We start from the raw sequence: 144,179 nt of genomic DNA on the forward strand, positions 1-144,179 counted from the left end.
AAATACCTCCAGGTATTATCTAGTGAAAATAACTACAATGTGTACAATGTCTATAGCAGTTCACTTTCGATGTCAGATCAGTTATATTATGCTCCAGATAACATATTTTATATATATTTAAAAAATAATAATAATTCAATCGCTGGTTACAGTACGTGTCTATAGGCACACAGGTAACCCAGGAAGTAGAAATGCAAAGCTAGGCCAATAGAGAGCATGCTAATCTTCGAAACTATGGTATGCACCTACGGTAATTATGTCTCTCTTTATCGAATTATGTTTCTATCTTTGCTGCTACGAAATAGGCAAAATACCCTACAAATAAAGACATTTGGAAAGCCGTTTGTTTTGAAAGCATTTATGAACATTTGCAATCCCAAATGTGCCAGAGTGGCTTCTAGGAGGGTTAGTAGCACTACAATATCTTCAGAGGACAAGGAGACCATGAAACTGTCTAATCAAAGAACCAAAGGAAAGGCCCGCAAACTGAATGAGGGAATTGGAAGAGGCTTTGAGCTGTTTTGGCCAGTAGGTGACAGTGTAAGCAATGTAATGTGACTCCTCTCTGTTTCCAGAAAGCACAGTGAAAGTCTCCTCAAATTACAAAAAAAAGCGACTAAAAACTTCAAATTCATTTGAATAATTTGATATGTTGTGGTAATCAGTCACTTTCGAAATATTCATATAGTATTTTCTTGAAGTTATTTGATTGATTAGAAAAGGTTAGTTACTCTATGAACTTAAACTATTTGTATTTCTAAAAAAGAAAATCGATTTGGTTTCAATGTTAATGATAAGATGAATATACTGCTAAAAATAACATATACTGTTGGGTTTTAGCTCAGTTGAAAAGAATAAGGAACATGTTGTATTTCTCTGACTAATAAACACATTAATATCACATAAAATAGCAACACCTCAAATTAAATAAAAAGTCTCAGCATTTTCAAATAATTTATGTAAACATTCTCATACTGTCAACCAGAACATAAAAACTTCTATGAAAATTATTTCAGTGTTTTGTAGCTACCTAACCATCTGATCGATTCATTTACATTTGCCTTAATCTTAATAGCAACATTTCAATTATTATTTTAATTGATAATACTTTGTGGCATTTGTTTTTTTAATTTGAGCTAATTCCTCAAAGTAAGTAGGAGCTGTTTTTGTCATTTAATTTCTGTAATAATTGATTAATTCCAAGATAATATCATGCAGTGTTTGAGGCAGTTCTTTTGTGATTTTATTTTCCTTAAGATGGCTTGTAGTAAGTCATGTCAGTAAACAATAATTAATTATGTTAATTATAACACCAGAGCAGTTATAAACAGCATGATCCATAACTACCAAACAGTCTGTCATTGATGCAGAGACTCTTATATTTATTTATTTCCCAACAGTGACTGATTATTTGAATCAATTCAAGTTAGAGCTACAATCCTTAGTTGCTACATCCATTTCTGGACTTATAAATGCATGATATTTACCCATTGATTCTTCAAGAATATAACTTGTAAATGCCTCATGAGCTTAGTTCAACTGTTTTACCACAAAATATTATCTTGTTTTGCTGCAATATTTGTAAACAATGTAAATGAAAACAAACACTGTATAGCCTCAAAACGTGGTTTAACTCGAAATGTTCTACCGTGGGATAGTTAGTCCTTGCATCCATAGCTCTGTCTATGAATTTAAGAGTGGTTGCATTTCTTTTTTTCTTTTTTTTTACCAAAACAGAAGCAGTTTTGTTATTGTTGCAATTAAGGATTCTAGCTTTGAGGTATTTCCTTCGATTCTTGAACTGCTCTTTTGTCTTGAACATGCAAAATTGCATTTTGTTGTTCTTGTGTCATTGTATGCTGAATCACATTTTACCAACGATTTCTCGTTTGTCGCCTTTCAGTCGCCTGCAGATGAAGCCAAATTCATTTTAAAATGATCCTCAAGTAATATCTGGATTCTCCTTCCATCCCCACGCATCAAAGCCAACCAATGCACACTTCAAACAGCCATCACCAACTGCCAATCATGTATCTAAAGATGACAAACACAACAGAAAATGCTAATCAACCCAGGGCCCGCATCTACAAAGTAAATAAAGAAATTATAAACAGATGCCATAATTTACAACATATGGATAAATAAAGCACTATGTCATCTTTTTCAAAACAGTGGTTCAAGCGAGGTCCAAAACCCTCCCATCCAACCAAGCCTCTCATGAGTCAATGACTTCACTGGAGCCTGGTGTATGTTGATGATTTTTCCATTCAGCGCTGAATGGAAGTCTGCAACCCAGACTCTGGTTATGGTTGTGTAAATAATTTTATTTTCCCCAAGTTCCTACTCAAACAGCCACTCTCCAAAGACCTTCGAACTTCAATTAACTATGGGCAGCGATTGAATATGGTAACTGACGTTTTTGAAGATGGGATGGTTTATTGTCTCGCACTTTTCTAAGTAAAACATAATTTCTATCAATGATTGGAAATGTTTTTTAGAGAGGGGGTGACACAGAATACAATAAGTAGTTAGCAGGAGATTCAGTCAACCTTTTCTGGACTTCTTGACTTTTTGAAATCCCCATCGTCCACTGTTGGCTGCCCTGACCTAGCACATAAAGTTAGTGATGCCAAAGACGAGCTAAAACAATATGAAAGTTGTACTTTGAAAGGCTTTGTTTTTTCTCTTCAGTTCAACGTCACAGAAGTTGATAACATTATAGGGGGGGTAAAATGTGTGTGTTTCCTGACTGAACTTTGGTAGAAGGTACGAGAAATGTCAAGGCTTGACTGTGGTCAAAGCTGTTCTCGCATACGTACACACACACACACACACACACACATTTGAGCCTTGAGTCACTCTTGCTATGCCTGCTTGTTTTGTTTTGTTTTGTTTGTGTGTGAGAGACTGAGATCTTTATCTAGCTACCATGCACTGTGGTCCAAGGAATGCAGTAAGATGAGTAACAGACAGTTTCACAGTAGTGGAGAGATCTGTGCTGATAATTGGGTATGCTCAGACGCACCTTTTTCCAGTATAGAACAAGCTTTGTTGTGGGAACAAAAGTATTTCTGCAATCGCCCACTTTCTATTTCCCAAATCACCTCGCAGTGTAACACTGTGGTAATAATTCCATAGATATGTTATCAATCTTTCTGTTTACTAATAGAAACATATGAAGGGCCAGGGTGTCTAGATTCATATTTTCAACACTAAACTGTGCTTGATCAGCAACAACTGATCATTCACACAATTAGGATATTTTTTTTGCCATTGATAATAACAACACAGGTTTGGCTCAGAGAAGGGAGAGATGTTCAGCATTGAAGTTATTGAACAACCACTATGAAGTTCATCAGAGAGGCCTGCACCTCACTGTACCCAACATCAACATGTGTACTGAATATGTGATCATCTAATCAACAGATTCTCCATATTCTCCCCGCAGGTGTCTGCACATCAAAGGGGCAAAGGGTGGAATGGTATCTCTATGCCTGCACTTACTACTGTGAACAAGCCTGGTTTTAACCCCCTAGACATGGCCAAGAAGAAACCGAGGAAATTGAATTTCCTTACTCTACCGCTGCCTGGTTGATGTGTTGGTATCATCTGCAACCTTTAGGTAAGGTTGGACCACAAAAGAAAAACAGAAACAAAGCCCTAATTAAGATTCATTGTCAAGTAAATACTACAATACTTTGACACGATGTAGCACAGAGAAAGGACAATTTAATCAATCACACTCAACCCTTTTGAAATGAACATATTTTCAAACACAGCAAGCAGCAACTGAGAGGCCATAATGGATGATAACTTCCAAACTGTTATGCAGTGGAAACAAGCTTTTTGCTTGTTGTGTAACACCTTACTGTGAAATTTGCAGCTCCTTTATCTAAAGTGTAAAGAAATCAGACAACAAAAGGAGATGTCTACTCCAAGGCTTGGCATATGTGCTAGCTTTGAGGAGATAGACAGGAAACCTTAAATGCCAGGCTTGCGTCTCTGAATAACGAACACACAGTACATCCTCAGACCGTCTTGTCACATCCAAGCAACCCCCCAAAAATACTTCTTATATACATACATCATTGCTTTTCCCCTCAGTATGAGAAATATATAGTTCTGGGGAGGAGACTTTGTGTTCCCCAAAGGCCCCAATAGATCCCCTTTATTAATTCTGGTCCTGGAAAACGAAATGACATACATTTTTTTAACATGATGTATTTCTGTCTATCTCATTCGAGGCACTATGGACTGTAAAGCCAACTTTAGTGTTGGTGCGTCTTTGACTTTCTCAGTGTGAGAGTAACACATTTACAAAACTCTACATAGAGTGGGGCAAAAAAAGTATTTAGTCAGCCCCCAATTGTGCAAGTTCTCCCACTTAAAATGATGAGAGAGGCCTGTAATGTTCCTCATAGGTACACTTCAACCATGACAGACAAAATTAGAAAAAAAATCCAGAAAATAGGATTTTAAATGTATTTATTTGCAAATTATGGTAGAAAATAAGTATTTGGTCACCTACAAACAAGCAAGATTTCTGGCTCTCACAGACTTGTAAGCCTCTTCTGTAAGAGGCTCCTCTGTCCTCCACTCGTTACCTGTATTAATGGCACCTGTTTGAACTTGTTATCAGTATAAAAGACACCTGTCCACAACCTCAAACAGTCACACTCCAAACTCCACTATGGCCAAGACCAAAGAGCTGTCAAAGGACACCAGAAACAAAATTGTAGACCTGCACCAGGCTGGGAAGACTGAATCTGCAATAGGTAAGCAGCTTGGTTTGAAGAAATCAACTGTGGGAGCAATTATTAGGAAATGGATGACATACAAGACCACTGATAATCTCCCTCGATCTGGGGCTCCACGCAAGATTTCACCCCGTGGGGTCAAAATGATCACAAGAATGGTGAGCAAAAATCCCAGAACCACACGGGGGGACCTAGTGAATGACCTGCAGAGAGCTGGGACCAAAGTAACAAAGCCTACCATCAGTAACACACTACGCCGCCAGGGACTCAAATACTGCAGTGCCAGACGTGTCCCCCTGCTTAAGCCAGTACATGTCCAGGCCCGTCTGAAGTTTGCTAGAGAGCATTTGGATGATCCAGAAGAAGATTGGGAGAATGTCATATGGTCAGACGAAACCAAAATATAACTTTTTGGTAAAAACTCAACTTGTCGTGTTTGGAGGACAAAGAATGCTGAGTTGCATCCAAAGAACACCATACCTACTGTGAACCATGGGGGTGGAAACATCATGCTTTGGGGCTGTTTTTCTGCAAAGGGACCAGGACGACTGATCCGTGTAAAGGAATGAATTAATGAGGCCATGTATCGTGACATTTTGAGTGAAAACCTCCATCCATCAGCAAGGGCATTGGAAGATGAAACGTGGCTGGGTCTTTCAGCATGACAATTATCCCAAACACACCGCCCGGGCAACGAAGGAGTGGCTTCGTAAGAAGCATTTCAAGGTCCTGGAGTGGCCTAGCCAGTCTCCAGATCTCAACCCCATAGAAAATCTTTGGAGGGAGTTGAAAGTCCGTGCTGCCCAGCAACAGCCCCCAAACATCACTGCTCTAGAGAAGATCTGCATGGAGGAATGGGCCAAAATAGCAGCAACAGTGTGTGAAAACCAAAATTGTGAAGACTTACAGAAAACATTTGACTTTTTGTCATTGCCAACAAAGGGTATATAACAAAGTATTGAGATAAACTTTTGTTATTGACCAAATACTTATTTTCAACCATAATTAGCAAATTAATTAATTAAAAATCCTACAATGTGATTTTCTGGATTTTTTTTTCTCATTTTGTCTGTCATAGTTGAAGTGTACCTATGATGGAAATTACAGGCCTCTCTCATCTTTTTAAGTGGGGGAACTTGCACAATTGGTGGCTGACTAAATACTTTTTTGCCCCACTGTAGCTATCTCTTTCCCCAAAACCATAACTGCTTAGACATGACAAAATATTTTAAAAAAAACTGCAGTTTGGAGCAGATATGTGAAAACCAAGAGTCCGTAACACCATGCAACAACAAAGGCTATTATACCAACCACTGTTCCACCAACCACCATTCAAGACCAATACATCATATCAGTAGTAAAGATAAGAGGTCTATCTAGCCTCAATGAATATTTTCAGTTGTTCCAGTTTAGAAAATCAAGAGAAATAACAACAGTTGATATATGTGTGGTGAATCTCTTGGTGCCATTGCCAGAGCAACCCTGTAATCTAGCCCATCATAAAACCAGAACAGATTTGGTTTAGCGCTTCCAGGGTGCCATCACTTTAAATTATTTTGAGCCAATCAGAAGGCCTGGGAGAATACTGTTTGTTCCCAAGATTGATTCCAAACTAGATGATATACTGTGAGAAGCAGCCCATTCAAATCTATTTCTCACACATATGCAGACAAACTCTCACCAAACTCTCACTCTCCCAAATACACAAGTTTGGTTTAGGGTTGAGTTTTCCTTGTCATTACAGGGACAAGGTTAGTTGACTATGAATCACACTCTTCAATGGTCATTGTTTCTTTTCTGCAAGGATTTAACCACCGCACTATTATCACAACATTGTCCTCCAGCTTCCTGTGTAACACGGTCGTAGATTTGCCAACTGATAGTAGTTCCATGTAGTAACATCCCAGATTAAAGAAAAACCTCAGCTCCATGAAACCCAGATGTCATAAAGATGAAAGTACAGTGTGAGCATTTACATTTTAATGAGTTGCTGAAAGTTATGTCAATCTTTAAAATAGGCTGTTTGAGTTTAAAAAAGGCAAAAGAGTTCAGCACCAGTTGGGACATCCAATCTCTGTTCTCAGTCTCTGAATCAAGTCAAAACCATCAAAGCCTAAAGTTTAGGAATCTAAAGTCGGGTTCAATCTCAGAACGTTTCCCGCAGCCTTTCATGGGTTGCCAAACATTTATTAGTTGAATTAACCCCACCTTTCCCAGTGTCACACAGAATAGCCCCAGTCACAGCGAAAAGATTACAAGCCCTCCCTCATATATCCAACTCAACAACCGTATTGTACCGTACACAGCTGCAAAATATTTAATATCACTGGATAATATCTTGTTTTTGTTTGACAAGTAAATGGCCCTCTGAGCTGACAGGTCCCATGAGCACAGACCTGTACCCTTGGTGTCACCTTGGCAAAATGCTCATGATATCTTGACTTTACTGTACTTAAAGCTCTATAATACAATGTGTAAGGGCACCAAAGAAACTGTGAAGTATCTTTAGTCCCAAGGCATTGAGTAGATTGGGCTGTTCTCATTCAATGTAAAATAAATTAGAGATGATGAAATTATGAATTATAGATATTTTTTTGAGGGGGAAATGTGGAGATGATTTCTATAAGTGTCTTGGTAATAAACATATAAGCAAACACCACAAACAGTTGTCAAAACATAATTGTTTTGGAAAGCGGTTCACTATTGTGGAAAAAGTTTTGGGGATTCAAAAAAAGTGCAGACTCATCATTTGAGGCATAATTATTTTGGCGTCAATGTTTTTTCACATGACAAATGATAAAAGAGACGTGTGAGTATGTAATGTATTAGTGTTCCAACTGGAGGGAAATGTTGAATAAATACAATTGTTTTTCTATTTCAAACTATATCTCTTTCCATGGGTAAAAAAAATATATCTGTTGCAGGGAATTGGGATCAATCCCAGATGGGACCAAATCATTTTTCAAAATGTGGTAAAATGAATCCCGTGGCTTCTAATGTAGCACTATAGCACATGCAAGTTCAATTTGAGAGAACTTTCCTTAGAATGCTCAGGCAGAGACACAGACCAGAACAATAATTAAGACTTTAAAGCACTGTTCCTAAGTAATCATATCAAACCAAAAACAGAACAAATCACATATTTTCTTTGTTGAAATTCGAAAGTTGGCATTGTGCTCTCTGAGCCTGAGCTGTGTTTTTACAGGCATACAATGGGGCAAAAATCAAGTGTTTGTCCATCGATAGACAAGACCAGGTTGGTAATGTACAGTAGTAGGCTACTGTACAACCAGTTTCCACTAATTCCCTTCTTGTTCCTCAAGGGGTCAGCCTTCTTCACTTTGCTGAGTCCTGGGTCCTATCAGTTATGAAGTAGCTCACTGACCAGTTCCGCACAGTACATTATTGGTACAATAAACATGTCCGGCAGTTCTAAAAGAATCAGTAGAATATTGCTCGTATAAACACATGCAATGGTTGACATGTTGACTACTTTGTGCAATGGTGTACTCCATGTAAATAATATGGGACACAACAGAGCTCTTGCTAGCCTACATTGATTAGCACCATTGACACAGCCATGTACAGTACATGTAGCTGCAGTGATTTCGTTTCATCACACATCTCATCGTCATTTACTTAGCCTTCACACCACTAATTCTGTCCCAGAGTGAGAAGTCAAGTCTGATCCTTGGCTTTCACCACTCCTCAGGCAGCCAATTAGCAACAGCTCTCTTAGTATTTTCCTTGTATTTCCATGGCTTTTGCCAGCTGGTTAAAAAATCTGGGATGTTTTCTTCCTTTTTTTTCTTTCTGTGCGACACTCCCCACTTTTGACCTTGGCTTCAGAGAGGATGTTTGGAGCCCAGTCTCTCATAAGGCTTGGAAATGAACAAGATCACACAGAGGAGTTTTCACTGTGTTCTTTATGATTCTGTGCTTGTAATAATCTCCCCACACTTTCAGTCCATTATCTTGTAAACACTACTGGTGCTGGCAGGATAAAGAGCTGAAAATCCACCCTTTATTCATCTTCATGCTATTGTTATTTTATGAATGGCTCATATCCATTGCTTCTTGTGTCGGACAAAATCTGTGCAGAGCACAGGGGACATGTACGATTTTCTCTATTCCTTTTCATGTTGATTGATACTCATGTATGGTCTTTGTGGATGTCTTGTCTTGAAGGGAGACCCTGTGAACAGGAGTCTAATGGGGGATGCGGTCTGCCATGTTATCTCATTTGCCTAAAGCAGGAATAAGAGCAATTCAGAAACACATGAACAATTGCTTTCTTGCCTCTCGGTATCTTGGCAGGTATCAATCGGTGGCTTCTCTATAGGTCTTGTGAAACATTGGTACCCAGATCATTGGTGTGTGTGTGTGTGTGTGTGTGTGTGTGTGTGTGTGTGTGTGTGTGTGTGTGTGTGTGTGTGTGTGTGTGTGTGTGTGTGTGTGTGTGTGTGTGTGTGTGTGTGTGTGTGTGTGTGTGTGTGTGTGTGCGCCTACATGCATGTGTGAGACTAAGCATGTATCCCCTTGATAGATGTATACATCCTCTACTTTGCCACATCAGTCCACTAACAGCGGAAAAACTGATCCCGGAATCTGCTGTTGACTGTCAACTCAAAAAATCCAACCCGCCCACTCACCACTAGAAAGCGACCACCGTGAACGCACACATTTAATAGCTCTGCCATAAGTCCCGTGGAAGGCCACGCGGATCTTTTTCTATCTATGACATGCATTTGTTTCACTCTCCAAACCGAGAAAAAACCGACAACGCAATTGCGGAATTATAACTGCCATTTTTTCATTCATTGTGATGTATGATGCCGTGGTGAGATGGCTTATTTAGGTGGCTTTCTAAGGGACGTCATATTCATCTCCATGCAGTTTCATAAGCTGAAGTAATAACAAAAGTAAATCATCAGAGTGTGCGGTGTGCGCGCCCGCGTGTGATTTGAGCGGCGATCTAATGAGCCACTTAACTACATTGTAATAACTATATAGTTAAAAAGCGGTCCCATATTTTCTTGTTAGTTGTTCTCATTGTACCACTGTTGCCACTCCACTAACATGCTGAAGTGTTGTGTTTCCTGATGTCCGCTGATGCCTGAGCCCCCCCCCCCACACACTCCTCCCCTGACTCCCATTTATGGTTTGACTGGGGAAGGGAGTCCGGGGGTCCTCAGGCATCAGCCTTCAGCAGCCCGCCACTGTGGTCAGAGCCTGCTGCTGGCCCACCAGGGTTCTCACGCTAGTCCTCTACCTCTAAAGAGGCATAAGCCCCAGAACCCTGGCCACACATACACACAAAGTCGAACACACACACACACACACACACACACACACACAAGGTGATATATGCTGTACATGAACACATATACATATGACACGTGGTCATACATACAGACACACACACATACAGATTCAAGTACACACAAATACACATGTAGGAGCTTTATGCACACACATTTTCATACACTCATACACAAATGTTTCTTTTCAATGTAAAATGTGACCTATGTCCTGAGGGACAGACTTTAGAGAGAACATATCAAAACCAAATCAGACGTGACTTTGAAGATTGATTAGCAATTGAATGAAGCTCATCTGAGTCAATGGCACTCAAGCAACAATCCAAAGTGTTTATTAGCAGAGACTGATGAGGTTAAATTAGGGCTTTCATGGTATCTGTGATGTAGTTAGATTGTGCCTGGGTGAAAACGTAATCAGGAAGAGTTATTTAACCACCCACAACAGACCTTGCTGGACTGTGGTAACAAAGAAAATGCTAATATCAGTAAAACCGCTAATATCATGTTAGGTGCCGAGGCAAGGCAGGGCTGACTCACTTTAGCGCAAATCCAAGCTACAATTTTGTTAATGAAAATATCTGAAATTGAAGCTCGAGCACGTCAGTGATCTTAGTGTTGTGAAGTTGTGGGGAGGTGCCAAAAAAAGCTGCACTTACTTAAAAAAAAAAAAAGAATTGCAACATTGGCATGTTGGCATAAGTTCAACAAGTAATGGAATAAATTCAACGAGGGGAATAGGTGCTGTAGAAAAAATATATTTCCACTGAAGCGACTTGCTGCTTGTGCCACATCTTTGTAAAAACCGTACATCGTTGTTTCAATCTAGTATGTCTTTAAATAGCTGTGTGTGTGTGCGTGTGCGTGCGTGTGTGCATGCGTGTGTGTGTGTGTGTGTGTGTGTGTGTGTACGTGTGTGTGTGTGTGTGTGTGTGTGTGTGTGTGTGTGTGTGTGTGTGTGTGCGCGCATGCACGCCTGTGTGTGTGGAAGGAGCGAGGAGTGAATGGCTTGGCTCCACATCAAAGGCCCCTGCAAGACTCTGCATTAACGAGGCCCTTTGTTTCCTGCCTCACAGATTACAACAGGTTTCTCCCTCCACTGCAATGGTTCAGGCTCTGCTAGGGAGAGCACAGTAACCTCAGGACCCAGGCCTTTTCCTCAGTAACAGCCAACACTACAGCCCTGTAGAGTAGGGGAGAGCTAGGGTAGAACAGTCATCACAATACCCCACTCATAGAAATGAATAAAGATCATTGTGATCCAACTACTAGACCTACTTCTGGTCCATAGCAGATTCACCCGTCCATAAACTTCCCTATCCCTCATTAACTCTGCAACAGCAAATGGCTGCTCCTTCAGCAAACGTTGTGTGATGTGAGACAGTTGGGTTGGGGTGCGTCCCAAGTGACACCCTATTCCCTAAACAGCGTACTACTTTTGACCAAAGCCCTATGGACCCTGGTCAAAAGTAGTGCACTATATAGGGAATAGAATTCCATTTGGAACGTAGAGGTATGGTAGCTCCCATCAGAGAGCATTTTTAATGAGCCAGTCCAGCTCTTTTAACTGTAACATCTTTAGAAGCACATGAGCCAAAGCAGTCGCGAGACAAGATGGAACCTCTCCAATAATGGTTTGCTGCTTTCTTCTCCTCAAACAAAGTCCTCCCTTTACTCAAAATGGGGCAGAAGTTTAGCTTACTTACATAGCATTTTACCTGCCTTCTTAACCTTTTTGAGAAAGGATTGGTCCAGCATTTAAAGTAACATCACTTTATTGAGCACATTGCATAATCACTGTTACATTCCTTATGGCTCCTTTTATGTGTTAATTATCTTCAGTTTAGCTCGGCCTTACAACGTACTCAGAGGGGACATAATGTATCAATGATGTAGACTTCGGAGATGTATTCAAATAGCGTTTGTGTAAAAGTCCTAGATATAACGTCTAAAACATGTTCTGCATGCTAGAGGAGATAAACAGACAGAAAGGCAATTTTTCAGCAAACTCCAGTTTAGAAAAGGAGAGAGAACTGACCAGGTCACAGCGACAATGTAGTAACCATGTATGCATCCCAAATGGCACCCTATTCCCTATATAGTGCACCACATACAGTAGGGAATATGGTGTTATTTGGGATGCTTACCATTTACTTTAACAATTCACTCATCCAATTGAATTATTGTCATTTACAGGGTTTCACATTCAAGGGTGCTTCATACTTCATTCATACTTGTGTTGAAGGGTGTAATATTTCATGGGGGAAAACCTACTTACAAATGTAGACTGTCGAAAAGTTTGCTAAGGTTCAGTTTTGCACGTTGAATATTGAGAACATGTTTTTGGTTGGAGGGAAACCAATAAAGCGCACACAAGTGGCTACAGTTAAGAACTGTTTCCTTCGATGTGGCCTAACCTCAATGAAAGGATGTGATTTAATTAGTTTGCTGCTTTAATGTGCCTGAAGTTTATTTAGAAAGCAGAGTATATCATTTTTTTGTAGGAACGGCAATTTATCCATTGTGCCGTAAAAATCTGTGCAAGAGAGAATGGTTTCCCTTACAAATGATTAAGAAATGGAAAAGGGGTAACTCAAATCCAAGTTTTCACTTGAAATCGTTCCATGATTCCAAATTGTTTGAGCTTACTGATATCTGAGAAGGGAAAATGGAAGAATTTTGGATTTTTGTTTGGTATTCCTCTTCTCTATCTAATTTCCCTCTGTTCATTTCAGCTGATGTTCAAAGCTTCATTCCGACTTAGACAAAAGTATTACATGAGTGGTTTAAAACATGACTTAAGTTTACAGAAGACTGCTCACGAGACCGTTGACTGGTGTGTAGGGTAGGAGGAGTTTGCACGTTTGGGACGATTCCATTGCTTCAATAGTACCAGTCAAGCTAAATCAAGCGCTCCTGAAGTATTTGATGAATGTATTTGACTCGTGTCTGCCCTGCTCAATGACTAAATGTAAATGAAATGTCACTTAATACGTCAATGTTGTTCACAATAGACAACACTAGAGATGACATATACAAACACGTTTAACGTGTGTGGAACTTTAGAAATGTACGTTGCAGGATTCCACATCATTGTAAAGCCACATAATTATGTTGCTTGTCAAGTGTACAACATCACCACCCCAGACATATTTCGGTCTTAAAAACGTGCTCTAAATTGAACCCCTAAACATTCAAGTGACTCATTTATGTGCCATTAATATTTGCATTGAGTTTCCATAAACTGTTGCCTGAAGCAATATTACCAATTGTACATATTTTTCTCTCGACATGAAGTGCTAGTGTCGGCAGACAGTGATTTTTGTTTGTCTGTTTTCTTTCTTTTTTTTAGCGTTTCCTGCCCCTAAGGCAGAGCAGAGAACTTACTGACGTCTGACGTCATGTCTCCAATTCCCATAGAGGAGATAAGAGATGGGGATACAGAGGCTGGTGTGGGAGTGAGTAATGCACACACAAACACTGATAAGGAACGATTTGGAGTCCGACAAAGATAGATCTATGATATTAATCAAATCCAAAACTCACACACGGTCAAGTCCAACAAAGGAACGAGTGCATACGCCACCTCAAGGATATTTGAAACCAATGTGAGCACGTAGAGACACACACACACACACACACACACACACACACACACACACACACACACACACACACACACACACACACACACACACACACAGTGCCAAAGAATCAAGAACTTGTGAAGTAAGCCACATAGTGAAACTGGTTCTATGAAGAAAAAAAACAGCTGTGTATATTTAATCAAAGCGAATAAACAAGGAGTTTAAACAACTCATTTATAATTTAGATTTGCATACATTAAGCAGCTCATTTTAATCTTTTTATTCATATGCATGGCCGATATTGTATAAATATGCAGCTTTATGCAAATACTAGGCACATTTTCTGTTTGTATTTCATTCTATTTCCCAGTTGAGGTTCATCATTTTCATTCAAGGCAACAGATTAAGCCAAATATTAAGTCACAGCAGGGGAGTGTATAAATATTTCTCAATTAAAACTCAGAAGACCATGCTTCTGTATCAGCATTTAAAAAATGTGTTGATGTGAAAAGATTGAAGAGACAGATGCTTGTTTGACAAGATACCAGACTCCTAGTCTACATCTTTTCCCTTCCAAGTTGTGTTTTTCCATCAATCAAAATCCAAGTGCTGTCGAGACTAGCGAGCCATGCCATGTCTCTTTTATTGATGAGATTGAGTCTTTTTCTGATGGTACAGGGGATGTCCTTACACGTCTCTGGTGTTCTCACTACAGGAATACAAATGTCAAATAAATATTTCTACAACTTCACCAAATGTTGGGAGAAGATGATTTTCGGTGTTGTATCTAAATACACACTGTATACGAAGGAATCAAGTTTTACACTCTACATCCCCGATCTCTCTCTCTCTCTCTGTGTGTGTGTGTGTGTGTGTGTGTGTGTGTGTGTGTGTGTGTGTGTGTGTGTGTGTGTGTGTGTGTGTGTGTGTGTGTGTGTGTGTGTGTGTGTGTGTGTGTGTGTGTGTGTGTGTGTGTGTTTATATATAACAATGCTATAACAATGTTACACATTAGATAACGTTGTGGGAGATATCCATCGATGCACAATAATCTGAAAGATTACAAAGTGTCCCCTTTGTTAAAAACAAGTAACTCTATCCATGATGAGATGTTATTAAAACGTCATGAATGGGCTAATGCCCAGCAGGTTCTTAGGTGATGTCTCTTTAAGAACTGTACCCTCTGCGGAAACAATTGTACAACCCCCCAACAAGTCATTGAATCTGTCAATCACCCGTCGGCGCTCTTTGATGTTGGGAGTCCTCGCCTTGTCTAGAGCTCAAATGCACTATTTGTTGCTGCCTGGCCGCATTACATTCAACGTGCAGGGCCGCTCCACAGCAGAGCAACTTTTGTTGAGTTTTATACTTTGGCCGTATCTGAGTGCAACAAACTTGGGAGGTTTAGGTTAATAGAAAGTTTCGTTTTTTTTTCTAAGGAGCGCACCGCTGATTAGGCTAGGACAATATTTTGTTATTTTCAAAGCAACATGCCTCAGCTCAGCAGCGGCGGAGGAGATGATCTCGGAGCGAACGATGAAATGATATCCTTTAAGGATGAAGGCGATCAAGATGAGAAAATTCAAGAAAACGCTTTCACAGAAAGGGACTTAGCTGACCTCAAGTCGTCTCTGGTGAATGAATCCGAGACGAATCAAAGTCCGAACGCAGCGGTAGGTACAAGAGAGATAGTTCTTATGCGCTGTTGGTAAGGTTGAGAGCGGTTGTTTAAGGGGTCTTGGTATGAAACTTTTGTCGCCTGGCCTGTTCAAAGTTATTCTCAGGTTACTAATCTATGTCTACTGTCATTGCTTTGGACACTTTCAGGCGGTCAGACGGGGACAGCAAAACGAACACAGAGGTTATCAAGAGAAACACCGGGAGCATCTCGACGGCGGTAAGAACTAACGTTAACAAACTCGCATATTTCCAGACAGCAGCTGAAGTAGGCAAATTGCATCGCAGTGAGTGAAATACGTTTCTGACAATATTGTGTGACCATGCATTCATTCCCTGGGCTACATGGGTTATGACATGGTAATAATGTTTCAAGTAACTTCATTCTGAAAGACCTAACTAAAACCAAAAGCATAATGTAGCCATAAGCTTTATACGTTAGGTTTATTTCTTTGCCAATTCTGTCAAAAACACAAATAATTTTGGGGGGCTGTGCTGAACCTCAGGGCAGGTAAGTTAAACGCTATTTAAAGTTTATAAGGAGCTCTAGTTCAGTAGAAATGTTTGAATGTAATAAATCACCAAGATGTGTCCACTCATGCAATTACCTGAAAGGGAGTTGAACTAAAATCGTCTGTGGATCAATGACCTTCTTTTTGGACAGCCTGTAAAGATGCATCACACGTTTAGTTACCATCAACAGTCAAGACTTGAGAGATCAGTGGTTAGCCCACTGTGGTGTGTGACAAACAACAACAACAACAAGGGATGGTGGTTTGTCTGTTTTTGTGATGCAAGATTAGGGCTGTCACTTTGTCACACAAATATGTGACAGTAGTAAAAACAAGTCTGTAACCTAGAATCTGCCAAAGAACTCTCGGTCATTATTAGTTGAGAATATTTTCGCTTATTATACCCATTTTAACTACAGTAGGCAACAACAACAAAAAGGAAAGTCATTCGGAAGGTAAGTGAACATGAGAAAACATGTTATCTCACATTTTTTTGTGGTTGGTCTCACTCCACAGTTTCCAAACATCAAGATGGAGGGATGTACAAAACAGCGTATCCGGGGTACCCGTTTCTCATGCTGCCTGACCCATACATCCCCAACGGATCCATGTCCCCATCTGTAAGTCCACGTCACGTTACCTTCCACATCGCAATGTCCAGTTCATCACTCTGTTTCATTATTATGGATTGTTATTCCAGGTCAGGCGTACGATCAGTTAAACGTCTATACCTGAAAGTCAAATTGCGAGGGCAACAAACTGTAAGGGAATGAGAAAGTCTGGGGAAAAAAAGGGATTCAAAGCCACGTGTACTCCAGTAGATTTTGATTTCTGTCCTGCCATGGTATTACTCTGATATGAAGTATACATCCGCACCCTCATGCAAGTTTGAGTATGGCCTGAATCAGTAGAAGATCAGAAAACAAAGCTTATTTTGCGCACACTTTTGTATGTTTTCTGTGTATTGGTATCTTATAACATTAAAGGGAACTATGCATCTTTGATGAGGTGAAGCACATTCTGTTAAATCTGCAAAAACAGAAGAACAAAAACGCTCATATTAGGCATTGCTTTTAATTATAATTTTTTTAAGCATACTTTTCGGGTCATAACGTTTCTTTCATCAACACTCCAAGGGTTCTGAAAGAAACGCTCGCACAATCAGAAGCTCAAGTTTAAACGGGGTCGGATATGAGGCCTAGTCATGTTGCCACTCAAATGACCAAAAAGTATCAAGTGTGTGTTTTGTGTCTGTGTGTGTGTGAGAGAGACACCTAATTGTATACAGACCAAAAACAGTCTTCCATTTGTTAGGCCCCACGTAGTGGCTTTATATGCCTCCAAAATGCATCAGACATTTCTAAAATAATGAACACATTTTATTGAGACGTTCTAAAGCTGTCATTACAAAGTAAACACAATACTCTGAATTATTTTCCGTGTTACGCCCAGAAACGAATGTGTCGCTACCTCTTTCTTCTTATAAATCAATTCCCCCGTTTTATCCTTAAATGCCCCGCAGTGCAAAGCACATAGGTTCTAAAGATTGTTTTGGGGATAAAGGGCACTTTCTTCCTCGTGTGTGTATGTGTCTCCACGGCTCCACACAATGCTCACTTGTTGCTCCCCTTGTAATTACCCGGCAGCAATAGCAGTACTGTAGCTGCAGATCTATCTACCTGCCACTTCTATCTATCTACCTGCCACTTCAAAAGGAAGGGAGGATGGTGTAGATGGTGATTATTGCATGGGACATGGCAGTGGGGCGTGAGGGGAAACAGGGCTGTGAATCCCCTTCTGTTTGGCCTAGCAGTTCTGATGTTTACGTTGAACAAGGTGATGCCTGTCTTCACCTCGCCTCACCCAGAGGCAGGCACTCTGCTTCTATCTCAGCTCAGGCGCTCTATCACCTCATTGTTTTAGCTGGGTTCATTTTGTTGGTTTTTGACTTGGTTTATGCCTGTCTTTGTTATTTGTTTTGGTAGCAATTTGTGAATTTACCTCACGGGAAACTATGAAAGAAATATTCTCTTTTTTTCTCCATGTATTCTTGTCTGTTGAACTTTTGTTTAGGCATGTCAAATGACCTGGTTAAAACTCTAGACTATCCACAGGGTAACAATTCATTTTGGTAAAATATATAAGACTAGTATTCGACTATTGAAAGGAGAATTTGAATCCATTTTGTTAAAAAATATGTACATTTCTTCAATTAGTTGAAATGCCTCACGAAACAGATTGTCTAATTAGCTGATTCTTCACCCCAGACAGTTGAATCGCACCCCTTATTGATTTAGAATTAATGTTATTAACTCTTCAAAAGAATTTCACAAAAAATCTATTCTCTTTACAGAAATCATTTTACAGTGTCTAAAAAGAAAACACAAGGCTGGAAAGCGTGTTTCTTCTAAGCCGAACGGGTCCTAATACAATTGTTACAGTGTTGTTTCATGGGACATGCCAGGGAATTATGTTCTGGCTGTAACATTAATGTAGATATCAGTTGTCCTTCCAGATACAGTGTCAAAAGAAGGCGATTTGAGACAATCCCAGATGCTTCACTAGATTTCCCTAGCTTTTCTGTGAACAAAGCTTCCTCCTGAGTGTGTAGCGGTGACGCGAGAAGGGTCAGGGTGTGTGTAATGCTGTGGATTACCAGAAGACATTGTTTCATTTGAGGGGATCAGTAGAAGAGGGTCGTTTGAAGGAGCCAAACCCCTGCGGAGGAAGGGTTCTAAATGAGAGCCACCAGAATACACTCCTCCTGATCGGTCTATTTCTCTCCTCTCTCTCTCTCTCTCTCTCCCTCTTCATGGTATCCTCGCCACAATGCACTCCTCCTCATCTCCCCAGCCGTCTCTCTCAGCCCATCGTCTCGCTCTTCGAATCTCCTTTGCGATCACCCCTCTCCTTCTCTTCCTTACCTTCTGTCTCTCTTCCACAAATACACTTGTTTTCTCTCCCGTCTTCTTCATTCCCTCTCCTCTTCTCCTTCTGCTCTCTATCCTCTTTCCTCTTTATTCCCCGTGTCACTCTCCTCTTTATCTCCCCTCCTCTTTCCTCTCCCTCTCTATCTCCTCCCTTTCTCTCCCTCTTCTCTCTGATGGCCTTGCATCCCAGCGGGTGGTGAGGCCCCGGGTGGAGGATGTTTGCGGTGGGCTGTGCTCATGGAGGGCTAGAATGTCAGGACAATCATCAGAGCCCAGAGAGCCTGTGATGTGGAAGATGTGGTTCACCGTGTGGATCACAGGCGCTAACATGTCTAGCGGACAGACCGGGGCGGCTGTAAATCATATCCCACTTACCCCTGTTCAATTAGAACGTAACGAACAGTTCATCCCGGACGTGTTCACATTGTTTCTTCAATGTATTGAATCTTGAGCAAGTGAATATTTATTAAAAGGCCAGCTCGTTGTTTCAAATATTTGATAGTGAATTTTCACGAATACTCTTAAATGAGCTTTTTGGTGTTCCTGCTTAAATTCCGTCCGTCAAACCTTTTGAGTATCGTCATACAGGAAACAGGATACAATCTTTAAAAAAAAAACACTTTACCAGTTCAGCCCTCCCTCTCCGTATCTCTCCCTCTTTCTGTCTGTGGGTGTGCCTCTGCATTGCTTCTGTGCTGAACTATCTGTGCCTTAAGTGTCAGTCCTTCCCCAGATCAAGGGATTCATTACAAGCAAAGCCCAGGATGGCACGTCCCCAGATCACACATCCTTGTCTGGCATTGTGAAGTGCTGTTTACACTGGCTTGTTCAACTAGCCCCTAGTCCCTAGGTAAACAATAGCAGAACACTGACTTAGGCCCTGTAATCCCTGCATACAAGCCCATGGGCTGGGGCTCTGTGCCTCTGACTGACAACGATAAGAAACTGTGGTGCTGGATTATGCTCCGCTGAAGAAAAGCAGCTTTTCCCGGCCCTCTTGCGCGCGCGCGCGTGCGTGTGCGTGCGAAAAAACTCCTTGGAAATGTTTGACTGCCCCAAAACGGCTCCTTATTGCGTAATTTAACATTATAAGCATGAGATTATTGAAATGAACAAGGATGATGGTGGCGGTCTGGCAGAGTAGCCGAATGAAAATCAAATCAAATCTAACTTTATTTGTCACATGCGCCGAATACAGCAAGTGTAGACCTTACCGTGAAACGCTTCCTTACAAGCCCATAACCGACAGTGCGGCTCTAATAGATGTATGGACCGCAGTAGAACATTCAGAGAAAGCCTTGTCAGTCAGAGAATGTTTAGGACAGCAGGAAATGACAGAGAGGCTGCAGATTTAAATACAAATGATGATAAGGGGCCCTCATCCTCAGCTCTTTGAAGTGGTTGGCTATAAAGAAGCCTCGAGAGAAAATGTGTACAAGCCAATTTTAAGAGGCGGAAACATTTAGAAAATATAAGAAACCTGTTGAATCCCCTGAGGCGTTTATAGCTGTAATTATTAATGCACTTATTTCCTTGTTCCTCCCCACCCCAATTTTGAGTCCATTAAAGAGCTCTCCTGAAAGGTGGATGTTCCAGCATCTGCTGCTCTTTCATAGTCTTTGACTCAAAATCACAGTTTCAATGACTAACATGTTTTATAACTCCGACGCTTTTTTTTTTACAAGAGTGCTACTCACGAATCTGAGAGAGTCTCAGTTGGAAGTGAGCGTCTCTAATAAACCCTCCTCTTTAAGTCTACTAGAGGCTTCTGCAACGAGCCGCTCGCCGCTCGGTCCTTCTTTGGGTCCCTGTTTTGGGCCCGGGGGGGGGGGTGAAGAGATGTTGCACCCAGGTGACTCACTGGCTGATGGGAGCAAACCAAACGGAGGCTCAATTGCTGTTGTTGACAGCCCAGATGCTCAGGAGGATGATTATCACACAGGCCGGCACAGCACAGGGGGGTTTAAATAGAACAGCTTCCTTCCTAGTCTCCACCTTGCAAGCAGGACTAAATATAGGCCTCGGGGACATGCGGTAACCTGCTTTGTACACCTTTGATGTGTAATTATCGAATCGTTGACTTTTCCAAATTCCAATCCGGGGCTGAGGTACCCCCTGTTACTAGGACACTGTAGTTGTAGACAGGTTCATATTGCTTCTTGTTGACCTACCTGAAAATAAATGACAAGGGTGTCTGATAGGTCGCTCGAAGGTTAATGGTCATGTGACATATGGGAAGCAGGTTTTTGTATCATTTCGTGTTACTGTACTTCATAGTGCCGTTACATGGCACTTTCATACAGCATCACCTTCCCCAGATGAATCATATTTTAAGTATATACACACAGCCTGTACTTTTTCATCAAAAGAGAGAGAGAAAAATCCCCCGGCTTATATAACCATAGCTTTTGATTCTTGATGTCAGAGGGTGGTATCACTTTGATGTTTCAGGATGATGTTTCTGAAAAAGAGGGATTGCCGGGGAGGAAAAGCAAGAGGAAAGAAGATGAAGGTGGCTGAACAAAACATGCGGGCACCTTTGAGTTGGCCCGAGCTCTGTGCTATAGGGGACTGGAGATATAACAATTAAGGTAGATAGCTAGATAGGGAGGAGACGGTTCGGGTCTGGGACTCTATGGAGCTGCGGTGTCCAGGCTGGGGACACTGTAACCTGGGTAGAGTGAGTGACAGTCTCCTGGGCCACTTGGCTGGTTGTCTCCGTTTTAATGGCCTGCCTTCCTGGGCCACAGCTGTCTCATTCTCACCCTGTGTCTGTGTCCCTGGCCAATTGGTATTTGTCAGGCTGGGGGTGAGAACTCAGCAGCGTGTCCCACCACTGGTGGAGGGCCAGGGGGAGATGGAGGAGGGTGGTGCCTGGGTGGGGGTGGTGGTGGGAAGCTAGGCCCTGGAGGGAGGGGTGGAGGAGGTCACCCCTTCGGTGGTGTGAAGTTCAGGCAGGTTACCGTTGTTTTCCTGGGCGCTAGCTAGTAGAATACGAGTGACTGAGGCCTCCATTGTGCCGTTGTTTTTGGCCCGTCCACTGTGATGTCATCTCATCTACAGCATCTGGGCCTGGGTTAAGATAGGAAATCAGTCTTCTGTTTTTCCAACTATGAAATACCAGTGTGTTGGGTGATGGGGTGTGTCTGTAGTGCAGTAGTGCAGTAGTGCAGTAGTGCAGAAACCCAGCCTAAAACCCCAAAGATCAAGCAATGCAGATGTAAAAGCACGGTGGCTAGGAAAAACTCCCTAGAAAGGCAGGAACCTAGGAAGAAACCTAGAGAGGAACCAGGCTCTGAGGGGTGGCCAGTCCCCTTCTCTCTTGTTGACAGGCATTTTATAGATGGGCGTCTGAATGGTTTCTGCATGGCCCTAGATGACAGGTTGCCATGTGCTCTCTCTTTTATCTGGCTCTGTAAGGAACTTTACGACCCGTTTGCGCTTGTGAGTCTTCTGTCTTGCATCCAAACTACCATGTGTGCTCAGAGAAGGGTGGCAGCTTTCATCTTGATGTGCTTTGTTTTGTGCGGGGCCTGCTCGGGTGTAATCTCCCCCCCCCCCCCCCCCCCGCCCGACACATGAAAACTGTGTCCATTATTACTATTGCCCTAATCCCTGTCATTTCACAGAAGGTCCATAGCATCACACAGTCTGAAAAGTTTGGGAGGGAAGTCGTAGTGGGTTGAGCTGTGTTGGACACACACACAATACTGTGTTTCTTGCTTCTACCCAATGTGGATGCGGCGTGTTATACAATTGCGTGTCATGGACGTCATTCACAGTATTACAATTATGTGTTTGGGTGTAGGGCCTATCTTATTCTAAATGGTTATAGTCATAACAAGTGACTAGAAATGCATATATTACATAAATTAATTCTGTCACATGATTATGAATCACTGTAAATTATTGCAAGCTGTTTTGGTGCCTTTCAAGAGGCCACACAGGAACTCAGCCCTCTGTCACAGGTTGTTCTGCCCACTTCTGCTGTGGTCATGTGACGTGCGTCCCCTGCTGGGACAGGCCCAGCCGTGACGGAGCAGAGCGGCAGAACCACACAGCAGCAGCAGCAGGAGAGAACCAGACCAGAGCTGAGCGGTGGTGGTGGGTGGGTGAGGGTGTGGGTGGAGCTGCTGGTAGATGGGTATCAGATGGGGCAGGATTAGGTCACTGTGATCGCACCCATGTGTGCCTGCCCCATGTGGCTGGGGTGGCTCCACCGGGTCTGGGGCTGGGCACCGGCTCACTTAGGGTGCGGGGCCCGGCCTGGTGGATGGGTGGGGGAGGGGGAGCTGGGCAGTGCTGGTGGGCCGTGGCTAGACCCCAGCAGAGGGAGGTTCAGCCCAAGGCCTTTGCTGCATCCCTAATGGACTATATAGGGAACAGGGTGGGCTTTTGGGACACACACACCTTGTCCCAGAGCTGCGCTGGGTAGCTGCACTGGCATTGGAAGTTGAGAAATGGAATGGTCTACTTTCAAAGTTACATGTTGAACTGTATTGTGTTGAAGGGGAGGTGGGAAGTGGAATCTGTGGTGACATGCAAGGCTGGTGCATTTCTTGGCTTCAGCCTCGCCATCCAAGAAAGAATAGCCATGTTAGAGTATGTATCAGTAGCATCGAATCATCTCTAATCACGTTTTATTTGTCACATGCGCTGAATACAACAGGTGTAGTAGACCTTACAGTGAAATGCTTACTTACAAGCCCTTTTAACCAACAATGCAGCTTTAAGAAAAATAAGTATTAATAAAAAAATAGATAACTAAAAAATAAACATAACAAATAATGAAAGAGCAGCAGTAAAATAACAGTAGCGAGGCTATATACAGGGGGTACCGGTACAGAGTCAATGTGCGGGGGCACCGGTTACTCGAGGTAATTGAGGTAATATGTACATGTAGGTCGAGTTAAAGTGACTATGCGTAGATAATAAACAGAGTAGCAGCAGCATAAAAGAGGGGGACAATGCAAATAGTCTGTGTAGCCATTTGATTAGCTGTTCAGGAGTCTTATGGCTTGGGGCTAGAAGCTGTTCATAAGAAGCCTCTTGGACCTAGACTTGGTGCCCAGGTACCGCTTGCTGTGCGGTACCAGAGAGAACAGTCTATGACAAGGGTGGCTGGAGTCTTTAACAATTTTTCGGGACTTCCTGTGACACCGCCTAGTATAGAGGTCCTGGATGGCAGGAAGCTTGGCCCCAGTGATGTACTGGGCCGTACGCACTACCCTCTGTAGTGCCTTGTGGTCTGAGGCCGGGCAGTGATGAGACGAGTCAGGATGCTCTCGGATGGTGCAGCTGTAGAACGTTTTGAGGATCTGAGGACCCATGCCAAATAGTCTCCTGTGGGGGAATAGGCTTTGTCGTGCCCTCTTCACGACTGTCTTGGTGTGTTTGGACCATGATAGTTTGTTGGTGATGTGGACACCAAGGAACTTGAAGCTCTCAACCTGCTCCATTACAGCCCCGTCGATGAGAATGGGGGCATGCTCTGTCCTCTGTTTTCTGTAGTCCACAATCATCTCCTTTGTCTTGATCACATTGAGGGAGAGGTTGTTATTGTGGCACCACACGGCCGGGTCTCTGACCTCCTCCCTATAGGCTGTCTCGGTCGGTATTAATTTAAGCAGGTTACCTTAGTGTTCTTGGGCACAGAGACTATGGTAGTCTGCTTGAAACATGTAGGTATTACAGACTCAGTAGATCAGGTTGAAAATGTCAGTGTAGACACTTGCCAGTTGGTCAGCGCATGCTCGGAGTACATGTCCTGGTAATCCGTCAGGCCCGGGAGCCTTGTGAATGTTGACCTGTTTAAAGGTCTTACCCACATAGGCTGCAGAGAGCGTGATCACACAGTCGTCTGGAACAGCTGATGCTCTCATGCATGCTTCAGTGTTTTTTGCCTTGAACCGAGCATAGGAGTAATTTAGCTCTTCTGATAGGCTCGTGTCACTGGGCAGCTCACGGCTATGCTTCCCTTTGTAGTCTGTAATAGCCCGCACGCCCTGCCACATCCGATGAGCGTTGGAGCCCGTGTAGTACGATTCAATCTTAGTCCTGTTTTGATGCTTTGCCTGTTTGATGGTTCGTCGGAAGGCATAGCGCGATTTCTTGTAAGCTTCCGGGTTAGAGTCCCGCTACCTTTTAGCTCAGTGTGGATGTTGCCTGTAATCCATGGCTTCTGGTTGGGGTATGTACGTACAATCACTGTGGGGACGACGTCATCATTGCACTTATTGATGAAGCCAATTACTGATGTGGTGTACTCCTCAATGCCATCAGAAGAATCCCGGAACATAGTCCAGTCTGTGCTAGCAAAACAGTCCTGTAGTTTAACATCTGCTTCATCTGACCATTTCTTTATTGACCAAGTCACTGGTGCTTCCTGCTTCAGTTTTTGCTTGTAAACAGGAATCAGAAGGATATAATTATGGTCAGGTTTGCCAAATGGAGGGCGAGGGAGAGCTTTGTATGCGTCTCTGTGTGTAAAGGTGGTCTAGAGTTTTTTTCCTCTGGTTGCACATTTAACATGCTGGTAGAAATGAGGTAAAACGGATTTATGTTTCCCTGCTTTAAAGTCCCCGGCCACTAGGAGCACCGCCTCTGGATGAGCGTTTTCCTGTTTGCTTATGGCCGTATACAGCTCATTGAGTGCGGTGGTAAATAGACAGCTACAAAGAATATAGATGAAAACTCTAAATAAATATTGTGGTCTGCAGCTTATCATGAGATACTCTACCTCAGGCGAGCAAAACCTCTAGACTATTAGATTTTGTGCACCAGCTGTTGTTTACAAATATATACAGACCGCCACCCCACTCTTACCGGAGGCGGCTGTTCTATCCTGCCGATGCAGTGTAAAACCCGCCAGCTGTATGTTATTCATGTCGTCATTCAGCCACGACTCGGTGAAACATAAGATATTACAGTTTTTAATGTCTCGTTGGTAGGATATTCGTGATCTTAGTTTGTCTATTTTATTATCCAATGATTGTATGTTGGCTAAGAGTACTGATGTGGCAGATTACCCACTCGCCATCGGATCCTTACAAGGCTCCTCGATTACTCCCTCTCTTTCTTATGCAAATCACGGGGATGTGGGCCTTGTCGGGTGTCTGAAGTAAATCCTTCGTGTCCGACTCGTTTAAGGAAAAAAAATCTTCTTCCAGTACGAGGTGAATAATCCATGTCCTGATATCTAGAAGCTCTTTTCGGTCATAAGAGACGGTGGCAGAAACATTTATATACAAAATAAGTTACACATAATGCGAAAAAACACACACATAGCACAATTGGTTGGGAGACCATAAAACGGCAGCCATCTCCTCTGGCGCCATTGTACTAAAGCCATAAGGCCATATGTTTGTGCTTGGCTATGTGTGGGTTCTGGTCGAGAGCAGGCTGGGGACAGTCGGCCCCATACTTACCAACGTTAAAATAACTTTATTTGAAAGGTATTTTAGATTCATTTTCATTGAATTATAAACGTTTTCGTGTTTGGAAGTGCATGTGACTGCCCTGTAAATTTTATGGAACAAAATCCCAAAGAGAGAGAAAGAGTAAAAGATTCCACTCCCGTGCAGACAGACAGACAGAACATTTTGCCCATTTTCCAACTCCAATCACAACATGGAGTCCTGTTGTTCTTCATGGATGGAATTCATTTGTTTGTTTATTTTTCCATCATTGACTCCAAAGGGGAACTCAGCCAGTCTTTGTTCAACATTAAGAGCAATGCCCCCTAACATTTTCTTCTCTAACGATCTGATATCCATTACCATGTTCATTTCAAAACATTTTTTTTTGTCATCACAGTGTTTCTGAAACAATGTGTAGTTCGGCAAAGAAGACTATGAAATTAGTGACTGGCTGGATTGTTAGACGGTGGTTTGTTGAGCTGTATCATTCCCGTAGGTCTCGGTCTCAGACATTCCCTGAAAAGTAAGCTGATATGTTTTGTCAGAGCCGATTCCTCGTGTGTGTACTCATCCCTGAGAAAGAGGCCCTGAGATAATGACACCTACTACAGGCAGGGAGGGCTCCCCAAACACACATAGCCGTAACAAACAAAAAAAGCAGGTGTGAGAAAGAGAGAGAGAGAAATAAAGAGATAAATTACGTAACCAAGTCCATTTCTACTCTTTTATTTTTCTTAGATGGGAAAGCACACATGGCCCCATAAATAATGTGAATATATGCAAATTAACCCATAGCTCCACCTACACAACAGCATAGGGGCGAGGACTATGCATCCTCTAAGCATGGTTCATAAAGACATTGGCAAGTCAAATTCAAGGTCTTTCAGGGACCTTTTCAAGCACTTCATTGTCATTTTCAAGGATGTCAATGTTATACAATTGTATAATTTATATCATTGTACATATAGGGCCTTATACCCCCCACCCCTCCTCCCAAAATGCATGCAAAAAGTGGCAACAAAAAAAGTAGGCCATTACCACTTTAAGAAAAACATTTTTTGGGGGGGGCCTTGCCAATACATTGCTATTCAAATGACATTCTAAAACATGTGACGACTAAATAGTTTGGTTGCATGGAGATTTTTCTGCCTTTGTGGCCGACACACGGTCACATAATAAAGCTGTGAATAGCGGCAGCATTCATCTCACCATTTGAATCTCACCATCGCTGTTTTTATAACGAGGAAGTGTCCAAAAGAAAAGAACGGGTTCTTTTTTGAATGGAATGATTCGTATGGAAAGCCAAGTTGAAGCCAACAGATGTCCTCATAAAAGGAGCTGCGTGGTCAATCCGACATCTGCATTGGCCCGTACAGTATTTCCTGCGATGCGGCCTCCGCAGAAGTCAAGAGCATTCTGGGAGCTGTCATAAGCATCCAATAAATTGGTCTGGTCCGCCCCACTCGTAGGGATTCAGGGCTGATCTCTACACCAAATCAACATGCGAATTCTATTGAATATAGCTATGGTCCCCCTTATATCATAATGTAACGACATAAACAAAAATGGTAGATTATTATCAATGACAGTGTAGGAAATCTTCACTGTTGCCCTAGTACATAGAAAGACCCACATAGTAGACTAACAGTGAAATAGTTACTTACGGGCCCCGCAGGTAGAGAAAAGTTGAAATAACAAGACAAATAATAACACGAGTGAGTGAGTAGGCGGGCGTGGTGGTAATTACCGACGCTTTACCCCGGCGTTGTGAGTGACGATGTAAAAGCCATTTCATCTCAAGAGCCCGAGCCTCGGTTGCTCCTCAGAACTCCACAAGTTAAACAAGTTCCGCCAAGCATCCCAGTTCCGCCAAGCTGCTCGCTGCCTTTCAAATGTTATGGAATGTGGTTCTCTCTGTGGTTTTCCCCCTATGATCGTCTGGAGCCAACTGGAAACCATTTCACGTCTTAAAATAGGGCTTTGCTTTCGGGATAGAGAGCACGGTCTTTGTAGATATCAAACAAGCTGTGGCGGGTAGGAGAATGGGGGAAAAAAAAGAAAATCTTGCTTCAAAAAATAGCATCAAGATTTTTAATGGTGGACATGAAAGTTATTAACGTAAACGCTCCCCCCATTTCAGCTGGAACCGCAGCGCTCTGTGCCGCGGAGCTGTGCTTTTTTTTAGTGCCTGAGCTTAAAGGGAGGTTTTAAGGGAACAACTGTGTGTAGTGGATACAGAAGGGATGCATCCCAATTGGCACCCTATTCCCTACACAGAGTGCCACTTTTGACCAGAGGCTCTGGTCAAAAGTGGCGCACTGTGTAGGGAATAGGGTGCCAATTGGGATGCAAGCTGTGTGCTGTGGATACAGAGGGAGACCCTTTCTGCCTCAGAAGTGATGACGCCTGTTTGAAGTCCCTCCCACCCACCTCTGTCACACCTAGACTTGTTGCAGTCTGAGTTAAGAAACGTTTTGGTTCACTGTTAGGCTGTGAGACCTAGTTCATGTGCAGGTTTCATAGCATGAAAGTGTGTGTGCTTGTGTTCACATGTGGTATATGTATGTGTGTGCATGTGTTCATTTGGGTGGGTGGGTGTGTGTGTGTGTGTGTGTGTTCATTTGGGTGTGTGTGGGCGTGTGTGTGTATGTATGCGTGTGTGTGTTTGTGGGTGTGCGTTCATTTTGGTGTGTGTGTGTGTGTGTGCGTGCGTGTGTGTGTGTGTGTGTGTAGGCGTGCATGTGTGCATGAGTATGTGCATAGGCATTGTGGTGGCTGGGTTTCTGACATGCATCCTGTATATCAAGGCCAAGTCGAAGAGCTTGTGTGAATACATTGATGGTGATGTGTAGTGTGGTTAGACACCTTGCCTCCTCTTTGTGTTAGTGTGTGCGTGTGTGTGCGTGAACGTATATTCATGTATGCGGGGAAACACGCAACGTAGACAGTGAGAGGGGTAGGATAGGTAGGGACCGCGTAAAACAAGCCTCTTTCTCCTCTCTCTCATTACCTTATCTGATTTATAGAAGGGGAGAGAGAGAGAGAGAGAGAGAGAGAGAGAGAACACAGTGATAGCGGAAGGGAGTTAGCAGTAAACATTGAGAAGCAGGTAACCGCATATGCACCTGGTATACCTCACCGCAAACGACTTCAAACAGTCAGAGGCACCTTCACAGCACCTTAACCATTTCACAGCCATCCACGGCAGGCAGCATTCAAGGAACAGCGTCAACAATGAACGCCTCGATGCCTTAATCAGTTAAGGCAGGGCCACAGCAAAACTTCCTTGTCAGACACTCCCTAACTAACTATCCGACAGGCCTATACACAGCCCAGCGCCACACAGTCCAGACGTACACAGTCCAGACCTGCACAGTCCAGACCTGCACAGTCCAGACCTGCACAGCCCAGTGCTACACAGTCCATCCAGCCCTACACAGCCCAGCCCTACAAAGTCCAGCCCTACACAGTCCATCCAGCCCGACACAGTCCAGGCCTACATAGTCCATCCAGCCCTACACAGCCCAGCCCTACACAGCCCAGTGCTACACAGTCCAGCCCTGCACAGTCCAGACCTGCACAGTCCAGACCTGCACAGTCCAGACCTACACAGTCCAGCCCTGCACAGTCCAGCCCTACACAGTCCATCCAGCCCTACACAGCCCATTGCTACACAGCCCAGTGCTACACAGTCCAGCCCTGCACAGTCCAGACCTGCACAGTCCAGACCTGCACAGTCCAGACCTGCACAGTCCAGCCCTGCACAGTCCAGCCCTACACAGTCCATCCAGCCCTACACAGCCCAGCCCTACACAGTCCAGCCCTACACAGCCAAGCCCTACACAGCCCAGCGCTACACAGTCCGGCCCTGCACAGTCCAGACCTACACAGTCCAGACCTGCACAGTCCAGACCTACACAGTCCAGCCCTGCACAGTCCAGCCCTACACAGTCCATCCAGCCCTACACAGCCCAGCCCTACACAGCCAAGCCCTACACAGTCCAGACCTACACAGTCCAGCCCTACACAGCCCAGCCCAAAGGAGTCCAGCCCTAAGGAGTCCAGACCTACACAGTCCAGCCCTGCACAGTCCAGCCCTACACAGTCCAGCCCTACACAGCCCAGCCCTACACAGCCAAGCCCTACACAGTCCAGACCTACACAGTCCAGCCCCACAAATTACAGCCCTGGAGAGTCCAGCCCTATATAGTCCAGGCCTGCACAGTCCAGCGATACACAGTCCAGCCCTGCACAGACCAGCCCTGCACAGTCCAGACCTACACAGTCCAGCCCTGCACAGCCCAGACCTAAAAAGTCCAGCCCTGCACAGCCCAGCGCTGCACAGTCCAGCCCTGCACAGTCCAGCCCTGCACAGTCCAGCCCTGCACAGTCCAGCCCTGCACAGTCCAGCCCTACACAGTCCAGACGTACACAGTCCAGCCCTGCACAGTCCAGCCCTACACAGTCCAGACGTACACAGTCCAGCCCTGCATAGTCCAGACCTACACAGTCCAGCCCTGCATAGTCCAGACCTACACAGTCCAGCCCTACACAGTCCAGCCCTGCACAGTCCAGCCCTGCACAGTCCAGCCCTGCACAGTCCAGCCCTGCATAGTCCAGACCTACACAGTCCAGCCCTGCACAGTCCAGCCCTGCATAGTCCAGACCTACACAGTCCAGTTATATGTACATATAACTAGGAATAAAGACACTCGGAAACAGGATAGATAATTAACAGTAGCAGCAGCGTATGTGATGAGTCAAAAAAAGTTAGTGAAAAGGGGTCAATGCAGATAGTTAAATAGTTAACCAAATAGCTACCCGGACTAAGTATTTAGCTGTCATATGGCTTGGGATTAGAAGCTGTTCAAGGTCCTGTTGGTTCCAGACTTTGTTCATCGGCACTGCTTGCCATGCGGTAGCAGGGAGAACAGTCTACTACTTGGTGGCTGGAGTCTTTGACAATTTTTTGTGCCTTCCTTTGACACCGCCTGGTATAGAGGTCTTGGATGAAAGCGAGAGCCCATGCAAAATATTTTCAACCTCTTGAGGGGGAAGAGGCATTGTCTTGGCCTCTTCACAACTGTGCTGGTGTGTGTGGACCAAGATAGATTCTTAGTGATGCGGACACCGATGAACTTGAAGCACTCAACTCGCTCCACTACAGCCCCGTCGATGTAAATGGGGGTGTGCTCGGCCCTCTGTTTCCTATAGTCCACGATCAACTCTTTTGTCTTACTGAAGTTGAGGGAGTGGTTGTTGTCAAGTCCAATCCAATGTATTTAGAAAACCCCTTTTTACATCAGCAGATGTCACAAAGTGCTTACACATAAATCCAGCCCCAAACCCCAAAACAGCAAACTATGCAGATGTAGAATCACACTGCCAGGTCTCCTGACCTCCTCCTTGTAGGCCGTCTCATCGTCAGGCCAACCAGCCAACTTGTCAGCCAACTTAATAATAGTGTTGGAGTTGTGCTTGGCCACGCAGTCGTGGGTGAACAGGGAGTAGAGGAGGGGACTAAGCACGCACCCCTGGAGGGCCCCTACCCTCACCACCTGGGGGCGGCCCGTCAGGAAGTCCAGGATCCAGTTGAAGAGGGAGGAGTTTAGTCCCAGGGTCCTTAGCTTAGTGATGTGCTTGGAGGGGACTATGGTGTTGAACACTGAGCTGTAGTCTATAAACAGCATTCTCACATAGGTGATCCTCTTGTCCAAGTGGGCAGTGTAGAGTGCAATACAGAGTTGCTTCGTCTGTGGTTCTGTTGGGGCGGTATGCGAATTGGAGTGGATCCAGGATGTCTGGGATGATGGTATTGATGTATTGGTATTGAGACATGGCCAGCCTTTCAAAGCATTTCATGGCTACAGAAGTGAGTGCTATGGGGCAATAGTCATTTAGACAGGTCACCTTGACGTTCTTGGGCACAGCGTCTATTTTGGTCTGCTTGAAACATGTTAAAGACACGACGGATGTTTAAAACGCACTGGGAGAGCGTGTTTACAGTGTCTTAGCTGTCACTGATCTGTCATTGATCCACTGATATTCATCTGTGAATCCCCCAGTTTCTAAATCAGTGAGGCTCCTCAGCAGCGTCTCTCTCTGAGGAGCAGCAGATGCCCTGGTGACTAAGAGAAAGAGCACTCTGTTGTGTTCCTGGAGGCTTCGGCCACTCACTGCAGTTGGTTGTCTTTTCTGAATGGGAGCGCAGACAGTGAACGGTCTTTATCAAGTCAAACTGACTGGGAGCACAGAAGTCATCTGCGTCCCAAATGGCAACCTATTCCCCACATAGGGTGCCATTTGGGATGCACGGACGACTCCCCAGTGTTTTACGCTCCCACTTGCTTCATCTCCTTTCCAGAACGTGTCCAACCCGGGAGATTTACAGCAGCGTGTCGTATTAGAATGAAATCATTGTGACTGGGGACCCAGAGCCCCCTCTCTGGGGGGGGTGTAGAAAGAGGGCTCCAAAGTTAATATGTCGAATTAGACTTTACCACTTTGTCTTCATTAAAAGCAGAGAGCTATCCCGGCTCAAGTAGATTTCCCTCCTCATTAATTCAAGCCAACCCAGGGAATACTGTTTTCAATTATACATTCATTAACAAAACATTATGTCAATGTGATACATTTTTGATGAGGGGAAACAAGGGAGATGACTGTTGATGTTTTTTAGGTTAATTTTACCACAGGGAAGGAAGAAGGTCCCCGAAAGTCCCTTATGCCCGTAGTACGCTCTGCTTCTAATGCAAAGTTTACAAGTGGATATGATATGTATAGGGTGCGTAATGTTATTTAACTTAAGTGATATAATAAGCTTGTGTTCATTATTAGCACTTAAACAGCCTGATAACTTTTGTAGTGTTTGTTTCAGGCCTTATTTTCTTCGATCCTGGGTTAGTTCTTTCGCCACCTTACCAGAGAGAGCTGCCTTCGAGGGAATTGCATGGGCGACATGGAGGAGGGCACAATCAAAGTCATACCGTCAAACACAGCACGTTTCAAACGGATTGAGATGGATGAGAAACATATCGCAAGACTCACTGATCCACGGCTGCTGTGTAACAGTATTGTGCAGAATAGCAGCATAGAGCTGCGTCCCAAATGGCACCCTATTCCATATCTGGTGCACTACTTTTTGACCAGGGCCCCATAGGGTGCCATTTAGGACATGGGCAATGTCCTTCCTGCTAACTACCATGTGATGACGTGCATGAAGGATTTTCCTCTATAGGACATGTTTTTATGTGATCGTGATCTCTGGTCTTTGTATTGCCCAGTGAACGTTACCTTTCGAATGTACAGAATACTGCGCCTGTCTCGGCGGTGCGGCTTGGAAGTCGTGTTAAGACTCCGTCCCGATGGTTTTGCCTGCAGCTTGTCTGTGTACGCCTCGCTCGTCTCATCGTTTACAGTGGTGTGAGGTTAAACCTGTTGTGGTTCACCATGGAAAATAAAGGGTCTGTCACTGTTTGTCAGACCCTTTGTGTCACTGTGAGCAACACAAACACAGCAGTTCGTCGACCGTGCACAGTGCGCCGGAAACCTTTCAGCGGTCCCATCCGCTCTTGGCCTCAGCCCTTGCTACTGCTGCTGTCACAAATGGAGCAACATGTGCAAATCCCTATTTTATTTGACCTTGACAGGTTATTTTGAACCCGGTTGTCAGGTACTATCCTATCTTCGACCTTGCTCTTTGTTGTACGTCCATCCCAGCAGCTGTGGCCCCTCAGCTCTGAATGAAGAAGTGAGTTAAATGCAGTGGATAAAACAAATGCTCCCTTCCCCAGAAGGGACAGCGCTAACTCCATGTATAAGAAGTTAACGATGTCAGATGTTTGCATTGTGTGCTGTGGTCATGGTTTGTTTTGTTTTGCAGCAGTGGGGGGTCTTCAGTTGTGTAATGGATCAGGTGACGTGAGTGAGTGAGTGATGGGTCTGTGTCAGCACCATCCCCACTCCCCAGCAGCCTCCCTCCCAGCATATCCCAGCTCCCAGGCGCAGTAGCACGGAGGGAAGCCTGCCTGGAAGGAGTGGGCTCGGCCGGCTCTGTAAAGGCAAAACACACCCGTCTTTTCCATGTTGCTATTGGAGCGTGATGAAACAAGGCCGATGGACATATCTCGGCTGCATCTGAGGACCACACTGTGGCCTTAAAGATGACAAGCTGCTCCTGGTTAGCGTATTGGCTCCGATGAGCCCCACGCTAGAAGACGACAGTCAGGGAGCAATTATGGGATGCAGCAGAGGCAGGGAGGCAGTGCTGCAGGTCCCAGGCAGGGAGGCAGTGCTGCAGGTCCCAGGCAGGGAGGCAGCGCTGCAGGTCCCAGGCAGGGAGGCAGCGCTGCAGGTCCCAGGCAGGGAGGCAGCGCTGCAGGTCCCAGGCAGGGAGGCAGCGCTGCAGGTCCCAGGCAGGGAGGCAGCGCTGCAGGTCCCAGGCAGGGAGGCAGCGCTGCAGGTCCCAGGCAGGGAGGCAGCGCTGCAGGTCCCAGGCAGGGAGGCAGCGCTGCAGGTCCCAGGCAGGGAGGCAGCGCTGCAGGTCCCAGGCAGGGAGGCAGCGCTGCAGGTCCCAGGCAGGGAGGCAGCGCTGCAGGTCCCAGGCAGGGAGGCAGCGCTGCAGGTCCCAGGCAGGGAGGCAGCGCTGCAGGTCCCAGGCAGGGAGGCAGCGCTGCAGGTCCCAGGCAGGGAGGCAGTGCTGCAGGTCCCAGGCAGGGAGGCAGCGCTGCAGGTCCCAGGCAGGAGGCAGCGCTGCAGGTCCCAGGCAGGGAGGCAGCGCTGCAGGTCCCAGGCAGGGAGGCAGCGCTGCAGGTCCCAGGCAGGGAGGCAGCGCTGCAGGTCCCAGGCAGGGAGGCAGCGCTGCAGGTCCCAGGCAGGGAGGCAGCGCTGCAGGTCCCAGGCAGGGAGGCAGTGCTGCAGGTCCCAGGCAGGGAGGCAGCGCTGCAGGTCCCAGGCAGGGAGGCAGTGCTGCAGGTCCCAGGCAGGGAGGCAGCGCTGCAGGTCCCAGGCAGGGAGGCAGTGCTGCAGGTCCCAGGCAGGGAGGCAGCGCTGCAGGTCCCAGGCAGGGAGGCAGCGCTGCAGGTCCCAGGCAGGGAGGCAGTGCTGCAGGTCCCAGGCAGGGAGGCAGTGCTGCAGGTCCCAGGCAGGGAGGCAGCGCTGCAGGTCCCAGGCAGGGAGGCAGTGCTGCAGGTCCCAGGCAGGGAGGCAGCGCTGCAGGTCCCAGGCAGGAGGCAGCGCTGCAGGTCCCAGGCAGGGAGGCAGCGCTGCAGGTCCCAGGCAGGGAGGCAGCGCTGCAGGTCCCAGGCAGGGGAGGCAGTGCTGCAGGTCCCAGGCAGGAGGCAGCGCTGCAGGTCCCAGGCAGGGAGGCAGCGCTGCAGGTCCCAGGCAGGGAGGCAGCGCTGCAGGTCCCAGGCAGGGAGGCAGCGCTGCAGGTCCCAGGCAGGGAGGCAGCGCTGCAGGTCCCAGGCAGGGAGGCAGTGCTGCAGGTCCCAGGCAGGGAGGCAGCGCTGCAGGTCCCAGGCAGGGAGGCAGTGCTGCAGGTCCCAGGCAGGGAGGCAGCTCCCGAGGAGCTCACTGGGAGGGAGCGGTGTTCACATGTGCAACCGTACATTTACATTTACAAATCTTCTGCAAAAATTCATCTGACTGTAGGACAAATAAGGTCCATTGTGTTAGCGGGGATGGAGGGAGAGTACAGAGTCGTACGAGACCATGTTCAAACAGGCCCTCCCAGCAACTTTTTGAGAGAGAGAGAGAGAGAGAGAGAGAGAGAGAGAGAGAGAGAGAGAGAGAGAGAGAGAGAGAGAGAGAGAGAGAGAGAGAGAGAGAGAGAGAGAGAGAGAGAGAGAGAGAGAGAGAGAGAGAGAGAGAGAGAGAGAGAGAGAGAGAGAGAGAGAGAGAGAGAGAGAGAGAGAGAGAGAGAGAGAGAGAGAGAGAGAGAGAGAGAGAGAGAGAGAGAGAGAGAGAGAGAGAGAGAGAGAGAGAGAGAGAGAGAGAGAGAGAGAGAGAGAGAGAGAGAGAGAGAGAGCCCTGCATGGCACTTTATTTTGGGGTGAAAATTACACAGTGAGAAGGCTTACTGTGTTATTTGTACTGATTATCGATCGCTCAATGCCACCCTTTTGCTAGGCAGCTTGGCAGTGTCCCGAGAACCGCTGGCAACCTTGTTCTCTAGGGAGGGTAGTGTCCCAGCCAAACGGCCCTGGGCCTGGAGGAGTGTAAACCCAGTGATGACAGTGGTTCTCTGTGATGCTGGACCACAGGGGGGCCCCCTGGGGCTGGGAGTGCTGCTCTGTGGTTTTGCCCTCGTTGGGTTGGCTCACTGCCGACGGAGCTCTGCCGACTCCTGGAAGACCGACTGCTCATGGAGAAGCTGACTCTGCTTTTAGAAGTGGCCAGTCAGAAAGGCGGGGCACTAAATAGGGAATAGGGCGCCATTTGGGATGCACCCGGTGCAAGTCACTCCTGCTACACAGAACTCAGGGGAGAAGCTGCCCTTTCTGCCTTCACTCACTGGACCAGCCTGAGGTTTCCACCTCGCACAGCCGTGATGAGCAAAGTTCCTGAGCTGCTCACAAGCAAAACGCTGCCCATCTAACTCTGTCTCGTCTACAAGGTCAGCTGTCATTAAGGGTTAAAGACCGACATGCTGGGGATGGGGATGACTCTCCCCTGTAGGTCTTTGCGTCTCCAGTGCCCCTGGATATAAGAGAGAGCTTGAACATCTCCTGAAGATTAAAGGCACACAGAGATGGAGTGACACGAGCTAATAGTGTACAAAGGCAGGCAAATGGAAAGGCTTTAATTGACGTGTGTGTGGGGACAGACACACACTCACACATTGACCCTCGTGACGAGCAGCGCGCCCTCAAAAGGATCTGTGTGTCCGGTCGGTGTGTCTCAGTGCCATTGATCTCTTTAATCAATTGATCTGGCTCTCGTTCGCCACTCAAAATGCATTAAGGTGCCACTCCATGCACCTTTATAGCTCTGTTTGGTTGGTGGCCTTTTTTTATGCTATTATTTGGTATAAACATGATGAGGGTTTTTCGAGGGCTCATCGAGTACTTGCAGTGTGTGGATTTTCTTAGTGATGCACCGATATGACATTTTTGGCCGATACCGAAATCTGATATTTTCCTTGACAAAAAAACGATACCGATAACCGATGTTTAACATTTTACATTTACATTTACATTACATTTACATTTAAGTCATTTAGCAGACGCTCTTATCCAGAGCGACTTACAAATTGGTGCATTCACCTTATGACATCCAGTAGAACAGTCACTTTACAATAGTGCATCTAAATCTTAAAGGGGGGGGGGGTGAGAAGGATTACTTATCCTATCCTAGGTATTCCTTAAAGAGGTGGGGTTTCAGGTGTCTCCGGAAGGTGGTGATTGACTCCGCTGTCCTGGCGTCGTGAGGGAGTTTAGCGGGCTTTTAAGCATTCTAGTACAGTTAAATAGTTAACACACACACATGGACGCAGTGGTCTAAGGCACTACATCTCAGTGCAAGAGGCATCACTACAGTCCCTGGTTCGAATCCTGGCTGCATCACATCCGGTCGTGATTGGGAGTCCCATAGGGCAGCTCACAATTGGCCCAGCGTCGTCCGGGTTTGCCGGGGTAGGTCGTCATTGTAAATAATCATTTGTTCTTAACTGACTTGGCTAGGTACATAAAGGTTACACACACACACACACACTGGCCGAAAAGTTATTTTGTTGGCATTTACGCATGTCCCCATTACCAGTAAAACATCATCAAAACCTATTTCTTTCACCTACTTGCTGTGCTGTTTTCAGTGTTCTTTTGTTCAGTTGTTTATTTTTCAACCAAGATTGCATCATACTGTACATGTCATGCAATGTTTCAGCTCTGTCTGGAAAAGGGGCCATCTTCACTCCATAGAAACCAGTCAGCACTAACGTTGCACACTAGCTGCTAGCTAACTGTTTAGCTTAACATTGACAAAGTCAGAATAGGCATGTGAATTAGGAATTAGAATACGAATACTACACTGAACAAAAATATAAATGCAACATGTAAAGTGTTTGTCCCATGTTTCATGAGCTATCTCAAATGTTGTGCACATTTGTTTACATCCCTGTCAGTTTTGTTGAGCAGGCGTTTCAATGTCATGACAGAGGGTCTCACGTCTGCTGCAGGCGCAGGCGCAGTCGATGAGCTTATTTCTCGAGTCAGTTTTTTCGAATGGAGCTAGCTGGTGTGATCATGTTTCCAAGTTTCAAACATGTTGTCAAATGCCATTGAAATGGCAGCAGCGGTATGACAACTAGCGTATTCATGAGCATGAAATATGACTTTCTTCAGTACGAAACCCTTGATGACCCACTGTGCTGTCAGACTCACCATGCACATGGGGCTGATATCGCTGATCCAAATGTCAGTCGTGAAGCTAATAGCAGTGACTATGTTACTGTGTTACTCCGCTAGGGCAACTTATGAAAAATAGTGTACCGGGGCTCGACCAGTCGGCGAAAGCCAACATCACCCACGACAGAGAACGGTTGATTGTCAAGGGCAATGAATTCCATTATCTTGCCGTTAATGGATTTTGCCTTTGAGTTGTCTCGCTGACATTTCCATATTCTTTCAAATGACTGCTGAAATGACTTGTTGACTGCTCGATCCACACAGCAGACATTGTGGACTAGGTTAGGAATGCTGTGTTGCACGTGTAGCGCAAAATTGTAGGCAGCGTCATTATGTCATGTACCTACGTTGTGTACAAAGATATTCTCATCTTTCTGTGCTATATAGGCAGGCACGTCAGCTTTGACTTCGATTTTGCACATCGGCGTTAAAACTAGATATTGGCATTCTTAGCTAATATCGGCCGTTCTGACATGTTCACCGATATATTGTGCATCCCTAGATTTAATAATAATAAGAAGAAGATAATGAGAATGGTTGGTTATGAGACGTGGTGAAGAAGAGAAATAGGCTAGTTGATTTTGAATCCTGCCTTCTTCATAGACCAGGGCTGTAGATGTTGTAGATGTAGATGTTGACAACCTGTTGTTTATTCATTTTGTATTTTCTGCTGCAGCAAACTTTTATGGTGCGTCAAATACATTTTGTAGATGTAGTGACGAAAACGAGAGACGACATCGTTTGCATGCGAAGCCAAATGACTGGCTCGTGTGCTCACTGGATAGACCAGAGACATCAAATTACAAGGAGACGTATGAACTAAGAATGTATTATTTGTGTGTCGTGTCACCTCTTACTTTGTGTGTGGTCGGGCTCTTCTCTGTGTTGCTCTGAGGTCTGCTCAATCTCATCACAGTTGTTGCGTTGTGTGAAACACCAAGAACAGAACGGTCTTCACCAAATCATATGGGCTGTTTGATGTCACGGTCCGGAATTTCAAGAGATAATCTTTTTTATATACTCGAAGGCCTGGCTGTGTCGTGTCATTCTCGCACACCGTGTCTTTTCTCCTATCTTGTGCTGGATACAGCTCGTGTCGCATCCCTGGAAGAGTGATTGTCTGAATGGCCTCGGTCGGTTTCCTTGGTCTTCACTTAACTGAATACATGAAGGTGGGGATGCTCATCTGACAGATCTCAAAGTTTAAAAACATTTTTTTTTATGGTGCCCACTGCAATTGTTTAGGGGCTTTCCCTGCACTCAACATAGCTCCCAAATCCAAACTGACATTGGTTATCTTAGCACGAAAGACACTCTACACTGTTGCGAAACTCTCCGTCCCTTGAAGGAAAACCGTTGAAATACTGTACGCATGCATCACTTTGACAAACTTGTCATAAATACTCACCACAATATTCCTCGTCTGGAGTGATGTCAGGCGATGGTATTTTTTATTATATGAAAAGCCATTGGTAAAATGGGAACAGCATGTCGGTCCCAGCTAGGGGAGTTCTGGCTTGCAAATATACAAGTGATTCCAAAATATTATTTCATAGACAGAACCCACAGGACAAGGCTCCTTCGAGCCGTCTTCTTCTTGGTTGAGTTCCAATGATATCTGTGGCCACATCAGAGCGTTGGGCCCTGTGATATCTGAGCCTGGTGGCTTAAATTGGAATGGCTGGTGGACTTAAAGCCTACCATGAGGTCCAGCTCTGGGAGACTGGTCAATGATGTAACGCTCATTCAATAACAAACCATTAGCCTTCCAGGCAGGCACACAACGTCTTTTTTAACAGTCCCGTTTCCACGGGGGGGACGGACTCTTTCCTTTCTTTCTCTCTCTCTCTCTCTCTCTTTCTTTCTTTCCATCTCACTCTCTGTCTTTCTTGACACTCGTCACCGTTCTCCCCTCACTCAAAGGCTTGAACAAACAAACAAACAGCAGGGGGTTTGAGTCTCAAATCTATAATTCAAACCAGTCAACTACTGTGAGGATGTTTCCTAGCAAACCGTCAACATGCCTCTCGGGATTTGAGTTCAAATCAAGGAACGGCATGTTCAAAACTTTTTAGGTTTTCCCTATACGTTTTAAACCTTCAATCAATGTTTATGTAATTCATCACGCATCAACTATAGGGTTTGATTATATATGTAGGCAGAGGTTTAGTGTTCTATTTTTTAGGTGAGGGAGCGCAACAAAAAGAATGAATGATGTCATAATTTCTCAATCAAAGTTTGTACCGACCGACTATTGAATATCATTATAGAATATGCATGAAATGCATCCCCCAATTGCAAAGTCTACCTATGCCCACACATACTGTCTCAAGAAAAAAACTGATATTTTCAATACCCTCAAACACAAAGTTAGCCATACCTAATAAAAAAAATAGGCCATCATCACTGTCAATAAATCTGGACGTTTTTCCGGTGAAATGTCCAAACTGCATGCCAATCATTTGATCTGAATCAGTTTCATGCATTGAGCTCTTCTTGAATGACTGTTTTGTGAGTGATATAAAGCAGATGGTGTTAATTAACAAACTACAAGCCTTTCTTGTACTCCCATTTTGTTTGAATCAAAGCATATATATCCTGCCTAGTGGCGCACACTGTTGAGTTTCGGCTGCATGACACATTTCTGGGGACTATTCAGTTTATGTTAAGAATTAACTGAGGTGTTTTTGGTGTGACATATTATAGGCCTGCTATGCTACAGGATATGCTGTTATAATCCGTTCTGTTATGTAAAATACAAATGAATCATTATGTGATCTTGCGAGACTTTGATTCAGCTTTGATCGAACTTTACTCAACGAGCACCATTTTGAGAAGTGATAGTCTTCTATTTGTAATCATAATAGATGTAAGTGATGAGTAGGACTGTTAGGGGCGTAGGGAACAGATCTTGATGATGAGGGTTATTTTAAGCGATTTGCGGTGCTGAAAGGACAGCACCGTAACCAAGTGGTCACATATCGCTCTGGGTTCCACTGCGCAGGAGGGAGTTTTATGAACGTCAAGTCAGACACGCGGTGAATTTGGATCCTAGATCTCGTTGGTGTGATGATAAGGTTCATGCGGGGGATCCGTTTGTCTGCATACGCAATAGAGGCGGTACGTTTCGGTCAGCTTAGCACTCGGACAGTAGGGCGAGTTCAAGTGCGTCGTAGGCCTACTTAAACCCCAAGTCCATAACATGCTGTTTTGAGGACATCCGTTTCAGCAACCCCTGACGTTTTCTGTCAGTGGCAGTTCTTGTTATGTCCGATTTGGCCCGCTCAAAGGGCCTCTGCACACACCTACAGTTATTCATAATTCGCGCCCCTGCCAGAGAGAGAAGACAGGGAAGAAACCACCAATTACCTACCTGTAGGCTGCTATAGCCTATATATTTATTGAGTTTGTCATTCTATCGTTTTCATGGAATTTTAGTGGTAATTAAATATAATTTATTTAGAATTTTCCAAATGAATTTTCCAGAAATATTTTGACCTTGAATATTTAGCATCCTCAAATTGAAAAAAGGGAGGGAACGGTATGCGGCAACATCCCTGTTGGTAGGGCCACTAATAGATTGTGGTGGACAGGGTGGCAGCAGTCTAAGGCACTGCATCGCAGTGCTAGAGGCGTCACTACAGTCCCGGGTTCGATCCCAGGCTGTATCACAACTGACCGCGATCGGCAGTCCCATAGGGCGGCGCACAATTGACCCCAGTTTAGGTGAGAGGGTTTGGCCGATGTAGGCCATCATTGTAAATAAGACTTTGTTCTTAACTGACTAGTTCAATAAAATTAAAATAAATAGATACGTCCATGTTCTAACTTCAGGTGAATCAAGGGGCTTAGGATGTGTCTCAACAGGGGGTTTCCTCACAGGCTTAAGTTGATGTTTAATTAAGTTACATTAAGCTAAGACGTAGCAGAACACACACCATCCGCATCTCACCTCCTCTGTCTGTCCGGCAGCAGCAGATCCGCCTCAGAGCAGTGCAGTGCCGGATGAAGGGGTTTGACTCTCACTCTCACACACACACATGGCTGAGAGGAGTGAGCCGGCACAGATTTCCACAGAGCGGGGCCTCGGCGGCCGTAGAGAGGGCCCAGCCCAGCAGGTGGGCTCTGAGATACGAGACAGAGGAACAGCTCGGGGCTGTGTGGAATAGGGTAGGAGGGAGGGAAGAGGAGGAAGGAGAAGGGGAGGGCATATCCACTGGAATCACTTCAGCCACAGGGGCAAAGAGAATTAATCAGACAGAATAAATTATGACATGAAAGAAGATCATCCACCCCCCTTCTCTGTGCATGCATTAAGCAGCCATGTTTCCCTAATCCCCACTATTTACTACTGCATCTAACTCTGGATGGATAGGGATGATGCATGCGGTTTTGGATAGATAGAGGATTTGGGTGTGTATGGACTGTTTGTGCTGGTTTTGAATGGATTGATCCATTTCTCGATAGCCATCGAACTGAGCAGATGGAAAGCAGAATCAGGGACAGCGTAGACTTCATCTGTGTCATGTCAGTGTCAATGGCTAATCAGCACGAGTTTGTTGTGCTTTGAAGAACAGGGAGTTCAGGGCCTCGTTAGACAGCTAGACAGACAGTGTTCACCTTCCTCAACAGTAGGTGCAGGGTGTTGAGGGCTACACTGTAGTAAGTCAATGGAGTCTATTGATAAGAAAGATGTTTTGTATGGTTTATAAACGATTTAAATAAAACATGTAAAAATTAAAGAGAGAAAGAAAGAATCTCTCCAGATCTTTCAGACCAATGCAATGTTCTGATTGGTCAGTTGCCTCACGCCTGTTTTGTCCACCAATGATTTGTTCATCTCCACTGGGTAGATGTTAGGCTGGGGAGAACATTCCCCTCCTCCTTCCTTCAATTCCTCTACCATCCTCCCCTCGGGAGGAAGAGGGTCATCTCTAAGGTCAAAGTAGAGGGAAAGCTCTCTCAGACGCAATAGATAGATATCAAAGGCATTGTCTACGTCCCATATGCCACCCTATTCCCTTTATAGTGCCATTAGTTTATTCATTAGCATGGCTTTGTTTGTAAACACGGGAAAGCAGAATTGACCATTTACACTTCATAGACTGATTCATGGCACAGGAACTTGTGGTGATGTTTACACAATTCGGGCATCATGCCGTTCTCTGGGGGGGCGTTGAGATGTCTGAACTGAAAGTGACCTCTTGGACTGAAACAGTTACCACTTCCATACGGAACACAGGGCTGCCATTCTTATTTGCAATTTTCCATACGCACGCACGCACACACAAACACACACAAACACACACACACACACACACACACACACACACACACACACACACACACACACACACACACACACACACACACACTCACACACACTGTTAACAGATATTAGTGGTCTACATGTGTAGTATACATGCATGTTTTCTATCCAAATAGCTCAGAGTGTCTCCCCCCCATCAGAGACTCTCCTCTCTTCTCCCAGTTCTTTGACGTTCCCACCATTTAACCCATAAGAGTCTAAGCCCTCTGTCTAAGCTGGGGGGGGGTTCTACTAAAGCTTAATTGTTTTAAGAAGGTCATACCAAGGATCATTTTTTTATTTGATTTTGAATTTTAAGACCCCTTGAAGTATGAAAAGTAGTATACCGCTATTAGCCCATACAAACACATTGAATTACAGATTCACTACATGGAACAACAGTTTCTTCTGAAGTGTCTGTTCTATGTCTGAGAGATAAACTACACAACCAAAGGTATGTGGACACCTGCTTGTTGAACATCTCATTCCAAAATCATGGGCATTAATATGGAGTCGGTCCCCCTTTTGCTGCTATAACAGCCTCCACTCATCTGGGAAGGCTTTCCACTAGATGTTGGAACATTGTCGCTGGGTGTCACGTTCTGAGCTTTATTTCCTTTGTTTTGTCGTTATTTAGTATGGTCAGGGCGTGAGTTGGGGTGGGCAGTCTATGTTTGTTTTTCTATGTTTCGGCCTAGTATGGTTCTCAATCAGAGGCAGGTGTCATTAGTTGTCTCTGATTGAGAATCATACTTAGGTAGCCTGGGTTTCACTGTTTGTTTGTGGGTGTTTGTTTCCGTGTCTGTGTTTGTTCGCCACACGGTACTGTTTTGGTTTTGTTCATGTTTATTGTTTTTGTATTAGTGTTTATGTTGAGTTTTTTCATATTAAAAACATGGACACTTACCACGCCACATCTTGGTCTGATCCTTGCTACACCTCCTCAGAAGAGGAGGAGGAAAACCTTTACACTGGGACTTGCTTCCATTCAGCCACAAGAGCATTAGTGAGGTTGTGCTCTGATGTTAGGAGATTCGGCCTAGCTCGCAGTCGGCGTGCCTGGCTCGCAGTCTGCGTTTCATTTCATCCCAAAGTTGTTCGATGGGGTTGAGGTCTGGGCTCTGTGCAGGCCAGTCAAGTTCTTCCACACCGATCTCGACAAACCATTTCTGTATGGACCTCGGTTTGTGCGAGGAGGCATTGTCATGCTGAAACAGGAAAGGGGCTTCCCCAAAATGTTGCCACGAAGTTGGAAGCACAGAATCGTGTAGAATGTAATTTTATGCTGTAGCGTTAAGATTTCCCTTTACTGGAACTAAGGGGCCTAGCCCGAACCATGAAAAAACATTATTTTCCCTCCACCAAACTTTACAGTTGGCACTATGCATTGGGGCAGGTAGCGTTCTACTGGCATCCGCCAAACCCAGATTCGTCTGTTGGATTGCCAGATGGTGAAGCTCGATTCATCACTCCAGAGAATGCTTTTCCACTGCTTCAGAGTCCAATGGCGGTGTGGTGATCTTAGGCTTGTGTGCGGAAACCCTTTTCATGAAGCTCCAAACTAACAGTTCTTGTGATGTCTTCCAGAGGCAGTTTGGAACTTGGTAGTGTGTTGCAACCGAGGACAGACAATTATTTACACATCTAGCGTTTCAGCACTGTCAGCATGTGTGGCATAACACTTTGCGGCTGAGCTATTGTTTCTCTTAGACATTTTCGCTTCACAATAACAGCACTTACAGTTGACCAGGCCAGCTCTAGCAGGGCAGAAATGTTACGAACTAAGTTGTTGGAAACGTGGCATCCTATGACGGTGTCATGTTGAAAGTCACTGAGCTCTTGAGTAAGGCCATTCTACTGCCAATGTTTGTCTATGAAGATTGCATGGCGGTGTGCTCGATTGTATACACCTCTCAGACTGAAATAGCCAAATCCACTAACTTGAAGGGATGTACACATACAGTACATTCTGAAAGTATTCAGACCCTTTTACTTTTTCCACATTTTGTAACAGTACAGCCGTATTCTAACATATATTAAATTGATTTTTTTTCACTCATCAATTTACACACAATACCCCATAACGATAAAGCAAAAATAGTTTTTTTGCAAATGTAATTTTTAAAATAATAACATGTTATTATTTAACATAAGTAGTCAGACCCTTTACTCAGTACTTTGTTGAAGCACATTTGGCAGCGATTATAGCCTTGAATCTTCTTGGGTATGACGGTACAAGCTTGGCACACCTGTATTTGGGGAATTTCTCCCATTATTCTCTACATATTTTCTCAAACTCTGTCAGGTTGGATGGGGAGCATCTCCTTCATTGTCTTGGCTGTCTGCTTAGGGTCGTTGTCCTGTTGGAAGGTGAGCCTTCGTCCCAGTCTGAGGTCCTGAGCAGGTTTTCATCAAAGATGTCTCTGTACTTTGCTCCGTTAATCTTTCCCTCGATCCTGACTAGTCTCCCAGCCCCTGCCACTGAAAAACTATACATTTGCAACAATAAATTATACATTTGCAACAAGAAAAATACACTTTGTCATTATGGGGTATTGTGTGTAGATTGATGAGGAAAACATTGAATTAAATCCATTTCAGAATAAGGCTGTAATTTAACAAAATGTGCAAAAAGGGAAGGGGTCTGAATACTTTCCAAATGCATTGTACTTTTGTATATATAGTGTATAAGAAATATCAGGAAACATTTGTTTCATTTTTTAAACTTGTATTTGACCCATTCTTTTTGGCACTAAACAGTCTCCATATTCACTTCCATCCATTTTTTCAACTGGTACCGGGGGACCGTCAGACGAGTCTTGTGAGGCCTGTGGGTGTCCTACAGAGAAACAACCGATGTACGTGTTCGTGAGAGTCTCACCTTTCCACCGAGGGTGAAATTATGTGTCGCCCAAACTATTCTGTCGCTACAGAAAGGAGTTGGCAGATCGGCTGTACCAACTTCAGACAAGTCCCAAGACGCAAGTCCCAAAACAGAGAAAACCATCATGTTCGCAAGAGTCTCGCCTTTCCATAGAGGGGTAATAGTAGTTTTGTAGGCCAAACCGTTTGTACGCTACGATGGGATTGTGAGAAGGACGATTTTCGGGATGTCTCATGTTCTGACAAACACCACTCCAGCTCTTGTCATATTTCACCACAGATGCAGAAGTGTGACATAGGAGGATGTGATGGATTGAGATGCATCCAATGTAAAACAAACAGCAACAGATATCTCTACCTGAAACTGACAGATTTTAATTGGGATTTTTGTGTTATGCTAATTTGATTTCAGCGGGGCACGGACATCAATTTTAGGGGATTAACTGGGCAACAGTACATTTACATTTAAGTCATTTAGCAGACGCTCTTATCCAGAGCGACTTACAAATTGGTGCATTCACCTTATGACATCCAGTGGAACAGCCACTTTACAATAGTGCATCTAAATCTTTTAAGGGGGGGGGGGTGAGAAGGATTACTTTATCCTATCCTAGGTATTCCTTAAAGAGGTGGGGTTTCAGGTGTCTCCGGAAGGTGGTGATTGACTCCGCTGTCCTGGCGTCGTGAGGGAGTTTGTTCCACCATTGGGGGGCCAGAGCAGCGAACAGTTTTGACTGGGCTGAGCGGGAACTGTACTTCCTCAGTGGTAGGGAGGCGAGCAGGCCAGAGGTGGATGAACGCAGTGCCCTTGTTTGGGTGTAGGGCCTGATCAGAGCCTGGAGGTACTGAGGTGCCGTTCCCCTCACAGCTCCGTAGGCAAGCACCATGGTCTTGTAAACATTTCGTCCCCAACAAATGATGCACCAATTGAGATATCGCATGTGACTAACACATTTCAATGAATTACCTTAGGTCCCTCCTTGGGCCAATCATTATAACGTTGTAAATGACGCATCTCTATGGCAACACGCATCCTGTCACCCTAGTTTTGTCCCAAGTGCTATATATTTGTGAGGGACATTAGAGTCTACTAAGTGTGTAGAGGAGAGGACATCCACTCCGGCAGGGCAGGGCCACACCCCACCCCTGGCAGTGGGACGCAGCTGACTAGTAGCTATGCTGTGGGAAGGTCTGCCTGTCCTGATCAACCTCATTCTCATATATCAGGCATAGATAGCACTCGTGCCTAATGGCGTCTGCAGGCTTCCCAACCGATTCTTTAATAAAGACTATGTTGTCATAGAAACGAGATGCGACTCGTTTTCATGCAAATTTGATCATTGAGTAATACTGCACCAAACATCTTAGTTAGATGTAAAATCTCCTCGGGCAAAAACGTTAAACAGTATGGATCGATTTCCTGAGTGATCTCAGATTAATTCGGACAATTTTGAGGAAGTGCTCTTGACGCTTTTTTTTCTCGTTCTTCAAGCGAAAGTATTTTATTAAAGGGAGTATGCGAGCACACTCGTTCGGTTCGCTTAGCCGACATCGGCTAGCCGCCAGCCGAACTGGAGCATGCAGACGCCTTAACCCATAGAAATAGCATCCATTGATCCATGGATTCCATTTCTATTGCCTTATCTCAGTTTATTATCTCACCTTGTTAGAGATCACCCATCTCTCTGTCTTTTCTTTTTTTTTCTCCTCTCCCTGCTGTCTTTCCCTCGCTCCTCATCCCCCTTTCTTAATCTATTGTCTCTCCTCCAGCACTCTAATGCCAGAGCCATCGGTTTTCTTGTATTCATTTAGAACAGGGATGACGGTAACCACGTTTCCATCCAACATTTTTTTTTATGCGAGTAAAGTACATGTCGGATAAAATATATAATGACAGGCCTGATGGAAACAGAACATTTGTCAGCAAAATGTCCAAAATGTCGACAAAAACAAAATAAGCGAGACAAGGTAGGATCTTTTTGTGTCTGTAAAATTAATTATTCAAGAAATGTCGGTGGAAACGCTTTTATACGCAAATATTTATATAATAACCATCATGTCGAAGTAAACTTGGGAGTCACGCGATGACCTGTTGGTCCTCCCACTACGACTCGTCGGGAAATCATGCAGTTTGTTAGGCTACAGATCAAATAAATGAAGATGAACTTCACAGGGTGGTGAAAGTGCAAGGTGATGAGCTTGATGCTCCTTTCCAATAAATGTCGAGGGTCTTATTCTGGTGCCATGATCATCGATGCTTGGCTGCCATTTGACTAACACAAATTATGTCGCTCTTTTGTCCATAATAATCTCATCAAGTAGACTATACTCGCACTGTATCTGCGAGCTGTTGGCCAGAGTGCCAATATCAGTGTGCCAAACACCACGTGTATACCACGTGGCAATACATGCTATATAATGCTAAAAAAAAAATGTTAGAAAACCATCCATATTCGGTACATGGGAATTTAACCTAAAAATATATTTTCATGTGAATTACATCATCACGCACAGCCTTTTATCCCCCCCAAAATAAATTTGATCGAAACACGTCTCTGGTGGGGATGCAGATTTTATAATATTTGCATGAAAATATGTCGCCAACCTAGCTAGTGATACAGTATAGAGGGGGTTTTCATTGACAAGGGAAGCTGTGTTCAGTTTGGGAAATCAATAAGTCTATTGTGTCATCGACCACAACATAAAGCCTGATGGGAGTTTTTTTTGATGTACTGTGGTATTTCCCAGGGGGGCGCAAGTTCTGTTTTCCAAAACCACCTGTTAGTGAAAGCTGTCCCAGCCGCCGTAAAGGTTTCACTATGATTCGCACAGTGCTGAATGGATTGTCTGTTCAGCATCATTACTACCAGACCATTCAACCACTGACTGAAGGGATTTGATTCAAGGGGATCTTTAAGAACATTTCGATGGCGTCTTTTCCCTCAGTGTACGGGATTCATAAAGGGTCATGTGGGTTGTAGGTGACCGAGGATCGCGTCTCAATCCCCATTCCCTACCATAGCCCCCAAAAAGGTCAGAGAGCACAGATGTAGGATCTTAATTTGATCATTCTTTTGTTGCTGGCTTGTAGTGTATTTGAGTTTTAAATATGTAACTTTTTGAGTGACATGACCAAATTCACAAAGAAATGTGTGTTATAGATATGTCATTCTCATTGAAAGCAAGTCTGAAAAGTGGTAGATATGTTCTATGTGCGCTATTTCTATGCTTCCCATTCTTAAGTTTTGCTTTGATTCTTTTACTTTCGGTTTAGTACACCAGCTTCAAACAGCTGAAAATACAATATTTTTGGTTATGGAAAATATGTTTCACAACAGTTTAGATGGTACAATGATTCTCTACACTATACATTTGTCACATAAACTGAAATTAGGCGAACTATTAACATTTTTGCAACCAGGAAACTGGTAAGTTTGTAATTTCCACATTTACATTTCAGACTTGATTTGCCCTAACAAAAAATGTCCATTAATTATAATACACAAAATAATCCATCACATTTTTTGTCCCTGCGGGATTATTTTCCTGCTGTAGCAAACTGGCTCAAATTAAGATCCTACATCTGTATAAGTATTGACATTTCAAACAAACAATGGACACCCAAGAATAACCACACACGTCATACTTCTGACTTTCGAGCCACTTTGACAATGCTCTTATTTCACCGCTTACTGTCTGGTTCTGTGTACAGAACGCCACTAGACAAACAAATATGTCTGGTTCTGTGTGTTAAAAGGTTTATCTATTGTGTTGATAAACCATAAAGAGGAGGAAGTGATGATTTCCATCAGGATTTATGATTCTGTGGTCATCTCATTTCCCTTAATTCTGTGTCAATATTTTGCATCAATAGTTACGGATGACTCCTCTGATGATATACACGAGAAGACCATTAATTTGCTTTTAAAGCATGATCATTAAAGACCATTTCAGTGGAGCTGAACACGTCTTTATTGTGGTCTATTTGTGCTCATTTAGATGGAGAGATAATTCCTCTGCAAGTCTGTGTATTGAGTTGGCCTGGTCTGTCTGTCTGTCCTTCAGTCCCGTATATTGTTCAGTTAAAGACAGAATGGCTCGGCAATGGAGCATTCCCATAGTGCTGCTAGGAGGTAACACTTAAGATACTAGATCCCTTATGATCCGCCTCCTGCCCTACCAACACAGCCCAGCATCTGCCCACCAGCAGACCATAGATGTCCACTGTGATGTGCATTGGCTGTGTGTGTGTGTGTGTGTGTGTGTGTGTGTGTGTGTGTGTGTGTGTGTGTGTGTGTGTGTGTGTGTGTGTGTGTGTGTGTGTGTGTGTGTGTGTGTGTGTGTGTGTGTGTGTGTGTGTGTGTGTGTGTGTGTGTGCGCGTGTGTGGAGGGGGGATTTAGTATTTTAAACATGGCTTCGTTGTTATGTCTGCCCAGGCTTTGATGTTCTCCAAACCTCCAACTAAGTGGCGCTCATTTTGGGTAACTCTGGAGAGGGAGAATCACTTCCAGATTGGGCTTCCTACTCTGTGTGATTGGGTGTTGGGTTATAATGGCAGGGAGTGGCAATGACGGGGAAGGGACGTTAGGAGTACCTCTGCCTGACCGTCAGCCACTAGACATGGGCCCTGGGCACTGGATACATACACATGCAGAACGCACGTACGTACACACACACACACACAGGGTTGGGGAGTAACGGTTTACATGTAAGGGATTACAACAACAAAAACGGCAACTGTAATCTGTTACCAGCAAAAATATTGTAATCAGATTACAGATACTTTTGAAAAACTAGATGATTACTTTTCAATTCAGAAAAGGATGTTTGCGGGAAATAAATATTTGACACTGTTTTTTTCAATGACATTCAAATCAGCATTGAAAAAACGTGCAAGTTTAAGTTCGTTCCACCTGAGTGAGTCTGACCACAAGTCAGAGACCACTATGATGACACACCAAATGTGTTTGATGGATCACAGGAAAAGAGCAGGAATAGGCTTTTGAAGGCTACAGTCCAAACTACAGTCCAAACGTCTTCCAATGGTGCGACTGCTGTCGGCATCCAAAGATGATCCAACTTGAATAAACACTTGGAGGTATGGATGACAGCAGTGGTGTAGCCTACGGCGATACGGATATCACCTATTATTGATATCTACATAGCGCATTGATGTCAAATTTGCTCTATCAACAGCTGCATAGTGCGGATCCCAGCCTATGGAATAAAAGTGACACTTTTGCTCAATCTAATTCATGCTGATAAAAATATATATATATATATTGATTCTTTAAGAATATAACTTATAAATGCCTCATGAGCTTGGTTCAACTGTCACACTCTATGAGAACCCAAGAAATAAGCTTGTTTTAGTTTGTAAACAATGTAAATGCATACCAACACTGTATAGCCTCAAAACATGGTTTAAATAATAATTTTGAACAATTTAAACAAACGTTACTGAGTTTGGGTAATCCAAAAGTTACGTTACTGATTAAAATTTTGGGCAGGTAACTAGTAACTGTAATGGATTACATTTAGAAAGTAACCTACTCAACCCTGCACACACTCACACACACACACACAAACACACACACACACACACACACACACATGAAACTGTCTCAGTCTTTTTATAGAAACCATAAACTTAGTCATCCAGAGAACATTTGAAATTATTTCCACCCCTGGCCTGGACCCATATATAAACACATAGACAGTTCCGGGATCAAAAATAACGTGAAAGTTTCAGGTCTCATTTTGAAGACATCCTGTGCCACCTCAAACAACCCTTTCACTCTCTCTGCACTGCAGTCGGGTGTGGGTTATTTCCCTACCTTTAGATTCAGCCTCTATACCCCTGCTCACCCAGACCTCCAACCTGTCTCTCACCTTTCAGTCAGTATGTGTTGAATGTGTGTGTATGTTTATGTGTTGGTGGAGGGGGGTAGTGTTGAGAGAATGTGCGGATGGGGGTATGTAGGTATTGTTGAACATGTATGGGTGTGTGGGTAGTGTTGAATGTGTGTCTGTATGACTAATGCCGCAGCCCCACCACAGCGAGGCTCTGGCTCAGTCTGTCTCAGTGTGGCTCAGTGTGGTTCAGTGTGGCGGTGGTACAGTGGATTGGTAAACAGTCACAACTGTCTCCCATCTCGCTCATCTGTGTACTTGCCTGTCTATGTCTGCAGCCCAGAGGCTCAACCTGGGATTTCACAGGGGCCACATATAGACTACACTGTATACGGTGGGAACAGGCTCTCTATTGATTTGATTTGATTTTAGATGACATTACAACCATAGTTGTCTTCTGTACTTAACAGAATGGTAATTCATGGTAACTTGCAATTGATTCACACGGGAAGGGAGTGTTTTGTCAGTGGTACTTTATGTGTTCTCCTCATTCATGTAGTGACAATGTTACAAAAATATCAAAACTAGCTTGACCCTGATTTGGATTGGATCTCTTTACTTTACAAAAAACGTTTTTTTTTTTCACCTACCTGAAAGCCCCAAAGACCATTCAATCGAAATGATTCTACTTCATTCAGCCATGAGATATAACAGAGGGTAGACCTAGAGGAGGAACAGAGAAGTGAGTGTGTTTTAATCTAAATAGAGAGATTAAAGACGTTACTCTCAAAGCACTCTGGCCGTGCTCTAGAAAGGACCCCCTAATTTCCGCTTCAAAAAACCCTACTTAGGTCTGTGAAAACCAAAGAATACATTATGCGCAAAGTGTTTCATCAGCATAGGGAATGAAGCGGTAGAGACAAGGGTCAAGGTGTAGCCTATTGGCCGTCGGGGGTGGGGGGCCATCATCCATCATTAATTCCCAGTGATGTCTCAAACACCATTACCTCTTTTATTTAACACCGGATTCCTGTTCAAACACAACCCCGCGCCAGATAAAAGGCAATAACAATATGCTAATGCTAATGTCCTTTTAAGTGAAATTAGATTACTGCAGGAGGAGCACTGTGCGTTTGCCGTACTTTAAAAAGGTTTCCTATCTAATTGGAATTTTGTCTTTGATGTTATCGGAGACCGAAGATTGTCGATTGGAGTTGGATTGAAGTCTTGCGTTAATTTCACTTCTCTTTGGGTGCATGCGCACTTTTGTGCATACATACGTGTGTGTTCATTTGCACTCGCTCCTATGCGTGTACGCACTAGTCTGTCTCTGTTACAACGACAGAATCGCAATTATGTCTAAGTTCTGTGTGTGTGGGGGGGGGGTAAATAGAGGGAGGCTGATAATTATACGTTAAAGGAGTGCACTCATTTGGTCTCTGCGAGTGTGTGTAAAGGAACACACATAGTGAACCACTTCAAGGACGACTAATTGCCTTTAGGAAAGGCGAGACATCAAGAAACTGAAATATAACATTGTGTGGCGACTCTAATGTTACGAGGAAATGGTACGTCAACCTCAGACCTTGAAACGGAACCAGTGGTCCTGGAGTGTTTTTCTGGTCTCTTACAGGGAGGGAGGGAGGGAGGGAGGGAGGGAGGAAGGGGAGAGAGAGAGAGAAAGAGAGAAAGACCTAAAGAGAAAGAGAGAGAGAGAGCTTATGAGAAAGAGAGAGCTAAACAGAGAGAGAGAGCGTGAGAGAGCTAAAGAGAGAGTGAGAGAGCTAAAGAGAGAGAGAGAGAGCTAAAGAGAGAGTGAGAGAGCTAAAGAGAAAGATAGAGAGCTAAAGAGAGAGAGAGCTACAGAGAGAGAGAGAGAGAGCTAAAGAGAAAGATAGCGAGAGAGTTAAAGAGAAATATAGAGAGCTAAAGAAAGAGAGAGAGCTAAAGAGAGAGAGTGAGAGAGAGCTAAAGAGAGAGTAAGAGAGAGTGAGAGAGAGCTAAAGAGAGAGTGAGAGAGCTAAAGAAAGATAGAGAGAGTGAGAGAGCTAAAGAGAGAGAGAGAGAGAGAGAAAGAGAGAGAGAGAGCTAAAGAGAGAGATAGAGAGCTAAAGAAAGAGAGAGAGAGAGCTAAAGAGAGAGCGAAAGAGAAAGAGAGAGCTAAAGAGAAAGAGAGAGCTAAAGAGAGAGAGCTAAAGAGAGAGTGAGAGAGAGCTAAAGAGAGAGAGAGAGAGCTAAAGAGAGAGAGAGAGAGAGATAAAAAGTGAGAGAGAGATAAAAAGAGAGAGAGCTAAAGATAGAGAGAGAGATAAAGAGAAAGAGAGAGAGCTAAAGAGAGAGAGAGAGAGAGCTAAAGAGAAAGAGAGAGAGCTAAAAAAGAGAGAGAGAGAGCTAAAGAGAAAGTGAGAGAGTGAGAGAGAGAGCTAAAGAGAGAGAGAGAGCTAAAGAGAGAGAGAGAGCTGAGTTTTAAATACTCTTTTATTGGGTCTGGGGGCCCACCACACAATAAAAACTCATACAAAACCACAGTTACACATCAATTAAAAACACAACTCCAATTCCTCCTCCACAGTAACTACACACAACAGCCTCTGAATACCCCATATACTCAAAAACAGATCGATATTGTTGACAAGTTTATAATATGCAAACTCAACCCTTAGTCTCGCTGCCAACATTCCCTCCAGCATTCCCACCACATCCACAGACCCCTGTCCCCGAATACTGTTCTTTCGGGTCTTCCATATCGCTAATTTTGCTGCCCCTAACAGAAAATTAAGCAACACAACTACACCCTTTTGACTGAACCTGTACTTTGGCCCAAATATATACAGTTGGGAAGAGAAAACCTCTCCCAACGTTGAGAACCAATCAGTGATCAGTTGAATCATCCCAACCAACCTGGGACACAGTAAAAACAGATGTGGCAGAGATTCAAACTCAGCACAGAATGGACACCCCTCCCCAACAGTAGGGTCCAGGTGTACCAGATGCATGTTAGTGGCTATAGCTCCATGTATTATCCTCCATTGGAGGTCAGCTGTCCTCTTATCAATAGGCAGTTTATATAATGATCGCCAACAGCCTTTTGGAGAGGCACCTGGACCAAGCACATCCGCCCACCTCGTCGATTTTACCCCTTCCAGGGAAGAGGCATGGGACACCTTTACACATGTTCTGTACATGGCCTTCTTTCCCACCTCCTTGAACTCCCCCAGCTCCGGGGTATCGAAGGAAAGCAGCATCCCCACGTCCTCTTCAAATGCCCCTATCGCAGCACTAACAATCAGTGCAGGGAACACATAATCCAGACCCTCCTTCCACCGATCAGAATTGGAAGTGTCAGTCACATACTGCAGATGAGGCACTGGCAACGAGTCGCAGACCTCATCGACGACCTTCCTCAGTAGGCGAGATGATTGGATCCCCGCTCTTTCTCCCAGCTCCTCCAACGATCTGCTCCTGCTCCGCATCAGATGACCCAGCTTGGTACACCCCACGCCTAACAGGCATGAACGTAGGCTAGCTGAACCCAGAACACGGGACTGGATGGCAGTGTTGTGAAAAAGAGGCTCTTCAAAAAGCCACATCCCTGGTGGCGTGCAGGCCTTACGGGACTTGACAAAGACTCTCCAAGCCTGCATAACAGACTCATAAAATGGAGTCAGGCCAGTCAAATCACCCCCCTCCAGCTTTAAGAGGAAAAGATGCTTGTCTAAGCCCAAACAGCCCGCTCTCCTCATCAATGTGTAGGCTGTTTCAGCCCAGCTCGAACAGTCTCTGTACAACAATCTCTGGGCTGCTTGGAGCCGGAAAGCCATGATCCTAGAAGAAATGTCCACCAGGCCTTGCCCACCCTCGTGCAGTGGCAGGTACAGGGCTGCAGCTTTGATCCAGTGTTGTCCAGACCAGAAGAAATTGACAAGGGCCCTCTGAAGCTCTTGTATCAGACCCTTTGGTGGCTGCAAAATCATTAGCCTGTGCCACAGGGTAGAGGCAGCAAGATTATTAGCTACCAGGACCCTTCCCCTATAAGACAGCTGGGGTAGCAACCATTTCCATCTTGACAGTCTGGCACACACTTTCTCCAATACACCCTCCCAGTTCTTTTTCTGAAAGACATCAGAGCCTAGAAAAACCCCCAAAGTCTTCATCCCATCTCTGCCCCACTGAAGCCCCCCTGGTAACCTTGGAGTGGACCCCGTTTGAAGCCGACCTGCCCACAGCGCTTCACTCTTTCCCCAATTGACTCTAGCTGAGGAGGCCCCCTCATACACCTTTAAAGTGTTTGAGAGAACCTTAACATCCTCACCCCTGTAATAAAAACTATCACGTCATCTGCATACGCAGAGAGTGCTATCGTGGGACCCTTCATTACACCTGGCACAGAGAAACCAGTAAGCTTCGCTCTTAAAAAACAAAGCATTGGTTCAATCGCCAGACTATATAACTGCCCTGAAATTGGGCATCCCTGCCTGATGCCCCTTTGGACAGGGATGGGGCAACTTAAACCACCACCCACCTTCACCATACACGAGGCTCCAGCATACAGTAAATTCACCCATGACAGAAAAACATCCCCAAACCCAAAGGCTTTCATTGTTTTAAACAAGTACTGGTGGTCCACACGATCAAAAGCCTTCTCCTGATCTAACGAAAGTAAACCCACATTTACATCAGACAGTTTACAAATGTCTAAAACATCTCTTATTATAAACAAGTTGTCAACAATAGAGCGATCAGGTACACAGTAAGACTGGTCCTTGTGGATCAACAGTCCCAGATACTCTTTCAACCTGTTTGAGAGACATTTAGAAACAATTTTGTATTCTGCGCACAGCAAAGCAACAGGTCTCCAATTTTTTATGAGAGCCAAATCCCCTTTTTTGGCAACAGTGAAAGCACCGCACGTTGACAGGATACAGGAAGAGAACCCTCATGAAAAGATTCACACAGCACTTCATAAAAATCCTCCCCAATAGACCCCCAAAAGTGCTTATAGAACTCAGATGGTAAACCATCGATGCCAGGGGCTCGGCCTGATGAGAGCTGCATAACTGCTGTGGACAGCTCCTGCAGTGTAATGTCAGCATCCAATACGACTCTCTGCTCAGGTCCCAATTGAGGAAGACCATGTAACAACTGTTCAGTACACAGAGAGTCACAATCCTCCGCCTTATAGAGGACAGAGTAGAAATCCACGGCATGTTGACGCATTTCACTGTCATCCGTGGTCACCTTCCCATCAGGGAGACGAAGGCAGACCATCTGTTTACGTTGTAACGTCGACTGTCCGAGGTTAAAAAAAAAAGCACTGGGAGCATCCATATCCTTGAGGGAAGCGAAACGAGACCTAATCAAGGCACCCTTCACTCTTTCATGCAGAAACGACCTCAGTTCATGTCTCTTGTCCTGTAAGTTCATGACTAGTCCAGGGTCGTTCTGAGTGAGCAGCTTCAATTCAATAGACTTGATATCCTGTTCAAGGGCCTTGATAGTCTCTTTAACTTCAGTTTGAGACAGAGCAGTATACTGTTGACAAAAACTCGTATTTGGGCCTTCCCAACCTCCCACCATTGTCTCAAGGACTCAAAATTCCCCTTTATAACCCTCCATTTTTCCCAAAACAACACAAACCTGTCACAAAACATGACATCATGTAACAATTTAACATTAAAATACCAGTAAGGTGATGACCTTCGTGGACAGGACATGTGAATATCAACAGAAACAACATGATGATCAGAAAATCCCACAGGAGTAATGGCACACCTTCCAACCCTACTACAGTATTGCTCAGATACATACAACCTGTCTAACCTTGCTGCACTGACACGACCTTCATTAATTTTTAGCCATGTGTACTGCCTAACTTTTGCATTCCTTACTCTCCACACATCAGAAAGCTCAAACTCATTTAATAGGCCAGACAGGCAAGTGGCTGACCGCAGGTGAGGTTCTTCAGCGGTGCGATCAACAGTAAAATCCACTGTACAATTCCAGTCACCCCTAAAACCATACACCCCTCTTGATCACACTGTCTTAAGGTTTCCTTTATCTGATCAAAAACAGCAATACGCTCTGTACCCTCATTAGGAGCATAAACATTCAAAAAAACAAACAAAAACCCCATAACATCCACCTTGACCAATAAAGCCCGACCCTTGACAATCTCTGTTGTAGATACCACAGTCACCCCTAAGCCTGAGGAAAACAAGATTGCCACCCCAGTACTGAAATTAGTACCATGACTGAGTACATGCTGCCCCTCCCACCACATACCCCAGTCAACCTCATTTTCCTCATCACTATGTGTCTCCTGTAGGAAAACTACATTAAGCCTTTTCTGTTTTATTACTTCTAAAACCCAAGCCCTCTTATTCCTGTCCCTTCCCCCATTAATATTAAGAGAACCTACCCTTAGTACTTCCATATAGAAAAGAGAAAAGAAAAGCAGAAGAGCCCACAGAGAAACCAACAAGAAAAAAGACACCCTATGAGGCATGATCATCATCATTATTCTTTTTTTTCTTTTAACCTGAACACGTTTCCCACCACCTTTTGCTGCTGCAACAGCAGTAATAAATTTCCTCAAGCGAAACCGCTTCTTCTCACTCAGCTGGTCTAACCCCACCGTCTTCTGTAACATCACAGCTGACCTCACAAACTTATCAACATCAAAATAATCTGCCAATTTGACAGATTTCCCAAAAGTCTGATCCAGAAACTCATTTACCTCCTCTAGATCATAAACTGAGTCCTCGCCATCAGCTGTCATATCTAACGAGATATCCATATCCTTCTCTTGATCCTCCTCAGCTGAGACCACAGACAACTGACTCCCCTCTACCTCATCCCTTTCAACACTCCCCACTTGCACCTCATCACTCGTACCAAGCATCTCCTCCACTACCTGGGAGACTAGCCCCACCTGAACATCACTACTCATAGTGGGCATCTCCTCCATTAACTGGGAGCCTAGCTCCACATGAACCCCAGCACTCGTAGTGGGAATCTCCTCCACTACCTGAGAGCTTAGCTCCACATGAAAACCCTCTTGTACCTCATTACTCATAATGGACAACTCCTCCACTACCTGGGAGCCTAGCTCTACATGAACCCCAGCACTCGTAGTGGGCATCTCCTCCACTCCCTGGGAGCCTAGCTCCACATGAACCCCCTCCTTTACCCCAGCACTCATACTGGGCACCTGCTCACCAGTCTGAGGAACTGGCTCTTCAGATACATCCTTACCTTCTACAACAATATTTTTCTGCTGCATAACATTACCTTCTAATACAAGTTGCAACCCCGTGCCCTCAACAAGGATAACTTGTTCCTCAGCAACAGGTGCTTGTGGCTGCTCTACCGCTGTCAGCTCACCTCTCCCTACATCAGCGGGCCCAGGCGTTACGATAACCACCTGTGCCCCTCCCTCTGCCTTCTCCCTTTTCGGGCAAGCATGTCGCTTATGACCAAACTCTCCACACTCAAAACACCGTTGATTACCCGTACTAGCATAAACCATATACAATCTGTTGTCATACTTGATTTTAAACGATAACTCTAAAGTCTGCTCCGGTGAGTCCAAAAACATAAACACCTGTCGCCGAAATGACATTACCTGTTTCAACGCCGGGTGTTTGCAACCCAACGGGACAACCTTAATTGAACTGGCGAACTTCCCAAAGCGCAATAACTCGCGCTCCAATAGCTCATTAGGAATAAACGGTGGTACATTTGAAATCGTTACCCTTGTTGACGGGGAAAAAAAGCGGCGTAACTTGAATAAACATTCCTTTAAGAAGTACACCATGCTCAACCATACGATCTACCAGACACTCTTCTTTAAGAAATACCACCACAGCTTTATTCATCCGAGATGCATAAGCGATATTCTCATATCCTACCTTCTCTCCTACGGCGACCAGAAACTCCTCCACCGTGACAGCAGCTTCAGTAACACACCTAAAGCCGTGCCGAAGTGACAGGGACGGCATCCCCATTCGGGCTGCCATCCCCGCCAAAATCTGGGTAATTCTGATACGCAAAACAAAATACTTAATTCTACCACACAAAAAAAATAATAACGTTAATCATGCACCAAGAAATAGAAAACCGAAAGAAAGTTGTGAATATCTAACTCTCCACAACACACGCACTCCTTCACTCAAACAATTCCCAGCATGCACCAATCACTCCCAGCATAGAGAGAGAGAGAGAAAGAGAGAGAAAGAGAATGAGAGAGAGCTAAAAGAGAGAGAGAGAGCTAAAAAGAGAAAAAGAGAAAGAGAGAGCTAAAGAGAAAGAGAGCTAAAGAGAGAGAGAGAGCTAAAGGGAAAGAGAGAGAGAGTGAGAGAGCTAAAGAGAGAGTGAGAGAGCTAAAGAAAGAGAGAGCTAAAGAGAGAGAGAGAGAGAGCTAAGAGAGAGAGAGAGAGCTAAAGAGAGAGTGAGAGAGCTAAAGAAAGAGAGAGTGAGAGAGCTAAAGAGAGAGTGAGAGAGTGAGAGAGAGCTAAAGAGAAAGAGAGAGAGAGAGCTAAAGAGAGAGTGAGAGAGAGCAAAAGAGAGAGAGAGAGCTAAAGAAAGAGAGAAAGAGAGAGAGAGCTAAAGAGAGAGAGTGAAAGAGTTAAAGAGAGAGTGAGAGAGCTAAAGAGAAAGAGAGAGAGCTAAAGAAAGAGAGAGAGCTAAAGAGAGAGAGTGAGAGAGCTAAAGAGAGAGAGAGAGCTAAAGAGAGAGAGAGAGAGCTAAAGAGAGAGAGAGAGAGAGCTAAAGAGAGAGAGAGAGCTAAAGAGAGAGAGAGAGAGAGCTAAAGAGAGAGAGAGAGCTATAAAGAGAAAGAGAGGGAGCTAAAGAGAGAGAGAGAGAGAGCTAAAGAGAATGAGAGAGAGCTAAAAAGAGAGAGAGAGCTAAAGAGAAAGAGAGACCTAAAGAGAAAGAGAGACCTAAAGAGAAAGAGAGAGCTAGAGAGAAAGAGCTGAAGAGAAAGAGAGAGCTAAAGAGAGAGCTAAAAAGAAAGAGAGAGAGCTAAAGAGAAAGAAAGACCTAAAGAGAAAGAGAGAGAGCTAAAGAGAGAGAGAGCTAGAAGAGAGAGAGAGAGAGCTAAAGAGAGAGAGAGAGAGCTAGAGAAAGTGAGAGTGAGAGCTAAACAGAAAAAGAGAGAGAGCTAAAGAGAAAGAGAGAGAGCTAAATAGAAAGAGAGAGAGAGCTAAAGAGAGAGAGAGAGAGCTAAAGAGAAAGAGAGAGAGACCTAAAGAGAAAGAGAGAAAGAGAGCTAAAGAGAGAGAGGGAGAGAGAGAGACAGCTAAAGAGAGAGTGAGAAGGAGAGAGAAAGAGAGAGTGATGCCCTGCTCCTGAATATACTGTTAGACCACGTGGTTTGTCAGATGCAAAAAATACTCCTGAGATCCAGTGTTAGGTCTACGTTTGATGTGATCAGGTGATAGAGGGGAATGTTGAAAGTATGTTTTAATGTGTGTCGGCGCGCGTGGAAGAACTGCCTTAAAGTGATAAGGCATTCGCTTTGTAAAACAGCAGGGGGCACCGTGAAGCAGTAGGACGAGCCTCTCTCAGTAGTGCTGCTGCTGGACTCTTCAGAGCAGCGGGGGAAAATTTTTTAAAACTTTTTCATAAATATGTACATACACATGGAAATCAATGCCTCTGCCAAACCGTCACACACCACACACACACACACACATTGAATAAATATGAAAGGCTCTGCTATTGCAACTATGTCCAAGAACGGGCGAATACCTCCAACATGGTAACCACTGTAACATATCATATGTCAAACAGCATGCTGTTAGCATTAGAAATAACTGGATTTCACGTAAGTTATTGAAAGCCATTTGTAAACAGAAACATGAAAGCAAACAAGCTCTCACACAGCCTCCCTTGATCATCAAAGGCCTATCGATCAAATGTACCCCCACACCCTCCACCCCTCCCCGAATCCCCAGCCAACCCAATGGGAGCAAATGTATTCAGCCTCCAAAGCACATGTTTGTTCCAAACCATACTTAAAATGACGACCGCCTCTCTTTCTCTCTCATTCTCTCTCTTTCTCTGTCTCTCTCTCTCTCACACTCTTTCTTTCTTTCGTGCTCTCTCTTTCTCTCTGTCTCTGTCTCTCTCTCTCTGTTGCAGTCCAACAAAGTTTCGGTGGTCCAGCAGTCTCACGGGATGCACCCCCTGACGTCCCTGTTGCCGTACAGCAATGACCACTTCAACCCCAGCCCCCCTCACCTGCCCACAGACATGAGCCAGAAAGGTAGGTCATTCCCTCATCATCATCTCCCTCATCACCATCTCCCTCATCATCATCTCCCTCATTACCATCTCCCTCATCATCATCTCCCTCATCATCATCTCCTTCATCGTCATCTCCCTCATTACCATCTCCCACATCATCATTTCTTTCATCATCATCTCCCTCATCATCATCTCCTTCATCATCATCTCCCTCATTACCATATCCCTCATCATCATCTCCATGTCCCTCATGATCATCATCTCCCTCATTACCATATCCCTCATCACCATCTCCCTCATCATCATCTCCATGTCCCTCATGATCATCATCTCCCTCATTACCATCTCCCTCATCATCATCTCCATGTCCCTCATGATCATCATCTCCCTCATTTACCATCTCCCTCATCATCATCTCCCTCATCATAATCTCCATGTCCCTCATGATCATCATCTCCCTCATTACCATCTCCCTCATCACCATCTCCCTCATCATCATCTCCATGTCCCTCATTACCATCTCCCTCATCATCATCTTCATGTCCCTCATGATCATCATCTCCCTCATCACCATCTCCCTCATCATCATCTCCCTCATCACCATCTCCCTCATCATCACCATCTCCCTCATCATCATCTCCCTCATCACATCTCCCTCATCACCATCTCCCTCATCATCATCTCCCTCATCACCATCTCCATCATCATCATTTCCCTCATCACCATCTCCCTCATCATCATCTCCATGTCCCTCATGATCATCATCTCCCTCATCATCATCTCCCTCATCACCATCTCCCTCATCACCATCTCCCTCATCATCATCTCCCTCATCACCATCTCCCTCATCATCATCTCCATGTCCCTCATCATCATCTCCCTCATCATCATCTCCCTCATCACCATCTCCCTCATCACCATCTCCCTCATCATCATCTCCCTCATCATCATCTCCCATTACCATCATCATCTCCCTCATCATCATCTCCCTCATCATCATCTCCCGCATCACCATCTCCCTCATCATCATCTCCCTCATCATCATCTCCCTCATCACCGTCTCCCTCTTCTCCATCTTCTCCGTCTCCCTCATCACCATCTCCATCATCATCATTTCCCTCATCATCATCTCCCTCATCATCGTCTTGAGAAGGACTGTGGACTATTGTCTTACTCTGCTGTGGTGACTGACAGGAGAAGTCAGGCCTTCCCCCTCATCATCATCTCCCTCATCTTAACGCACACTAGCCAGATGAGTGGGAAGGCCTGACTTCTCCTGTCAGTCACCACACAGCAGAGTAATACAATAGTCCACGGTCCTTCTCGATTCACATTTTATATGGCCCTTATTTCACCTGAATCTAATTGAAGTAGTACTTCCACCTGAATTTGAACAACAATCCTGAAAGAAGAATATGGTTCCCCCTTCACCATCTACTTGGGCCAATGCCTCTGTGGAGCCTCTCCCTTCTCTTAAGTCATACCTGTACTGTGCCACTGCTATGACCTTATCATGAAAAACTATGGGCCCTTATTAATAGCATATTACTTGGGTCTGGAGTTTTTCCTGGTCAGTTCACACAGTCATGGGAAACCCCTGGCCCTGTGTTGTGCTGCTGCCGTCTTTCCCAAACCTCCACACACACACACACACACACACACACACACACACACACACACACACACACACACACACACACACACACCCCCACACCCATGGTTCCTGAACTGCAGCGGTGGAGCCGTGTGGAGCCGAGCAGCAGCTGCAGCCCAGAGACAGGGGCTGCATCCCAAATGACACCCTATTCCTTATAGGCCCTGGTCAAAAGTAGAGCACTAGCTGGGAGAAATGGTGCAGCTCAGAGACAGGCCCTTCTTTCCAGTGAGCCTCCGGCGGTCCCACCACCGCACTTGAAGTGGTCCCTTCCCCACGAAGGGCTGCTTGCCACACAACCCCCTCTCAAACACACACACACACGCACACAGCTGGGAGCAATTAGGGTGACAATCACACAGGGCCATCTCGGCAGCACACAAGGAAGGTTCTGCTTGGCACGCTACTCTTACACAGTCGCTCGCACACTTGGCTCGCATAGTCCCTCACAGACCCACACCCACCGCGCTCACTCCATCACTCTCCTAAACATCTCCCGCAAAGATGCCACTCAAATCCAGAGAGAGAGAGATGACAAATGTGTTTGAGTTCATCTTTATCAATTCAATGGATCCAATTCATTTTCAGTGGGATGAAAATGCCATTTTAACCCGAACACAGCCGGAGTCACACTTTAATTAACAAGCCAATGAAAATGTCCTCTTGCATCACTCCGGTGAAGACTGACTCTGGCTGAATAGCAATCAGTGTTGGAGTGTGGCTGTAGTTGGTCTTTGGCCAAGGCTGGGTCTGTCTGTCAGTGCTGCTGCCTGCATCGGGGCCTATCTCTGTCCACTCTGAGAGACGGGCAGGCGCAGAGACAAAACCCCCTCCACAGACAGAGCAAGGCAGCAGGCCCCAGCCCAGACAACCTCATCCCTTTTCTAGACTGGGGCTGAGTGGTGTAGCAGCTAGGTAACGTGACAATGCCCAGGGGTGACGCGAGGGCCGAGAACCAGGGACTCACCCCACAGTGAGAGGTCTGGCCCTACCTGTACACAGCGGACACCGCCTTACGTCCTTCTGACACCATCTCACCTCGCCCCTATTACTGTGCTACATCCTCTTACCTCAGACATCATCACACCTCACCTCTCTTACCACACACCCTTGCGCTGCAGGCCTACCTCAGTATCCTCACATTGATTTCCCACAAGTACCTCACTTTGCAGTGTGCAGAGACTGCAGCTGACAATCAGTCAGAGTTTCCAGCAGCTTCTCTGACAATAGTCCCTCCAAGCACTCTCCATCCATTTCCATTACCCCACTCAGCCAGCCAGTCTGTCTGCATGTCAGTCAATCTGTCAGTCAGTGCATTCACTACAGACATGGACTATTAGTCATTCGGTGTCAACCATCGTACCAAACGATCAAAGTCACACCATGTTGTCACGTTTGTTTACGTGTGCAGCTTTGCCTGCGCTAGGGTGAGGTACAGAGTGAAAAATAGAAAAGTACAGGAGAAACGAAAGCTACTGTAATGCACTGTACTCTACAGGTGTTTCTCTTTGGGTCTTTTTTCAGGCACAGCACAAGAGCTACTGTCCAGTCATTTTGGATTCCGATACAATAACAGTTTCTCTTTCTGTGGTTTTGGCTACAGTAACTGGTTGTCAGTATTGAAATGCAATTTTGCGCCGTGTATCCTAAAAACATATTGCGTTTTTCTTTGACTATGTTGTTTCACCTGAGAGATACTGAACGACCTTGTGTCTGGTATCATTTCACAGAGGTTTGTTTTAACGGATTCAATGTTTTTCTTTACCGTAAGAAACAAAACAGTGCAATTACTACATTTTAACCGATAAATAAATCAAAAGTGACATTTCATTTTGAATTTACCTGAATAGATTCAAGTTAAAGTTAAATGTCGGTTTTTAAAAACATTTTAAAGGCTAAGTATTGAAGTGCGTCATAAACGCATTAAATATCAAGTGGGGTTAAAGTTGTTTCTGGAGACCTGTGTTGGGAGAGTAGAGATTGAGACTGCACAGTGGTCTGTACACGAGGGACCAAGGCTTTTTTTAGGAGGGAGGGAGGGACGAGAGAGGTACATTCCAGTCCTTCAGATTTCTAAATGATCCAGTCCAGAAACAGGCCTGCAGCGACGGCAAATTGCAGTAATCTGCAGCATTCTTCTGCAACAAATATAGGTTACCTTCGGGTTGCGCTTAAGTGCTAGGTGCTCGCTGTTGACAAAGGACTTCCTTTTAAAGGCACAGAGAGAGACTTTTTTTGTTTTGTTTCGGGACGCTGCTCTTTTATGTCGGCCGACTCGATAATGGAAAACGTCCCGTTTATTAAAACCATTTCGCTGTCTGGCCTAGCGAACGTCAGTAGGGTGGGTGTCTGTGGAGCGGGGTGAAGTAGTGAGTGGGGTCCTAACCTCACAGGCTTCTGATTGACTGACACATCATGGGAAGGGAACTTGTGGCTTGGATCAAGATCCCTCTTTTGCCATGAGACAATTGTTGGTGGTGTGATGCAAGCAGCAGGGGCCAGACAGTAAAACTGCTTGTCCTAGGAGAAGATGACGTAAGCTCAGAATGTCAAAGTCATGTTCACAGGAAACTGGCTGTTTACAAAGGAGTGGAAACAAAGAACATAGTTCACGGCTCTGAGTTTCTTCATTTCACTTGGTAGTGGTTCAACAAGATGCTGGAGGGCTGACTTTAGGCCTTAGTTCTCGTACATCGTACATCAACACCCCCTTGACCCTCCCAGTAGGGGTGTATGAGAATGGGGGAGGTTGTGTGTTTGACCTGTGTGTGTAATGTTAGGTTCCCAGCCAGGTAATGAGGCCCTTGCTGAGTCAGGGGCCCTGAGTTAACAAGCCTGTCGTCTCCTGTGTGTCCCCTCCAGGCGTTCACAGGCCCCAGTCCCAGGACATCTCAGGCTTCTACTCCCTACCTCAGGGCGGTGTGGGACAGATGCCCCCCTCCATGGGCTGGTAAGTCTCACGCACGCACACACACACACATACACACTCTGTCTCTCGTGCACACACACTCATATACTCTCAAGTACACACACACACACACACACACACACATACTCTCTCGCACTCGCACATGCCGCATACACACACACACCTTGACTACTCACCACTATTACATCAACCAATCCAGCTTCACCTCAGCCACTCAATACTTTTTTTACATGGTGTTCTTTAATGGAAGCCTCTCCAACATAATCCAGGTAGAATCAGGAAATCCCCAGGGCAACTCTCTAGGACCCTTACTTTTTTCAATCTTTACTAACGACATACCACTGGCTTTGAGTAAAGCCATGTATGCGGATGACTCAACACTATACACGTCAGCTACTATAGTGACTGAAATGATTGCAACACTTAACAAAGAGTTGCAGTTAGTTTCAGAGTGGATGGCAAGGAATAAGTTAGTCCTAAATATTTCTATAACTAAAGGCATTGTATTTGGGACAAATCATTCACTAAACACTAAAACTCAACTAGGTGACTAAAATGCTTGGAGTAACCCGAGATTGAAAACTGTCATGGTCAGAACATATTGATACAACAGTAGCTAAGATGGGGGGGGAGTCTGTCCATAATAAAGCGCTACTCTACCTTCTTACAGCACTATCAACAAGGCAGGTCCTACAGACTCTAGTTTTGTCGCACCTGGACTACTGTTCAGTCGTGTGGTCATACGCACTATACACACACGTACACATGGATTTAGTACTGTAGATATGTGGTGGTGGTGGAGTAGGCGTCTGAGGGCACACAGTGTGTTGTGAAATCTGTGAATGTATTGTAATGTTTTTAAAATTTGTGTAAACTGTCTTAATTTTGCTGGACCCCAGGAAGAGCAGCTGCTGCCTCCGCAGCAGCTAATGGGGATCCATAATAAATGCAAATACAAACCACTTCATCCCACACAGTTAGTAGCTCCTATAAAGCTAGTTATCGTGACAAATTTGGTCATTGAATAGTTCACTTCCTAAGATACGAATGCCCTGATTCATTGATCATATCTAGCCTGGAGTTCCACTCTCAAAATGAAACTACTGTCTTCCTTGCCTTCCCGGCCTCTAAGGCACTATCACAGAATGTGGATACGATGCCAAATCAGAACATGTTTTAACACCCATAATCTCAGACACGCTGTGGCTAACAATCCATCCATTGACTTGAGCTCAACTTTACAAATCCATGTATTAAAAATCTGTAACTGGCAGAATAACTTAAGAGCGAATCCCCCTGGACAATTGTGGGCTTATCTTAAATGTGATGGGGATTTGGTTCACCATAATAGAATGACAGCTAATACTACTTCCATTCACACCCATGCTGTGTGTTTTTAAAGCTGGTGGAGGACTTTGGCACTCCCTAGACAGGCTCCCGTCCGCACGAGGCAGAGGTCTGCTATTTCTCTGGGCTCTCTCTCACTGACTTTTAATTTCAAACAGTTAATGGTCACTGTGGAGTTTCTGTGGTATTGTCAACAAATCATCTTGTTTACAAACTCGTAATCTTCTTAGTGCAGATTATGCATTTGTTTGGTTTTCTTGTGTCCCTCATTGTGTGGGGAAAGAGAGAGCAAGGAAAGGGGATGACAAAGAACTGGATGTGACTCACTCCAGCCACCGTATGTATGGCACGTGACTGGGGCCTGGGAGGATGTGTATTGTCTTCTTTACACATGAAGCTAGGCAGCCCACTGTAGGCATAGCCTAGCAGATTGCGGTACATTTCACAGTTAATTTGTTTCAAAGAAGTTCAGATACAGGTTTAAGTTTTTTATTTTTTTTTTTACATGGATTGAGATTTCTCTATAGAGTTTGAATAGTTGGTACTCTTAAAGGGACATGAGAGGGACAAATCACAAATGTATCGGTATGCAAATACACAGGAAAACCCCATCTGTGCCACAACACAAACAGGAAATGTTCTCTCCCCAGCAGAGGACAGACAGGGCTGTGGAGAGGAGAGGTGTTAGTTGGGTCCTGGATGTGGATGTTGCTCCTAATGGGCCTGTTGGCTGGGATTAGCAAGTGAATCCCTCCCTGAGAGAACCCTCTGGACCTGGGAGCCTCCCTGACACTGAGCCTCCTCTGCCTTCCTTGATCTCAGGGACCTCCTGGGGCTAAGGAGGGCTGGGAAAGGGGGTGCTGCTGTATATCAAAGATTCCTGCCCCCCACCCCCCCACCATACATACATCCACCACCCTTCACACAGTCATGTTATACAGGTGTAGAATCTTCATTTGACCAGTTTCTCACAGTAGGAAAATAATCCTGCAGCAACAGGAATTTAGAATTATTTTCTGGATTATAATTAATGGACATTTTTGTAGGGGTTGATAAATTTTTTGGGCAAATCAAGTCTGAAATGTGATATTGGACATTACAAACATTATAAACTTTTTTAAACCTTGAGTACACGATACACAATAGACATGGACGCCCTGTTCATGGATCCTAAGAAACTGCAGTATTTTGTTTTTTTGTGTGTAATAACATCTTCTAAATATATGTATGCGACCAATAACATTTTATTGGATTTGATTTGAAGTTTGCATTTCCTGCTGTGCAAAGCAGGGTGATCAAATTAAGATCATACATCTGTACATACAGCAGGACCCTTAGTGAGGTTAGCAGTGAAGGTCGCCAGAGATACTCTATATAGGGTCATGGAATATTGGATGGCAAGCCAAATGTCACTGTAATAACCGTTTGAATAAGGAAACGAAGCTCGTCCCTCAACCGATCTTTCTCTCTTGTAGGACGTGGAACTCATATCCAAATTTGAAAACATAGTTCCACATTTTTGTTATATCACTGCACTCTCGTATGACTCTCCATGAAATAGGAAGAACAACTAAATAGCTAAATTATTACAAATGTGACAGTGATTTAATAGTTTGCAATTGTGAGAATATAGAAACATACCAGTGGCTATCTCCTGCACAAATTCAGGACGTTAGTCGCCAGGCACCTCATCAGCTGTGTAGCTAACTGTTAACTTAGGCTCCTGACATAGTTAGCTAGCTAGTTAGCTAGCTTTTCCGTCACTGACATAAAAAGCTTACTTAGACATGCAGCCCCACAATTAAGAGGAACCGACTGTTATCAGAAATCAGTCCGTAGATCAGAATGTTTCTCCGCGATCGTTGGGTCAGCTGAGCACAGCAGCTGTGACTCGGGAGGCTACTGCAATGACTCGTGAATACTCATAATGATGTAAGCATTAGCACTACTAACTACAGTAGCTTGCTAGTTAGCTTTTGTTGGAAGATTCAGCATTGTGGGCGCGTTCGAGCAGATCACATGTGTCAAGTCGGTGACCAAAGTGTGCTGCATTATGGGGATAAACATTTTCGACTTGCGCCTTCGACACGTTGACTCCATGAACTTGACAAAAATCAAGTGATCAAAGGTCATGGAGTTTTGACAGCAGTCGCCTGCAAGTTTCTGCAGTTGCTCTTCACCACCTTCATCCTGCAGCCATCGCCTGCATTGTGGGAGGCTCTATTGTCAACCAACCATTAGGGTGTTTTTGTTTCACCCACGCGAAAGTGACCATAGATGTGACTGGAACAGGAACCAACTTTGCCGCAATACATGTATACAGTGGATATGTACAAATGAATGTGACGTTTCAGGCTCTCTCTCACCAGTTGATTGTACAAGGTACACACATATATTTTCAGTTTCTGAGTGTGTGGGGGTGTGAGTGTGTTCTTTTTTGTAGGGTACGAAAATGTGGTTTTCTGTTTGTAAATTTACATTTGTGTGTGTGCAATTTGGCCAAAAGAATAATGAAATGAATTACATAAAAATGTTTCCGCTTATTTCTATTGTATGTAAAGAATCCAAGCAGTACATCTCCCCACAATAGTGTAAGATCTTCATAAAAGTGTTAAATTATAAATCAACTGATGTCTTGCCACAGTTTTCTTACATGAATACAATGCCAAAAAAGATGCAACACTGTTTCTGGGTGGTCATTACAAAAGGAGCAATTTGAGTTGATATTTTCCTTAAACTTCTTCATATAGTGGTTGGCAGGATAATATTTCTGAATCATTTTAAAGGAAACTTCCTTCATTTTGTTAACAAGTAGGTATGCGTGTGGCAACATCCAAACTTTTCCCCAACCGATATTATCAAATAAATCCATTCCAGTAAGGCATGACATAAGGTATAGATACAACATCCTGCTGAAACAAGGATCGTATCGCTCTGTTGTTGAATGGACCAAAAGAGAAACAAATATGCACCTCCCCGATTTCACTCCTCGTCTTTCAGTTGGTGACGTCACCCGCTCTGAGAACTAGAAGTAGTTGTTTCCCTTGCTCTGCAAGGGGCACAGCTTTTGTGGAGCAATAGATAATGAGGTTTCTTGAGTGGCAGTTGGTAATGTGTTCCGAGGGTCCTTGGCTCAAGCCCTGGTTGGGGTGAGGAGAGGGACAGAAACAATACTGGTACATTAGGATGGACTTAACTCCATAACCAGTCATGATCAAGCCCCTCATTAGCTAGCTAGTACACAGACTGAGAACCCAGACTGCCCGTATATACCTATAGCAGGGCTAGTCAACCAGGGTCTGCGAAAATATATATATATTTTTTTAAGTGTTGTTTTCACCCCACCAATGTTTTTATGGATATCGCAATAACAGAATAAAGTCATTTTGAATTACATACCTACAGTAGAACATAGGAAAATATATTATTTCTAATGATGTCGATTTAATTTCTAAACTCCTAATATTGAGCAAATTACACTTATTGGAACCAATTACACTCACTGGATTATCTGACATAGGCTTTGAAAAAGCTCCCGCGAATAAGCTACCAGTGAAACAAGTGGCACTGGCTGCTGGTAAGCTTTCTTGACTTCGACATAATGTTTTGCCAACACATGGCTAACCTTTGTTTAACCAGCAAAAGAGCTGCTCTTAGCGAAGATGTGTTTGGAGTTACCTCTCTAGGTAATAGGCTATGTTAGAGTTTACACCTCCTCTTCCAATTATAATATGAAAAATGATTTATGTTGATTACTTCGCCTTGCCATGTTCGTTCACCTGATGATAAGATACGACGTGAAAAAGCTTCTTTTTTTTGCTAACATATGATGGAGGTCCCTGGAATGGTATCAAACAGATGGTTTCTATGTGTTCCATGCCATTCCATTTGCTCCGTTCCAGCATTTAGTATGAGCCGTCCTCCCCTCAGCAGCCTCCACTGGTCTAAACATATTGTAAGGAGTTAGGCAGTGAGGATTTGGTCAGCAGCCTAGTTGAACCCTGTTGCATCCCTATTTGTCCTCCCAACCACAGGCAAAGTCAGCCTGTCTATCCCCTGTCCTCATGTGGATTCAGACAGCCCTACTCCTCCAGTCTCCCCAACAGCTCTTCCTACCCCAGGTACAGTATGAGCTGAGCCGCTTCAGTCTGGGGAGGGAATCGCAAAATACATACCCCTTCCAGACCAATGCTTCTACTCCTCCCACCTACCATGTGCCCTTCGCTATTGCCTTGTACAGGTGCCTCCGCAATGTGTGTCCTGTCTTTCTGTGTGTCAACTGCTAAAGCAAACCCTGCAACTGCGTGGACACACACATGAAGAGACAACCCGTCTGTTCTCCTGGACAGTAGAGTGAGTGCAGCAGTGTGTCTCCAGTTGCTGTGACAAAGAGAGACGCTAAACCACTGCAAACTGTCTGCTGTTGACTGTTGTTATTTTAGGCAAAGGCTCAGTCATGAGATCTCTCCTCTGTTGCTGTACCTGGCGAGCCAAACATGCTAGCTCAGTTAGCTTCAGAAATATATCCAACTGGAGACATGGTTCACATTTAAATGTCACCAAACATCTATGTCACACCGCATTCTCTATTTCCAATCAGTTCAGGGTGAAACTGTAGGATTTTACACTAGAAGAATAATGTCTTTTGTATAAATCAGAAAATACATTTAATGACCAGCTATATAAAATATGAATTTCAGGAACTCAAAAACACACATTTCCAACATGGCAACTAAAATGTTCAGTAAAGTTTCAGTAAATGGCACTTTTCAGTCCCAATCCAATAATGAATAAATATATGTCATCAACAATATGAATCTCAAAAAAATAACACACTGAAAAGAAGCCTTTAATGAAACACGAATGAAAACGAGAGCAAGTATATTCATGTTAACTACTGTATCTACAGCGCAGCCTAGCTTTTGTCTAAGTGTGACCACAGCTCCATCTGCTGGCGTTGGATGAGACTTCTCACAGTCTTAACGCTCTTGAGAGGACTGCCAGGAAGCCCATTCTCTCAGGGCCAACCAACCGCCCGCGTGCTTCAGCGCTTCATGGTCACGTTGCCATATATAAAGACAAAACATATTGTCTGATGCTTTGGTCTCTGTCTCTCTTTGTCTCTCTCGCCCTCCCTCTGTCTCTCCCCTTCTAGGTTCTCTCACTCTCTGATGCTAGGGCCAGGCATGCACTCAACAGGGATCCCCCATCCAGCCATCGTGCCACCTTCAGGCAAACAGGACCATCATGACCAATACGACAGGAACGTGTACGCGTAAGTACCCCCATGGTGAATCCCTGTCTCTACAATGACTCCTAGAGTTAGACACACGTGTCTGTCAAAGGAGATGTGTGATCTGTGTGTGCTAGCTACATGGCATGTAATACTGTAGTATCTCATTGATGCATTGAAAGTGTATCAAAAGCTTAGATGGATGAATAGCGCCTTATTGTTTTGATGTTCTTGTGTACATATTCACCACGGGTGTCCCTGTTGATCTTGTTTGTTTTGCTCTGCTCTGCCCCCCCTCAGTAAGCCACACCAGGAGCCCAAGCGGGAGAAGGAGCCTAAGAAGCCAGTGATCAAGAAGCCTCTGAATGCTTTCATGCTGTACATGAAGGAGATGAGGGCCAAGGTGATCGCTGAGTGCACGCTGAAGGAGAGCGCTGCCATCAACCAGATACTTGGCAGAAGGGTGAGCAGCGAGCACACACACACACACACTAAAACACACACACACATCCATGAATACTCATGCAGCAAAGAGACTCATTCCCAAATCCCTCATCTCAACCCCTGCTGTTGATTTCACACATGAGAGATGGACTTGAGAGGAATATCTCAGTAATGTGAATTACTACCCTGTGAGTTACCCCCTGCGCGACTGACTGCTGCATATGATACCATTGACCAAGATGCAGAAATATCTCAATGGGATGAATATCATCAAATCAAATCAAACTTTATTTGTCACATGCGCTGAATACAACAAGTGTAGACCTTACTTGCTTACTTACAAGCGCTTAACAACAGTGCAGTTCAAGAAGAGTTAAGAAAATATTTACCAAATAAACTATGGGAGGGGTCAATGTAACAGTCCGGTGGCCATTTGATTAACTGTTCAGCAATCTTTTGGCTTGGTGGTAGAAGCTGTTAAGGACCCTTTTGGATCTAGACTTGGTACTCCGGTACCGCTTGTTGTGCGGTAGCAGAGTAAATAGTCTATGACTTGGGTGACTGGGTGGGTGACGTACACACTACCCTCTGTAGTGCCTTACGGTCAGATGCCAGTCAAGATGCTCTTGATGGTGCAGCTGTATAACTTTTTGAGGATCTGGGGACCCATACCAAATCTTTTCAGTCTCCTGAGAGGGAAAAGGCTTTGTCGTATCCTCTTCACGACTGTCTTGGTGTGTTAAGACCATGATAGATTGTTGGTGATGTGGAACTCTCGACCCGCTCCACTACAGCCCTGTTGATGTTAATGGGGGCCTGTTCGGCCCGCCCTTTTCCTGTAGTCCACGATCAGCTCCTTTTGTCTTACATGATGTTGTCTGTCTCAGAACTTTTCACAGTGGCCCTTCATCTATCCAATGTCACTATATCTTGTTCAATAGTATGAATAAGTTGGTAACCCGTTGTATAAAAGTGATAATGCCCTCGAAGCCGGTGTTTGGAGTATGTCTTGGCACAGTTTGCCAATATATCCTACAAACACCGGTTTATCGGGCATTATCACTTCATTAGTGTTCTGAGGAGAATAATGAAAGACATTGAAGGTGTGTAGCACGGAGTGGAACTGACCTTCCACAGAGTTGCATTATTTTCCAGAGAACGCATGGAGCCACGAGCTGATTGTCCCTTTTATACCATGACTATAATTTAACCCGTTTACCATTAGAAATGGGTTCATTTGCTGTCGGAAATGTGTTCAACACCCACTGAAGTAGCTAACCAGTTGACACATTCCCTCAGCCCTCCTAGCCTCAACAGTTGTCATTGTGCATGTCATTGTCTAGGCCACGTGTCACAAACTCAAGGCCAGGTGCCGGATGCAAATAAAACGACATTGAACTGACGAAAACCAAAACAAACTGTGTAGAAATGGTAATGGATCTACATTTCTAGTATCTTCACTCTGTCCAGCTTGACAACAGTCATCGAAATGAAATATATACGGTCAGGGAGCATCGAAAATTCCGAAAGCGATGGATAGAGGACTATATTTTGCTAATGATGGCGAGGTAATATATTCAATTTTAAGTGCGGCCCTCCGGACCTCAATGAAGACTGAATGGGTCCCGCGGGGAAAATGAGTTTTACACCCCTGGTCTAGGCTAATGAACAAAACCTAAATGGTATTTTTGTTGTGTGTGTGTGTGTGTGTGTGTGTGTGTGTGTGTGTGTGTGTGTGTGTGTGTGTGTGTGTGTGTGTGTGTGTGTGTGTGTGTGTGTGTGTGTGTGTGTGTGTGTGCGTGCGTGCGTGCGTGCGTGCGTGCGTGCGTGCGTGCGTGCGTGCGTGCGTGCGTGCGTGCGTGCGTGCGTGCACGTGCACGGGTGCATTCTTGTGTGTGTCTTCCCTGCAGTGGCACGCTCTGACCCGGGAGGAACAGGCTAAATACTATGAGCTGGCCAGGAAGGAGCGGCAGCTACACATGCAGCTCTACCCCAGCTGGTCCGCCAGAGACAACTACGTAAGGCCCGCCTTTTCCTGGTTACACACATGCAGCATGATCAACCCACCCTGCCACCTGTCAATCATTGAGGCTAGTGGCTACACATAGAAATATCTACATATTGTATCTAATCATATTTATTTGGCGCATTTCCAGAGTTGGTCACGTATCAGTGCAGACATTGTTAGAGAGACTAGTTTACGACCATATTGTTATGACCAGCGTTATAACCTCTATGACCAGTGTTATAATCTCTTGGCATGCCATTCCTTTAGAGTGGGTTTTGAGAATGAGATAGAGCGTACTGGACATTAGTTGGTCAGACATGGCTGTTCAGCACTGTTCAGTGAGGTGATTTAATTGGCTGTTGAGTGCTTTGCTGTTAGGGACGCATGACGAGCTCCGCTTTTATTACACATAGCATTACACAGTCAGCTGCAAACCTCCCGCTCCCCTCTCATCTCTGTATTATTACTATAATAGGTTTTTTAACCACTGGTAGCTATATACATGGAGGGCACCTTTGTACTGTTGTAACTGGACCTTAGTATATGTGCACTGTCTGTGTAATCTGTAATTAGTAGTGGGCTTGTAGACTGAGTTAAGAAGTAGTGTAGCGAATCCCTTGCTTCAAATACTGTGCAGATGAATATGATGTGTATTAGAGAGACATGTCTCTAAGAACGTCTCTGTTATGTGTGTTAGCTTAATGCTGCTTAACTACCCTTCTGTGCTGTGCTCAATTGTGAAGTTGCTGTTGAATTCTTCCAGGAGGCGGGCCTTAGAGAGGGCGCGGGGGAAAAGAATAAAGCTGATTGGGTAGGGCACACATTTTACCCCACTTACCCGCTCTACTAACAGCAGGGTGGCTTTGGCTTGCTCTCCTCCTCAGGCGGTGGGGCGGTGGGGTTCGGACTGTAGAGAGGGAGAGGACAGCTGGGAGCTGGGCTTGGAGAGGCTTTCTGGGCTTTGGGGGACCATTATTAGGCTTTACCTCCCTTAGGGCAGGCACAGAGGGGTGGAGGTGGCTTATGTTATGTAAGTTATGCTATGTATCTGGATGTGTTTCTATGGGTGGTTTTCCTGGACTACATAATTGCCAATGTTCGCTCACCCCATATGAAAACAGACCGGATGAGTCACAAAGGGAGAGAGAGTTCACTTTCTTGCTTTCCTGGAGATCTTTTACACAGCCTATTTTCCTTTCCTTGGCTTGATAAAGTTTGGGGGTTTTTGTATCATAACACACCATAGGGGCTTGGCTCTCTCATTTCTCTCTGTCTCTTGGCTGTGGATAGTCAGTTAGCTGGTTAGGGTAAAGAGGGTTACGAGCTGGTCGTGGTGGCATTCTCAATGAGGTGAAATGTGCATGAAGCTTTTACTGCTGCATCTGATTTAGTAGTATCAAATCAGATGAATATGATGCAACGTACTGTGGATAATGTTTTTATGTGAAGGTAAATGTCACTATTTAACACTTGAATGTATGTTTCCATGCATGTTTCTTCATATTTCAAAGATGGAAAAATACAGCCAGAGACAATATTGTCCCAAAACACATTAGAACTAATGGCAACTCTATTATAATAATAGAATAGAATGAAATAGTAACGCTTTATAGCAGTGGTATTCCAAGTCGAGGTCGCGACCCCTTGATAAGAAATGGAAATGCAATGAATTAAAATGACCCATTTTAAGGTTGTGCCATTACATTTGGGGTGAGGTGGGGTCGTGAGAATGTCTTGGGGAAAAAAATGGGATCGCCGCTGAAAAAGTTTGAATACCAATGCTTTATTGTGACCGTATAGATAACACTTGATTTGGATAGTCGGGGATTCAATCTTGCAACCTTTCGGTTACTAGTCCAACGCTCTAACCACTAGGCTACATGCAGCCCCATTTATCAACAAGTAATCAAAAACATGTTTTTTATTCAAATATGCAATTAAAAACACTTAAAAACAATAAATATGTACAATATTTACAGAGCCCTCTGCCTAGGCTACCTCACGGCGCCATGGCAACCACAGAACGCAGCAACTTAATAATTATTTTAATATATAATATTATTATTATTATGTATATTATATTATTATTAATTCATTAACATAAGATGTTCAATAGCTGTCATCAAAATGTCAACTAACTATCCACTAACAACAACCCTCAACTTAGAAAACAGTTGCTTATCAACAGATAGTTTGTTAGCAGACGATTTTATCCAAAGCGACTTAATCATGCATACATTTGACATATGGGTGGTCAAGGGAATCGAACCTACGACCCAGACGTTCCAAGCGTCACACTCAACCAACTGAAATACAAAGGACCACTAGCTCTGCTACAGTCTAACCCCTTCCCAGACACAAGCCAGAAAACCCGGGTAGTCATGTGATCTGTTAGCAAAACAGGAAGTCAAGGTCCACCTACGCAGTCGTGGGGTTTTCTTCCGCAAGCCGTAACCACACACACACAATGCTTTAGGGAGCAGTGAGGGTAGATGTGTCTAGGCATCCAAGAGCTGTTCCCACATCCTCTCCCCAATATGAGACTTTAGACTTTATGACTCTCTTCATGTGAACAACCCCAACCATACTATTAAGGCCCCACTGTATAGCCCGTGGAGTTTACAGCAATATTACTATAGATCATTCGAGTTCTTTGCCTTCTATTCTCTTCTGCTGTCATCGTAACTTGTGGCCTAAGTGATCATAAAGTGCCCTCAGACCCCCCTTCCACGACTTGTGAATCGGGCCGTCTCTGGTACAGTTGACTTAAGTCTCATGAACATGGTGAATATCACGACGTGGTTCTCCCATGGTCTTCATCGAGATGTCACTGACAGATACTGTCCCGGTGGTGTATAGGACCCCGTCCCCCCTACTGACTCTGTGCGTTTGGTCGTGTGTTCCAACAGGGCAAGAAGAAGAGAAGAAAAAGAGAGAAGCAGCAGGACTCCACCACAGGTAATGTTCAATTAACAACCTTCAACATCCTCTCAGGCCAAACCACCACGCTTCAATACAATATACCAAAACTTCAAGCCCTATTCTAGCGTTTGAAACAACTTCACTGGTCGACTATCCTCTACTCGGACTGGGTCTCTGCTACTCTTAACTAGCCGAGTTTGAACGCATGGCAGACTTCCCACTTGAAGTGTTCCTCTCTTCCCTAGTGTCCTCAATGCCTGTTGTGTATGGAGCTCCTGCTCCCTTTACTCTGTTCTGGCTGCAGTTATGGGTTGTTGTTGTTGACTCCTGCTCAGTAATTGGGGACTAACAGTCTGGTTTGATGGCTCTCTGATTTACCATCTCTTGTCAATGCGTCAACGTCTGCCCTGACCTCTTTATCTGCTCTGCTCTGCTCTGCTCTCTCTCTCTCTCTCTCTCTCTCTCTCTCTCTCTCTCTCTCTCTCTCTCTCTCTCTCTCTCTCTCTCTCTCTCTGTCTCTCTCTCTGTCTCTCTGTCTCTCTGTCTCTCTCTCTCTCTCTCTCTCTCTCTCTCTCTCTCTCTCTCTCTCTCTCTCTCTCTCTCTCTCTCTTCATCTCTTCCTCTCTTTCTTTACTTCTTTCCTATGCGCATGTTGCCTTGTGCTCAGACCCTGGCTCTCCTAAGAAATGCAGAGCTCGCTTCGGCCTCAACCAACAAACGGACTGGTGTGGTCCCTGCAGGTGTGTATCTCTCGCCCTCTCGCTCTGCTACCCCTCTCTCCCTCTGTGAGCGTGCCTCAGCCCACTCCTGTGCTCTGCTCTGCATGCACTCAGCTCACTAACCCTGTGACCCACGTCGCCCCCTACAGTTAGAGAACCCCAGCGTACTGGGGTGTCAGGAGGCTGTATTATTGGAAACTAAAGCTGCTTTGCTGGCTGGTGATGGGGTGGGTGTCTCCTCAGGGATTTGTGGGGGATGATGGGTGATGATGTTCAAAGGAAAGTGGGAGAGAGGTCCTGTAGGTCTGAGGGGAGGAAAGGGATTCACACATAGAGTTGAAGTCGGAAGTTTACATACACTTTGGTTAGAATCGTTAAAACTCGTTTTTCAACCACTCCACAAATTTCTTGTTCACAAACTATGGTTTGGCAAGTTGGTTAGGATATCTACTTTGCGCATGACACAAGTAATTTCTCCAACAATTGTTTACAGACAGATTATTTCACTTATAATTCACTGTATCACAATTCCAGCGGGTCAGAAGTTTACATACACTAAGTTGACTGTGCCTTTAAATAGCTTGGAAAATTCCAGAAAAGGATGTCATGGCTTTAGAAGCTTCTGATAGGCTAATTGACATAATTTGAGTCAATTGGAGGTGTACCTGTGGATGTATTTATCTTCAAACTCAGTGCCTCTTTGCTTGACATCATGGGAAAATCAAAAGAAATCAGCCAAGACTTCAGAAAATAATTGTAGACCTCCACAAGTCTGGTTCATCCTTGGGACTAATTTCCAAATGCCCGAAGGTACCACGTTCATCTGTACAAACAATAGTATGCGAGTATAAACACCATGGGACCACGCAGCCGTCATACCGCTCAGGAAGGAGAAGTATTCTGTCTCCTAGAGATGAACGTACTTGGGTGCAAATCAATCCCAGAACAACAGCAAAGGACCTTGTGAAGATGCTGGAGGAAACAGGTACAAAAGTATCTATATCCACAGTTAAACGAGTCCTATATCGACATAACCTGAAAGGCCGCTCAGCAACGAAGAAGCCACTGCTCCAAAACCACCATAAAAAAGCCAGACTACAGTTTGCACCTGCACATGGGGACAAAGATCGTACTTTTTGGAGAAATGTCCTCTGGTCTGATGAAACAAAAATAGAACTGTTTTGCCATAATGACCATCGTTATGTTTGGAGGACAAAGTGGGAGGCTTGCAAGCCGAAGAACACCATCCCAACCGTGAAGCATGGTGGTGGCAGCATCATGTTGTGGGGGTGATTTGCTGCAGGAGGGACTGATGCACTTCACAAAATAGATGGGAACATGAGGATGGAAAATGATGTGGATATATTGAAGCAGCATCTCAAGACATCAGTCAGGAAGTTAAAGCTTGGTCGCAAATGGGTCTTCCAAATGGACAATGACCCCAAGCATACTTCCAAAGTTGTGTCAAAATGGCTTAATGACAACAAAGTCAAGGTATTGGAGTGGCCATCACAAAGCCCTGACCTCAATCCTATAGAACATTTGTGGGCAGAACTGAAAAAGCACGTGCGAGCAAGGAGGCCTACAAACCTGACTCAGTTACACCAGCTCTGTCAGAAGGATTGGGCCAAAATTCACCCAACTTATTGTGGGAAGCTTGTGGAAGGCTACCCAAAACGTTTGACACAAGTTAAGCAATTTAAAGGCAATGCTACCAAATACTAATTAAAAGTATGTAAACTTCTGACCCACTGGGAATGTGATGAAAGAAATAAAAGCTGAAATAAGTCATTCTCTCCACTATTATTCTGACATTTCACATTCTTAAAATAAAGTGGTGATCCTAACTGACCTAAGATAGGGAATTTTTACTAGGATTAAATGTCAGGAATTGTGAAAAAAAACTGAGTTTAAATGTATTTGGCTAAGGTGTATGTAAACTTCCGACTTCGACTGTAGCTGTTCTCTGCTTAAAACAGATATTTCTTGATTATGCTATTGGTAGAAATGACAAAGCAGGCATTTTTTATTTTATTTACAGTGGATGGAGGATCAGTCATGCTCATCATCAGTGCCTTTTTTACCAACTCAATCTCTTCTCCTTTATTCCTTTACACATCTGCACACTCAGTCACATCAGTGTAGAGGTATCTGCCCTGCCTTCCCCCACCATGCCGTCACATCATGGAAATCTCCTGACCACTGTGCGTGTTGTATGTGTGTGTGTTGTGCTGCAAGAGAACAAAGGGAGGTGAATGTGGTTAGAGCGAATCCTGATCACCGCAGATGAACGCACACACAGACACACACAATCTCGCACATGCACCGCCGCTCTGCACTTTGATGCCATTTCTCATGCTCATCTGCCTTCAACTTTCTCCATTCATGCGGTCAGGCAGTGCAGCTGTTGATAGTGAACTCTGACATTTAGAATCGCTCTCTCTTCCTCCCCATCTCTAAATATTTCCTCGCACCTTCTCATGACTCATGTTGGGTTCTGGTAATAATCATGGGATAAGGCGTGGCGCTTTGGTTTTAACGAAGAGGCAAACAACCGTTGTTCACTTTCAATTTAGCTTAGAAAACAACATTTCTAATGATCACGAGAACAACCACAAAAATCATTCATGATATGAAGGAAATGGTGGTGGATGATCTATGAAAACATATTTGATGGTATTCAATGGATTTGCTCTTTTGGGGTCTTCAAACTCAATTCAATCATGTTGAAAACAGTAAAAAAAAAAGTTCATTTTGGTGACGCTTTGCATCCACGCTTTATTCACAGATAACTCTCTTGACTGTTCCTAGGAGGAAAAAGAAGTGCATTCGATACCTTCAAGGAGGATGGTGCGCCAGCCCCACTTCTTCCGATGGAAGCGCTATAGACTCGCCCCCCTCCCCCGTCGGCGGCGTCCCCCTCAGCACCCCTCCCTGCCCAGCTCGCCCTCGCCTGCTTCCCCCTCACACATCCCTCTGCACCCCCAGCCCAGCAAACAACATACACCCCGTATCCTCTCAAAACCCAAGACCACAGAACTCTCTCTCAAAGCTTTAATAGAATCATCCCAACAGCACGACAATCTCAATCATCATCATCATGACTGTCCCCTGCCCAAGTCTCACTAGCCAGCCTCACCTGTCCTGTCCCCTCTCACACTTCCTCGCACCATCCCAACACCCCGCCAGATAGAAAGACAAAGCCCAACGTCATCCGGAATAAACAAGGAGTGGGGAGCAAAACGCTGGAGAAAAGACCTTCACCATAAACATCCAAAAACAATGACAGAGCGTTGTGTCTGGGAGAGGATGCCATTCACATCAATATGACTTCTGACTGATTTACTCAGTGCTCATGTCATTTTAATATTGCCGGGATGATAACTGCTTCTCTTCCTCACACTGCCTAAAATCGAATTGATTCCATTTCCAAAGATTTTTACAGAGGAGTACGGTACTCCTCCTTTTCATAAGACTTTCAGACGTGTCAAAGGAACCTTTTCCAGAATAGATAGTATTTATATTGATTAATGATGTCGTATAAGGTTGAAGCTTCAAGGTAGTGACAGTGTTTTTCACTGTGTCGACATGTTCTTGTCTCCCCTCGGAGAGACTCATCTCTATGTTATGTTCGTTTGTTTTAGGCACTTCCTGCTTGTCGGTCAAATTCTTGCTAGATACATTATTTTGATGTAGGTCCCTCACAGAGAATTAAAACATCATTGGTGTTTGTTCATAGGGATACAGTTTGGGAGATTAATTTGTTTCCTGGTGTCAAAAAGCCTCCATTATGTAATAAAAAATGAAATTCGGCAGTCCTCAACTGCCTCTGACTGAACATTCTATAATCCGGGGTTTCTAAAACTATGGGATGTTAGAGGTGGGTCGCAATTTATGAGAATACATCTACATTCATACACTATTTCTTCTTAATTTGGCTCAATGGAGGCGATTTGAGTCACAAGAGGACTGTTAATTTCTCATTTGGGTCTCAAGCTGAAAAAGATTAAAGAACCCTGCTGTAAACTAAAGACCAAATGAGTACTATATTTCATTGTGTTGTAAAGCTGTTGAATTCCCTACATAAAATGTATGTTTTGTTACGTAAAAGAATGAACTTTTTCTCTCCCAAAGTTGTTTCTTCAGTCTCTAATTTCAGTTTTCCACTAAAAGCAATATAATTTATTTTAAACCCATCTTCTCAGAGAAAAACACATTTTGTGCAGAAGTTTTGCATTAGCTTTTCCTTTCATTGAAGTTATCAGAGCTGTGTCAATCATTTTCAGTGTGTTCATGTTCCACCTAAGTGTACCAAAAATATGTGAAAAACAATGGCTTTAATTTACTGCTTGCAAGTGTCAAACCCTGCTTACTTTGGAGATACTGTAGGCGGTGTACAGCAAGGCTTTTCTGTTTGTTCAATCAATGTCTAGTCCATCAGAGGGTGCTCTAATGTTAACACATCTTAGATTTGGGGACTGCTCGTATCAAAACGACCACACATAAAAAAAGTTGTACTGATGTCTGTCTTTTCAATTATTTTTTTTTACACATTGAAAGACTTCTTCCTTTGATGTGCTCATGTTTGTTTGATGTATTAAAGTATTTTGAAATTCTGGATCAGTTTCCCCATTAGATGTAAAATCACAAACAGCAGACAGACATTATTTTAAGTCATTTATTAACTCCTGGAATTCAATGGTTGTTAACCCTAAATGTCATCTTCAGAGCAGAACTGAGAAAATATTCCAATAGTACTAAGCTTGGTAAATATAAGTTGAGTGACAAACAGATCGCACACATTTACTTCTTCAACAAGCACTTCCAATCCACAGGACATTTTGCACATGTTTACCCCCACTTCAAATCTCCTACGACAGCTTGTCTCCTTATCATGACTTTAAGACAGCACAGAAGAGGCTGCATTTACAAAATTCTGCACTGCGCTATCATTTCAGTCAAAAAAAAAGCTATTTATTCAGTTGACTCAAAAAAAAGAAAGATATTCGGTAAAAAAAATGAGTTAAATTGTAAAGACCAGACTATGCATCTCATGTGAATATGTGAAGTAACATTTGTAAAAACATGAAATAGCTTATTAAATTATTTTGCACAAGCAATAGAAATGGTCATGCTATGGAGTACATAGAGGGGGGGGGCGCTCTAATAGACTATGATGTAATATTAACACGTATGAACAGCGCAGTGCAACCAGTTAATGGAACAATCCTTTCAGTGTGTTAGTGTTGGCATGATCCTCCTTTATTTCTCTTCACACCACTGGTTCTCCTTGCGTACCTGGGGGGTGGGAAGCAGCACACACTGTCACATGGCTCAAATGTATATTATCACAAGGCAGCTCCGCATTCAGGACTGCGGTTCTGCCCTAAATAACACCGTATTCATTTTATATACTACTTTTGACCAGGGCCTATAGGGCTCGTCAAAAAAAGGTAGTGCACTGTGACTGTATAGGGTGCCGTGTGGGACATCCTGAAAACCACAGAAGGCCATATTACCTGGGCTTCCTCCTCCTCTGTGAAGTCATTTTTGATATTGAACGTCTTCCTGATCTCCTCTGGGGTCTTGCCTTTTATCATGTTGGCCACCGTTTTGCAGGTGACATCTAGCAGTCCTTTGATGTCCAAATAGTTTGCGGCCTAAACATAAAAAATAAAAATAATAAGAGGATGGAAAGAAAACAACTGCAAGTACTGCCTTTCAAGTGAACTACTGCAGCCTTGGGCTTAGGCCGAGTAAACAGGTCTCGGGAGCTGGGTAAAACATACTCCTCAAATGACAGACTTGTGTTACAGTTCCTAGAAGCCCTGAGCGCTACAAGAACATATTGCGCAAATCACTGCACAAGAGCTGCTTGTTTAACTTCATATGCACATAGCTGATACTTTCTGAGCCGCTTACACACACAGGAAGAGAAAACGCAGCAGTCTACATGCGTTTCTACGCAAAGCCGGTGGCAGATTTGCCTCCCACCTCGGCGGCAGCAGCACAGGGAGGGACGGCACATGCACAGGGAATTTCTCTGACACTCAAATTCAAATATTTGCCACCTGTTTCTCCCCTCGGTGACCAATCAAATTACAGGGGGATGGATCCCTTTTTCTGGGGTGTTTGATTGGATAATCCAGTGGTTTCATAGTGGAGGCGTTCTGTACCACCAACTTTATTGACTGTGGGTGTAAGGCTCTTTAGTAATGACCTACTACTACCTCCAGTTATAACTTTATTAAGCACCTATTAGCTTAACTGGTGTGGTAATTTCAGCTAAGCCATTGCCTAAATTCAAGACCTGAGACACTTCCACTTTGTATGTGTACAGGTGTCAAACTGTTTCTTTGAGTGAGTGGCAGGGAGGGTGGCGGGGGTGGTAGGTACATACCAGAATGAGTTCGAAGAGGGTCCCTTGGTCCACTTTGAGGAATTCCTGGTCCCAGACGGGAATGTCGTCCGTCCTCTTCTCCTTGTTCTCGTCATCCTCGGGGGGAGGGGGGTCGTCTTTATGGTGGGTGCACCACTGGATCACCTGGAGGGAGGACACTGAAGTGAGAAAGGAAACATGAAAAGGAACAACAATTCCTAGCGCACAGTCCGTGAATCAACAATCAGACACGCCGGGGCATCCATCTCCCACGGAGTTCAGTTTCAGAGGCCTAACTTGAGGACGGAGGTCAGAGCACACATGACCTTCTGTTTAGAGCTGTAATGCTTCTGGCAGAGAGACACATGCTATTCTACAGATGTAAGAAACAACAACAAAAAACTACATTAATTAAGTCAGGCAGACAATGTGTAATTGTCTGACCATGCAAACATTTCCCCCAAAAAAATGTAATTCATTAGCCACAAGGATACAGTTGCTGAACAAAGCAGCAGAAACAACATCAGCTTGTCCCTCAGTTGGAGACATGCACAAGACAGCATGGAACAATTCAACTGGGAGATGGAATAACAAAAATCATCTTTAATCCCACATCCCTTCACACAGTATAAATCCAATGAACAACGTCTACACCTTCAGCAGACAATCACACCATTTGATTTCTAGAGATTCGGACAGGCACAGATGAACAGTTGCATTTGTTCTTTCACATTGTAGACTGTGCCCCTAAGGCCAACTATCCCAACCATCTGTCCTCGAGCAAGGCTGCTCCTGTAAGTCACTCTGGATAAGAGCGTCTGCTAAGTAATGTAATGATCGAGCATGGACCCTCACAGTGGCTCCCACATAGGTACGGATCCCTGTTACAGGTTTGGGAAAGTCATTCTGCCTACACGTTTGGCTTACATTGGTTTAAATTGTGCACAAATGTTTCACTTCCTGGAAAATCATCTAGTAGAAAAGGCTACGAAGGTTTGGGTTCAATTGAATAGTGCCGCTATGGATAGAAGTGATGTGCAACTAAACTGATAAAAGTGGAAATAGAGATAAGATAGCCCCAGCTCTGGTTGGGAGGAGGCACTTTACCTAAGGTTATCAATGTCCAACTCCCAACAGTTTGCCTGTCCCTCAGTCCATTGCACCAGATATGGGATAACTCAGACAGTGAGTCCACTTGCCTTCTTGAGGATGGCTGCATTCACATTCGGGAGGGGGACTGGATCATCATCTCCTTCATCATCCATACCCAAATCTATCAAAGACAACCATTAGACAAGCACACAGATACTGCCAGACAGTTTTGATAGCTGTACTTTAAATCAAATTGTATTTGTCACATGCGCCGACTACAACAACAGGTACAACACCTTCCCACAAAATGCTTACTTACAAGCCCTTAACCAACAATACAGTTCAAGAAATAGAGTTCAGAAAATATTTACTAAATAAATCTTGAAATAACAAGATTTTAGCATTAATAGGGTGTCTAATCAAAAATGCATCTTTTGACCAATGGGTAAAATAATATGTTAATTTTGTAGATGATCCTCTATGAAAACCAATGGTCCAAACCTCAAGTCTATATCCAATCAGATAAAATGTTATTGGTCACATGTCCCGAATACAACAGGCAAACTTTACAGTGAAATGCTTACTTACGAGCCCATTCCCAACAATACAATTTTAAAAAACGAATATTTGCACCAAAAAAAAGGAAACAGTAACACAAAATAACGAGGCTATACAAGGAGTACCAGTACCAAGTCTATGTGCATGGGTACAAGGTCGTTGAGGTAATACAGTATGTACATGTGGGTAGGCAATCAGGATATATAACAAACTGAGTAGCAGTGTGAAGTGTGAAAGTGGTTCTATGTGTGAGAGAGTGTGTGTGTGGCGTCAATATGCTTGTGTATGTTTTGTGTGTGAGCGTATGTAGTATGTGTGTGTGTTGGAGTGTCAGTGTAGTATGTGTGAGTGTGTGGGTAGAGTCTAGTGAGTGTGCATAGAGCCAGTGCAAAACAATTCAGATACATAAATAATAAAGGAGGTCGATGTAAACTGTCCAGGTGGCCATTTGATTAACTGTTCAGCAGTCTTAAGGCTTGAGGGTAGAAGCTGTTCAGGTGCCTTTTGGTCTCAGACGGTACCACTTGTCGTGCGGTAGCAGAGAAAGGAGACAGTGACTTGGGTGGCTGGAGTCTGACTATTTTTAGAGCCTTCCTCTGACACCACCCGGTATAGAAGTCCTGGATGGCAGGGAACTCTGCCCAGTACATCCAGTGATGTACTGGGCCGTATGCACTACCCTCTGTATTGCCGTGCAGTCAGATGACAAGCAGTTGCCACACCAAGCGGTGATGTAGCCAGTCAAGATGCTTTCATTGGTGCAGCTATGTAACTTTGAGGATCTGAGGACCCCTGCCAAATCTTTTCAGCCTCCATTCAAAACTTACTGGGAGTTACAAGTTACCCTTGTTGGATGGTTAAAATTAGCATGACTAAATCAATGGAGGCCAGAGAAGGAGAAAAACGTTCCCAAAAATATGAAAAACAGCATTGTCAGCTAGGCTGGATGCTGTGCGAGAATTAAGGCTACCTGACAGGGTCACCGTTGAACTCTTCATCTTTCTTCTCAAATCCAGAGGACATAAAACAATATAGGAGTTAAGATATATATCGATTTGAGACATGACGTAGTATTTTCATATTTTTGTATACACTGTTAAAACTCCAATAACCTTTTGATGGGATTAAGGTAGTTTCATGGGGTTTGGACCAGTGGTTTTCTTAGAGGAGTAACAACATAATGAACATGTTTTACCCACTGATCAAAATATGCGTTTTGATTTGAACACCCTACTCATGTTACAACCACATGATCACAACAGAGTACATAGCGACATACCTTCCAGCATTGTCTTTATTGTAACAGACTGCTTTGCTATTTCCACATCCACCTCAAAGATCTCTCCATCTGAGCTTTGCAGTTTAATTGTGGGCATCTGTAAAACAGGAAAACGTTTGTCAGTTTCAGGCTTTGCGTTAGCTACATTTTATAAACTACGTTTTATAAACTACGTTTTATATAGGGTGACAGGCGAACCCTGTATTCGGCTTACTGACAAGGGAACAGTTACGCTACCTTAGCTACGTTGGCTAACGTTAAGGTGGCTAGTTAGTAATTAGCTACGTTAGCTAACGTTAAGGTGGCTAGTTAGTAATTAGCTACGTTAGCTAACGTTAAGGTGGCTAGTTAGCCATTTCCAATCCTAGTTAGATAACGTTACTGTAGTCAGACAAGTAACGCCAGTTAATAGGTACCCAAACACTTGCCAGCCAAGTTCATGTTTCGGTAGACAGGCACGTTAGTTAACTAACTAAGTAGTTCTACCTAGCTACGTTACCAGTTCACGCAACTCACTGTATAACGTTAGCTGTAGAGTTGGCTGGATAACGTTAGCTAGCTTCACACGCTAACTCAACATAGCTATCTAGCTTCGATTCCAGTCTGTTTCATGAACTAGGTACAGTAGTTAGCATTAACTTGCTTGGTTACTAACTACACATGCAGCCTTGGCAACTGTAAACAGCCAGGATATCTGAAACAGGCATAGGCTGAAATTAGATTCAATACTAGCGCTACACTGTAAGTGGCAATAATTTCAAGTAACAGTTAGCTAACTAGTTAGCTACGTTAACCTTAGCCTACTGTGCTAGCTGACAACGACTAGCTTAACGACGTCGTCAGCAAGGCCTCGTCTTAGCAACCATATTCAAGTCAATTATATTTTCATTTAGATATAGGAATACTACATTTAAAACACAAATTATTTCACCAAGACATGCAACTAAATGGTGGTTACTTACTGTGATTTTTTTTTTAAAGCAAATCTAGAGATAAAATATTAAACGTCAACAAGGCCAGACCGAAGCACAGGCAATCGCTGGAACTGTGCTAGCTGCGCTTTGTCAAGTGGAGCAGGTCGTCTTGTGATATGCCTGTGAGTGATTTCCCCCGTTGACATGAAGACAGAATTTCACGTAATATTTATTAACATGATTGTCTTCTAATATTATTTTTGTAATATTTTGTGCATTCTGTTAATATTTTGTGCATTCTGTTATTTTTTTGCGTCCAAAATATATACAATTATAGTATTATATGCACATTGTTGCTCTTTCATGATGTGTACTGCTCAGGTTCTGTCAATTTGTCCCAGCACAAAAACAAATAATTGTTTTACTCTCTTTGTGCAGTCATATTGTTAGCCAAGATGTTAGTATTTTTTTAATGCCATGACAGTAATTGTTTAATGTAAATATGCCTACACTTTGTTGTTGCCTTACTTGAATAGTAGGCCTATGAAGTATTGCATATAACATGTAGCTATAAATATTATGTAAAATATTATTCGCATATAACATGTGGCTATAAATATTATGTAAAATACTATTCACAACAATGATCACTGATTCACAATCACACCTTTACCTTGACCGACATTCCGAGTTGTAATGTTGAGTCCTGCCGTGAGATGGCACTCTTTCCACATTATTTGTATATGATTATTTCCATGGTATCTTCTTCACTTATAATATTTAGGTGGGTGCTTAATATTTGCATTATATTCATGTGTGAATTGTAAATGTGTTTTTTTTGCATATACCAACTCCCCCTAAGACACCCTCTGAGAGTAGGGTCACGGCCAAGACCTGTCATTATCAATGGAGCATTTTTTTTTACTTCAGCTTTATTTAACCATGTAGGCCAGTTGAGAACAAGTTCTCATTTCCAACTGCGACCTGGCCAAGATCAAGCAAAGCAGTGCGACACAAACAACAACACAGAGTTACACATGGAATAAACAAATGTACAGACAATAACACAATAGAAAGAATCTATATACAGTGTGTGCAAAGGGGGCGAAGTAATTACAATTTAGCAATTAAACACTGGAGTGATAGATGTGCAGAAGATGAATGTGCAAGTAGAGATACTGGGGTGCAAAGGAGAAGAAAAAAAAGAACAATATGGGGATGAGGTAGTTGGATGGGCTATGTACAGGTGCAATGATCTGTGAGCTGCTCTGACAGCTGCTGCTTAAAGTTAGTGAGGGAGATATGATTCTCCAGCTTCAGTGATTTTTGCAATTCATTCCAGTCATTGGCAGCAGAGAACTAGCCTTTGAAAAAACTAGCCTTTGCTTTCCTAACTGCCTGTGTATATTGGTTCCTAACTTCCCTGAAGTTGCATATCGCGGGGGCTATTCGATGCTAATGCAGTATGCCACTGGATTTTTTTGTGCTGGTCAAGGGCAGTCAGGTCTGGAGTGAACCAAAGGATATATATGTTCCTGGTTCTACATTTTTTTGAATGGGGCATGCTTATTTAAGATGGTGAGGAAAGCAATTTCAAAAGAATAACCAGTCATCCTCTACTGACGGAATGAGGTCAATATCCTTCCAGGATACCCGGGCCAGGTCGATTAGAAAGGCCTGCTCGCTGAAGTGTTTAGGGAGTGTTTTACAGTGATGAGGGTTGGTCGTTTGACCGCAGACCCATTACGGACGCAGGCAATGAGGCAGTGATCGCTGAGATCCTGGTTGAAGACAGCAGAGGTGTACTTAGAGGACAGGTTGGTCAGCATGATATCTTTTTATTTATTTTACCTTTATTTTACTAGGCAAGTCAGTTAAGAACAAATTCTTATTTTCAATGACGGCCTAGTGGGTTAACTGCCTGTTCAGGGGCAGAACGACAGATTTGTACCGTGTCAGCTCGGGGGATTCGAACTTGCAACCTTTCGGTTACTAGTCCAATGCTCGAACCACTAGGCTACCCTGCCACCCCAAATCTATGAGGGTGCCTGTGTTTACAGATTTAGGGTTGTACCTGGTGGGTTCCTTGATAATTTAGTGTTAAGTGCCTTGGCAAGGGCACATGGGACAGATTTTTCAACAAGATTGTTCAGGATTTGAACTAGCACACTTTCACTTACTGGCCCAACATTCTAACGACTAGGCTACCTGCAACCCTTTAACAACAGTAACACATTCTTATGGGAAATAAGTGGTGAACAGGTTGGATCATTAGAAGTATTTATCACTACCATGTGATAAAAATTATCAGTGTAGTTATTACTTAGCTATGTAAAATTAGAGTGTAGTAGCAACAAAATACATATATTCAGCATCCATGGAAGCTTTATTCTTCACCCTTTCTCCAAAAATCAATCATGGTTTTGGTCATTTTATTTAGGCATATGACTTACATACAGTGCATTTGGAAAGTATTCAGACCCCTTAACCTTTTCCACATTTTAAGTTAAATTTATTCAATGTCCCCCCCAATCTACACACAATACCCAATAATGACGAAGCAAAAATAGGTTATTATTTATTTTTTGCCAATGTGGAGTCTCGGCACTCGGACAATTTCTTCGACCTCATGGCTTGTTTTTTGCTCTGACATACACTGTCAACCGTGGCACCTTATACAGACAGGTGTGAGCCTTTCCATATCATGTCCAGTCAATTGAATTTACCACAGGTGGACTTACAATCAAGAAGCCTCTCAAGGATGATCAGTGGAAACAGGATGCACCTGAGCTGATTTGAGGGTCTGAATACTTATTACATATACGTATTTCATTATTTGCAAAAATGTTCTCCCCGTTTTTGCTTTCTCATTATGGGACAGTGTTTAATTTTAGAATAAAGTGGAAAAAGAATCAAATGTGGAAAAAGTCAAGGGGTCTGAATACTTTCAGAAGGCACTGTACATCATCATAAGCCTTGGTTAAATGTCCATCAGTAGTGTCAGATGACTCAAAGTCAAGTGAATAAACCAACACATCGCACAAGTCAAGGAACAACTTTATTATTGAACTGGATCCTTCAATACAGAAACTAGATAATCATGAGTGAGTAGTGTGTGTGACTATTTTCACAAAGGTATTTTTCAGTCTGCCATACACAATTGAATGGGCATCTGTTTAAGCAAGTTTGTCATCAAACGTGTACCGGAGAGATTAACCCATCAAAAAGCTGCTGACAGAATCTAAAATAAAACGTTCTGTAGAATGAAACCGCCAACTTCTGACTTGCGTTTAAAGGTTCTTAGAATGTAAAAAAAAAAAAAAAAGTGCAAACAGTGTTGTTTTTTTTTACATCTGAAAATGTGGGGACTCACAAAATAAGCCATGGTACATTGGATTGAATACGTTTCAATTTACAAAACTTGGTTGCCGCGCTCACCTTGAGATTTAAGACCCGAGTAGAGCTAGTGGAGTAAGGAATTGGGGTTGTGATCTTGGACATTATACTCTTCAGCATTTCGTAATGAATATATGGCACACACCTTTTGGTCCATGTACACATATTTTCTGAATGCTTAAATAGAATTGTGTGAATACAATTATGTACATTGATGTTTTGCCGTGTCCCCCCCTCCCATGGTGTTGGATGCTAAAGGTATTTTCATAAATCATGGCAAAACTGGACAGTACAAGGGGTGAGGTTTTACAGGAAGTAGTCTGGGGTGCGACGGGTGACATGAGGTTCCCCTCTACGAGGCGCTGGGTCAAACTGCAGGCTGGAAAAGAGAAACATATCACACATCTTGTTTTTCATCAACAATCCTGTTCAGAGTTGATGGAACATCATTACATAATACAGTTCTCACTCACTCAATGTGCATTTATTACTACGTGTTTTACTTGTCTATTTATGTTTTATTAAATGTTTTTATTTTACCTTTATTTAACTCGGCAAGTCAGTTAAGAACAAATTCTTATTTTCAATGAAGGCCTAGGAACAATGGGTTTAACTACCTTGTTCAGTGACCGAACAACAGATTTTCACCTTGTCAGCTCGGGGATCCGTTCTTGCAACATTTCGGTTACCTGTCCAACGCTCTAACCACTAGGCTACCTGCCGCCCCAGTAAGCATTTTAATGTTAGTCTACACCTGTTGTTTACGAAGCATGTGACAAATAACATTTGACTTAATTCATTATCCTCCAGAAATAAGAGTCCCTTGACAGTAGTTCACCAAACAGAGGAGGAAACACTTTAGGGTTGGTCATGTATGGAATGGTAATCAATATGCTTACAAGGAGTATTTCAGGGTGTCGTCGAGTTCCATGATAGCTGCCTGGTTACCACAACGGTAACAGTAATTTGGTGCACTGAATATTGTCACCACGTTTCGCTCGTGGCACCAGTTGTAACCCTGTGGAAGAAAACAGGAGAGCAAGCGAATTAGTAGTAAATGCAGAAACCGGAGACATGCATACAAACGCAACATTTGACATATTCAACAACCTGAATGAGGGGGCTAACATGTAATGCATTCCAAAATGGTTTCACACTCATACACTTCACCATGGTCACCAAGCATGGAGAATCTGCGACAGACAGCTTACCTCCATAACCAGCTGATGAGCTCTGGACACCAGAGTAAGACGGTTGGCATGGTTGAATGTCTCAGATATATCCTGGCCAAAGGTGTAGCCAGCCCCCCTGGGGGAGATGCCCCAGCCCCCACGGTCATCTGGGTCTGACCACAGCAGGTCACACATGGGGCCCTGGAGAGGAGCAGATGCATGTAAGAAGTAATAAAGATACGGATAAAGATAAGGATCCAATATGATGAGTAGGATGGAAAGTTGCCTCAATAAGCTTGTGTTTTTCCACCTAATAGTTGAGGTTAGGGGCAAATAAATTGACCCTAGACCTGTGTATACAAGCCATCTGCCGAGCACCAATGAGACAGCAGAGCATGCTCAGAAGCAGGGTTGTTGAGCCATGTACCTCATGTGGAACTTCCTGCAATCGGTCCAGCGCTCGGATGTGATCCAACGTGTCTATGGACGGTGACAGGCCCCCGTGAAGACAGAATATCTTAGAAGGGAAAGAAAACAGAAATGTTACTTGAATTTCAATATTGGTTTTGACAGAGACGTAAGACATGAGTGAACATGTATTTACAGCAGCAGGTAAAGCACAGATCATTTCCATGTAAGAGGATCCATGAGCACCAACCTGTTCATAGGAGCATATCAAACTGGGTGTCAAATGAAAGCTAAGGGTCTACATCTTTGAGAAATGCAAGCAGATACGTTTTTCAACCATTTGATCTAAAAAAACAAATGTAATGGCTTTGATTTCTGGTTCAAATTATATAAAACGGGTCTTTGAAAACATCTACCAGAAATGGTATTAGAAATACATCAAAACAATGTTGAATACCCCTGACAACTAATAAACACGTTTACAAAGCAAGGTTATGCCATTGCACGGCCATAGGCTTCTACAAGCAAGTGTCACTGCTGAGGTTACTGCCTTTTTGAAGACTATTTCACAATATAATATAATCAAGGTGGTATTCCAGTTTCAATAAATTCATAAAATGGCAGTTGCTTTTTTTATTGACTGAATATACACTGAGTGTACGAAACATTAAGGACAACTGCTCTTTCCATGACAGACTGACCAGGTGAATCCAGTTGAAAGCTATGATCCCTTAGAGGTCGCTTGTTAAATCCCCTTCAAATCAGTGTAGATGAAGGGGAGGAGACAGGTTAAAGAAAGATTTTAAAGCCTTGAGACATTTGAGATTGTGTATGTGTGCCATTCAAAGGTTGAATGGGCAAGATACAATATTGAAGTGCCTATGAACGGGGTATTGTCAGTGCCAGGTGCACCAGTTTGTGTCAAGAACTGCTACGCTACTGAAATTCATGCTCAACAGTTTCTCGTGTGTATCAAGAATGGTCCTCCACCAAAAGGACATCTAGCCAACTTGACAACAGTGGGTAACATTGGAGTCAACATGGGCCAGCATCCCTGTGGAACGCTTTTAACATCTTGTAGAGTCCATGCCCCGAAGAATTGAGGCTGTTCTGAGGGCAAAAGTGGGGTTGCAACTCAATATTAGAAAGGTGTCCTTCAATGTTTTGTTAAGTCAATATATTTGGCGCAATTTATCAATTATTATCTGTAATGGCTATGATAGATTAGGCAGTGTCGCATTATGCTGGCATAGTTCTAAATGTGCACATATTTCTCCCCTTGCGTTCTAAATTATTATTTTTTTCATGTGAGTAATCAAAAGAAAATCACGCAAGTACTCACTGTACAAAAATGTAAAATGCCCATCCCTAACCTGTGTCCACAGCTGTGATTTCAATGTCCACAGACGTCATTTGTTTTGGCCCGGTACGGCCTTGATTTGGTTCAAACAACGGCGTCCATGATTGGTTCAGATTTGGTCCGGCATCACCAATCGTAGACATCGAGGTTTCACAAGTTTAGACAGCACAGTACAGTAGAGCACAGTAAAATGTACTGTACTATACTAGTACTCTACTGTGCTGCCTAAACATCTATGATTGGTTGAGATTTTTTCTGGACCAACCAAATTTGGTCTTGTTTGAGGGCGGAGCGCATTAGAATAATAGCGAGTGTGTAAAATAATAACCATGTACAGGGATCTACATTTATATTTTTCATTGGTAACATTGATAGTTAAGAGTACCACATGACATTTAGGAGCACCCCAAAAATAAATAAATAAATATATATATATTATTTTTTAAATTGAGATAAAGCTTCTACTGGGCCTATATGAATTCTAGCCACTTTTGAAGCACATGTAGTGGCCTAGAAACCTATATGTAACACTGTAAATGCATGTGTCTGTCTTGTTTTGCACACTATGTACAAAATAATAAAACACAGTACTACAGGATATTTCTTAACGTAGCTCTTTATTAGCTAGCTATAACTGACGTGTTCACGTATTGCCAACCAGGATCAAACTGACCATGACCTAACCATCTTTGTGGTCTTAAACAATCATAGCACAGTATGATATGGCGGTAAAATGCATCCAATTACAATTCAGTATGTTTAAACATATGAATATTACACCCCCCTCTTTTAAATAAAAATAAAAATGTTTACATATTCTAAGCATTTTTGTATACACACTCTTTAGTTTGAACTCAAGGTAAGTAACCATTTATATTGCATACTATACCAACTGAATCAACAGACTCTGAAACAATGTTACTTTTCAAACAAGGGATTCTCAGCAACTCAGCTTTCACTGTAGAAATAACATCTTAACAATTCAAACAAATACAATGCCAAAGCATTTCAAGTGAACTTTGTATAACAATTTACAGTCTGGAACTCTTAGGGCAGCGATCCACCTACACCCTTTGACATGTCACAGGACTAGGACAGCTCTGGGCTTGACCTCTCTTCCTGACCTTGTGCGATATGATGCTGAGCATGCTTCTGTGTCAGTCAACAGCTCTTGTGGTGTTGCAGGTAAGTATGGTTGGTGTATGTTGTGCTGTGTGTGTGTATTTAGTACATCACGTTCTCTTTCAGGGGAACAGTTCGGTAGGTGACGACGATTGCGCGGTACACCGCTCCTTCTGCGGTGCGAACGTGATATGAACGTTCAGTGTCGGCTGGCTGGATGACGACTGCTGGCTTCCAGAGGCCATTCTCATGGATTATAACTGACTCTCCGTCGATCAGTGGTGGCAGTGGTCTAGCTGACCTGTCGCTTTTGTTGTTGTTGTGCGCGGTTTCCATGCATTTCCTTGTAGCTGACGACCTCAGGTTGCAGCTGCTGGTTGGTGCTGGGAAGGATTGAGCGAAGTCTGCGGCTCATCAACATCTGTGCTGGTGATTTGGAGTGTTGCGGTATTCAAGGAGACTGAGGTAGGGATCTCGTCTGCTTTTGCTTTGTCCATGAGTGATTTAGCAATCTGCACACATTTTTCAGGGTCGGTCTGGGATACAGTGAGGTAACATTGGCTCTTTGGTGTTTGAGTGGCGTCATTCAAGACATATGGCGCATTTACCAACCATGTCCTCTATTTGTTTGCACATTCCGGGCCAAAACAAAATGTCCCGTGCTCTCTGTTTGCACTTTTCCATGCCCATGTGTCCAGCATGGATCTTTGTCAAAATCTCTTCTCCGAGACTGGTAGGAATGATGACTTTCTCTCCTTTGAAAATGATTCCGTTGATCTGTGATAGTACCAACACAATGGTTCCAGAATTCTGAGACGCTGTGAGGGCATTTTCTCCTCTCAGGCCATCCATCCATCCTGTATGATTTTCCTCAGCTGTGCGAGTTGCGAGTCCTTTTCTGTTTCTGCTTGGATCTCCTTCAGTTTTGTGTCACTAACTGGTAAGTTGCTGTACACAGTGTGCACTTGCATGTCCATGCCTTCACTGAGGCTGCTGTCCTTATAGGTAAGAAACTTCTTGGAGAGTGTGTCTGCGACAGGGATGTCTTTGCCTGCACGGTGAGTGATTGTGAAGTCGTATTTTTGTAGTTTAAGGATCATTCTCTGTAGCCTTGGCGGGGCTGCGGCTAGTGGTTTCCACATAATTGACTCAAGGGGCTTGTGGTCGGATTCCACAATGACTTGTCGTCCATATATGTACTGATGGGAACGTTTACATCCAAACAGAATGGTGTAGAGCTCCTTTTCGATTTGAGCGTAGTTGATTTCAGTCTGTGAGAGATTTGGAAGCGTAGCCGATGGGCTTTCCTTCTTGCAGTAACACTGCACTGGTCCATACTTCGACGCGTCCATTTGGAGTCTGAGCTCTTTGTCGGGGTCGTAGTAGTCAAGGATTGGTCCTGGTTCTCTCGTGATCAAGTCTTTCACATTCTGGAAAGCAACGTCGTGTTGCTTGTCCCAGAGAAACTCACTGGACTGCTTTAGCAATTGACGCAAGGGTGCATTAGCATTGAAGAGGCTGGGTGCGAACTTGGCTAAGTAGTTTACCATGCCAAGCACTGTTTCCAGCTCTGCATGGTTCCTTGGTGGCTCCGTTTATTTTATGGCTAAGATCTTCTGTGGATCTGGCTTGATTCCAGTCGCTGTGAGAAGATGTCCGAAGTAGCTGACCTCTGTAGCGCCGACTGTGCTCTTCTCGGGGTTGAGTCTGACTCCTCTCTCACGGGACCTTTGCAGAATCACTCGGGGGTTTCGGTCGTGCTCTTTGGTTCGACCATAGACAAGGATGTTGTCTACAATTACCACAACTCCGTCGAGTCCTTCGTACACTTCGTCGATCTTTCGCCGAAACTCATATTGGGCTGAGATAATCCCAAAAGGCAGGCGACGGAACCTGTAGCGTCCAAACGGTGTGTTGAATGTTGTGAGCTTAGATGACTTCTGTGAGTTGATAGTCCAGTAGCCTGATCTAGCGTCCATGACACTGAAGTAGTGTGCTCACGCTAGCTTGTGTGATGCCATCTAGCGTCGGTAAAGGATAATGGGGCATTTGATAGCCTTGTTCAAGTCTCTTGGGTTGAGACATACTCGGAGCTTGCCTGTGGTTTCTCCACCACCAATAACGCGTTTACCCAGTCAGTCGGTTCTGTAACCTTGGTGACTATGTCAGATTGCTCCATGCTCTCCAACTCTTTCTTCAGACGGGCACGGAGAGCAAGGGGAATCTTTCTCGGTGGGTAGACCACAGGGGTTGCGCCTGGGTCAAGGTGAATGGTACATTCTCCTGAGAATAATCCTATTCCTGTAAAAACATCAGCAAACTCCTCCAGTGAATTGTCTGTCTACTGGTGCTGTCACTGATAAAACTATCTTGATGAGGTCCATGTCCAAACATGCTTTAAGACCTAGCACTGCAGGTGCTCTAGTGTCAACAACATAAAAGTCCAACATCATGTCACTTTCCTTGTATTTGCATTTGAAAGTGCATGTGCCTTTTACTGGGAGCTGTTCACCACCATAACTAGTCAGTCTGCGCTGTAGCTCACACTCAGATGTCAAGCGGTGGTACTTATTCAGAGGAATAATGTTTACTTGTGCACCAGTGTCTAGTTTGAACTTTAGCTCTGTGCCTTGTGTTCCTATCTCAATGTCAGCAAAGGCTTGCTCTGTCTCTTATATTTGACTTTTCTGTGTCACTGAATCAATAAACAGTTCATCAGCGTTTGACATTTCATCTTCACTCACTGTGTGTACTGTTTTTCCACGGTAAGCTCTGCACACTTTTGCAAAGTGATTCCATTTTCCACATTTAGAACACGGTTTGCCTTTAGCTGGGCAATTTCCTTGTTCGCCATGGACTTTGTATACACAATATCCACATATTTTGGGGCGTTTGGAGTCTGTCGCTCTGTTAGAGTTGTCTCTCTCCGTTCCAAAACACGCTCTCTGTGCACCGGAGGTGTGCTTTGATGTCTGCGTGCACTGCTTGTTCACGCGATGCGCTCGTGCTGCCGCGCAAATTGGTTTTCATCTGAGCCTGTGCTAGCTCGTGAGATCTGGCTATGTCGATAGCTTTGTCCAGCGTCACCTCAGACCCAACATTCAAAAGTTTCTCACTCGCGGTGAGTGCATTCCAAATACAATACGGTCCCTGACCATCTCATCCTTGTTTGCATAATCAGTCTTTCACAAGCAGACACAGCTCTGTCACAAACTGTTCAAAAGACCCGCTAGCTCCCTGTACTTTCTCATGGAATTTGTACATAGCGAAAATCGTATTGGTCTTCGGCGAAACATATGCTTCAAAACGATCGTAGTATGTTTTCAGTACCTTTGATTCAGCCTCGGTAAGTGTCCATGTGTTGTAAATATCTCTCCCTTTTTCACCGATCCAGAGGAGCAGGTAGCTGCATTTTTCCTCTTCTCTTTCCTTCAGAGGACCCGTGAACATTAGCGTCCCATGCTGTTTGTACTTACGCCATGCATCGGGTAAGTTTGTAGACTCCCAGTCCATTCGAGGTGAAGGAACTCCAGAAAAATCCATCTTGTAAGACCTTTTACTCTGACACCATGTCTTGTTTTGCACACTTTGTACAAAATAATGAAATGCAGCACTACAGGATATATTTCTTAACGTAGCTCTTTATTAGCTAGCTATATAACTGGCATGTTCACGTATCGCCAACCAGGATCAAACTGACCATGACCTAACCATTTGGGTGGTGGTCTTAACCAATCATAGCACAGTAGGATATGGCGGTAAAATGCATCCAATTACAATTCAGTATATTAGTGTCCATTATAAAATTCTACGAATACCTGTCATTGAAATTACAAAGTCACTTGTGGAATTTCTTTCTCTGCCTTCAAATGTTTGGATATGTTTGGATACCAACGAGGTAACATGACTGGACTAAGTGTAAACGAATGGTTATCGACGTCGACACGCTTGTCATTTTAGAACAGAGCACAACATGGTTTATGGATGTAAAATACAGTCCCGGAGATCCGTTTTAGGAAGATAAAAAATGTTGCGGTGGTAATATGGGTCGGGTCTTTTGACGTGGTTGGGCAAGAAGCAAACGGTGTTCACGGTAGTTATGGTGCAACCATGACGCTAACAAATCTTCAGCCCTCGGAAGCAACCGCACAGAGAAACGTTATCATTAAAACAATTCTGGGAGAGCTTTTTTCATCGTCACACAGTGCTCCCAAAATAAAACTCCTGGTCACACAGTGCTCCCAAAATAAAACTCCTGGTCACACAGCGCTCCCAAAATAAAACTCCTGGTCACACAGCGCTCCCAAAATAAAACTCCTGGTCACACAGCGCTCCCAAAATAAAACTCCTGGTCACACAGCGCTCCCAAAATAAAACTCCTGGTCACACAGCGCTCCCAAAATAAAACTCCTGGTCACACAGCGCTCCCAAAATAAAACTCCTGGTCACACAGCAAAAGTTGTCACACTATAGAGCCCTGCCCATATATGCAAAGGATGATATTGCATATTTCTATCTTTGTGTACCTATTTAGTATACATCATGAAGCGAATGACATTCCTATCCACAATTATACTATGCATTTCTGTGTAGTACAGAACAGGGACCCGTGATGTAAATTCTTTCTGTAGACATCTTTAAATCTTAATTCGGAGTAGATATTTAACGGTTCTTGGCAAATGTGGTCGCATAATCTTATATATTATTTAGAGATTATACCGTAATTCTGTTACTAAACTTTGTATCTGCACAGTTCTTCCAGTAAATGTGTTTTTGTGAAATTTGTGTAAATTGTTCAAACGACTCCTTATGCATATAGTTGTATGGTTTGTTAAACTTTGAAAGCAATTGTTTGGCATACATTTTTACAAATAACCATTTTAGTCTCAGTGTAATTCCATTACTGTGGAATTGCACCATAGAAGATTCAACTACATATCAAATCAAAATGTGAAACCTCTTACCTGAGTATCTACCAAGGCGGTGAGGGGAAGGTAATCGAAGAGGTCTGTGAAGTATTTCCATACGTTTGCATTGCCGTACTTCCTTAGACACTCGTCATAGAAGCCGTACACTTGTGTGATCTGTCTGCTTTCGTGGTTCCCCCGAAGGATTGTGATGCGTTCACGGTACCGAACCTGTAATCAAATGTTACAAATACAGGGAATTACAAAACGGCACTGTTCAATGGAGACGAGGGCATTCTGTAAATGAGTGTCTCTCAGTATTACATTGCTTTTGCATCACAAGGCCGTGTATAACTAACCATTCAGCTCTCTCATTAGTCAAGTTAAAAAATGTAAGGTAATTCAAAACTTTCAGGGGCGGTTTCCCTGACAGAGATTAAGCCTAGTCCTGAAGTGAAAAACATTTGATGGAGATTCTTCATTGAGTTTGCTTTTTAATTCCAGGACTAGACTTTATCGGTTTCCGGATAACTGGTCCCCAGTGTACAACTACAACAACTTGCCTTAAGTGCTACAAGTAGCGTGACAGTTTCTACAGAGTAGTAGCCTCGGTCCACGTAATCTCCCATGAACAGGTAGTTTGTGTCTGGAGACTTCCCTCCGATTCTGAAGAGCTCCATTAGGTCGTGGAACTGGCCGTGGACATCTCCACACACTGTGACTGGACATCGGACCTCTTGCACATTGGACTCCTTGGTCAGAATCTCCTTTGCCTGGACAAAACATAAAACACAAACATCATAAGGCTGTGTTGTGGGCTACATTGCATTACGTTTCAGTCCCCTCTCTTCCCAACGGTCATCTTCCCAAGACATAAATAGACAAATGACATTTGGCAAGCTAGTTGAATGTCAAAGCAGTTCCTAGAAACCATTGGACTGTGTAGGGCAGCTCTAAGAACAGTTCTGCCTGCTGGGCGCAAAGCCGGTGGTCCAGTACTGTTCTCTAATGAAAGAGTGATTGCATGCAAGGCTATATGTTGTCAATCTCTCACTCTCTCAAAACGTATCAGTGCAGGTCTTTGATACAACTTCTATGCTAAACAAATTGTCCGCACACACACCGTTCCATAGGCACTTGTTGACAATGTTGTTAAACATCAACCTTTACAAAAGAGGAAGGGCCTAAAACCAGGAGAGATGCTCCTTGAGGTGTGCGGCTGGGATGATAAATGTTGGCAGTACTACACTAAGGGTTTAAGTGATTGTAGGGGAGCTTTTAGTGCTTAAATCCCACGTTGAGAGTAGAGCAGGGGTATGTGTCACTGGGTTTGTGCCCGTGGGTCAAGATGAGAGAAATAACTTTTGATCTCAGCTCCAGGCAGCACCCCGAGGGGGAGAAAGTCACACTGGCAGATGGACGCCAAGGAGAAAGAGTGACCAGGCCAGGGCGAAAGAGGACTATGGTTAATGTTGACCTAATTGCCCACAAAACAAGCCGGCTCCATGTGCCCTCACAACTATGCCGCATCAGGCCTTTCAATTAACTGCTGGCTGGGGTTTCTATAAAGCCATTCAATCGTTCGGCCAAAAGGCAAATTATAGATGCGTATTAAACAAATCTGATATTTTTCCAAATTAATTTGAGTGGGAATTGAAGAGAGTCAGATAGGGCCAAGACTGGGAAAAAAAAACTGTAGGTCAATGGGACTCTAATCTTGGTTAACCCAGAAGTAAAATCTTACGTGATTTGATCAGATACATGGGTTTACGAGAGATTAGTGGGACTCAGAACCTCGGTAAAAATGATATGCACCCGAGTTAACACATCCTAGAATATAGATCCTCTTAAATCAGTAACCTGAACCAACTGATCTAGGTATGCCTATATACACCAAACTTAAACAATGCATTGGCAGGTCAATTCAAGCAAAGCCAAAATGCGGTAATGTATTGGGCCAATATAGGGCTGTTGCGGTGACCATATTACCGCCAAACCGGCAGTCACGAGCCATGAAGGCAGTCAAATTCCACATGACCGTTTAGTCACAGTCATTAGGCTTCTCCAAGCTCTGATGCAGCTAATGGTCATTAGTAGCCTACCGAACATGCTAACTTCCTGGTACTCAGCACTCCATTGTCTCTCTAAATCACTCGGACATCAATGCAAATGTAATCAAAAATCTAATCAAACACTTCATGAGATCCCATGAGCTCAAGTTGCACAAGATTTCTATAGGCTATGCAATTGCGTGAGAAAACAGAGTGATTGCCTCTACTAAAAAGAGGATCCCATCAGCTTTCTATAGGCTAGGCCTACTATATTTAATTCAACTTTCCTAAGGCATATTGCTTCTTTTTACAACAGGAGAATAGCCTACCTGGCTGGCATGAAAATGGACCACGGAAAAAGCAGCCTCCATTTGCTATTTAAGTGCAAAGATGACATGTATTTTTCCCGCTGCCCGTTTCGATACAAGGTGCATGATAAGTGGTCCATTCTAAAAAATTAAAAATAATCATATTATTTTGTATATTTGAATACGAGATTAAAATCAAGAATAGTCTGATGGGTGACAATATTAGCCTATCACTTATGAGTTAGATATTATCACTTGTGAAATGACGCCCATCATAAGAAACAATTCCTTTTTTTTTCGTGACTTGTTTGAAATCAGCCCCACACCTCATGTAACCTAGCTCATAGACCTATATGTTTCAATAAGGTTTGTATCACAACTAAATTGGCCAAATAACTTCTTAAAATGAAGCACATTAATCCGCTTTACAAGGGGTGTAGAGCCTAACTGGCATACATAAGCAACGGGTGAGTTTCAAGTTTAGGGAAGATCATTTTCACCATAAAAATGCACCTTTATGATTAAAGCATTACATGCATTATTGCATTTGTGGTCACTTTTGATAATGTTTTCCGCTAATGGAACAGTCACACTTATAGCCTATTACCATCGGCGCTTATAATGTGAAGAAATAGCCTAATAGTTTATCAACATTTCAAGCTATATATTCTGATCTGTTGCGTCAGCCACATTGCATAAAAAAGGTTATTTGATGCTAATTGGTTGTATTAATTTGGGATCTGTCGCATCCCACAACTGTTTGGAATATTTATTTCTCGCACAGAAAAGGTCGACTTTTGTACCATGGGGGATAGTATATTGACATTGGCTAGTGCTTTTGCTGTTCGTCAGGCATACTCATCTTGTTGGCTGATGAAAAGTAAATGTGGACAGTTCATCCAATATCTTCAATACGCACCTCGGAATTGGATAAGGACGCGCGCAGTATCTGAGTGGGATGCTTCAGATTGCACAGCACTCAGGGAGAAGGGTACAAGAGGCACTGATTTTTTTTAGGGTGATTTACAGCCACAAAGGAAATGTCACCTTGAAATTCAAGGCATTATCACATGCTTGTCAAATTGTGAATGAGACTGAGTGTGTACAATCTGCCCAAAAAACAAAGCAGAGCTCATGCCCTTCAAGCTACTTTTTTCAAAATCAGTCTCATCATGCAGCCTTACAATGTATTAAAAATCAAAACATAGGCCAACGTTTGTACGACAACTAAAGTTACATTAATAACTAAATTAAGCGTATAAGAATAACCATTTATTTGTTAACTACTCACAGAATAGCCACGTGTGCACTTCCTTAAATAGTTGATAAAATATGAATATTTTCAGCTTTGTTCAATTGTACTCTTCATACTATAAAGTAATATAAAACAATGCCACGAAATTATAAGCAAATCTTGTCTGCTAAATAAACTAGTGTAGCCCACAGCCATTTGGCATAGCCACACCAGGACAACTCAGCATGCTATTCTTTCCTTCTGAATAGACTACATTTTCATTCATATCATGCTTCTTTAGACATGTCTAAAATAAATAATGGATTTATTGTGAAGGTGTAGGCTATATTACATGGATTTATTATTAGATACTTTTTTTTGAGTGGCTAGTAGGCTGTGTGTGGAAGCCAGCAGATGCTAAATATGTTTGTTAATTAACAGTCAATTACCGTGATACCGACAGTTATTTGCATTAACACATTTAAAAATGTGTTAATGGTGCATAGGCTTACGTTTCTTTGAGTCATGTTAGAAATTAAAAAATAAATCTGAGCGGTAGATGTCAGCTTGCACCGAATCAGAAAGTGATAGACTTGAAAAAGGTTGACCACTGTTCTAGAGTTTATTGTTAACACTATAAAAATGTCCCTTCAAAGTTGCAATTGTGTACATTTCTAGACATCTTTGGAAAGTGAGTGTAGTAAATAGCATTTCTTTGTCCTAAAGGGGCAGTGTTGTATTTTGAGGCAGGCTAAACAGCCAATAGGCAGAGGGGAGCATAATATGTCTGAGTCGCTGTAATAATGGTATGGGAATAATAATAATGCATTTTATTTTGTAAAGTGGTTTCTTGCATCAAACCATTTTCAGTTGGATAAACAGGTTAATGTCAAGCATGTTAAAGTTTCATGGAATGTAGGCCTTACATTGAACACCACACATTGGCTGTAAATGTAGGATGAATGACAGAAAAGCTATTTCCATGTTAAAATGCTATTTCCATGTTTTGACGGTAGGCCACTCTAGTAGACCTACTTTATGATCAAAAACAGTCACAGTATCCTACTTGGCCACTTAAAACAAACTTAAAGCGGGTACAGCCTCAGTGTTCACAGTAAATGCCCGCTGGAAGTTTCACAACGTTCAAGTTCACGCTCAGCAGACCTGAAATTTGCTCAGTGCTGAAAAAGAAATGTAGGGAACATTTCTGGTCAGTCTACGTCATGGAAAGAGTAGATGTTTATAATGTTTTATATACTCAGTGTTTATTGAATGGATGACTTAGCAGGTTACATAAATTGCTCCACCACTCATAACCGCATCTACTACAGGACTGCTTGTTCAGCGTTAGCTAGAAACCTTTGGCCTAAGATTGTTGACTGTGAAAACAAACTACTCAACAACATGGTGGATGTCACCATCTTTGCACTAGTAGATCACATTTAACCAACCGACTCTACCTTTAACCTTCCAAGGTGTCAAAAAGGTACTCTGTCATCACTCACAACACAATGTTCTCAGCACAAAAACACATTAACCATCACATGGGGGCAATCAGTAATTCAGAATCCAGTGATCCGAGTTTGATTCTCTTGTTAACCGCTCTGAGTAATACACAAGCAAGAGTCTACCTGAAAGTCTGAGTCTGGTTTGCATGTGACGTTTCAGAGCTCCTGCTTCTCTGGGATCGTAACACTGAAGTCTCCTGGTGTAAGTAAATGTTTTAAAATACAAGAAAACAACAGCTTTTCAATGTGTTATGAGTGGGTTGCTGTGATGTAACAGCTTGCTTTTCTCCCTCTCCCCCATTCTTTAATTTGTATCCCAAGACAGAGGCTATTCCACCAGTGTTATATTGGAGTCACAGAGCCCAGCCACAATGTGGTGGTGATGCAACTCAGAATCATTCACATCTATGGCTATTTTTACACTCGTTGCGCATTCTGCTGAACACATTACCAAAATTCACAGGGGATGGATGCATCAGACATCTCTGAGCAAATGTATGCTCTCAAACCACACACACACACACACACACAATTATGCTTAGGCCTACCAATTTGGAGCTGTGAGGGACCTGCTTGATTATGTGCTCAGGAGTTTGTTATACCGCTGATTAAGCATTTGACAACTCAAGAGTTTGACTTGATGAAGTGACAAAACCCCTTTACTTTGAACAAATTAAAGTTAATTCCTTCTAACCACCTGATTTTGACTGAGACTGAACTCCACAGGCAAATAGAAGGTGATCGCCAAGACCTTGTAGCTTAAAATTACAAATTTGGCAACGGGGAATTCTAGCCAAGTACCATATCCATCCGTACCGTAATCCCGGCCTCTAAGGCATCTCCGGACAATAAATCACCTGTTTGTAAACAAGACAAAACAAGAACACGAATAGGATACACGGTTGTAGAACAGACGGTATTTAAGCAACCTAGTGAAAAGGGCATCAAGGAAGATTGAGGTTAAATCCTTGCTCAGACCATTGGTGGTGTACTGATGATGTGATAAAGGGAAAGTTCTAACGGACCCAATTCTGGCCCCATCCCATATACTTCCTCCAATTTAGGATGGATGAGGCATGTGTGTGTGCTTTACAAAGGTTCTTAGAGAGTACGGTTCAGGGCCGACCCGCCTATTAGGCAGGATTAGGTGGCTGCCTAAAGCGGAAGATTGAAGAGGGCAGCATTTTCCCAACTAAACTGGCCAAGACGCACCTCCAACAACACATAAAACCCTCACATAATTCTGCCCCGAAAAACAAAGACGACTTCTCGCCCAGTGGCACATGTGCTATTAAGATGAATGCCAATGCCACCCCATGATATGCAGTTCCCACTTTGCTAAAGGCAGGGGCATAAAATATGTATCTTGTCCATGCTCCGCACACATCTTCATGGTGCTGTGGCGCTCCACTAATACTCCATCAAAATAAGTAACCTAGAGTGCAGTCAGAAAGTATTCAGACCCCTTCTCATTTTCCACATTATGTTGTTACAGCCTTATTCTAAAACTGATGAAATTAAATAAATCCATCAATCTACACACAATACCTCATAATGACAAAGCAAAAAAACGTAGACATTTTTGCAGATGTATTAAAAATAAAAAACAGAAACACGTAAGAAATTGTGTGTGGAGCCTCGAGAATGGATTGTGTCGAGGCACAGATCTGGGGAAGGACACCAAACAATATCTGCAGCATTGAAGGTCCCCAAGAACAGAGGACTCCATCATTCTTAAATGGATGAAGTTTGGAACTACTAAAGACTTTTCCTAGAACTAGCCACCGGCCAAACTGAACAATCGGGAGAGAAGGGCCTTGGTCAGGGAGGTGACCAAGAACCCGATGGTCACCCTGTCAAAATTCCAGAGTTCCTCTGTGAAGATGGGAGAAGGACAACCATCTCTGCAGCACTCCACCAATCAGGCCTTTATGGTAGAGTGGCCAGACGGAAGCCACTCCTCAGTAAAAGGTACATGACAGACGACTTGGAGTTCGAGATTCCTTTAGGTGCCTTTTGGCAGAACATCAGAAACAAGATTCCCTGGTCTGATGAAATCAAGACTTTGGACTGAATGCCAAGTGTCTGGAGGAAACCCGGCACCATCCCTACAGTGAAACATGGTGGCGGCAGCATCATGCTGTGGGGATGTTTTTCAGTGGCAGGGACTGGGAGACTAGTCAGGATTGAGGGAAACAGGACAACAGCCCTAAACACACAGCCAAGACAACGCAGGAGTGGATTCAGGACAAGTCTCAATGTCCTTGAGTGGCCCAGCCAGAGCCCAGACTTGAACACGATCTAACAACTCTGGCGAGACCTGAAGATAGCTGTGCAGCGAAGCTCCCTTGACAGAGCTTGAGAGGATCTGTAGAGAAGAGTGGGGGAAAACTCACCAAATACAGTTGTCCCCAGCTTGTAGCGTCATACCCAAGAAGACTCGAGGCTGTAATGGCTGCCAAAGACGCTTCAACAAAGTACTGAGTAAAGGGTCTGAATACTTATCTAAATGTGATATTTCCGTTTTATTTTTTAAATACATTTGCTAAAATTATTATTATTTTTATTTTAAAAAAGGGTATTGCTTTGTCATTATGGGGTATTGTGTGTAGATTGTTTTGTCAATTTAATTCATTTTAGAATAAGGCCGGAAAGTAACAAAACGTGGAAAAGGTCTAGGGGTCTGAATACTTCCCGAATGCTCGCTCGCTGGCTGTCTGTCTAGTTGAAGTCAGAAGTTCATACACTTTAGCCAAATACATTTAAACTCAGTTTCACAATTCCTGACATTTAATCCAGGTAAAAATTCCCTATTTTAGGTCAGTTATGATCACCACTTTTATTTTAAGAGTGTGAAATGTCAGAATAATAGTTGAGATATTGATTTATTTCAGATTGTATTTATTTCATCACGTTCCCAGTGGGTCAGAAGTTTACATACACTCAATTAGTATTTGGTAGCATTGCCTTTAAATTGTTTAACCTGCGTCAAACGTTTTGGGTAGCCTTCCACAAGCTTCCCACAATAAATTGGGTGAATTTTGGCAAAAATCCTCCTGACAGAGCTGGTGTAACTGAGTCAGGTTTGTAGGCCTCCTTGTTCGCACAAGCTTTTTCAGTTCTGCCCACAAATTTATGGGATAGAGGTCAGGGCTGTGTGATTGCAACTCCAATACCTTGACTGTGTTGTCATTAAGCCATTTTTCCACAACTTTGGAAGTCTGCTTGGGGTCATTGCCCATTTGGAAGATCCATTTGCAACCAAGCTTCAACTTCCTGACTGATTGAGATGTTGCTTCAATATATCCATCCTCACGATGCCATCCATTTTGTCAAGTGCACTAGTCCCTCCTGCAGCAAAGCAACCCCACAACATGATGCTGCCACCCCCCGTGGTTCACGGTTGGGATAGTGTTCTTCGGCTTGCAAGCCTCCCCCTTTTTCCTCCAAACATAACGATGGTCATTATGGCCAAACAGTTCTATTTTTGTTTCATCAGACCACAGGACATTTCTCAAAAAAGTATGATCTTTCTCCCCATGTGAAGTTGCATACTGTAGTCTGTCTTTATGGCGGTTTTGGAGCAGTGGCTTCTTCCTGGCCGAGCAGCCTTTCAGGTTATGTCGATATAGGACTCGTTTTACTGTGGGTATAGATACTTTTGTACCCTTTTCCTCCAGCAACTTCACAGGGTCCTTTGCTGTTGTTCTGGGATTGATTTACACTTTTCGCACCAAAGTATGTTCATCTCCAGGAGACAGAACTCGCCTCATTTCTGAGAGGTATGACGGCTCCGTGGTCCCATGGTGTTTATACTTGCGTACTATTGTTTGTACAGATGAATGTGGCACCTTCAGGCATTTGGAAATTGCTCCCAAGGATGAACCAGACTTGTGGAGGTCTACAATTTTTCTTCTGAGGTCTTGGCTGATTTCCCCATGATGTCAAGCAAAGAGGCACTGAGTTTGAAGGTACACCTCCAATTGACTCAAATGAAGTTAAAAAAAAAGCCTATCAGAAGCATCTAAAGCCATGACATAATTTTCTGGTATTTTCCAAGATGTTTAAAAGGCACAGTCAATTTAGTGTATGGAATGGTAAACTATTCTGGCTCCCCAAGCGGATATACACGATACAGGTTGGACTTCCTCTCAGGGTATATCACAACAAAAAGAGTCCGCAGCCCCCCCAATAAACAACTCCACCCACACATATTCGCCTAATCCATGTAGCAGGCTTTAGGCATCCCTCAACATAACAAGACAGCGAAATGAACCAGACACATGCTCATTGTTCACATGAAGCTCACCAAACATTATATATTTTTGTTTTACAAAACTCATAGTGATAAGAAATAAAAACAAAACTTGTTTCTCACAAGTGTGAACTCTGCAAACAACATTTCCACTCCGAGAATGAGAACTAAATACTAAAGTATATAGCATTAACAAATGTATGTAACCAAATGACGGGGATTAACGGTAAATGTACTGCTGGTGATATGTAATGGGAAATTAATACAAAATAAATCATCAAAAAGGCAAACAATTCACACAATGAAACAATTGATGCTAAAGAATTGGTGGGAGACAGCTGAGCGGCTTCTTGAGAGAGATGTGCCTAGAGCCCCCCCTTGTCTCAATATTTAAAATTATACTCAAGACACATTATCTATACACATATTTTAGATGCTTTTCACTGACAGCCACCACCCAATAACCATTTAGGCCTATTGTTACACCTGCTGCCCAAACGGCGGACTTTCCAACTAGGCATAGGCCTACTCACTTGTGACTTGAAACTATATACAGATTTTTTTTTGAACGAAGCTAATGATCCTCTGTGGCTAAGTCATGTTCTCTTATGAAGTATTTTGAATTTGGTCATTTATTTCTGTAAAGACTGGAGTAATTATAATTCTGGAAAATGTATTTCAATTTACTTGATAATGCACTGACTGTGGCATCTGATATTCAGAACTTGAATAGCCAAAATGATTAGTCTTAAGTCTTTGTCAGGTATCAGGACTAAAGCCACTGCAACTACCACATGGATAGGCATGAATTAAAGTGCATTGTGGGCAGTAGAGCCTAGGCGACTAGTCTACATTGCGGTGATAGGAAGGCTGCAAATGTTTTTGACAGCATATCGGTCAGACCGGGCCTCGTATGGTTTGACTGGATTTCCAACATAAATTGTGCCAGTACTGAACAAGACATGTTATGGTTTGTCATTTAGATGTTCCGGACAAGCATGTTGATATGAATGCAACCGTTTGGAGTCTCCAAAATGAACAAAACATATTGCTGCAGTAAAATGCTAAACCGGTTTTAGAGCTCAGCAGAATGAGAAGTTAAATGTGATGTACAAAATCGGCGCCATTTTAAGGATGTCTGGGGCGAGTGTAAGCGTAGAAAAGCCGCATTCGAATTGTTCTATAAATGTGCAAGCCATGTGTGTTACTATTTCTGAATGGTTGACGAGAAGTATATATACTGTAGGCTACACAGTAAACTATGGAAATATAAATGCCTGCTCTTGAAATTAGACAGGATTATGTATTCTACTTGGCAAGTAGGAAATGCTAACAGACAAGCTCCGCAACATGTATCGCCCCCTGAATGTTACTGTACACAAACAATTTGAGATGGAAAGTTATTAATTTCCGTATACCATACCTTTTCGCACAGAGTTTTTACTTGGCTCTCCGACAGCTGTTTGCATTCGGTGACTTGTTCGATCCATAGGTCGATCTCCTTCGTAAAACACTTCTCATCCATTTCTGGTTGTTATTTCGGGTAATTCAGTGGCACAACAATTGGCGCGATTTACCCAAATACTTGAAATCGTCCGAAAACTTGTCAACCCGGTTCCTATTTCTGAAACTATATGATGAGGGGGAAGCTGACGAGGAAATATATAGACGTCAGTTGCGCCTGTCCCACCCGAGGCCGTGATCCACTCCGACACAAATACCAAAGTCAGATTCGACTAGATGGGATACAGCTTTTGTCAAGATTGGAATTTTCGTATCAGGTTAATCGGTCTTGACTAGAAAGGATGCCGCTTTCGTCAGATTTGACTTTTCGCAGCAGGTTAGGAGAATTGGGTTACCTTCAATTAAAAAAATAAAAACTTTGTACGTTAATTTGACAAAAGCTGTACCCCTTCTAGACATGACCATGAAAGTACCACCAACTTGGCATTTTCAATGCTGCGTTCATGTCCTATCGAAGTTATCGGAAGTTATAGTTCCGACCGGTATTTTTCACTTAAAATACGAATTACAAATGGGGAAACAGATTTTGTTGCCTTGTTGACGTTCCACTACTGACATTTTTTACCTTTAAACTAAAATATGACAACAAATCAGTTTTTGACAACTACATTATGGCCATGTTATCTTATGTAGTTTTTTGCAATAGCCCTCTATGACTTTAAAGAGTATTTCTCTCAAAACTGTGATTCCTTAAAGAAGTGTCTGAGATTTGATCAAGATTTGTCCAAAATCCTAAATGAATCAGAAATTACCAGGGTCAACTATATACCATGTGGACTCCTTAGCGTAGCCTAGTGGTTAGAGCGTTGGACTAGTAACCGGAAGTGTTGCGAGTTCAAACCCCCGAGCTGACAAGGTACAAATCTGTCGTTCTGCTCCTGAACAGGCAGTTAACCCACTGTTCCCAGGCCGTCATTGAAAATAAGAATATGTTCTTAACTGACTTGCCTGGTTAAATAAAGGTAAAAAAATATATATATTACAAAAAATGTCCTCACAGTGAGATATCTGGAAGATAAAATCCTGAAAAGTAGAAGGAAAAAAAGTACATTATTATTTTAAAAAGTTTTTTTTTCACTGTTGAATTTATAGATTCTGTTTCCACCAAAGTTAGTACAAAAAATCAATTATTTTTACATTTACATTTAAGTCATTTAGCAGACGCTCTTATCCAGAGCGACTTACAAATTGGTGCATTCACCTTATGACATCCAGTGGAACAGCCACTTTACAATAGTGCATCTAAATCTTTTAAGGGGGGTGAGAAGGATTACTTTATCCTATCCTAGGTATTCCTTAAAGAGGTGGGGTTTCAGGTGTCTCCGGAAGGTGGTGATTGACTCCGCTGTCCTGGCGTCGTGAGGGAGTGTGTTCCACCATTGGGGAGCCAGAGCAGCGAACAGTTTTGACTGGGCTGAGCGGGAACTGTACTTCCTCAGTGGTAGGGAGGCGAGCAGGCCAGAGGTGGATGAACGCAGTGCCATTGTTTGGGTGTAGGGCCTGATCAGAGCCTGGAGGTACTGAGGTGCCGTTCCCCTCACAGCTCCGTAGGCAAGCACCATGGTCTTGTAGCGGATGCGAGCTTCAACTGGAAGCCAGTGGAGAGAGCGGAGGAGCGGGGTGACGTGAGAGAACTTGGGAAGGTTGAACACCAGACGGGCTGCGGCGTTCTGGGTGAGTTGTAGGGGTTTAATGGCACAGGCAGGGAGCCCAGCCAACAGCGAGTTGCAGTAATCCAGACGGGAGATGACAAGTGCCTGGATTAGGACCTGCGCCGCTTCCTGTGTGAGGCAGGGTCGTACTCTGCGGATGTTGTAGAGCATGAACCTACAGGAACGGGCCACCGCCTTGATGTTAGTTGAGAACGACAGGGTGTTGTCCAGGATCACGCCAAGGTTCTTAGCGCTCTGGGAGGAGGACACAATGGAGTTGTCAACCGTGATGGCGAGATCATGGAACGGGCAGTCCTTCCCGGGAGGAAGAGCAGCTCCGTCTTGCCGAGGTTCAGCTTGAGGTGGTGATCCGTCATCCACACTGATATGTCTGCCAGACATGCAGAGATGCGATTCGCCACCTGGTCATCAGAAGGGGAAAGGAGAAGATTAATTGTGTGTCGTCTGCATAGCAATGATAGGAGAGACCATGTGAGGTTATGACAGAGCCAAGTGACTTGGTGTATAGCGAGAATAGGAGAGGGCCTAGAACAGAGCCCTGGGGGACACCAGTGGTGAGAGCGCGTGGTGAGGAGACAGATTCTCGCCACGCCACCTGGTAGGAGCGACCTGTCAGATAGGACGCAATCCAAGCGTGGGCCGCGCCGGAGATGCCCAATTCGGAGAGGGTGGAGAGGAGGATCTGATGGTTCACAGTATCGAAGGCAGCCGATAGGTCTAGAAGGATGAGAGCAGAGGAGAGAGAGTTAGCTTTAGCAGTGCGGAGCGCCTCCGTGATACAGAGAAGAGCAGTCTCAGTTGAATGACTAGTCTTGAAACCTGACTGATTTGGATCAAGAAGGTCATTCTGAGAGAGATAGCGGGAGAGCTGGCCAAGGACGGCACGTTCAAGAGTTTTGGAGAGAAAAGAAAGAAGGGATACTGGTCTGTAGTTGTTGACATCGGAGGGATCGAGTGTAGGTTTTTTTCAGAAGGGGTGCAACTCTCGCTCTCTTGAAGACGGAAGGGACGTAGCCAGCGGTCAGGGATGAGTTGATGAGCGAGGTGAGGTAAGGGAGAAGGTCTCCGGGAAATGGTCTGGAGAAGAGAGGAGGGGATAGGGTCGAGCGGGCAGGTTGTTGGGCGGCCGGCCGTCACAAGACGCGAGATTTCATCTGGAGAGAGAGGGAGAAAGAGGTCAGAGCACAGGGTAGGGCAGTGTGAGCAGAACCAGCGGTGTCGTTTGACTTAGCAACGAGGATCGGATGTCGTCGACCTTCTTTTCAAAATGGTTGACGAAGTCATCTGCAGAGAGGGAGGAGGGGGGAGGAGGATTCAGGAGGGAGGAGAAGGTGGCAAAGAGCTTCCTAGGGTTAGAGGCAGATGCTTGGAATTTAGAGTGGTAGAAAGTGGCTTTAGCAGCAGAGACAGAGGAGGAAAATGTTTAGAGGAGGGAGCGAAAGGATGCCAGGTCCGCAGGGAGGCGAGCTTTCCCTCCATTTCCGCCGGCTGCCCGGAGCCCTGTTCTGTGAGCTCGCAATGAGTCGTCGAGCCACGGAGCGGGAGGGGGACCGAGCCGGCCTGGAAGATAGGGGACATAGAGAGTCAAAGGATGCAGAAAGGGAAGAGAGGAGGGTTGAGGAGGCAGAATCAGGAGATAGGTTGGAGAAGGTTTGAGCAGAGGGAAGAGATGATAGGATGGAAGAGGAGAGAGTAGCGGGGGAGAGAGAGCGAAGGTTGGGACGGCGCGATACCATCCGAGTAGTGGCAGTGTGGGAAGTGTTGGATGAGAGCGAGAGGGAAAATGATACAAGGTAGTGGTCGGAGACTTGGAGGGAGTTGCAATGAGGTTAGTGGAAGAACAGCATCTAGTAAAGATGAGGTCGAGCGTATTGCCTGCCTTGTGAGTAGGGGGAAGGTGAGAGGGTGAGGTCAAAAGAGGAAAGGAGGGAAAGAAGGAGGCAGAGAGGAATGAGTCAAAGGTAGACGGGGGAGGTTAAAGTCGCCCAGAACTGTGAGAGGTGAGCCGTCCTCAGGAAAGGAGCTTATCAAGACATCAAGCTCATTGATGAACTCTCCGAGGGGACCTGGAGGGCGATAAATGATAAGGATGTTAAGCTTGAAAGGGCTGGTAACTGTGACAGCATGAAATTCAAAGGAGGCGATAGACAGATGGGTAAGGGGAGAAAGAGAGAATGACCACTTGGGAGAGATGAGGATCCCGGTGCCACCACCCCGCTGACCAGAAGCTCTCGGGTGTGCGAGAACACGTGGGCGGACGAAGAGAGAGCAGTAGGAGTAGCAGTGTTATCTGTGGTGATCCATGTTTCCGTCAGTGCCAAGAAGTCGAGGGACTGGAGGGAGGCATAGGCTGAGATGAACTCTGCCTTGTTGGCCGCAGATCGGCAGTTCCAGAGGCTACCGGAGACCTGGAACTCCACGTGGGTCGTGCGCGCTGGGACCACCAGATTAGGTGGCCGCGGCCACGCGGTGTGGAGCGTTTGTATGGTCTGTGCAGAGAGGAGATAACAGGGATAGACAGACACATAGTTGACAGGCTACAGCTAATGCAAGGAGATTGAATGACAAGTGGACTACACGTCTCGAATGTTCAGAAAGTTAAGCTTACGTAGCAAGAATCTTATTGACTAAAATGATTAAAATGATACAGTACTGCTGAAGTAGGCTAGCTGGCAGTGGCTGCGTTGTTGACTTTGTAGGCTAGCTGGCAGTGGCTGCGTTGTTGACACTACACTAATCAAGTCGTCCGCTGAGTGTAATAGTTTCTACAGTGCTGCTATTCGGGGCTAGCTGGCTAGCTAGCAGTGTTGATTACGTTACGTTGCTAAAAGAACGACAATAGCTGGCTAGCTAACCTAGAAAATCGCTCTAGACTACACAATTATCTTTGATACACTGACGGCTATGTAGCTAGCTATGTAGCTAGCTACGATCAAACAAATCAAACCGTTGTGCTGTAATGAAATGAAATGAAAATGTGATACTACCTGTGGAGCGAAGCGGAATGCGACCGGGTTGTTGAGTGCGGAAGTTCTATTCAGTAGACGTTGGCTAGCTGTTGGCTAGCTAGCAGTGTCTCCTACGTTAAGGACGACAAATAGCTGGCTAGCTAACCTCGGTAAATTAAGATAATCACTCTAAGACTACACGCTCTAAACTACACAATTATCTTGGATACGAAGACAGCAAAGACAACTATGTAGCTAGCTAACACTACACTAATCAAGTCGTTCAGTTGAGTGTAATAGTTTCTACAGTGCTGCTATTCGGTAGACGGTGGACGTTTGCTAGCTGGCTAGCTGCTGGGCAGATAGCAGTGTAGACTACGTTAGGACGACGAAATACGAAGTTGCAATAGAAGTGCTGACTGTTTCACTTTGTTGTCCTCTTTCTTTCCTTTTCTTCTGTCCTTCTTTGTCCTTATTTTGTCTTCCTTTCTTCTGTTAACTAGATATTTTTGTTGTTATTCTTTGTAAGCTAGCTAGCTTCTTCCAGGAGAGTCCCTATCAACTGCTTAGCAACAAGTAAACAATTCTGCTAGCAATTCAGATAGCTAAGATAACTGTACAATTTTATGAAAATAGTTAATTTTTCAAAAGCCTGTCTTATTATTATAATTTATTTTCAGTCACCTCTCAATGGTACTATTGTTCCCTCCAAAACCTGAACTAAAAGAACATTGCAATTAAGAGTTACTTTGACATAGACCTCAATTGAGTAAGGCTCCTACGGAGTTAATAGTAATGGGAAATATAATACATGCCTGTCCCTATGCAAATCGTTGTCACAATATTATTTCCCTGGTCCGTGAAATTAGATGATGGTATTCTGGAGTCTTCTTCCCTTCCTCTGCTCCTTCCTCGAGTGCTTTAATCTACATTTAGAAACCATACTTAATCTGCACAGAGAAAACCACACGTTGTTTACACATATGGTAATGTTGCAAATTACATTTACATAGAAGAGTAAAATATTCAGTTTCAAACAGCATGTTGTCAGCACAGGTGAGCTTACTTATCAGGTTTTCAGAGTCAAACATGGTCTTCTTTGAATATATTTCTCTGATCTGATATATTTTTCAGTAAGCAGAAAGGATGGTTCAGGAGGTTAACAGATATTGCCATCTTCTAAGTATTAAACCTAGAAGAAACATAATTCATTTGAATGTCATCTATATTCCTCCATGCAAGCTACTCCTCTCCTTCTCTCCCTGTGTGTGTGTGTGTGTCAGCATTGTCTGTTTTGCCCAGCTGAGCACTATCCATGACAAAAACATAGCCTTTGTCCTCAATCACCACCGCCATCTCCCTCCTGTTCCCTCCACACTGAATTTCCATAAAAATGACAAGTCCTGCACAGAGGCTAAGCCACACAGACCACATCATCAACGTTTTGATTAGCATTTCAATTCCACAAAAACATGCAGGATTGGTTATCATAAATTCATTCTGCTCGATGGCTTTGTCTTTGCGATGACAAGCCACCAGAACAAAGGGCTGAGGTCAGTGGGAAGACAAACTGAAAACTACTGATCAGTCAGTATTTTTGATTCACTTCGTTACCATAGAAAGTATAAACATAGTTCATGTTTATGAAATAGAGATTCAAATCTCTTGCCAACAAGAAAAAAACTATGACACCAGCCAATCAAATTCAGTCTATGACCATTCTGGGAGATCATTGTTGAAAGACATGTTGCTAGGAAGTTGCAGTTCCCTAATTAAATCTCCCAATGAACAATGAAGCATGTAATTAGTCATTTAGTAAATCACTTTCCTCGTAATGAATAACTGTGAATGGTAGCAACAATCCTTGATTTTACAGTTTGACAAAGACAACCCTTTACAATTCTCAGAAGGCAATGTACAGTTGAAGTCGGAAGTTTACATACACAAAGGTTGGAGTCATTAAAACTCGTTTGTCAACCACTCCACAAATTTCTTGTTAACAAACTATAGTTTTGGCAAGCCGTTTAGGATATCTACTTTGTGCATGACACAATACATTTTTCCAACAATTGTTTACAGACAGATTATTTCACTTATAATTCACTGTTTCACAATTCCAGTGGGTCAGAAGTTGACATACACTAAGTTGACCGTGCCTTTAAACAGCTTGTAAAATTCCAGAAAATTATGTCATGGCTTTAGAAGCTTCTGATAGGCTAATTGACATGATTTGAGTCAATTGGAGGAGAACCTGTGGATGTATGTCAAGGCCTACCTTCAAACTCTGTCTCTTTACTTGACATCATGGGCAAATGAAAAGAAATCAGCCAAGACCTCAGGAAAAAAAATTGTATACCTACACAATTCTGGTTCATTCTTGGGATCAATTTCCAAACACCTGAAGGTACCACGTTCATCTGTATAAACAATAGTATGCAAGTATAAACACCATGGGACCACGCAGCCATCATACCACTCAGGAAGGAGACACATTCTGTTTCTTAGAGATGAACGTACTTTGGTGCGAAAAGTACAAATCAATCCCAGAACAACAGCAAAGGACCTTGTGAAGATGCTGGAGTAAACAGGTACAGAAGTATCTATACCCACAGTAAAACGAGTCCAATATCGACATAACCTGAAAGGCTGCTCAGCAAGGAAGAAGCCACTGCTCCAAAACTGCCATAAAAATGCCAGACTACGGTTTGCAACTGCACATGGGGGCAAAGATCGTACTTTTTTGAGAAATGTCCTGTAGTCTGATAAAACAAAAATAGAACTGTTTGGCCATAATGACCATCGTTATGTTTGGAGGAAAAAGGGGGAGGCTTACAAGCCCGAAGACACCATCTCAACCGTGAAGCACGGGGGTGGCAGCATCATGTTGTGGGGGTGCTTTGCTGCAGGAGGAACTGGTACACTTTACAAAATAGATGGCAACATGAGGATGGAAAATTATGTGGATATATTGAAGCAACATCTCAAGACATCAGTCAGGAATTTAAATCTTGGTCGCAAATGGGTCTTCCAAATGGACAATGACCCCAGGCATACTTCCAAAGTTGTGGCAAAATGGCTTAAGGACAACAAAGTCAAGGCATTGGAATGGCCATCACAAAGCCCTGCCCTCAATCCCATAGACAATTTGTGGGCAGAACTGAAAAAGCGTGTGCGAGCAAGGAGGCCTACAAACCTGACTCAGTTTACACCAGCTCTGTCAGGAGGAATGGGCCAAAATTCACCCAACTTATTGTGGGAAGCTTGTGGAAGGCTAACCGAAACAGGGTAGCCTAGTGGTTAGAGCGTTGGACTAGTAACCGGAAGGTCCTAGGCCGTCATTGAAAATAAGAATTTGTTCTTTACTGATTTGCCTAATTAAATAAAGGTTAAAAAAATGACCCAAGTTAAACAATTTAAAGGCAATGCTACCAAATACTAATTGAGTGAATGTAAACTTCTGACCCACTGGGAATGTGATGAAAGAAATAAAAGCTTAAATAAATCATTCTCTCTACTATTATTCTGACATTTCACATTCTTAAAATAAATTGGTGATCCTAACTGACCTAAGACAGGGAATTTCTACTCTGATTAAATGTCATAAATTGTGGAAAAACTGAGTTTAAATGTGGATGTAAACTTCCAACTTCAACTGTATTTAGGATTATTAATCATTTTTTACATTACAACATCTCATCCACTCACACAAACACAATCTTTCTGATTATGGAGCCCTGCATTGTGTTTTCCCCCAAGATGGGCATCGTTCCATGATTGGCAGAGATATAACCACATTATTTGGTATCCTCGTGTGACAAGAGGACATTCAGTATAACTGCATCTCAAATGGCACCTTTCTCCCTATATAGTGCACTACTTTAGTCCTGGTCAAAATAAGTGCACTTTAAAGTGCCCTGTGTAGGGTGTCGTCTCTCGGATGGGACGTTAAATGGGTGTCCTGACTCTCTGAGGTCACTAAAGATCCCATGGCACTTATCGTAAGAGTAGGGGTGTTAACCCCGGTGTCCTGGCTAAATTCCCAATCTGGCCCTCAAACCATCACGGTCACCTAATAATCCCCAGTTTACAATTGGCTCATTCATCCCCCTCCTCTCCCCTGTAACTATTCCCCAGGTCGTTGTTCTCAGTCCACTTCCCTGGTAAAATAACAAATAAATAAAGAGAATAGGGTGCCATCTGGGACACAACATACAACGACAGAGGCCTGGCCAGCGACTTGTTTGGACGGTTTTAGAACAACAAGAAGCTGGGTTGTTTTGGACACTCTAATCAAATCAAATTTATTTATATAGCCCTTCGTACATCAGCTGATATCTCAAAGTGCTGTACAGAAACCCAGCCCAAAACCCCAAAGAGCAAGCAATGCAGGTGTAGAAGCACGGTGGCTAGGAAAAACTCCCCAAAACCTAAAAAGCCAGACTCCTCTTCTGGCTGTGCCAGTTCATAAATGACCAGACTACACTCAATCATATGACCCACTGAAGAGATGAGTCTTCAGTAAAGACGGACATATAGGACAGGAGAAGTACTGAGACCGAGCAGCATTTGGAGGCTGAGACAGGAGGGGTCAGGAGACACTCCCCATCCGATGACATGGGTAGGCAGACCATTCCATAAAAATGTAGCTCTAGGGACGGTAGGAGAAAGCCTCTGCCCCTGTAATAGGGTTAGAGGCAGAGAATCCCAGTGGAAAGAGGGGAACCAGACCAAGCCACTCCCTGCACCAGACCATCGAGAGGCATTTACAGGTAACACAATACAGAAGAGCTGTGGGCCTAATCATAGAGTAACATTATTCCGGCCACATGCTCTGTCCTGGAGCCACTAGCTGCTGCGACACCTCATTAAGTATGAACTAGGCACATTAAAGTTCTTGAATAAGTCAATGAATGTTTATCTCTGACCTTATGTGATAAAGGTTATTTGAATTGAGTAATACAGGTGATACAGTACCTACCTCTCTTTTCCTTCTCGTTCAGTACTCATAGCGTTTGGTTTTGGGCCAATTGCTTTTGGATTTCAGTTAAACCAGACAGATTACTTTTGGAAATGATGCTTATTCAAGTCTAGGATCAGATTCAATTTGGGGGTTTGATTTCCCGTGGGCGTGTGTTTTCCCAATCCTCTAATAGTAATGGCTAAGATTTGGTGAGGGTATGATGATCCTGGATCTGAGAAAAAGGACAACTTCTACCCAGAGCTTTCCAGTTGATCACGAAGTAGAAAGACCAGTAGGATAGACAGAGGTAGAGCAACCATGACCACGCAGTTTACCATCTGTCGACTTCAGCTCTATCTGGTGGCCATACACAGGAAGTCCAGGGAAGAGTACATCTCTCACATCTCAAATCAAATTGTATTTGTCACATGCGCTGAACACAACAGGTGGAGACCTTACTGTGAAATACTTACTTACAAGCCCTTAACAAACAATGCAGTTCGAGAAATAGAGTTAATAAAATATTTATTAAATAAACTAGTTAAAAAAATAGAATCAATCAAAAAGTAACACAATAAATGTACATAACAATAACGTGGCTATATACAGGGGGTACTGGCAGCGAGTCAATGCGCAGGGGTACGAAGTGACTATGCATCTCTCACTGACTTTAACTTATTTTTAGCCAGACTGAACATCTCAACCTGCAAGTTATTATGGCTGTCACTCTGCAATACAACCAAAAACAACACAATCATAAACATAAACACTAACATAAACACACATGCAATATCTTCATGTTCTAATCAACAGACAACAAGTCAAGTATACATTAATTAAATATAAATCACCAACTTATTGAATTCACAGTCATCTATTTGTCCGTAACTGTACAATCATGACCTACATAAACACACTTGTCAGGGAAAAACAACATTTATTTACAAAGTAGAGGTGATAAAGTACCATGTTCAACACCAGAAAATGTTGATAGTTGTTTGCTACCATATTGTATAACCTTGTACATAAGAAATGTAAGCTATGACATTTTTATTGTGTCCGTTGATTTAATATTGCGGTCACCATTGCATTCCACGTGCTTTAGCATTGTCTTCTATGTGGTTTTGCCTGATGCCAGAAAGGGTTTAAACATATGAGACACTATGTTCTGAACATACTGGGCGAGATGTTAGGAAAACCACAACATTACTGTGGGGTGAATCAGGGCATCCCTTCGGGAATAGAAACAATGACAGAAAGCTTGGAAGCGCCACAATGCTTGTTGTATTCACAGACACCTCATCAACATGCTGTTACTGACATGGGCTTGGGTCAGATGTCAAGCATGTTGTATAATAGGTTTAGTGTTTCATCGTTTTTGTTTATTTACTTGCTTGTTTTTTTCCCCACCAATTGTGCAAGTTCTCCCACTTAAAAAGATGAGAGAGGCCTGTAATTTTCATCATAGGTACACTTCAACTATGACAGACAAAATTAGAAAAACAAATCCAGAAAATCACAATGTAGGATTTTTAATGAATTTATTTGCAAATTATGGTGGAAAATAAGTATTTGGTCAATAACAAAAGTTTATCTCAATACTTTGTTATATACCCTTTGTTGGCAATGACAGAGGTCAAACATTTTCTGTAAGTCTTCACAAGGTTTTCACACACTGTTGCTGGTATTTTGGCCCATTCCTCCATGCAGATCTCCTCTAGAGCAGTGATGTTTTGGGGCTGTTGCTGGGCAACACAGACTTTCAAATCCCTCCAAAGATTTTCTATGATGTTGAGATCTGGAGACTGGCTAGGCCACTCCAGGACCTTGAAATGCTTTTTACGAAGCCACTCCTTCGTTGCCCGGGCGGTGTGTTTGGGATCATTGTCATGCTGAAAGACCCAGCCACGTTTCATCTTCAATGCCCTTGCAGATGAAAGGAGGTTTTCACTCAAAATCTCACGATACATGGCCCCATTCATTCTTTCCTTTACACGGATCAGTCGTCCTGGTCCCTTTGCAGAAAAACAGCCCCAAAGCATGATGTTTCCACCCCCATGCTTCACAGTAGGTATGGTGTTCTTTGGATGCAACTCAGCATTCTTTGTCCTCCAAACACGACGAGTTGAGTTTTTACCAAAAAGTTATATTTTGGTTTCATCTGACCATATGACATTCTCCCAATCTTCTTCTGGATCATCCAAATGCTCTCTAGCAAACTTCAGACGGGCCTGGACATGTACTTGCTTAAGCAGGGGGACACGTCTGGCACTGCAGGATTTGAGTCCCTGGTGGCGTAGTGTGTTACTGATGGTAGGCTTTGTTACTTTGGTCCCAGTTCTCTGCAGATCATTCACTAGGTCCCCCCGTGTGGTTCTGGGATTTTTGCTCACCGTCCTTGTGATCATTTTGACCCCACGGGTTGAGATCTTGCGTGGAGCCCCAGATCGAGGGAGATTATCAGTGGTCTTATATGTCTTCCATTTCCTAATAATTGCTCCCACAGTTGATTTCTTCAAACCAAGCTGCTTATCTATTGCAGATTCAGCCTTCAGTCTTCCCAGCCTGGTGCAGGTCTACAATTTTGTTTCTGTTGTCCTTTGACAGCTCTTTGGTCTTGGCCATAGTGGAGTTTGGAATGTGACTGTTTGAGGTTATGGACAGGTGTCTTTTATACTGATAACAAGTTCAAACAGGTGCCATTAATACAGGTAACGAGTGGAGGACAGAGGAGCCTCTTAAAGAAGAAGTTACAGGTCTGTGAGAGCCAGAAATCTTGTTTATAGGTGACCAAATACTTATTTTCCACCATAATTTGTCAATGTGATTTTCTGGATTTTTTTAGCCTATGATGAAAATTACAGGCCTCTCTCATATTTTTAAGTGGGAGAACTTGCACAATTGGTGGCTGACTAAATACTTTTTGCCCCACTGTACCTGAGATGGGGTAAAAAGTCAGAGAATCTCTGACATGGTATACCTTACCAAAGCATACTTTACCAGGATGAAATGTCAGTGTGCCTGCCAAAAGTATTCATACCCCTTGGACTTCTTCACATTTTTACAGAGTGGTATTAATAAAAAAGGTATACAGTGGAAGTCGGATGTTTACATACACTTAGGTTGTTTTTCAACCACTCTACAAATTTCTTGTTAACAAACTATAGTTTTGGCAAGTCAGTTAGGACATATACTTTGTGCATGACACAAGTAATTTTTCCAACAGTTGTTTACAGACAGATTATTTCACTTATAATTCCCTATATTACAATTCCAGTGGGTCAGAAGTTTACATACACTCAGTTGACTGTGCCTTTAAACAGCGTGGAAAATTCCAGAAAACAATGTCATGGCTTTAGACGCTTCTGATAGGCTAATTGACATAATTTGAGTCAATTGGAGGTGTACCTGTGGCTGTATTTCAAGGCCTACCTTCAATCTCAGTGCCTCTTTGCTTGACATCATGGGAAAATCAAAAGAAATCAGCCAAGACCTCAGGAAATAAAATTGTAGACCTCCACAAATCTGGTTCTTCCATGGAAGCAATTTCCAAATGCCTGAAGGTACCATGTTCATCTGTATAAACAATAGTATGCAAGTATAAACACCATGGGACCACACAGCCGTCATAGCGCTCAGGAAGGAGACACGTTCTGTCTCCTAGAGATGAATGTACTTCGGTGTGAAAAGTGCAAATCAATTGCAAAAAAACAGCAAAGGACCTTCGAAAGATGCTGGAGGAAACAGGTACAAAAGTATCTATATCCAGAGTAAAATGAGTCCTATATTGACATAACCTGAAAGGCCACTCAGCAAGGAAGAAGCCACTGCTCCAAAACCGCCATAAAAAAGCCAGACTACGGTTTGCAACTGCTCATGGGGACAAAGATCGTACATTTGGGAGAAATGTCCTCTGGTCTGATAAAACAAAAATAGAACTGTTTGGCCATAATGACCATCATTATGTTTGGAGGAAAAAGGGAGAGGCTTGCAAGCCGGGGAACACCATCCCAACTATGAAGAACGGGGGTGGCAGCATCCTGTTGTGAGGGTGCTTTGCTGCAGGAGGGACTGGTGCACTTCACAAAATAGATGGCATCATGAGGATGGAAAATTATGTGGATATATTGAAGCAACATCAAGACATCAGTCAGGAAGTTAAAGCTTGGTTTTATGAAAAAACAAAAAAGTCACAGGTGGGTCTTCCAAATGGACAATGACCCCAAGCATACTTCCAAAGTTGTGGTAAAATGGCTTAAAGACAACAAAGTCAAGGTATTGGAGTGGCCATCACAAAGCCCTGACCTCAATCCTATACAAAATTTGTGGGCAGAACTGAAAAAGCGTGTGCGAGCAAGGAGACCTAGAAACCTGACTCAGTTACACCATGTAATGATTGTCCTCCTCCTCTTCTGATGAAGAGGAGTAGTAGGAAGGATCGGAGGACCAATGCGCAGCGTGGTAAGTGTTCATCATGTTATACATTATTTGCCTGAACACTAAAATACAAAATAACAACGTGAATAAACGAAACGGTCCCGTGTGACACAAACACTGACACGGAAAATAATCACCCACAACTCAAAAGTGAAACCAGGCTACCTAAGTATGGTTCTCAATCAAGAACAACGATTGACAGCTGCCTCTGATTGAGAACCATACCAGGCCAAACACAGAAATCCCAAAACATAGAAAAAGGAACATAGACAACCCACCCAACTCGCACCCTGACTATACTAAAACAAAGACATAACAAAAGAACTAAAGTCAGAACGTGACACACCAACTATGTCAGGAGGAATGGGCCAAAATTTATTGTGGGAACCTTGTGGCAGGCTATCCGAAACGTTTGACCCAAGTTAAACAATTCAAAGGCAATGCTACCAAATATGAATTAAATGTATGTAAACTTCTGACCCACTGGGAATGTGATGAAATAAATTCAATCTGAAATAAATTATTATCTCTACTATTATTCTGACATTTCACATTCTTAAAATAGAGTGGTGATCCTAACTGACCTAATACAGGGAATTGTACTACTATTAAATTTCAGGAATTGTGAAAAACTGAGTTTAAATGTATTTGTCTAAGGTGTATGTAAACTTCCGACTTCAACTGTGTGTATATATATATATATATATATATATATATATATATATATTTGTCAACAATGTGGAAGAAAAAGTGGAAGAAAGTGGAAGAATTTTTGAAAACAGTTTTGAAAGATTAATAGAAATGAAATGACTAAAATATAGCGGTTGCATACGTACAGTGGCTTGTGAAAGTATTCACCCCCCTTGGTATTTTTCATATTTTGTTACCTTACAACCTGGAATTATTGGCCACTCAGGAACATTCACTGTCTTCCTGGGAAGCAACTTTGGCATTGTGATTTTGGTTATTATCCTGCTGAATGGTGAATTCCTCTCTGAGTGTCTGGTGTAAAGCAGACTTGCCGTCGGTTTTCCTCTAGAATTTTGTCTATGCTTAACACCATCCGTTTCCTTTTATCCTAAAAGACTCCCCATTACTTTGCAGATGTCAAGCAAACCCATACCATGATGCAGCCACCACCATCCTTTAAAATAAGGAGGCATTTACTCAGTGATGTGTTGTGTTGGATTGTCCCTGAACATAAAGCTTCGCATTTAGGCCAAAAAGTGTATTCCTTTTTTTCCCAGTATTACTTTAGTGTCTTGTTTCATGCAAGATGCATGTTTTGACATTTTTTGTATTCTGTGAATTTATATTATTCCTTTCACTTTGTCGTAAGTCATTATTGTGGAGTCATTACAATGTTGTTGATCCATCCTCAGTTTTCTTCCATCCCAGCCATTGAATCACCAAAGGCCTCATGGTAACATCCCTAAGCAGTTTCATTCCTGTCCTGTTGCTCAGTTGCTCAGTTCAGAAGGATGACTGTATGTTCGATGTGTCTGTGTGGTTTAATACATAATCCACAGCATCATTATTAACTTGAACATGCTTAAAGATATAGTCAACGTCTGATTTGCTATTGTTACATATCTACCAATCACTGCCCTTATTTATGAGGCTTTCGAAAAGCTCCCTGGTCTTTGTAGTTGAATCTGTGCTTGAAGTGAAATACTTGACTGAGGGACCTTACATATGTTGAATGTATGGGGGACAGGGGAACGGTTAGTTATAGACAAAAATCATGTCAACCCCTATATTATTTCCCACAGAGTGAGTCCATGTAACCTATTATATGATTTAAGCCAAATGTTACTCCTGAACTAATTTAGGCTCATTTGAAGAAAGTGGCTGAATACTTATGCATCGACTATTTTAGGTATCAAATTTGTATTCATATAAAAAATATATATATTTTTTTTTTATTCTTCCACTTTGACATTATAGAGTATTTTGAGTAGATTGTTGACCAAAAAAAAAATCACAATTAAATGCATTTTAATCCCACTTTGTAACACAATAAAAATGTGAAGAAATCCAAGGGGTCTGAAATGACTGGGTGCTATTCTGAACGCCACTTTACCAGATAAAGCTGTAAAGCGGTATCCTATATCTCTCTGATCTGAGAGCCACTGACCGGGACTTGTTGACTTCCATAAAGCGGGGAACAGGGACGGCAGCGAACAGGATGTTGCTGGCGTTGATGGGGCACGGTGAAGGTGACAGGAAAGATGGCCTTAGAGTGAGGGGGTTCTGGGGTAGAGGTAGAGGTGGAGGTACAGGGCTGTCAGTCTGAGATGAGACAGGGCTGTCGGTCATCCTGACCTCTGACCTCCTGCCTGCCCTGGAAGGCTTATGCTCAGGCTCCTTTCCACGCCTGCCCTATTCAGTGTCCTAAAACAAATAGCAGTCCATGTTCAATACGGTTGACTGGTATGGATCTTGTACAACCATTTCTATAGCACAGTATATAGGCTTTGACTTGTATTTAAATAGTTGCTCTGCCCCTTTTATTGTACATACAGATGGTAAAATGCTCTTGGTAAGAATATGCTAAATGACTAAGGGTCCATGTAGTTTATACCTTCACTGGTTTTCTGTTACATGAGAATGGGACTACTGCTCCCAACTCCTCTGGTGCCTCCCACAAGCCACTATGGATTCTGTGCATGCTGTTGACCTTGGTATCTTTCAATATCAACACCTGTAACTTTGGTATGAATCTGGAGCAGGAACCAGCAGTCATTCAGGTAAATGGCACTTCATCATGACATTATTACAACTACTTGACAGTATCTCATAAATGTTAAACAATTTCAAGGAAGGTTCAAGGCTAGACACACAAGACAAATCAACATGTGTGTGGCCAGATTATGACACTGTGACAATATAGTACCACACTCCCATTATTCTACAATGTAGAAAATAGTCAAAATAAAGAAAAACCCTTGAATGAGTAGGTGTGTACAAACTTTTGACTGGTACTGTATGTAAGCAGGTCAGCATGTAGGTCAAACGTCTCTCTCCACTCTCACTGGCTAATTGCTTCTCCAAGTCCACTCGACATGCGAGGTTGCCCTGACTCACCTTTCAGGGAACCCATCTTTGGAGAAGTATCGGTGAATGAGCAACATGGAGCACGTAGCCCTGTCAGCAGGATCGATCTATAGGCGTGTCTGAAAAAAAGGAGACCGTCACTGTGAAAGTAAACAACCAACGCAAACCAAATGGTTAGGCCCAGGAGTTTTTCTAGACCTTGTGACCCGTCATGGAAAATCCAGTTTTTCCTGGTGACGTAGTCAGGAAAACACTCCTGTCCCACTCCATACACATTCTTGACAATCTCTCTGCAGACTTACATCCACTATTTCAGCAACTAAGGGGTGGAGTTTGTTGTACTTCTTCCTGGGGTCCCTGAGGAGCTGCACCTAGCAGAGACTGGCCACGGCAAAAATAGGGTTCTGGAAGTACAGGTCCTGCTGATGGCGAGTCAAAGGCCCGATCAAGACAAAAACACGCAATTGTGTGTCAATTTACTGTACTTAGTTTTACCATACACACACTTTAATGACAGTCAATAGGTGAACTGAAAGCAGCCATTACATAACAGAGAATAGAAGGGGAGCCCTCATTCCATAAGGTCCTCTCATTCCATAATCCAATTATGACCATCACACATTCAGGAGTAAAACAACACCACTATAATGAGATATTAGCTGTACAAACACATAGCTTCCCTTCTGATTAGCACTGATAGACAGTACATGGCACTGGTTACATCCCCTGCACTCAGCATGGTGGCAGCCATCACAGCACTATGGAGTGTAATGAATCATTTGGGTGTTGTAAATAGCTTTTTTAGTCTGCTGGGAGGACGAGTTCTGTCCACAGACAGCTGATGGAGACCTCTTCACGTCCCTACCTACCTGCCACTGTGGCTATTGGCTTCCATCTTCACTGACACGCTGCCATTAGCGCCCTCCAGAGAGCCACTCTCAGCGGAGACAGAGAGGAACACACTGGGGCTGATTAGAGAGTCAAATAGCCTTAGTATCCCGTTCCAACACAGAGGTTTAATAAACCACAGATTGAACCTGATAAAAGACTAATATGGAGGGGACCACTTCTCTCTCTCTCTCACAGTACTAGGCCTGTGTATCTCCACCAGGTTAGTTATCCCAATGAAAGCACCGAAGGAAAAAACAACAACAGTAATGTTCTCTCGATGCCCTTTATTTAGCTTGCGTTTATGTCCAGATCCAAAATGTCAAAAGGATCGTTGGGCTTTTCCTTGTGTAGGCATGGGTAAAAGACTGAATGGCACAGTTGAGTTCAGCGTTGGTTTGTTTGTCGCTGCTGGCCAGGGATTGAATCAAGTTTATTTATAGAGTGAAGCCAATTGTCCCTCTCTGCCCCCTTGATAAGCCACAAAGCCACATATGATGTAAATCTGTTGAGCATCATGAGAATAACTAATTCATCGGGGAGCCAGGAAAAAAATGAGGATGTGTCCGAAATAGCACCTTTTTCACTAGTGCACTACATTTGACCAGAACGGGCAAAAGAGAATAGGGTGCCATTTGGGATGCAGACTTACACTGCCTTTTTGTCTCTGCGTGACCTACTTTTCAACAATGGTGAAATCCTAGCAGGCTTGTTGCCCTATTGATATCAGAAAAGCTTTGGGTTATATGTGCTCCCTTGGAAGAATGGACAACAGTTTGATTAAGACAGTGTGGAGTCAGTTATTTGAAATACATCCACAGCATTAGAGGCATCAGATGTTATCAAGTCCACATTTCCAAACATCGATGCCCACACATTTACATTTGAGTAATATTTTAGTAGCAGACAATCTTTTTCAGATTCATTTACAGTTAGTGCAATCATCTAAAACTAGAATCCTTAAACCAAGAACTGATTTACCAAGCTAACTCAGAGACCAAAGGAATTTCCAGTTTGCCATCCCTTAACACATTCCTATATGCTTACTATCTATAGTGCCCCTTGACAATTTCATTTTACTAGGCAAGTCAGTTAAGAACAAATTCTTATTTTCAATGACAGCCTAGGAACAGTGGGTTAACTGCCTGTTCAGGGGTAGAATGACAGATTTTGTACCTTGCCAGTTTGGGGATTTGAACTTGCAACCTTTCGGTTGCTAATCCAATGCTCTCACCACTAGGCTACCCTGCCTCCCCAATAGTATCTTCTGGCCAGTAAAACACATGGCTTGCATTATGGTTTTGGAACCATAAGGTATATTTCATAACAGTGAGAAATCATAAAAAATTACTACACACCTTTATAGGTTTAGTTTTTTTTTACATGTTTACAGCGCTTGTTTACTGAAAACACAGTGGAATGTATGTTATTTATCTATCATTGTCTCTTAACACCTGCGTGTAAACGCACGAAGGACGCCATACAAGTGTTATCGAAGAACACTGTTGGCTGTAACTTCATTAAAACAGTGTACAGTAAGTGTATATACAGCATTTGTACTATTACTTTGATGTGATATGAAAGTAAAGGGCTTTACGTTTCTATAACCGGACCACAATTGAAAATCCATTTTTAGTTTACATGGATTATTTCGCTGTTTTGGCTTCCAGAACCAATTTGCCTCTGAACAGAACATGTAAGGTCCATCGACTATAAGGAGTAACATAGGCTCATTTGGCCATTTATTGGGCTAGACATCCCTGAGACCTGGTGTGACAACCCATAAGTCTAAAGGTTTGAATACTAACCAAGTTAAGGTGTCGTAGAAATTGCATGCAGTGTTTACATTTTGGGAAAAGTGCGTTCATTTGATGACATTTACACCACGCATCGAGAAAGTGCACTGTTCCAATCCAAAGTCCTTGCGGTTTCCCCCCTGTGGAGGTACATGACGTCACTGTAGTTGTGTCGAGAAGAAGAGAAAAGCACAGAGGAAAGATTTACCCCTTAATAACACCGTTTCGATATATTTGTATGACCAAATTCTACGTTCTTACGCTTTGAATCATGTCTACTCCCGCTAGAAGACGACTTATGAGAGATTTCAAAAGGTAATGCAGTGTTTTAGCTCTGCGTTGTTTTGTATTTAGCTAGCTAACGTTATCTAACTACATTAACGCTTGCTGGAAAGCTAGCTAGACACTTGGCTCTAGTTAGCTAACAGTACCGTTAATTTGAGGCATGTACAGTGCAGAGTTGGCTGTAGCTAGCTAGCAATGAGCCAGTCATTAATTTAATACCTAGCCACGTTGTACTGTCTGGTACCTAGCTAGATGTAACAATGTTGCTTCAGTTAGCCAGCATGCTAGAGCCATACAGATGTGCTACTAGCCAGTTAACTTGTTTTATTCATCAACATGTGTAGCTAGATAGCTAAATATACTTGTATTTAGCTAGCTAAATTAAAGGTGTAGTTACCAATTGTACAACATGATGTTATATGGTTCCTCACCCTGAAAGTAGTCTATGGGCCAGGATAAACTGTAGTCCATGATTTCGTTATTTAATAACTGAAGTTTGGAAGGGCATTTAACTTTGGCCACCACTAACTGAAAGACTGAATCCTAGGAGTCGAGTGCAAGCTGAATCTTGACACTCAGAAATGTCCGTCGACACCGGGAGTTGACTCTCCACGTATGTGTCATTGTTGTTAATAACAGTAGGACAAATGGCAGAGAACGGGAAGCGACAACAGTGAAGTCCTGTATTGCAATACTTTGAGAAGGAAATACAAACTTTGCGAGGTCGAATTGAGGTACAGGTGCAATGCTTAACCATCTGAAAGGGACACCGTTGCTGGCAGCATCGCAGGTGAATTGTGAATTCACATGGATGTTTTGCTATCGTTTTTACGGAAAACATATATTTTTAAATGGCAGTTTAAACTTTCATAATTGTATCATTTGTCACATCTCTATTCCTACTCTACCTGGCTTCCTCTGCCATCAACTGTCCTTGTGTGTAAAATAGACCAATGGAGCATTTCTTGATAAGCATTGTGACTTTGGTAAATGCTTAGTTTCAGTCTCACACAACACCTATTTTAGACATACATTGTTCATAAGATATTTTATTAGTTAGTTTTTTTAGTTTAGTTTTTTTTATTAGTTTTATTAGTTAGTCTATTTGTAGTCTACGTCACACAGCAAGTATCTGGTTGGCAACATCAATATTTCCGAAAAAGAGTCGCACACTCCGTATTAGAGGTCAACCGATTAATCGGGATGGCCGATTTTAATTAGGGCCGATTTCAAGTCTTCATAACAATCGGAAATCGGTATTTAAAAAAAAATCTACTTTATTTAATCTTTATTTAACTAGGCAAGTCAGTTAAGAACACATTCTTATTTTCAATGACAGCCTAGGAATGGTGGGTTAACTGCCTCGTTCGGGGGCAGAACGACAAATTTTCACCTTGTCAGCTCGGGGGATTCAATCTTGAATTATTTAAACCAAATTGAACATGTTTCATTATTTATTTGAGGCTGAAGTAATTTTATTGATGTATTATATTAAGGTAAAATAAGTGTTAATTCAGTATTGTTGTCATTATTACAAATAAATCTAAAATATCTGCCGATTTAATCGGTATCGGCTTTTTTGGTCCTCCAATAATGGGTATCGGCATTGAAAAATCATAATCGGTCGACCTCTACTCCATATATACACTGCTCAAAAAAATAAAGGGAACACTTAAACAACACAATGTAACTCCAAGTCAATCACACTTCTGTGAAATCAAACTGTCCACTTAGGAAGCAACACTGATTGACAATAAATTTCACATGCTGTTGTGCAAATGCAATAGACAACAGGTGGAAATTATAGGCAATTAGTAAGACACCCCCAATAAAGGAGTGTTTCTGCAGGTGGTAACCACTTCTCAGTTCCTGTGCTTCCTGGCTGATGTTTTGGTCACTTTTGAATGCTGGCGGTGCTTTCACTCTAGTGGTATTATGAGACGGAGTCTACAACCCACACAAGTGGCTCAGGTAGTGCAGCTCATCCAGGATGGCACATCGATGCGAGCTGTGGCAAGAAGATTTGCTGTGTCTGTCAGCATAGTGTCCAGAGCATAGAGGCGCTACCAGGAGACAGGCCAGTACATCAGGAGATGTGGAGGAGGCCGTAGGAGGGCAACGACCCTGCAGCAGGACCGCTACCGCCGCTTTTGTGCAAGGAGGAGCAGGAGGAGCACTGCCAGAGCCCTACAAAATGACCTTCAGCAGGCCAGAAATGTGCATGTGTCTGTTCAAACGGTCAGAAACAGACTCCATGAGGGTGGTATGAGGGCCCGACGTCCACAGGTGGGGGTTGTGCTTACAGTCCAACACCGTGCAGGACGTTTGGCATTTGCCAGAGAACACCAAGATTGGCAAATTCGCCACTGGCGCCCTGTGCTCTTCACAGATGAAAGCAGGTTCACACTGAGCACATGTGACAGACGTGACAGAGTCTGGAGACGCCGTGGAGAACATTCTGCTGCCTGCAACATCCTCCAGCATGACCGGTTTGGCGGTGGGTCAGTCATGGTGTGGGGTGGCATTTCTTTGGGGTAGCCTGACTACCATTAGGTACCGAGATGAGATCCTCAGACCCCTTGTGGGACCATATGCTGGTGCGGCTGGCCCTGGGTTCCTCCTAATGCTAGACCTCGTGGCTGGAGTGTGTCAGCAGTTCCTGCAAGACGAAGGCATTGATGCTATGGACTGGTCCGTCCGTTCCCCAGACCTGAATCCAATTGAGCACATCTGGGACATCATGTCTCGCTCCATCCACTAACGCCACGTTGCACCACAGACTGTCCAGGAGTTGGCGGATGCTTTAGTCCAGGTCTGGGAGGAGATCCCTCGGGAGACCATCTGCCACCTCATCAGGAGCATGCCCAGGCGTTGTAGAGAGGTCATACAGGCACATGGAGGCCACACACACTACTGAGCCTCATTTTGACTTGTTTTAAGGACATCAAAGTTTGATCAGCCTGTAGTGTGGTTTTCCACTTTAATTTTGAGTGTGACTCTAAATTCAGACCTCTACGGGTTGATAAATTTGATTTCCATTGATAATTTTTGTGTGATTTTGTTATCAGCACATTCAACTATGTAAAGAAAAGTATTTAATAAGAATATTTCATTCATTCAAATCTAGGATGTTATTTTAGTGTTCCCTTTATTTTTTTGAGCAGTGTATATACCTTCAGTCATTTATTGGTTAAAAAAGCACCAATGTTTCATCATCACTAGCTTATGTAGACAAACAGTGCAATTAGTAGATTGTTTGTCTACATAACCTGGTTCAAGCATTCATGACATTACCCTGACGAAGGCACAGTGATGCCAAAACAAACGTTGGTGGTTTTTACCAAACAAATTACTTTGAGGTTATACATATGGAGTGTGCAGCTCTTTGTTTTTATAGCTTACAGTTTATTCGCAGTTAGTCAGAACATCTACAATAAGTAATGTTCTCTGGGTGTGTGCCAGCTCATGCTTTTTATTGGACTTGCAGGGAACGGTGACATGATTCAAAAGGGACTCACAATTGGTAACAGCACCATTGTTGTAGCCTTTTCGTTGACACGGGGATTACACTAAATGGGGTCAGTGGTGTTCTCTGTGGAGACTTGTAGTTGGATCTACAAAAAACAGTCTCACCTGGTGCGTGAAGGTAAGCTGTTGAAGTTAGTTTTTTAAATTTATTGCGGTGCGCTTTGGAATGGTACTGCTGGATTTAGAGTTACCAGAGAACACTGGGGTTTGGTGATAATAAGCGGCAAGGAGGACCGATATTTAAGGTTGTAATAATGCCATTATGGTTTGGGTTGTTTTGTATGTTGAAGCCCACAATGGACTCTGGATTCTAGAGTGATTGTCATGCATGGCTGTTGTTTTGCAAAGAAGTAATACCACTTCTTTCAGTTTAATAGGATGCACACTTGTCGTCTTGTTTGCTCCAAAATATTTTTGATGTTTAGAAAACCAGTCGTTGGGCCAAGGTTGAGGTTTCATTCTATTGTTTCCTCTCGGTTTTTCTGTCCTCAGACTTCAAGAAGACCCCCCAACTGGCGTGAGTGGTGCTCCATCAGAGAATAACATCATGATGTGGAATGCTGTTATTTTTGGGTGAGTGTTCTAAAGCCACCCTTGTTATTTTGCCAGCTGCATACCACTGCTGGCTTGCTTATGAAGCTAAGCAGGGTTGGTCCTGGTCAGTCCCTGGATGGGAGACCAGATGCTGCTGGAAGTGGTGTTGGAGGGCCAGTAGGAGGCACTCTTTCCTCTGGTCTAAAAAAGATATCCCAATGCCCCAGGGCAGTGATTGGGGACACTGCCCTGTGTAGGGTGTCGTCTTTCGGATGGGATGTTAAACGGGTGTCCTGACTTTGAGGTCACTAAATATCCCATGGCACTTATCATAAGAATAGGGGTGTTAACCTGGCTAAATTCCCAATCTGGCCCTCAAACCATCACGGTCACCTAATAATCCCCAGTTTACAATTGTCTCATTCATCCCACCCTCTTCTCCCCTGTAACTATTCCCCAGGTCGTTGCTGCAAATGAGAACGTGTTCTCAGTCAACTTACCTGGTAAAATAACGCATAAATAGAAAAATTAAAGTTATTGTGCCAGTGTGATCATCCTGGCATGGGCATCAGGACCATGTGGATATGGGCAAATTGAGCTGTGGTTTTAGGCTACAGTCAGAGTGGGAGCCAGAGGTGTGTGTTGGCTGGGGGTTAGTTTAGATGGTGACATGTAATTGTTGAACTGTGGAGGCTATTTGCCACACAAATATTCCCATTTCCAATTAACAAAATAAATGTATCTGAAACCTGGAATGTAATTGCATAGTCATACTCATTATTTGTATTCTAATATCACAGCACCAATGTTCTCTAAACAACAGCTGGGAGGGGGGAATCTCTGCCTTTTTGTGTTGAGTGCTCCAACTCCTTTTAGCCTCAAATTAGTCCTTTTGGAAGTTTTTCTTGGTAAGCCATTCTCAACAGCCAGAGAGGCTTGTTCAAAGTCACAACAAAAGACAGACTTTTTGCCAGATGCTACAGAATCACACAATGTTCATACGGTCATCAATATCAGTGTACCTCCAGTCTGACTTCAATCACTATCAAGAAATATGAGTTTAATACATAACATACAGCATCAAGTATGAGTTTAATAAACAAGCAAAGTGTCAATACAGGATTAAGATTGAATCATACTACACTGGCTCTGACACTTGTCGGATGTGGCAGGGCTTGAAAACTATTACGGACTACAAAGAGAAACCCAGACGTGAGCTGCCCAGTGACGTGAGCCTACCAGACGAGCTAAATGCCTTTCATGCTAGCTTCGAGGCAAGCAACACTGAAGCATGCAGGAGAGCACCAGCTGTTCTGGATGACTGTGTGATAACGCTCTCGGTAGCCGATGTGAATAAAACCTTTAAACAGGTCAATATTCACAAAGCCGCTGGGCCAGACGGATTACCAGGTGATGTCAGTGTCTTCACTGACATTTTCAACCTCTTCCTGACTGAGTCTGTAATCCCTGCATGTTTCAAGTCGACCACCATAGTACCTGTGCCCAAGGAAGCGAAGGTAACCTGCCTGAACAGGCAGTGTGGTGCCAGGACAACAACCTCTCCCTCAGGCCCCCATTAACATCGACAGGGCTGTAGTGGAGCGGGTCGAGAGATTCAAGTAGAGGTCGACTGATTAATCGGCATGGCCGATTTTAATTGGGGCCGATTTTCAAGTTTTCATAACAATCGGTAATTGGCATTTTTGGACGCTGATTGTGACCGATTACATCACAATCCACGAGGAGACTGCGTGGCAGGCTGACCACCTGTTACGCGAGTGCAGCAAGGAGCCAAAGTAAGTTGCTAGCTAGCATTAAACTTATCTTATAAAAACAATCTTAACATAATCACTAGTTAACTTCTTGTGACTCTCAAACCAGGGTCCGGGAGCGTAATCATCGCCTGACACTAATTAGCATAACGCAACGGACATAAATCTTCCTAGAAAATCTTCCTATTCATGAAAATCCCAAGTGAAATATATTGGAACACCGCTTAGTCTTTTGTTAATCACCCTGTCATCTCAGATTTTCTAAATATGCTTTACAGCCAAAGCTAGACAAGTATTTGTAAGTTTATCATAGACTAGCATAGCATTATGCCTTGCTAGCAGCAGGCAACCTTGTCACAAAAATCAGAAAAGCAATAAAATTAAATTGTTTACCTTTGATGAACTTCGGATGTTTTCACTCACGAGACTCCCAGGTAGATAGCCAAAGTTCATTTTTTCCCAAAATATTATTTTTTTAGGCGAAATGGCTCCGTTTGTTCTTCACGTTTGTCTGAGAAATCACCCGGAAATTGCAGTCACGAAAACGGCGAAAAATATTCCAAATTAGCTCCATAACATCGACAGAAACATGGCAAACGTTGTTTATAATCAATCCTCAAGGTGTTTTTCTAATATCTATTCGATAATATATCCGTCGGGACAATTAGTTTTTCCTTAGGACCGATTGGAATAATGGCTACCTCTGTATTTTACGCGAGAATCTCTCTCGGAGCCACCATGTGACCACTTACGCAATGTGGCCGCTTACGGCTATTCTTCAAGTGGTACCGGAGCTCCAAATCTAGGACCAAAAGTCTCCTGAACAGCTTTTACACCCAAGCCATTAGACTGCTGAACAATTCATAAAATCGCCACTGGACAATTTACATTGACCCCCCTTTTGTACACTGCTGCTACTCGCTGTTCGTTTGTTACCTATGCATAGTCACTACGCCCCCACCTACATGTACAGGTTACCTCAACTAACCTGTACCCATGCGCACTGGCTCGGTACCGGTGCCCCCTGTATATAGCCTCATTATTCTTATTGTGTTACTTTTTATTTTAGGCTACTTGGTAAATCATTTCTTATTTTTGAACTGCACTGTTGGTTAAGGGCTTGTAAGTAAGCATTTTACGGTATAGTCTACACTTGTTGTATTCGGCACATGTGACATATAAAGTTTGATTTAATACATAACATATAGCATTAAGTATGAGCTTAATACATAACATACAGCATCAAGTATGCATAGTGACCAACTCTGACGCAAATCGAACACTTAATCATATATATTACATAAAAGGGAAACACATAAATATGCTAAGCATTGTGTTAATTACTCTTAACTGAAATGAACTTTGTTTATCTTAAATATTCCCCATTGGGGCAATATATTTGTTTTGTTAGTCGGGGTCGAATTACTAGATATGAGCTTGTTACAGTACAAGTAATTGTTCCTCTCTTTATTTGCAGGCCTGTGGGTACACCATTTGAGGATGGTAAGATTAAAAAAAAATGTCTAATTCAGTTTGAGTTGGCTTACAGGAATGTAAATCATCAGTTTATCATAACACTACTGTAACCCATGAACTGGTTGAAAACAATGAACTTGGCTTTCTTACTTTTTCCAGTCATGCTAGCCAAGAGCAAAGAGAGTCTTGGTATTCCGAAGTGTGATCAGTTTGAACAGGTGCATGACTCCGCCTCCTTTAATTATGCTGTGTGGAATCTGGAGAAAGTGCTGAGTCAGCCTTCATATTCAGGCTTATATTAGTCATGTGACAGACTGTTAGCTGTGGGGTGGACCACTTTTCCTTCTCCCCTCTATAAAGTTTTAGTTTGATTAATGAGGAACGGATGTTTCTTTTCAGTAACACTAATTGTCTCTCTCTCTCTGCAGGAACGTTTAAACTTGTGATAGAATTTTCAGAAGAGTACCCTAACAAGCCACCCACGGTTCGATTTATCTCCAAAATGTTTCACCCAAATGGTAAGAGTCCCTATGGACACATTCGAGATGTCCTAAATACTTTGGTCACGTAAACTTGGTATGAACTTTTCAGCATTTAGCTCTTCCAGCGAGTAAGCTATTCTGTGTCATGTGATTGTGTATACATCTTTCTTTGAAATTAAAACAATCATTTTGATCTTGCAGTCTATGCAGATGGAAGTATATGTTTAGACATCCTTCAGAATCGTTGGAGCCCCACGTATGATGTGTCGTCCATTTTGACGTCTATCCAGGTAGGTTTGAAATCCTCTCCATCAGTCTGACATGAGACTACTTTGTCTGTGTGCATTTTACAAATGCAACACAGGTTCTTTATGTAGTGTACTTAATTTCTGTTTTGCAGTATGCTCTGTGTGACCTTTGTTGTAATGTAGCATTGTGTTATTTCTGCTCCTGGATATACTGTATGTAAGACTCAGACACCTCACTAAAAGTGTAGTGTCGAAGAACTACACACGTTCATACTGGTACATTCAATCACAACTTCTTTTTTTTGTGTTCACAGTCCCTGTTGGATGAGCCGAATCCTAACAGTCCAGCCAACAGCCAGGCTGCACAGCTCTATCAAGAAAACAAGCGGGAGTACGAGAAGAGAGTTTCTGCCATCGTGGAGCAGAGCTGGGTCGACTCCTAACACATCTCCCCCACCATCACTCCTATCAAATGCTTCAATCGGTCATTTACCTCATCAAGAAAATAAGCCGACATCAGAAGAACTTAAGTGCCACCAGAAAGAGAAAGTAGGGACTTTTACTTGCTTGCCAACACATTTGAAGAAAATCAATCTGATACTTGTGTTCTTGTTCCAATTTTTTATTTTTATTGCATGATGTAAGTTATTGCTAACAGAATTTGTAATATATATTTTTTTGTTGGATTGATGCGGTTATTGTTTAGTTTCTACAGAATAGTTTATTTTTTAACATCTCTTGGTTTAAACCATTTGAGAGTATTTTGTCATATCGGCAAATTAGTAGAAATCCATAAAACATGACGACTTGGTTAAAATAATGTATTTTCTGGGAAATTCTACAGTCTGTCGTGTAGCATAAATGTAAGATCAATTGACCAGCTATAAAGCAGACATCTTCTTTTGCACCCATCCTGGCAGTAGTTTCAAATTACCGCCCTGAATGGAGTCAGTATTATTGATGAGTGATCAAGGTAACTATGGCATTCTGCTTGTCGATGATTTTTAAAAAAGAAGAAAAAAAAGACCTAAGTCAAACACAAAAGATATCTCATGTAATGTGTTAATTGAATGAACTTTAAGTACAGTGGCACTTGTAATAAGAGGAGAATTTGTCTCATCTAGGAAAATGGACAGATAGTAGGCTGACTCCAACAAAAATCCTACTGTTTGGACCTGTAATTGAACAACACATCTGCTAAGCCTTTTTCACATTTTGTTAGCCTTATTCTACAATTTTTATATTTATTTTTAAATTCCCTCCAATGCCCCATAATGACAAAGCGAAAACCGGTTTAGACATTTTAACAAATGTATTTAAAAGAAAACATACCTCTTTACATATGTAGTTCAGACCCTTTGCCATGAGACTCGTAATTAAGCTCAGGTGCATCCTGTTTCCATTGCTCATCCTTGAGATGTTTCTACAACTTGATTGGAGTCCACCTGTGGTAAATTCAATTGATTGGAAATTATTTGGAAAGGCACACCTGTCTGTGTAAGGTCCCACAGTTGACAATGCATGTACGAGCAAAAAGGAATTATCCATAGAATTATCTATAGAGATCTGAGACAGGATTGTGTCGAGGCACAGATCTGGGGGAAGGGTACCAAAACATTTATGCAGCATTGAAGGTCCCCAAGAACATAGTGGCCTTGTTTGGAACCACCAAGACTCTTCCTATAAACTGAGCAATTAGGGGAGACGAGCCTTGGTCAGGGAGGTGACCAAGAACCCGATGGTCACTCTGACAGAGCTCCAGAGTTCCTATGTGGAGATGGAAGAACCTTCCAGAAGGACAACCATCTTTGCAGCACTCCACCAATCAGGCCTTTATGGGTAGAGTGGCCAGACAGAAGCCACTCAGTAAAAGGCACATGACAACTCGCTTGGTGTTTGCCAAAAGGTACCTGAAGGACTCTCAGACCATGAAAAACAAGATTCTCTGGTCTGATGAAACCAAGATTCTTGGGCCTGAATGCCAAGCGCCACATCTGGAGGAAACCTGGCACATTCCCTACGGTGAGGCATGGTGGCAGCATCGTGCTGTGGGGATGTTTTTCAGGGACTGGGAGACTAGTCAGGATCGAGGCAAAGTACAGAGAGATCCTTGATGAAAACCTGCTCAGGACCTCAGACTGGGGGCAAAGGTTCACCTTCCAAAAGGACAACGACCCTAAGCACACAGCCAAGACAACGCAGGAGTGGCTTTGGGACAAGTCTCTGAACGTCCTTGCGTGGCCCAGCCAGAGACGGGACTTGATCCCGATCGAACATCTCTGGAGAGACCAGAAAATAACTGCAGCGACGATCCCCATCCAACCTGACAGATCTTGAGAGGCTCTGTATCACCAAATACAGCTGTGCCAAGCTTGTTTCATACCCAATAAGACTCGAGTTTGTAATCTCTGCCAAAGGTACTTCATCAAAGTACTGAGTAAAGGGTCTGAATACTTGTAACTGTTTATTATTT

The 144,179-nt window shown here is 43.4% G+C and overlaps 4 protein-coding genes across 17 annotated transcripts in view; 2 read left to right on the plus strand and 2 right to left on the minus strand.

Annotated features, from left to right (window-relative positions):
• The first annotated feature begins 3,468 nt into the window (after nucleotides 1–3,468).
• On the plus strand, nucleotides 3,469–84,773 carry LOC118390897 (transcription factor 7-like 2). 13 transcript variants are annotated; one of them, XM_035781628.2, is made up of 14 exons: nucleotides 3,469–3,622; nucleotides 13,428–13,533; nucleotides 15,490–15,559; nucleotides 16,368–16,471; nucleotides 62,795–62,918; nucleotides 67,416–67,503; nucleotides 72,864–72,950; nucleotides 73,985–74,104; nucleotides 74,363–74,525; nucleotides 76,417–76,524; nucleotides 77,278–77,325; nucleotides 79,424–79,472; nucleotides 80,104–80,176; nucleotides 82,967–84,773. In XM_035781628.2, the coding sequence occupies exons 2-14, from the start codon at nucleotides 13,477–13,479 to the stop codon at nucleotides 83,211–83,213; spliced, it is 1,338 nt and encodes a 445-aa protein (XP_035637521.2). In that variant the 5' UTR covers nucleotides 3,469–3,622; nucleotides 13,428–13,476; the 3' UTR covers nucleotides 83,214–84,773. The 13 variants fall into 13 exon arrangements, with proteins under 13 accessions (XP_035637521.2, XP_035637517.2, XP_035637518.2 ...); XM_035781624.2 differs by lacking the exons at nucleotides 3,469–3,622; nucleotides 13,428–13,533 and adding an exon at nucleotides 14,905–15,335; XM_035781631.2 differs by lacking the exons at nucleotides 3,469–3,622; nucleotides 13,428–13,533 and adding an exon at nucleotides 14,906–15,335 and having other exon boundaries at nucleotides 82,944–83,090.
• Nucleotides 84,774–84,819: 46 nt separating this feature from the next.
• LOC118390898 (S-phase kinase-associated protein 1) lies at nucleotides 84,820–90,592 on the minus strand. Its single transcript, XM_035781638.2, has 6 exons — nucleotides 90,426–90,592; nucleotides 89,464–89,560; nucleotides 87,734–87,807; nucleotides 86,556–86,699; nucleotides 85,675–85,815; nucleotides 84,820–85,453 (listed from the first exon to the last, which is right to left on the minus strand). Exons 2-6 carry the CDS (start codon nucleotides 89,558–89,560, stop codon nucleotides 85,418–85,420), a joined length of 492 nt encoding a protein of 163 aa, XP_035637531.1. The 5' UTR covers nucleotides 90,426–90,592; the 3' UTR covers nucleotides 84,820–85,417.
• Nucleotides 90,593–93,417: 2,825 nt separating this feature from the next.
• Nucleotides 93,418–114,010, minus strand: LOC118390899 (serine/threonine-protein phosphatase 2A catalytic subunit alpha isoform-like). The gene is made up of 7 exons (XM_035781640.2): nucleotides 113,522–114,010; nucleotides 103,306–103,515; nucleotides 102,800–102,973; nucleotides 95,373–95,462; nucleotides 94,985–95,146; nucleotides 94,673–94,791; nucleotides 93,418–94,152 (listed from the first exon to the last, which is right to left on the minus strand). The coding sequence occupies exons 1-7, from the start codon at nucleotides 113,621–113,623 to the stop codon at nucleotides 94,080–94,082; spliced, it is 930 nt and encodes a 309-aa protein (XP_035637533.1). The 5' UTR covers nucleotides 113,624–114,010; the 3' UTR covers nucleotides 93,418–94,079.
• Nucleotides 114,011–133,503: 19,493 nt separating this feature from the next.
• Nucleotides 133,504–144,179, plus strand: part of LOC118390900 (ubiquitin-conjugating enzyme E2 B) — an 11,058-nt gene continuing 382 nt past the window's right edge. Inside the window, exons 1-6 of one of the 2 annotated variants that reach the window (XM_035781641.2) lie at nucleotides 133,508–133,696; nucleotides 137,687–137,767; nucleotides 140,978–141,003; nucleotides 141,405–141,494; nucleotides 141,660–141,748; nucleotides 142,021–144,179. The exon at nucleotides 142,021–144,179 is cut by the window's right edge and continues 382 nt beyond it. In XM_035781641.2, the coding sequence (XP_035637534.1) occupies nucleotides 133,653–133,696; nucleotides 137,687–137,767; nucleotides 140,978–141,003; nucleotides 141,405–141,494; nucleotides 141,660–141,748; nucleotides 142,021–142,149 (459 nt within the window). In that variant the 5' untranslated portion in view covers nucleotides 133,508–133,652 and the 3' untranslated portion in view covers nucleotides 142,150–144,179. Of the gene's footprint in view, nucleotides 133,697–137,686; nucleotides 137,768–140,977; nucleotides 141,004–141,404; nucleotides 141,495–141,659; nucleotides 141,749–142,020 lie in introns of both variants that reach the window. The other variant, XM_035781642.2, reaches the window with a different exon arrangement.

The sequence above is a fragment of the Oncorhynchus keta genome, chromosome 12 (genome assembly GCF_023373465.1).
Source record: "Oncorhynchus keta strain PuntledgeMale-10-30-2019 chromosome 12, Oket_V2, whole genome shotgun sequence".
Lineage (NCBI taxonomy): Eukaryota > Metazoa > Chordata > Actinopteri > Salmoniformes > Salmonidae > Oncorhynchus > Oncorhynchus keta.

Coding starts and splice junctions, on each gene's coding strand:
- LOC118390897 (XM_035781624.2), top strand. CDS start 15,153: ATGCCTCAGCTCAGCAGCGGCGGAGGAGATGATCTCGGAGCGAACGAT. Junction 72,951..73,984: donor AACAGCTCTTCCTACCCCAG/GTACAGTATGAG, acceptor CTCCCCTTCTAG/GTTCTCTCACTCTCTGATGC. Junction 76,525..77,277: donor GGTCCGCCAGAGACAACTAC/GTAAGGCCCGCC, acceptor GAATTCTTCCAG/GAGGCGGGCCTTAGAGAGGG.
- LOC118390898 (XM_035781638.2), bottom strand. CDS start 89,560: ATGCCCACAATTAAACTGCAAAGCTCAGATGGAGAGATCTTTGAGGTG. Junction 87,808..89,463: donor AATAAAGACAATGCTGGAAG/GTATGTCGCTAT, acceptor TGTCTTTGATAG/ATTTGGGTATGGATGATGAA. Junction 85,454..85,674: donor CAGAGGAGGAGGAAGCCCAG/GTAATATGGCCT, acceptor CCCACCCCCCAG/GTACGCAAGGAGAACCAGTG.
- LOC118390899 (XM_035781640.2), bottom strand. CDS start 113,623: ATGGATGAGAAGTGTTTTACGAAGGAGATCGACCTATGGATCGAACAA. Junction 102,974..103,305: donor CGCTACTTGTAGCACTTAAG/GCAAGTTGTTGT, acceptor ATTTGATTACAG/GTTCGGTACCGTGAACGCAT. Junction 95,147..95,372: donor TGCAGGAAGTTCCACATGAG/GTACATGGCTCA, acceptor GCTCCTCTCCAG/GGCCCCATGTGTGACCTGCT.